This window comes from Budorcas taxicolor, chromosome 15 (genome assembly GCF_023091745.1).
Source record: "Budorcas taxicolor isolate Tak-1 chromosome 15, Takin1.1, whole genome shotgun sequence".
NCBI classification, from domain to species: domain Eukaryota; kingdom Metazoa; phylum Chordata; class Mammalia; order Artiodactyla; family Bovidae; genus Budorcas; species Budorcas taxicolor.
The window spans coordinates 12,812,084-12,956,262 of NC_068924.1; positions in this window are offsets into that span (position 1 = coordinate 12,812,084).

Genomic DNA, 144,179 nt, shown 5'->3' on the forward strand with positions numbered 1-144,179 from the left:
GGCAAGGAAATTATTATTTCAGTATGCTTTCCTACTATACCAGTATTACAGTCTGCAGATACCAAAGACAAGGATCTTCTCATAAGTGACAAATTGTTTACTCATGGTCACTAATACATAGTATTAGTTTTAGATAACTGTCTTTAGGAAAGATAGAAAATAATCACCAAACCCTTGGAAATGAAAGTCTGCTTTACTAATGAGGTGACTACATGTATACATTAACACAGCACTTGAAATTGCCACAATGTGCAACATAATACCATCAACATAAAGAGTAGTCAGTAAGAAAGATCTGGAATCTTCTCTAAACTTATGTCATAAGATCATTCCGAAAAATAAGCAAAATAAAAGTTAAAGCACAGAAAAGCCTTGAGCAATGGAAGGAATCAAAAGACTAGTTTTTAAACGTAGCGTTTATAGGTTATTGTGGTGTTATGGCAGAAAAACTTATTGAAATAAGAAATGTTTTTTTCTCACTTTCATGGCCCACCATATTTCATACTTTGTTAAGTCTTTGCCTCAGACATGTGGTGTGATGTGTGTTATGCTCTTCAGTGGCTTCAGTTGTATCCAACTCTGTGCAACCCTATGGACTGTAGCCTGCCAGGCTCCTCTGTCCACAGTGTTCTCCAGGCAAGAAGACTAGAGTGTGTTGCCATGCCCTCTTCCAGAGGATCTTCCTGACACAGGGATCGAACTCGCACCTCTTATGTCTCCTACAATGGCAAGTAGGGTCTTTATCACTAGTGCCACCTGGGAAGCCCTGTGGTGTGATAGAAAATCATAAAGAACCCAAAGGCAAAGGTTCTCACCATGTTTTAAAACATGCTCAGTCTTTTGTTGTTGTTGAGATAATATGTATTTATTAAGAAATTGTCTATTAATTTTGAAATTTTTTTGCTTTGAAAAAACTTGAGACACACAGAAAGTTGCAAAAATAGTAAAATTATCTCCATAGACCCTTCACCTACAGTTCCTAAATGTTAACATTTTACTTCATCTCCAGCATTCTCATTGAAAACATACAGATTGTTTTTAAAATTGTCTTTTTTAAGATATATATTTATATGCTATTTATTTATTTATTTTTTACTTTACAATATTGTATTGATTTTGCCATACATCAACATGAATCCACCATGGGTGTACACGTATTTATATGCTATTTTTAATGAAGTACAGTTGATTTGCAATGTCGTGTTAATTTCTGCTGTTCAGTAAAGTGATTCAGTTACACACACACACACATACACATACTATTTGTTATATTCTTTTCCATTATGTTTTATCATAGTTTATTGAATATAGTTTTTTGTACTATATAGTAAGGCCTTGTTGCTTATGCTATACTGTAAGACATATGTTGCTTATTCCGTATATATAAGCTTATATCTGCTAATCCTCACTTCCCACTCTCTCTCTCCCAACTCCCTTCGCCTTGGAAATCACCAGTTTTTTCTCTATGTCCTTGATTCTGTTGCATAGATAAGTTCATTTGTGTCATATTTTAGATTCCACATATAAATGATATCATATGGTACTTGTCTTTCTTACTTATTTTGCTTATACGATAATATCTTGTTGCATAAATATCCTTAGTCGTTTGACAAGATAAAATTAAGTGTGTGTGTGTGTGTGTGTGTGTGTGTGTGTGTATGTAAAGAGAGGAAAGGGAAAGGCTTCTAGGGGCAAGAAAGAGAATGGAAGAGACTACTCAAGCCTGGAACGTGATGCAAGAGTAACATGACCCATTTAGGACCACAGTTTGGCAACACATTGATCAAGGCACAAAAGCCAGAGGGAATGGCTATATGATGTACACTGGAGCCAGGTTTAAGGGGAAGAGTCTCAATATCATCAAATGTTTTATGCCACAGAGATAAAGTGTGTAAAATATATATATTTTTTAATGTTAAGAAACATAGTTCTCACACAAATAGATAAGGAGGGTGCATCAACTCATTAGCCAACTGAACCAGAATGACAAAGTTGGTTCAAAGGATGGTAAAGTACATGCATGCATAGTCAATGAGAAAAGAAATTAAAATTCCAGAATAAAATCCCTAAATTACCAAGCCAGTTAATGTTGTCTTAGAGAATAATAATAAACAACCTATAGAATTGCCTTCTTTATCAAAAAGAAATATCTCTTCACAATAAAACTTATTTTATCTTATTGGAGTTCTTTGATAACATTTATTTTTATAGAGTTGCAAAGATTCTACTGAATAGTAAGTACTAAAGCAAATACATATAATTCCATCTATAGGATCAAAAAATCCTTTTTATAAGAAACTAGTATGACAATGGAGAGCATATATTCCTTTTTTTTAACTTTACTTTCAAATTTTTGATTACTTTAAAACAGGCAAATGCTGTAGATACCTCCAAATTAAAGGAATAGCAATAGAATTATATATAATGGGAGCAAAGTCAGCAGAAAATAGTTAAGTAGTTCAAGATAATTAAAGGGACTCACGGTTGGAAACCTTGGCACAATCCTAGGAGAAGAACGAGAGGAAATTCAAATGAGTACAGTTAATTTTTCCACCGGCCAGGCAGGATTGGGATTTGGATATGGACTTAGCAGAGAATAATGACAATGTGATACTTTCATTGCAACCTAATGTTATGTCTAGAATTTATTCTCAAGAACAAATAACACAATTAGATCTTAAGCTGTCAAAGTCTCACAAGAACACAAGAATCCAGAAGAAAATAAATATAAATCTCTGTCTTTCTTAAAAAAGTTCTACTTTTTATAGGTTGGAATTGTGGTAGTAATGACAATGAATTGGAAAGCACGCGATTGGTTAAAAACAAAGTTCTACTTTTTATAGGTTGGAATTGTGGTAGTAATGACAATGAATTGGAAAACACATGATTGGTTAAAGCAGTCAGTCCTTTTGGACTCAGAGGGAGAGGGAGAGCGTGGGATGATTTGGGAGAATGGCATTGAAACATGTATACTATCATGTAAGAATCGAATCACCAGTCTATGTCCGATGCAGGATACAGCATGCTTGGGGCTGGTGCACGGGGATGGCCCAGAGGGATGTTGTGGGGAGGGAGATGGGAGGGGGGTTCATGTTTGGGATCACATGTACACCCGTGGTGGATTCATGTCAATATATGGCAAAACCAATACAGTATTGTAAAGTAAAATAAAGTAAAAATAAAAATTAAAAATATATATATATTAAAAAAAAAAAAAAAGCAGTCAGTCCAACCAATCAAGGATTTTTTGAAACATTTGCTTCTTTGATTTTGGTTTAAGATACTAAACAGCCTGGCCCAAAGGTGGTGAAAGGCATCAGATTGCCATACATTTTCTATATTTGCACTGACCAGATCAGCTTGAAGCCTCTCTAAACTAAGCTGAAGTCAAGGTAGGGTGGGAGTGCAGTTACACATGATGTCCTGATAATGACAACAGAGCAAATCATTTTCTGAACTCATTACTTTCGATTGTGTTGTGTTAATGGCATTCTCAGAATTCCATTCTCTCTTCTCTTACTTATTCAACTGCAAACCTCCAGCAAGTATCTTATCTCTCAAGGCCAGAGTTTTCCCATCAGGGAAGCTAAGGTTTGGTCTTCAACCTCTTTCCAGGTTTCAAAATCTATGCTTCAACATACCTGACTAATAAGCTCTTTATTACAGCAGGGCTACTAAACACATAAAACCAGAAGTACAGAAGAAAAAGGTCAAAACTCAGATGAAGACAATGTTTATTTTTAAAATGGTTATCTAATTACCAGACAAATTAGAATAATTTTTAATTATATAAAGTGAAATTAAATCCAAGGACCCTGATGGCTCAGCACTAAAGAAACCACCCACAATACAGGAGATGCCAGTTCCATCCCTGTGTTGGGAAGATGCCATGGAGGAGGATTTGGCAATGCACTCCAGTATTCTTACCTGGAGAATCCCATAGACAGAGGACACTGGCGGGCTACAGTCCATAGGGTCACAAAGAGTAGGACATCACTGAGCTATTGAATAAGCATGTACATTCAGAAGCATACCTTGGAAGAAATTAAAGCTTGGTTGCAAAAAAGAAAATAGCACCAAAAGTCTTAAAAGAAACCCCCCAAAACCCTCACTAGCTTCATGGAGTGTTTAAAAACTAAACACATGTATACACACACACACATCTCATATTAAAACTCATTTAAAGGAAAACATGTTAACTAAATAAGAAAAGAAGGGGAAAAAAAAAAGAAATGGCACATGTACCTGTTTTTCCCAGAGACATTTGGCTGCAACTCAGGAAACTCCGAGTCAGCATACAAATAGGTAAATATGGAGAATTAGATTTTTTTTTTTAACTTCAACCTGACTTGAACTCCTCTTTGAGACAAGTCCCTTGTGTTGTGCACACCGAGTAGGACCTTGTTTACAGGCACAGACTCCCACAGGGAGCACTGGTGTTTCCCTCCCCCCCACCCCAACTATTTCATTTGCCATAAATACAAATTCTCTTCCCTTGACAGCTGGGAGGCAAGAGGTGAGACAACCTGGTCATCTTTCAACATCTCTGACTGCAAAGGATTTTCAGTAAACATCAAAAGAAAAGCCTTCATAGCATTCAGCAAAAAATACAAACAATGAAGTTCATACTTATTCAGCAATCCCTGGGACGTTTCCAAGAATCAGGTGATCCCAGTCATCAAAGAAACTGCCTGCATATGGGGCCAGGCCTCAGGAGGGCAGACCTTCCTTGATAGAATCTGAGATTAAATGATAGCTTTCTATAGACATAGGAGCTCAGAAAAAAACTGCCAGTACAGAAGAGTATTAACTCTCAGGAGTATATTTTCAATGCAGAGTACAAGCAATTTAGCTACTGACCCTCACTGACATTAATGGTTGCTATGCAGTTAAATCCTAATCTGGCACTTTCAACCTGAACCCTGCATCTTTCTTCTCTTGCTGAGAGAGACAGAGAGAATTTTATCACTCAGTTGTGTCTGACTCTTTGCACCCCACGGACTATACAGTCCATGGAATTCTCCAGGCCAGAATACTGGAATGAGTAGCTGTTCCCTTCTCCAGGCGATCTTCCAAACCCAGGGGTTGAACCCAGGTCTTCCGCATTGTGGGTGGATTGTATACCAGCTGAGCTACCAGGGAATCCCACTGAGAAGCAGAGAGAGAGAATTTTGCCACCTATGCTGGAGACAGAGGGGATGAGGATAAAATGAATTATTTGGTTTATAGCATTAGGCACCCAATATAATCCACTGTTACATATTTCAAAACTTTGAAAGAATTGTCTGAATTTTTGCAGAGGCCAAGCTATGTAAAAGATAAAGAAGATATATGTTTTTGTTATACCAATGAAAAAAATGCTTACTTATTTTCTTAGAATCACAGAATTTTAGGTATTTAATCCTAATGCTTTGTAATATTTAGTTCACTAACTGTTTTGATAGCATCTTTTTTATTAATAATTATTTCAGTGCATTATTCAACAATTTTGGCTTCTTCTATATATCTACTAAGAACAACTGAACAATAACATAAATAGTTAACCTCTCTTCCCAAGAAGAAGCACATATATCCAAATTTGTTAACACAATTTTATAGGGTTCACAAATTCCCTGAAAACCAATCATGGATAAAAAGTCCCAGCTTAAGAATGTTTAATCTAATGTTGTTCAGTTGCTAAGTCATGTCCGACTGCTTTTGACCCCATGGACTGCAGCACGAGCAAGCTCCTCTGTCCACAGTCTCCCAGAACTATCTCAAATTCATGTCCATTGAGTCGTTGATGTTATCTAACTATCTCATTCTCTGCTGCACCTTTCTCCTTTTGCCGTCAATATTTTTCAGCATAAGGGTCTTTTCCAAAGAGTTGGTTCTTTGCATCCGGTGGCCAAAGTATTGGAGCTTCAACTTCAGCATCAATCTTTCCAATGAATACTCAGGGCTGATCTCCTTCGGAATGGACTGGTTGGATCTCCTTGCAGTCCAAGGGACTCTCAAGAGTCTTCTCCAATACCACAGTTCAAATCCATCAATTCCTCAACCTTCAACCTTCTTTATGGTCCAAATCTCACATCTATACATGACTACTGTTAAAAGCATAGTTCTGGCTATATGCACCTTTGTCAGCAAAGTGATGTCTCTGATTTTTAATATGCTGTCTAGATTGGTCATAGCTTTCTTTCCAAGGAGCAAATGCCATTTAATTTCATGGTTGCAATCACCATCTAAAGTGATTTTGGAGCCCAAGAAAATACAATCTGTCACTACTTCCACGTTTCCCCCATCTATTTACCATGAAGTGATGGGACCAGATGCCACGATCTTAGTTTTTTGAATGTTGAGTTTCAAGCCAGCTGTTTTACTCTTCTCACAGGAAATATGGACACTTTGTGCATGCTCAGGAGTCAGTCATATTTGATTCTTTGTGGTTCCATGGACTCTATCCACCAGGTTCCTCTACCCATGGGATTTTCCAGGCAAGAACACTAGACTCTTCTCTTCTTCAGGGGATCTTCCCAACCCTGGGATCAAATTCACAATGAATTCACTGATTCACAGTGAATTCAGTAAAAATAGCCAGCAGCAAGTGTTAGCAACTACTCATTTGATTCAATTAATACACTAAAGACATTTGTTCAGTAAACATATGTGGTGAAGACAAGTCATATTCTCTGCCAGCTCACTGCCAAAATCATCCTCCAGATTTTAATTCATTATGAAATGGTAAACATGCCTTGATGACTTTCAGTATCACTAGTAACAGCCTACTTACTGAAATGACAATAGCAATACATTATATATAGTTAAAAATTAGAGTGGAAAGCTTTATTTCTTTCCATCAGCAACTTGATGATTGTTCGGATTGTTAGATGGGGAAGGAACAGACAGAACCAGTATAAATAAAAATACACACCTACAATAGTCACAGTCTATTACCATTCTACTATTACACAAAAGTTAAGTAACAAAGCATCTGGAATGATGAGATAAAAGTTATACAATCCTAACCAAGTGTAAAAAGCTTCAGCAAAGGTGAAGAGCATGATTTAAGAGAAGGTAGTTATCTGAAATTCCTTAAAGTTAGAAAAGTTGTTAAGTACTTGGGCAGCATGCTGATTTGAATTGAATTGGCAGTATAACTCAGGGTGTCAGTGGAAATTAAGGCCTTTTATAATTCATCCTGTAGGTAACTGAATAAAAACTGTTCTTCCCAGGTATCATCTTAGAAATGTTATTTGTTCTGCCCACACAGAGCACAAAGATATAAAGAGCAAATACTAATTAAGTATATTAGGATAAATACCCCAATGAGACCAGAGGAATTTTTAACTCAAGACTCAGTAAATCAGAACTTAGCATACATTATAATTTTCCAGGCAAAGATACTGGAGTGGGCTGCCATTTCCCCCTCCAGGGGATATTCCTGACCCAGAGATCGAAACTGAATTTCTTGTGTTTCTTGCATTGACAGGTGGATTCTTTACCACTAGTGTCACTTGGAAAACCATATATCTCCATTTATTTTAATATATGTTAGCAGTAACAAACACCTAAAGAGACTTATCTAGACATAGACGTATATTTTGTCATAGGTACAAATTCACTTTCATTAGTCTGTTGATAATACCCTTAGCTATATAGTTGGGAACATTTTGTTTTGAGTGTTTCCAATCACCAAGGAGTTAGTTCCCAAACTAGAAAGATTCTAATAAAAGAAACTCTGGGAACTCTCTTCCTCTCCTCTTTTTCTAAACTCCCAGAACACTTAAAAAAAAAAATACTTTCCTTATAAGATACATCTCACTGCTGCTACTTGTTCTGAATGCGTTATTTTCTTTGCCCCTGCCACTCACCAAATGACAAAGGGAAACCCATCAAAAAGCATGAAAAAGTCTCCCAGAAAGGGATTCAATGTGATAGGAACTTGTTTCCTACCAAGTTGCCATACTTCATAGTTCTATGGGATGATCAAGGTTGCATTCATAGTGACCAGTAAATACAAACAAGCACGTTGAACAAAGGCTTCAAGATCTAGGCAGCTAGATGTTTTCAAGAGGAGAAGTACTTAAAGTAAGGCAATAATGTTTGTTACTAAATTATATGTGTATATGTCCTTTGCTATGCAGAAAAGTGTTAATTCTTGGCTCTGAAAAAAATCTTAACATCACTTCAAATGACAACACTAAAAGTATGTATTGATAACATCATTATGTAAAGCAGATGAGTAAAGAAAAATTAGTTAGGCAATGTCCCAAATATTATTATAAAATAATCACAATGATTTTGCAAAGGTAACTAATGGTCATAAAATGTTTCATGCTACTTCAGATTTATATTATAAAAGATGAAGCAATATTTTTATCACTGCTTAGGAAGAAATATACAGTTCATTCTCTCTTTAGGAATTTGCCCTACTCTGGTCTTCATTCAACAGAAGTAAGACATATGGGAATTTGACATACCAAATTCACTCATCAGAATATAAATTGCCTCATAAATGCTCTCTCACTGGTCTTTTGATTGGCAGATAGTATCATGCAAGGTGGTCAGACTTGGTGATCATCAAATGTCAGGAAATTGAATGATTTTTGATGAAGACTAGATTCCTTAATTTTATTAAATTTCCAGATGGTAGAGACTATAACTTATTCATCTCCTAATAAAGCTATCCTTGTTACTTTGCCCCTTAAATATTTGTTTAATACCTTTCTTCTCGAGGAAGACTAACCAGAATAACCATTGTTTTAAACATATTTCCAGTGAAAGTAATATTACAACCCAAGAAGCAGTGAAGCCAACTATCCGTTATAAAATAGATAAAACCAGAACGCTATTAAAGTGATCACTTATAAGGATAATAACAATAAAACATCTGCCATGCAAGTCTAGATTTATTTAGCTGTACATAAATTAGAGTCCCAGAACAGTTTGAAACAAGAAAGAATGGGACAATCAGTAATTCACTGATCATTAACAGAAACAAAATGTTAGGTTTTAGCCCTGACCCAAATTTGCTATCTAATTTATTTACTATCTTTTCCCACTAGAATTATAGGATTCTGCATTATTAAAACCTAATTAGAATTTTTATCCTCTTCTGACCTATGTTTTCATGCTTGTTTTCTAGCAGACTATTGACTGGAGCTAATTGGCAAATATTCCTACAAAAGACAAATCCTTTACAAACCCAAGCATCCATAAAAATCAACTGAGGTAAGCTGTTAAGTGCCTTTTAAGAATATCGTTTGCTGAGCACCACTTTCAGAGATTCTGATTTGGTTGTTTTAAGTGTAGGTCTGGAAAAATTTTAAATAGGTGTCCACATTAAACACATTGAGAAACACTTTATAAAGAGCTGCTCTTAAGTACTGGCTGTGTGTAAACACAGACAATGCAAGTAAATGCCAAGAGTCACCTTTCAGAATTTCCTAGGCTTAGACTGCCTCCAAATTTCCATAGATACCTCAATGCTAAGAGAATAAAGAATAAAGTTCAATAAGGAGAATAATCCACATACAATTCTACACTTGCCATGAAAAAGCTTTGGTTTGAATTGTCTGATTTAATGTAGTACCCATAAGGTGGCAATTTAATTGAAGTTACAAGACTCTTGAGAGTCCCTTGGACTGCAAGGAGATCCAACCAGTCCATTCTAAAGGAGATCAGCCCTGGGTGTTCTTTGGAAGGAATGATGCTAAAGCTGAAACTCCAGTCCTTTGGCCACCTCATGCGAAGAGTTGACTCATTGGAAGACTCTGATGCTGGGATGGATTGGGGACAGGAGGAAAAGAAGACGACAGAGGATGGCTGGATGGCATCACCGACTCGATGGACGTGAGTTTGAGTGAACTCCGGGAGACGGCGATGGACAGGGTGACCTGGAGTGCTGCGATTCATGGGGTCACAAGGAGTCGGACACGACTGAGCAACTGAACTGAACTGAACTGAACTGACACTGAAATCTACTCTGAAAGGGCAGTGTAGTTGTTACACATCACATTACTTTTAGGAAAGTTTCCATCAGTCCGTACTCATCCCCAATAGAAGAGATGATATAGTTTGAAAAAAGCAGGGCCACGGGTTCTGAGAAACTGTAGGTTTAAAATTGTCCCCCAAGATCTACAATCCACTTCTGTACAATGGATTAAAAAAGAAGTTAAAGAAAAAGATAGGTTCTGTTTAAATTAGCACAAAACAGTAGTCCTCTTGGGACCCCATGGACTATAGTCTGCAAGCCTCCTTTGTCCATGAAATTTCCCAGACAAACATAGTAGAATAGGTTGATATTTCTTTCTCCAGGGGATCTACCCAACCCAAGAACTGAACCCATGTTTCTGGCATTGTCAGGTGGATTCTAAAAATTAAGCTCATGGCATCCAGTCCCATTACTTCATGGCAAATAAATGAATATTTGCTAAAGTGACTGACTTTATTTTTCTGGGCTCCAAAATCACTGCAGATGGTGATTGCAGCCATGAAATTAAAAGATACTTACTCCTTGGAAAAAAAGTTATGACCAACCTAGATAGCATATTAAAAGCAGAGACATTACTTTGTCACCAAAGGTCTGTCTAGTCAAGGCTATGGTTTTTCAAGTGGTCATGTATGGATGTGAGAGTTGGACTGTGAAGAAAGCTGAGTGCCAAAGAATTGATGCTTTTGATCTGTGGTGTTGGAGAAGACTTTTGAGAGTCCCTTGAACTGCAAGGAGATCCAACCAGTCCATCCTAAAGGAGATCAGTCCTGGGTGTTCATTGGAAGGACTGATGTTGAAGCTGAAACTCTGATATTTTGGCCACCTGATGCGAAGGGCTGACTCATTTGAAAAGACTCTGATGCTGGGAAAGATTGAGGGCAGGAGGAGAAGGGGATGACAGAGGCTGAGATGGCTGGATGGCATCACTGACTTGATGGACATGAGTTTGGGTGGACTCTGGGAGTTGGTGATGGACAGGGATGCCTGGCGTACTGCAGTTCATGGGATGGCAGAGTCGAAAACAACTGAGCTACTGAACTGAACTGAACTGAACTGACAGCTCATGTGCTATATGAGAAGTACCTTTTAATATGAAAAAAATTCCTGCATCATGTACACATTGTTGTATTTAAAACTGATAACCAACAGAGACCTACTCTATAGCACATGGAACTCTGCTCAATGTTATGTGGCAGCCTGGATGAGAGGGAGGTTTGAGGGAAAATAGATATATGTATATGTGTGGCTGAATCCCTTGACTGTTCCCCTGAAACTATCACAACATTATTAATCAGCTATACCCCAATACAAAAGAAAAGTTTTTAAAAAATTATAAAAGGATGAATGCATCATAGGAATAAACAGGCAAAGATAATTTGCAAACTATAGAAAGGATCTTCTGAGAGCATTTTTTTTATCTTTCTTTTCTTGTCATGTAAAATATGTGTAATGTCAAAGATATAAACTAAATACACTTTTTAGCAGTTTTCAACGTTTTGCTGAGTGATGATACTGCCTAAGACACCTTCGCCACCCCCATTTCTCCAAACGCTTTCCTCATTAAAGAACTCCACCCTGCTGCTCAGAGATGAAACAAGGAACCAGCTCACTTTCTCCCATATTGTTTATTTACCATATTTTTTTGCTTTTATTTTAGGAAGGACACTTAGCATGAGATCTACCGTCTTGATAATTTTTCCAGTATCAGGGTCTTTTTCAGTGAATCAGTTCTTCATGTTAGGTGGCCAAAGTATTGGAGCTTCAGTTTCAGCACCAGCCTTCCAATGAATATTAGGGTTAATTTCTTTTAGGATTGACTATCTTGATCTCCTTTCAGTCCAAGGGACTCTCAAGAGTCTTCTTCTACACCACAGTTTGAAAGCATCAATTTTTTGGCACTCAGCCTTCTTTATGGTCCAACTCTCACATCCATACTTGACTACTAGAAAAATCATAGCTTTAACTAGATGGAATTTTGTCAGCAAAGTAATGTTTCTGCTTTTTAATATGGTATCTAGGTTGGCCATAGCTTTTCTTCCAAGGAGCAAGTGTCTTTTAATTTCATGGCTGCAGTCACCTCTGCAATGATTTTGAAGTCCAAGAAAATAAAATCTGTCACTGTTTCCATTTTTCCCATCTATTTGGTATGAAGTGATGGGACCAGAAGACATGATCTTCATTTCTTGAATCTGAGTTTTAAGGCAGCTTTTTCACGCTCCTCTTTCACTTTCATCAAAAGGCTTTTTAGTTCCTCTTCACTTTCTGCCGTTAAGATCACGTCATCTGCATATCTGAGGTTATTGATATTTCTCTTGGCAATGTTGATTCCAGCTTGACCTTCATCCAGCCCAGCATTTTGTATGATGTACTCTACACATAAATAAAGTAAGCAGCATGACAGTATACAACCTTGATGTACTACTTTCCCAGTTTTGAACAAGTTCATTGTTCCTTGTCTGGTTCTAACTGTTGCTTATTGACCTGCATACAAGTTTTTCACGAGGCAAGTACGGTGGTGTGGTATTCCCATCTCTTTCAGAATTTTCCACAGTTTGTTGTAATCCACATAGTCAAAGACGTTAGCATAGTCAATAAAGCAGAAGTAGATGTCTTTCTGGAACTCTTGCTTTTTTGATGATCCAACAGATGTTGGCAATTTGATCCCTGGTTTCTCTGCCTTTTTTTAAAGATAAATCCTACCCTTCAAATCAGACTGCCACTCCAAAGTATATCCTGTTAAAAACCTTGAGACTTCTCATCTACAGATTACCATGGAGAACATTAGTTAACCAGCAGCATGCTTGACTCTGGTTAACCCGCCTAAGCATCCAAACACAGAAAATAACCATGATCAAGCAACTTCTTTTTATCAAAAATATTGACACTGCTTTATTGCCCCTTTGTAAATCAAACACCATGATTTTTACATTTGACTCAGCTCAAGTTATTAGTATTCAGCCTGAGTTGTTTGATTGCAGAAGGACATCCTTTCTTCTACCTTTTCAAGAATACATACAAGTACCAGCCCGTGCTCTTGGAGGAGGATAAAGCTGATTAGGTCTACAGATTGTCAGTCATACTCAGCATTTGTTCTTCATAACCTTCAACTCTGACTTGATTTGCAACATGCCTGTTGATCCCAAAGCATTAATCAGATAACTCTTTATTTGCTACAGTGCATAACAATGTTTTATCATTAGACAATACAAAATAAATCTTTGTTTAAAATAACAGGCAATTCAAAAAAAGTTGTTTTATTTCACTTCAAAAGAAAGTGAATGCTTATTGATTAATTGATAAACAAGCTACCTACATAATGATTACCAAACCTATGTACACAACAGAATCACTCAAGATGCTACACTTATTAATCAGAAACCCTGGAAGCAGGGAAGAGTAATCTCTAGTTTGAAAATGTTTCCCCTGCAGAATGTGAGAAGTAAGAAGAATTTGGACTTGTTGCTAGATGATTGTAATCATGAAACCTTTGGAGAATAGTCATTACTACAGCTCTATTTCAATTAGAAGATTAGCTAAACAAAACAAATGACACTTCACATGGTAGTAACTATTTATAAAACAAAAAAAAAATCTATTTTACAGCTATGATTTTCATGTATAAGTGCCCTTTTTTAATATTAACAAAGTTGAGTGAACCCTAATAGTTGCAGTTTCCTTGGATACTAATTGAATTATAGATAATAATTAAGTTATTATTAATGCAGCACCTTTTAAAAGTTTTATTTGTCTCAATAGTATCTTCATATATTTGAAAATGTGTATGTGTATGTGAGTTAATGTGAAAGAAAAGCATATCTATTCAATCTGCAGGTCATACTTGGTCCCTTCGGAAATTCTCTGACCACTCTGAATATTCCTTCTTGCTCCCTCCCAAGGTATCTAGAGACACCACACTAAAAACACTCTTCAGGAGGATATGGTCCAAGTTTGAAGGCTGAGTCTTTTTGCAGTTAAAAATTATCAGAATATTAGCTAAAAAGTCATTATATAATAATACCTCTTCCCTTACTATGATATTTAGCTGTTCAGGTTTTTTAAACAGCATCTTTTGATTTGTCCTTATCATATCCTTCTCAGATAAGATACTATTTACCTTCATTTTCTAAATGTGGATACTGACATACAGAGAGGTTAAGTGATTTGCTTCAGGCTTTCAGATATAGTTGAGATTTCTAAATCCCCTGACTGGCAGTTCCTTGTTTGAACCGTGAGACAGCACTGCCCCTCCAAGGTAACTAATGGTATAGAGGGAGGAATGCAAGAATGCTGGAAGCCTGTCTGTGACTATAGTGCGCCTACTTGGGTATGCCAAGGTAGTGGTATATACTTACTGACAAGATCACATGGGACTCTGTATTTAAGAGCTAACTGCAGTGTAGAAAAAAGAAGATTAAGTCACATTCAAGAGCAAACAGCATTTAGGAGAAGAGGCCTAAAGATCAAAAATTTCAGAAGCTTGCTATATGGCTATGGAAAAGAAACTTAAAAGAAAAAAATAGCATGTACTTTAGGGACTGTCAAACTAAGCCACATCTTATAGACTGAATACTGTCCCCCCAAATTCATATGCAAATCCCTAATCTCTATTACTTCAAAATGTGACTACATATTGAGATAGGACCTTTCAAGAGGGGATGAAGTTAAAATAAGGCCACCAAAGTGAGCCCTAATCCAGTCTGCCTGACTGGCACCTTTATAAAAAGAGGAAATGTGGATACAAAGACAGGAGAGATCTACATGCTCAGAGAGACAGGCGTGTGAAGTGGCAGCAAGAGGGAGGTCATCAGCAAGCCTCTAGTGGCATCCACCCTGCAGACACTTTGATCTTAGACTTCGAGCTTCCAGAATTATGAGATAATAAGATCTTTGTTTAAGCCACTCCATCTCCAGTATTTTGTAACCGTATCCCCAGCAGACTATGACATCATCAGTTTTGTAGATCAATCCAGAAAGATGAAGGAATGTTCTTAATGCCACATAGTGGTGTACTTGTCCTTTGCTGCACTTCCAGGGTCCTTTCCTAGGCCACCCACCAGTGCCAGGTGCTATCAGTCTTATGTATACTCTCTCCAGATTCACCTCTACACAGTGGTGCTAACACTGAAGATTCTGTCTGAGGGCCTTGTCTCTGACTGCAGGCTCACCCTTAGCCTGCATGCAGAGCACACAGGGTGCCAAACAGTTAAAGCCCTGGAAAGGCCCTCAGCAAGTGATGGACAGATATTTGGTAAATATATACCCTAGCTTCCTCATTACTTGGCTGGGATAACTTTATGTCTTTTTCTACACCATCCCTTAGAATTCTCCAGTGGGGATAAGCTTGAATTGCCCACAGCAAGAGCTGGTGATAATGTTACCAAGTCCTAGCTTGCTCTTCTTATTGCACAAGAGGCCAGTGAATCTGAGAGACAAAGTGTTGAGGCAAGGAATATGACTTTATTCGAAGAGCTGACTGACTGAGGATATGACAGACTAATGTTTCAAAATAACCCTCTTGCCGGGGTCTGGATGCCAGGTTCTTTTATGGATCAGATGGAAAGAAGTGATGAAACAAATTAAACAGGCTGTTAATCTTGTAAATATCTCCTATAATGGCAAGCCTCAGAAAGGGGGATGTGATCATTTCTTTCGTCTTCCTACAATCTACAGGTAGACAGGCTTATGAATAAAGGCACTTTAGTTTAAGGGTCTGGAAGAGGGAGCAGGAGTCTTTGAGGCAGGCCTTTATGTGTGATTATAATAACAAAAGTGGCAAGAAAAGGGTTAAAGTCAAATTAATAACGCACCTCTTTTGGGATTTTTTCCCTCCCTATTACACTTCTTCAGTTTCCTATCAATAATTCTTAGGGTTATCTCCCAAATAAAATCACTTTCCTTTAAATCCTTGCTTGAGATCTGATTTTGGAGGAACCAAAACCAAAATACTATCTCCATGTGCCTCTGGCCTAAATCCTTGTTGATAGGCTTGAGATCTGACAGTAGGCGATTCCAAAAAGACATGACCATCTCTGAAGGCTCTGCTGAACCAATGAGATTCTTTAATAGAAATATAATCCTCTTAACTTTGAAATAGTTATAATAGTTAAGTTAGCTTTCAGAATAAACCAATACTGAAATCTCCTTGTCTGACTCTTTCCTCTTGTTCTATAAATAAACTCATGTTTACCCTTCAAAAATTCATTCTTCCTTGCCTCTGTGCCCTCTTCTGGTTTCTGCTAAAGTCACTGAAACATCTCTGGAAAAAAAAGATCCAGTAAGCATACTGCCAAATCAGGCAGACACCTCTCAAGTTTTAACTTATATAGAAGACTTAATGCAGTCTAACTTTTTCACTTTTTCCTTATATTTTAAGGTTCATGACATCCTTTCTTACCCCCAAATTGAAAATTATTCTCTTGCATTTCCCTTGGGCTTTAAGATTTGATTTTTATATTTATATCTTATTCTAGGTGGGCTTCAATTTTAAATGTTATTGCAGTATAGTTGTTTCACAAAGTGTTGTGTTAGGTTAGTTTCTGCTGCACAGCAAAGAAAACTGGCTAGATGTATACATATATCCCTTTATCGGATTTCCTTCCCATAGAGGTCACCACAGAGCCCTGAGTAGAGTATCCTGTGCTATAAGATGGGTTCTAATTAGTTATCGATTTTATATATAGTAGTGTTTCTATATATGTTACAAAGGCTAATAGAGTTTTGACAAGAGAACACACCGGTCATAGCAAACACCCTCTTCCAATAATACAAGAGAAGACTCTACACATGGACATCACCAGATGGCCAATACTAAAATCAGACTGATTATATTCTTTGCAACCAAAGATGGAGAAGCTCTATACAGTCAGTAAAAACAAGACCAGGAGCAGACTGTGGTTCAGATCATAAACTCCTTATTGGAAAATTCAGGCTTAAATTGAAGAAGTCAGGGAAAACCACTAGACCATTCAGGTGTGACCTAAATCAAATCCCTTACAGTTTACAGTGGAAGTGACAAATGGATTCAAGGAGTTAGATATGATAGACAGAGTGCCTGAAGAACTATGGACAGAGGTTTGTAACACTGTACAGGAGGCAGTTATCAAGACCATCCCCAAGAATAAAGAAATGCAAAATGGATGTCAGAGGAGGCCTTAGAAATATCTGAGGAAAGAAGACAAGCAAAAGACAAAAGAGAAAAGAAAAGATATACCTATTTGAATGCAGAGTTCCAAAGAATAGCAAGGAGATTTAAAAAAAAAGTCTTCCTCAGTGATCAATGCAAAGAAATAGAGGGAAACAATAGAATGAGAAAGACTAGAGATATCTTCAAGAAAATTAGAGATACCAAGGGGATATTTCATGCAAAGATGGGAACAATAAAGGACAGAAATGGTAGGGACCTAACAGAAGCAGAAGATATTAAGAAGAGGTGGCAAGAATACACATAAGAACAGTACAAAAAAGATCTTCACAACCCAGATAATCACAATGGTGTGATGACTCACCTAAAGCCAAACATCCTGGGATGTGAAGTCAAGTGGGCCTTAGGAAACATCATCATGAACAAAGATGGAGGTGATGAAATTCCATTTGAGCTATTTCAAATCCTAAAAGATGATGCTGTAAAAGTGCTGCACTCAATATGCCAGCAAATTTGGAAAACTCAGCAGTGGTCACAGGACTGGAAAAGTTCAGTTTTCATTACAATCCTAGAAAAAGGCAATGCCAAAGAATGTTCATCAGTTCAGATCAGTTCAGTTCAGTCGCTCAGTCGTGTCCGACTCTTTGCGACCCCATGAATCACAGCACGCCAGGCCTCCCTGTCCATCACCAACTCCCGAGGTTCACTCAGATTCACGTTCATCGAGTCAGTGATGCCATCCAGCCATCTCATCCTCAGTCATCCCCTTCTTCACCTGCCCCCAATCCCTCCCAGCATCAGAGTCTTTTCCAATGAGTCAACTCTTCGCATGAGGTGGCCAAAGGACTGGACTTTCAGCTTTAGCATCATTCCTTCCAAAGTAATCCCAGAGTTGATCTCCTTCAGAACGGACTGGTTGGATCTCCTTGCAGTCCAAGGGACTCTCAAGAGTCTTCTCCAACACCACAGTTCAAAAGCATCAATTCTTTAGTGCTCAGCCTTCTTCACAGTCCAACTCTCACATCCATACATGACCACAGGAAAAGCCATAGCCTTGACTAGACTAGAATGTTCATACTACTGTACAATTGTACTCATCTCACAAGCTAGCAAAGTAATGCTCAAAATTCTCAAACCCAGGCTTCAACAGTACATGAACCATGAACTTACAGATATTCAAGCTGGATTTAGAAAAGGCAAAGGAACCAGAGATCAAACTGCCAATATCGATTGGATCATTGAAAAAGCAAGAGAGTTCCAATAAAACATCCGGTTCTGTTTTATTGACTATGCCAAAGCCTTTGACTTTGCAAATCACAACAAACTAAGAAAATTTTGAAAGAGATGGGAATATCAGACGACCTGACCTGCCTCCTAAGAAATGTGTGTGCAGGTTAAGAAGCGACAATGAGAATTGGACATGGAACAGACTGGTTCCAAATCAGGAAAGGAGTACATCAAGGCTCTATATTGTCACCCTGCTTATTTAACTTATGTGCATAGTGCATTGTGAGAAATGCTGGACTGGATGAAGCACAAGTTGGAATCAAGATTGGCGGGAGAAATATCAATAACTTCAGATATGCATATGACAACACACTTATGACAGAAAATGAAGACTAAAGAGCCTCTTGATGAAAGTGAAAGAAGAGAGTGAAAAAGTTGGCTTAAAACTCAACATTCAGAAAACTAAGATCATGGCAACCAGTCCCATCACTTTATGACAAATAGATAGGGAAACAATGGAAACAGTGAGAGACTTTATTTTTTTGGGCCTCCAAAATCACCACAGATGGTGACTGCAGCCATGAAATTAAAACACACTTGCTCCTTGGAAGAAAAGCTATGACCAACCTAGACAGCATATTAAAAAGCAGAGACATTATATGGACGAAAAATGTCCATATTATCAAATCTATGGCTTATCCAGTAGTCATGTATGGATGTGAGAGTTGGACTACAAAGAAAACTGAGCACTGAAGAATCGATGCTTTTGAACTGTGGTGCTGGAAAAGACTCGAGAGTCACTTGAACTGCAAGGAGATCCAACCATTCCATTCTAAAGGAAATCAGCTCTAAATATTCATTGGAAGGACTTATGCTGAAGCTGAAACTCCAATACTTTGGTCACCTTATGCGAAGAACTGACTCATTGGAAAAGACCCTGATGCTGGGAAAAATTGGAGGCAGGAGAAGAAGGGGATGACCGAGTATGAGATGGCTGGATGGCATCACTGACTCAATGGACATGAGTTGGGAAACTCCTGGATTTCATGATGGACAAGGAGGCCTGGTGTGATATAGCCCATGGGGTTGCAAAGAGTCAGACACTACTGAGTGACTGAACTGACTGACTGACTTATATATGTGACAAAGTTGAACATTCATATATATGGTACAATTGTTATTGTTCAGTCAATAAGTTGTGTCTGGTTCTTCGCAACCTAATGGACTGTAGCTTGCCATACTCCTCTGTCCATGAGATTTCCCAGGCAAGAATACTGGAGTGTGTTGCCATTTCCTTCTCCAAGGGATATTTCTCTACTCAGTATCGAGCTTACAGCAGAGACATCATTTTGCTGACAAAGTTGTGTATAGTCACAGCTATGATTTTTCCAGTAGTCATGTGCAGATGTGAAAGCTGGACCATGAAGAAGGCTGAACACTGAAGAACTGGCATTTTTAAATTGCAGTGCTAGAGCAGACTGCAAAGAGATCAAGTAGTCATTTCTAAAGGAAATCAACCATGAATATGTATTGAATGCTGAATCTGAAGCTCCAAAAGTTTGGCCACCTGATGTGAAGAGTTGGCTCATTGGAAAGGACCTTGATGATAGCAAAGATTGAAGGCAAAAGTGGGAAAAGGTGGCAGAGGATAAAATGGTTAGGTAGAATCATGGACTCAATGGACACTGATCTGAGGGAACTTCGGGAGATAGTGAAGGACAGGGAAGCCTGCCACACTGTAGTCCGTGAGGTCACAAAGAGTCGAACATGACGTAGTGACTGGACAACAACAATCGCATTCATGAGGGCTCCAGTTTCAGGATCCAGGTTACTCGTAAAGACCCTTCCTAATGTTTTCACATGTGGAGTGAGGATTCAACATATGAGTTTGGGGTATAGGGACTTAAATTCACTCTATAATAGCAACTCTCAGATTTAATGTGAAAATTTAAGTACTCTGCACTTTTCCTCTGGAGCTGTTTTTCTCTACTTGTCACCAGAGTTCCTAGAATCTACACACTTCTCTGAATATCCAACTATCTCAAGACACTATTAGTATGATGGACTTAGAATGGCTGTATGGAGTGACAGAGTTCTGTGCAGATACAGAAATGTGGGCCAAAGGAGACACCAAGATCCTTACCTCAGGTACAGCACAGCCAACTGGCTTTCCCCACTCCTTTCCTAGGCAATATATACAGTTTCTCTTGCTGTTAATTTTGGTTTTATTCTTCAAACTTATTAGATATTTTTTTGCTTAAGGTACCTCATCTTATCTTGAATTTTTTTTCCTAAATATGTTATTCATTCACTTATGCTCTAATTCTGTGAAGAATCTGAAACTTTGAGAAGTTAATAAGTATCCCAAACTATCCAATCCTTTAAATGTCAGATCTTCCATTCTATGACCAACTTCACATAATATTACTACCCAAGATTAGAATGTGTTATGTTAGCCCCTCAATCCTGTCCAAATCTTTGCGACCCCATGGACTGTAGCCTGCCGAGCTCTCTGTCCATGGGATTCTCCAGGCAAGAATACTGGAGTGGGGTGTCATTCCCTTCTTCAGGGTTCTTCCTGACCCAAGGATCAGACTCAAGTCTCCTGCTTGGCAGATAGGATCTTTACTGACTGAGCCAGCAAGGAAGCCCCCAAGATTAGAGATAGGATCTAAATTATGGCTCAAATTTCTTTGTGCCAAATCAGTGACAATAGGTTCACATGCCCACAAATTATTCAACACAATTATTAAAAGATTATGTTCACCCAACCTAGTCTATGTTAATTTCAAAAGGCTCAAAGTGTTAGTGACATGACTTAAAATAAAACAAAAAGATAAATCTCCTTTCTGGTCTCATGAAAGGACATTTTAAATTATTAATGTGTCACTTTATAAATGTGATGTTAGCAATCAATCCCAAGTCTGCATATGTTGCAATATGAGATTTTTTTTTAACTAAAGAGTAATATAATAGAAAATTTAGTATGTGTTTTTCCTGGATCATATTCCAGAAATGCTGGGTTTCCCTACTAGAGGAGATTATGAATGAGACTTTTTATTTAAAAGATCTATTTATCATTTCCCCTAATAAGGGGTTTCCCTGATAGCTCAGACATTAAAGAATCTGCCTGCAATGTGGGAGACCCAGGTTCAATCCCTGGGTCCTGAAGATCCCCTGGGGGAGGGAATGGCAACTCACTTCAGTATTCTTGCTTGGAGAATCCTAATACGTACTTTATCATCAAGGAATATTGATATTTCAAAGTAATCCTTAAAGCATCTTTTCATCTGCTCTTCTATCGCTATGGATTAAGTTCTTATTATCTTGTATGCAAACCATCAGACTTGAAGTTAGAGAAGAAGCCAAGCACTGCTTTGAGTCCCAAGCACTGTCCAAAGAATCATACAATATGTAAACACATTCCACACAAACAAACATAATCATTTTTAACTAACAACAAAATTGTATTTAAATCATTACTTAATTTATAAAATCGTGACATTATGAGTGGCTCAGATGTTAAAGAATCTGCTTGCAATGCAGGAGAGCCTGGATTCCATTCCTGGGTAGGGAAGATCCCCTGGAGAAGGGAAAGGATATCCACTCAAGTATCCTTGGGTTTCCCTTGTGGTTCAGCTGGTAAAGAATCCACCTGCAATGTGGGAGAATGGGTTCAATCCATGGGTTGGGAAGATCCCTTGGAGAAGGGAAAGGCTACCCACTCCACTATTCTGCCTGGAGAATTCCTTGGACTGTATAATCCATGGGATTTTGACTGTGTGAATCACAACAAAATGTGGAAAATTCATCAAGAGATGAGAATACCAGACCACCTGACCTGCCTCCTGAGAAATCTGTATGCAGGTCAAGAAGCAACAGTTAAAACTGGACATGGAACAACAGACTGGTTCCAAGATGGGAAAGGAGTATGTCAAGGCTGTATATTGTCACCCTGCTTATTTAACTTATATGCAGAGTATATCATGAGAAATGATGGACTGGATGAATCACAAAATGGAATCAAGATTGTCAGGAGAAATATCAATAACCTCAGACACACAGCTGACACCACAACCTTTATAGCAGAAATTTAAGAGGACCTAAAGAGCCTCTTGATGAAAGTGAAAGAGGAGAGTGAAAAAGTTGGCCTAAAACTCAACATTTGGAAAACTAAGATCATGGCATCCAGTCCCATCACTTCATGGCAACTAGATGGGGAAACAAGGGAAACAATGAGAGACCTTTTATTTTCTTGGGCTCCAAAATCACTTCAGATGGTGATTGCAGCCATGAAATTAAAAGACCCTTGCTCCTTGGAAGAAAAGCTATGACAAACCTAGATAGCTTATTAAAAAGCAGAGACATTACTTTACCAGCAAACATCCGTCTAGTCAAAGCTCTGGCTTTTCCATAGTCATGTATGGATATGAGAGTTGGACCATAAAGAAGGCTGAGCACCGAAGAATTTATGCTTTTGAACTGTGGTGTTGGAGAAGACTCTTGAGAGTCCCTTGGACGGCAAGGAGATCCAATCAGCCAATCCTAAAGGAAATCAGTCCTGAGTTTTCATTGGAAGGATTGATGCTGAAGCTGAAACTCCAGTACTTTGGCCAGCTGATGTGAAGAACTAACTCACTGGAAAGACCTTGATGCTGTGAAAGAGAGAAGGCAGGAGGAGAAGGGGACAGAAGAGGATGAGATGTTTGGATGGCATCACCGACTTGATGGACATGAGTTTGATCAAGCTCTGGGAGTTGGTGATGGACAGTGAAGCCTAGTGTGCTACTGTCCATGGGACTGCAAATAGTCAGACAAGACTGAGTGACCAAACTGAACTGAACTGAGAAAAAGAGGCCCATAGCTCAATAACCTCAGATATGCAGATGACACCACCCTTAGGGCAGAAAGTGAAGAGGAACTAAAAAGCCTCTTGATGAAAGTGAAAGAGGAGAGTGAAAAGTTGGCTTAAAGCTCAACATTCAGAAAATGAAGATCATGGCATCCGGTCCCATCACTCCATGGGAAATAGATGGAGAAACAGTGGAAACAGTATCAGACTTTATTTTGGGGGGCTTCAAAATCACTGCAGATGGTGATTGCAGCCATGAAATTAATAGACGCTTACTCCTTGGAAGAAAAGTTATGACCAACCTAGATAGCATATTAAAAGCAGAAACATTACTTTGCCAACAAAGGTCCATCTAAGTCAAAGCTATGGTTTTTACAGTAGTCATGTATGGATGTTAGAGTTGGACTGTGAAGAAAGCTGAGCGCCGAAAAATTGATGCTTTTGAACTGTGGTGTTGGAGAAGACTCTGGAGAGTCCCTTGGACTGCAAGGAGATCCAACCAGTCCATTCTGAAGGAGATCAGCCCTGGGATTTCTTTGGAAGGAATGATGCTAAAGCTGAAGCTCCAGTCCTTTGGCCACCTCATGCGAACAGTTGACTCGTTGGAAAAGACTCTGATGCTGGGAGGGACTGGGGGCAGGAGGAGAAGGTGACGACCAAGGATGAGATGGCTGGATGGCATCACTGACTCAATGGACGCAAGTCTGAGTGAACTCCGGGAGTTGGTGATGGACAGGGAGGCCTGGCGTGCTGCGATTCATGGGGTCACAAAGAGTCGGACACAACTGAGTGACTGAACTGAACTGAACTGAGCAGAAGAAAAAGTGTGGTCCCATTTTGATCATATAAAACCACTTTCAAAGAAAAAAATTCAACCATTTCTTGGCATATGGTTTTCAAAGAATAAATGAGCTGTAGAATATTAAAATTTTCTTAGAAGACCATTAGTTTTCAAGGGTGTATAGGGTGAGAATCTTTTTTGCACAAGAATTGTATTCATTATTAAAACTCACCCACTAATCAACCAAAAAGTTGTAGGTTTTGCAATGTCATTAGAGAGAATAATTTTTGTACCAATTTCTGTTATAAATTTCTCAGGCATTTCTGTAAGTGGGAAGAAATGACAGTTGAAAGGAAAATAAAGAGAATGACTCTGTAGTGGTCTAACAGGCTAAGTCTATAAAATTAAAGGCAAGAAATAGTTTAAAATATACATAGTGTTCTGTTATCTGGTTAATGTACATCATTAGGATTAAAGTGGAACAAAAGAGTAAGAATTGTTTGAGAGCAGATGCCAGCATTTTCAATTATGACGATACACAAACCACTAACACATTGCAGATAGTTGGCAGCATTAGGACAGGGTCTATGCTTTTAAGCTCTTGTCTCTTCCTGTGGTCACGTGGTGGCCTCCACCCCAATGTGACTCCTACCAAGGTTTTCTGATCAGAATAACCCCTGGAGGGCACTCCTTTCCGTAGGTTCTCTCCTTCTGTCTCAACAGTCTCACCCTTCTCACCTTCAGCAGATACTGATCAAGCACAGTCTTTAAAAAAAAATAATGGTTCAATTGATCTCAGATAGTTGATAGGATATCTTCTGCACATCCTCTAAATTATTATTATGCTGAACTCTTTTTCACTCCTGACCTTTAGCAGCATCACTTCACATTGATTTTTACCATTTCTGATGTAATTGGAGTAAGAGGGTGTCCAGCAGGAACAAAAGTCCACCCACCAGAAAAGCTTTTCAGATATCTATTTATGGCTCACCTGTGCAAAGGCAAGATTTAAATCTGATTATGAGGAACCGGGAAAATCCCTGTGCTTTTCCCATTTCTCCAAATAAATAGAAACGCCTCTCAGGGGAAGCCTCCAACAGGCTTTATCTGTTCTCACAGACTTTTATCTGTGTTGATCCTAGGCTCAGTTACATCAGAATATTTTACTTTTGGAGACATCGCTCATCAATTCTTTTCAGCATGTGTAAAGTGAGCACCTGAGCTATGCCCCAAGGCAACATTAAACATTCCCTTTCCTACTAAATGATTTTCTGTCAGCTAGTGTGTTTGGCACCCTTGGGAATGACAGAGATTCATTTGTAAAGAAATATGCTGCGCAGTCATAATTTTAATCCACCAAATCAATAGCATTCAGATTTCTTAAAAAGATAACCAAGGTGCTATCAATAAGAGGAAAAAAAAATTCTATTCTTTACAGCCAGATCATTTCCACAAATCTAATTATTTGGCTATTGAAAAATCACAGCGTTATAATCCCAACTGGATGTGTTAAAATATTAGAATTGTAAAGCTTCAGAAAACTTCCAAGAACGATTCATCACCACTTTCACAATGTGACGTTGAAAGTAGTTTATCTCTATGCACCAGACATGAAGAAAACAGATAAGTGGTTCTAAACTGGCTGCAACAATGATCAGATAATATGGTACATTCACTCCTCTCTGTCATGAATCACAGAGTTTTATACTATCCACTTAATATCCTCCCGCTTTTTACAGCCTAATGCAGTAATGTCAAACATTTTAATTCTCCAAAGGACAAATGAATCATAAATGTTACAACCAGACACAGGTCTTGCTGTTTATTGGCATGCTGAGATAGCAGAGATATGACACTTCATTTAAAACTAGAATTGGATTTCTGAATGATGTAGTTTTTGACACAGAACTCATGCATTTCTGTGCTGTGAGTGAAAAATTGTTTCTGTCACCAGTGGTTGGGACTTGCCACTTGCAGAGGCCTATCTTTAAAGGCAATTTCTTCATTCCCAAAGATTTCTCGGCCAGTTGGGTTCTCAATCTTAGTGCCACCAATTCGGACATGTTATGGTACATTTGGTTTCACTGACAAAGAGTGAGAAAAAAAATCTTTTCCATCTGTCAGCAAAGAAAGTTCTTCTTTCAGTGTCTCTGACTTAGCCATTTAAAGAAGACCCATCAATATTTCTTTTGAAAGTAGGCTTAGTACTGATGAACTCTTTCAGTTTTTGCTTGTCTGAGAAATTCTTTGTCTCTCTTATTCTAAGTGATAATATTTCTGGGTAGAGTATCCTTTCCAGCACTTTGAATGTATGATGCTATCTCTTCTAGCCTTCAAAGTTTCTACAGAGAAATCAGCTCAAAGCCTTATGGGGATTCTCTTTCATATGTCTTTGTTTTTATCTTGCTGCCTTTAGAATTCTCTCTTTATTTTAACATTTGCCATGTTAATTATGATATGCTGAGATTTGTTGTCTCTGCAGCTGCATTTACAGTGTGGGAGAAAGAAATGAATTGTGCCATTAGAAGAGTTTAGGCAGAAGCACACATTACAAATTAAACTAAGAGGATTTCTGTGCAGCTATCTCTAGGTGAAGGTGATAGTAGTCTACCAGATTCATAATTTATAACCTCTATTTGCACTCATATAACTGTGTTCCCCTCTCAGTGAACTGGGGATAACACTATCATCTATTTCAAAATATATTGCAAGTATTAAATAAGAAAATGTTTAAAAGTGCTCACTTAAAAAAAGAATCGAGCACACTTTGTCATATGATAAATGGAAGCTGCTATCATTGCTATCAATACAGGCATTAACCAGCTTGGCTCTCAAGTATCTAATTTCTTATTTCTACAACATCTGTTGTTTGTTTCTCAAAACGTTATTTTAAGAGAATAAGTGCCAGCAGAAAACATATACCACTAAGACTCTGTTTAGGAATCCAGAAACTTTCATTTCCATTGCAAGTAGAAATGGAAAACTATGGTTTAAGTGCAATTAAGAAAACTTTATATACTTATTAATGTCCAAAGAATCTGCCAAATAATCTGAAGCAATTATTTTATAGATAAAATAAGCTCTAATGAGTTCATATACTTTGAGAGCAGAGATAGAAGTAGAACTTAAGGCCAGTGTCTCTGACTTCAAACTCACACTTAAGTTAAACTTAGGTGAACTCTTTTAGGTTATGTATGATGATAAGCCATTTGTAAAAATGACAAAAATTGAAGCATCCTACATTTCTAATCTTACAAAAAATGTAACTGATGTTTAAAAATAAAGAGAGAAAAGGAAAGAGTTTATATGAAACTTGAAAGTAAAGCTACAAATGAATGATTTTTTAGAAGTAACAAAGAAGTTAGAGTTACTAGCAATCTGTCTTTTAGATTTTCTTTTTTTTGCAGCCAGCAGAAAGGTTTTTTTAATTTTTATTATAATACTATTGATTTACAATGTTATGTTAGTTTCAAACACACAGCAAACTGAATCTTTTTTTTTTCAGATTCACTTTTTTGAGTTTTGAGTTACTTTTCAGATTCCTTTCCATACAGGTTATGACATAAGTTTGAGTAGAGCTCCTTGTGCTACAGCAGGTACTTATTAGTTATCTTCATTATTAGTACTTTTTTATAGATAGTACTGTACATATGTTAATCCCAAACTCCTAATTTATCACTTCCCTTCATGATTTCCCTTTGATAACCATGTTTGATGTTGAGATCTGTGAATTTGTTTCTAATTTTTAAATAAGTTCATTTGTATCATTTTATTAGATTTCACATATAAGTGATATCATATGATATTTATCTTTGTCTGGTTTATTTCACTTAGTGTGATAATCTTGAGGTCCATCCGTGTTTCTGCAAATGGCATTATTTTGGTCTGTTTTTATGGCTGAGTAGTATTTCATTGTGGGTGCTTCCCGGGTGGCACAGTGGTTAAAGAATCCTCTTGCCAATGCAGGAGACACAATAGATGTGGGTTCAGTTACTGCGTTGGGAAGATCCCCTGAAGTAAGAAACAGCACCCTGATCCAATATTCTTGTCTGAAAAATTCCATGTACAGAGCAGCCTGGCAGGCTATAGTGCATGGAGTCACAAAGAATCAGATATGATTGAGTGACTGAGCACCAAGCACCAATTTTTCATTACATATATGTATCATATCCTCTTTATCCATTCATCATTTGATGGACATTTAGGTTTCTTCCATGCCTTGGCGTTCGTCAATAGTGCTGCAAAGAACATTGTGATGCATGTATCTTTTAAAACTATGGTTTTCTCTGGATATATTCCCAGGAGTGGGATTGCTAGATCATTTGGTATTTTTTTGTATTATTATTTTTTTAAGTTGTATTTATTTATCTTTGTGCTGGGTCTTTATTGCTGTTTGGGCGTTTTTCTAGTTGATGCAAGCGAGTGCTACTCTCTAGATGCAGTTCATGGGCTTTTCATTGGCTTCTAATTGTGATGGCTTCTCTCATGGAACATGGGCACAAGGGCTTCTGAAACCCAGCTTCTGTGGGCTTCAGAAGTTGTGGCATGTGGACTCAGTAGTTGCAGCTCCCAGGCACTTGAGCACAGGCTTAACAGTTGTGGCACATGAGCTATATCACTCCCCAGTATGTGGAATCTTTCTGGATCAGGGATCAAACCTGTGTCTCCTACAATGAAATGCAGATTCTTCACCCCTGAGCCATCAGAGAAGCCCCATATGATAGTTCTATATTTAGTTTTTTGAGGAATCTTCATAATGTTCTCTATAATGATTGGACCAACTTATATTTCCACCAAGAGTGTAAAAAGGTTCCTTTTTATCTACACCCTTTCCAGAATTTATTGTTTATAGATTTTTCATGATAGCCATTTTGATCAGTGTGAGATGACACCTCATTGTAGCTTTGACTTGCATTTCTCTAGTAATTAGTGATGTTAAGCATTCCATTTCCTCATAATTCAGTCTTGGAAAGTTTTGTGTTTCTAGGGATATATCCATTTCTTTTAGGTTGTCCAATTTGTTGGAAGATAATTGTTCTTAATAGGTTCTTATTATCTGTGTATCTTTGTGGTCTCAGTTGTCATTTCTCTTCATTTCTAATTTTATTTATTTGAGTTCTCTCTTTTTTGCATGAGTCTTGTCAAAAATATGTTTATTTTTTCAGAGAACCAGTTCTTAGTTCTTTGATCTTTTCCATTGTTTTTACTAGCTTCTATTTCATTTATTTTTACTCTGATTTATAATGTTTTCTTCCGCTTGTTAATTTTCCACTTCTATTCTTTTTCTTTTCTTTAGATACTCTGAGCATAAAGTTAAAATGTTTATTTCGGAGTTTTCTTATTTCCTAAGGTAGGCTTGTATTGCTATAAATTGACTTCTTAGAAATACTTTTACTGCTTCCTGCAGATTTTGATATGTCATAGTTCTATTTTCATTTATCTATAGGAAATTTTTAATTTCTCCTTTGGTATCTTTCATGTCCCATTGGTTTTAAATAGCATTCTGCTTCATCTCTACATTGTTGTGGGTTTGGCCTTTTTTCTTTTTTTGGTGACTGTTAGTTTTATATCATGATCAGAGAAGGTGGTTGATATAATTTCAGTATTCTTGAGTTTATTGAGACTAGTTTTGTGACCTAAAATGTAATCTTTCCTGGAGAATAACTTGTGTACATTTGAGAATAATAAAATTGAGGCAATAATCAAACAACAAGCCACGGACCAAAAAGCTTCACTGGTGAATGCTACAAAAAATTCAAAGAAAATTTAATATCTATTCTTTCAAACTCTTCCAAATATTTAAGAGTACAAAAACCTTTCAAATACTTTTTTTAAAGCCGGAATTACCCTGACACAAGAGTAGATATGTATTGTCTGTAGACAATAACAAATTGATTTTTACAGTGTATCTTTTGTTGTTTAGACACTAAATAATGTCTGACTTTTTTGTGACCTTTTGTCTACTCATTCCAGTATAATTGTTTGGAGAATTCTATGGACAGAGGAGCCCAGTCCATGGGATCCCAAAGAGTCAGACATGAATGAGTGACTATCACTTTCACTTTCACATGGACTGTGGCCCACCAGGCTCCCCTGTTCATGGAATTTTCTATGTAAGAGTACTGGAGCGGGCGGCCATTTCCTTCTCCAGGAGATCTTCCTGATCTAGGGACCAAATGTCTCCTGTGTTTGAAACGGGAATCTGAGTTCTTGTCCACGAAGCTGAAGAATGGAATCCATGAACTACACACTCTTGGTAGCAAGCAAATTGGATTTATAACAAGGTAAAAAGTACAAAGGTCTCAGCATAGACACTAGAGGGGTAGAAAGTCCCCCAAAAGGTGGGGATTACAGCAGTTTTATATCTTTACCAGTATTAATCTGTACAATTTTGGTTGTCTCCTGTTCTTAAATCATGTTGTTTCTAACCAGTTTAAAGGTCAAGATCCTTCCCTTAACCTAAGGCTTCTCTTGATACTCAAATTAACTTGCCACCTTTTCATGTCCCCTGACCATTTTACCTTAGACCAGACTTATGGGTTTAAAGATTAATGATCACCAGTCATTTTTCCCTCAGACATATGGAACAGAAGTTAATTACTGCCCTTTCCTGGATTTGAGTGCTGATAATTCATCAGACCAAAGACACATTCCAGAAATTTGGGACCATAGAGCATGATGTTTACTGAAAACACAACTGAGGTCTCAGAGTTCTATACTGACTGCCTAGTAATTTCTACCTCACATTGGCAGGTGGATTCCTTCCCACCAAGCCACCAGGGAAACCCCTTTAAAGTGTATGTGGAAACAAAGGAAGCTGAGAATAGGCAATATGATACTGAAAAAGAAGAAAAAAATTGAAGGATTCGTAATACATGATTTTAGCCTTACTCTAAAGCTATATAATCAAGAAAATGTGATGTCAGTGAAAGAACAGACACATAGATCATAAAGAGTGCCCAGAAATAAACTCATATAAATATATTAATCAAATGACTGTTAAAAGGAGCCAAGCAATTCAATATAGGAAGGATAGTTTTTTGTTTTGTTTTGTTTTGTTTTAACAAATGGTGTTAGAGCAATTGGATGTCTATATGTCTGGTAAGCAAAATAATGTCCTTAAACGATGTCCATGTCCTGATCCCAAAGCTTATAAACATGCTACCTTAAATGATAAAAAGGGGCTTTGAAGATGTAATTGAGAATTTTGACATAAACACATTATCCAGATAAGGCCAAGTAATCACAAGGGTCTTTTATAAGAGGGAGACAAGAGGGTGAGGATCAGAGAAAAAGACAAAAAACAGGAGCAAAGATTTGAATATACTTGCTGCTGTTTTGAAGATGGAGGAAGTAACTATGAGCCAAGGAATTCAGGTGTTCTCCTGAAGCTAGAAACACAAGGAAAAGATTTTCTGTTAGAATCTCTAGAAGTAACAGCACCCCCAAAATGCATATTGTATTCCCGACTCAAAAACTGTAAGGAAATAAATTTTTGCAGTTTTAAGCCACCGAGTTTGTGGTAATTCGTTACAGTAACAAGAGGAAATGAACACCCAGGTAAAATAATGAGTCTTGACTCAGACTTTACATCTTTCACAAATGTTAAGTAAAAATGGGTCATAGAACTAAATGGAAAAATGGAAAATTATAAGACTTATAAAGGAAAACAAGAGAAAATATAGGTGACCTTTGGTTTGATGGATTTTTTGGTACCATACCAAAAGCACAATCCATCAAAAAAAATGATAAAATGAACTTTATTGGAATTTTGAAAACTTTGCTTTGAAAAATACACTGCTAAGAGAATCAAAAGGTAAGTAGGATATGCTAAATAATGGTCACCCAAAGATGCCCACATCATAATCCCCAGATTAGGAATAAGTTAATGTGAATGTTACCTTGCATGGCAAAAGCAATTTTGCAGATATAATTAAGAATCTTCAGATAGGGAGATTATCTTGGATTATGGATGATCCCAATGTAAATATAAGGTTTTTAATAAAATGAGGAGAAAGAGTAAGGGTCAAAGAGAGAAATTCCATGCCACTGATTTTGAAGAAGGAGGGTGAGGCCCTGAGCCAAAGAATGAAAGCAACCTCTAGGAGCTAGAAAAGGAAAAACTCAAAAAAGAAAAGAAAAGGATAGGAATGGACTCTCCCTTAGTAACTCTAGGAGAAATATAGCCTTGACTACACCATATATGTAGGAATTCTGATCTGAAGAATAATAAAAGAATAAATTCACATTGTTGAAGTCACTCACTTTGTGCTGGTTTGTTATAGCAGCAATAAGAATCTAAATTAATAAGACAATCAGGGAGAAAAAAATTTGCCAACAGACATCTGATTAAGAACTCATATCTAAAATATGCAAAAAAACCCATAATAGGAAAACAAAATTGTAAATAAAATAACAGGCAAAAATATGAAAACATCTCACCAAAGAAGAAAAACATATAGCTTTTAAAAACATATATGAGAGGAAGCTCAGCACATTAGTCGTTAGGCAATTGCAATTAAAACAGTAAGTTGCCACTACATATCCCAGTACAGTGGCTGAAATTCAAAAACTTCACAGTATCAATTACTGGAAAGGATGCAGAGCAACAGAAAGTCTCATTCACTGCCTGTGGGAATGCAGAATGATGGTAATTTTGGAAGGCAGTCTATCAGTTTTTTATAAAGCTAAATATAGCCTTTCCAAAACATCCAGAAATTGCACTTCTAGGTCATTACCCAAATGATTAGAAACATATGTCCAAACAAAAATCTGCATATGGTTGTTCATAAGAGCTTTATTCACGCTAGTTGAAAACTAGAAGCAACCATGATGTCCTTCAATAGGTAAACAGTATAAACAGAAAGCAGTAGATCCATACAATGGAATTTTGTTCAGCAATAACAAGAAACAAGCTATTGAACTAAAAAGATGAAGTTAAACTCCTGGGTTGAAGTTAGTCTGAAAGGCTATGTATTATATGATACTATTTATATAACATTCAGAAACAAAAGAAAAACCAACAAATCATTGGTTGCCAAGGGCTTGAAGAAGGATGATGAAATAAATAAAGCACTTTTTTTTTTTTCCCTAAGGCAGTGAAATCATTCTTTATAATATTGTGATGCTGGATAAATCACAAAATGAATTTGTCAAAACCCAGAATTTTCCAGGATAAAGAGTGCACCTTCAAGTATGCAAATTTTAAGAAATCACTTACAATATCTGGTGATAGCAGGACAGAATACAGAATATGAGAAAGCAACACAACTGACATAAATATATGAAGCAATCTCACTAAAAGGGTTAGGGGAAAAGATGCTGAACTATGTAACTTTTGAAATTAGTAGCATCTGTGAAACTAAAGCCAAAATAAGCAGTTCATAAACACTACCTTTTACTTTGTAAAGTTTTCCCCACATCATGGGTGAGGGTTAAAAACTGAAATAGGTATAAATGTATATTGAAATTTATGTAATAAGTGGTTGGATAGCAGATGATGGGAGTCATGTTGGAGTGAGAGATTATAGATGAATAAGGGATGGAAGCTTGAATTTTCCATACAGTACTATATTGGATTAGAATTGGAGACATCAGTACAAACTCATGTTAGTTGAAGACAGATACAAATAGACACATATAGAGATATTTATATAAAGCATGTGTATTCCATGCTTTGTCAACTAATATAATCTAGAAGTAACAACATCCCAGTATCAACCACACACCTAAAACTTGAATGATTGTCTCTAATATTATCTACAATTAAAGAAACCAGAAACTCTTGGAGAATTGACTGATTCTGGAGCTGGAGCAATAAACAAGATAATCTGGGAGAATCTTTTAGTGACTAAAAGTAAGAAATGCTCAGAAACCAAAATTATGTGAGCAAAAGAGACCAAGGAGTCAACTGAAAGATCTACCCAAGTGGAACAATTTAATCAAGAAAATAAATGACATAGTATTGGATTATAGCACAAAGCATAATATAAATATCTCATAATCCAATTTGATGACAAGGAAAACATCCACTAAAACAAAATCAAAAAATTGTAGAAAATGGTATTACCATTTTGACAATAAAACATTATTCTAGTATTGTGCATCAAACCTGGACTGGTGGTTCATTTTGATGTATGGCAAAACCAATACAATATTGTAAAGTAATTAACCTCCAATTAAAATAAATAAATTTATATTAAAAAAAAAAGAAAAACATGCTCTCCACAGAAAATATCTTGCTAGAATATAATTTTTTTTTAATTTTATTCTAGTTGGGGGAGGGAAATTCTTTCTTTCTGGAGATCTCTCCAACCTTGTTGTCCTCTAGGAAGGAAAAATACAGTCAACAAAATATTGAGTTTCAAGAAAATAGATTAGAAACTCTGAACCCAGGAAAAAGAGTAAGAGACAAGAATTTGTAGAGGGAGATATACCACAGTCTGAAGTCAAAGACCAATTTAAGATCTGAAAAATATTTAAAAGAATATAAAATGAACTTTCTCCCTTATACATCACACTACTGCAAAAAGTGTTATACAACAGTATAACAACAGGGGATTAGAGCTGAAGAGCTGCAAGAGACACACTTTTAAATAAATAAATAAATAATAAAATAAATTTATATTTTAAAAAAAACCCATTATTCCTTGGTAATGACTGTTACTCCTTAGAACTGTCAAGGTCTTCAAAACAAAGAAAATCTGAGAAATTATTAACACTCTCGAAGAGTCTAAGGAAACATGACAACTATTTATAATGTGGTATCCTTGATGTGAATGTGTCTATAAACCCGCCCCCTCTCCACACACACACACAGTTCAACTGGTTAGCATTGAATTTAATTGTGAAATTATGAGTTAAAATCACTATTCAATTTTGGAAAAAATAGTAAAATTTGAAACTAAAATAAAGAGATAAGTTATCATTATTTGCAAAGAACACAAAATTTAAAATAATATTTAAATGAAGCCATTAAAATGAGATTATGGGCAACTAAAGTTGCTGGAACAAGAGAAACTATAACTTTCATGTTGTAGCAATAATCAGAAAAGATATATGGAAAATATTTCAGGTGCATAAAAATATACAGCATGATTCTACCAAGAAAGTATTTGATCTATGGGAATAAACAAAAGGGAAAGAAAACTTTTCATATAAATTAAATGCTCCAAGAACTACACTTGGAATTTTACCCATAATACACTCAAAATAATATAGTAAAATAGGCATTGTTGTCTGTCCTTTATAGATGTGGGCAGTGAGCTCCTGAGTATCTAACTTGTACAAGATTACAGAATCTGAAAGTCTTTGAAAAAGAACTCTAATATTGGACTAAGAAATTCTAAAATAGTTGTCATTTTACTCCACTGTGATATAAAGTTCCATTGTCTTTTGTACTAAACTATCTTTTGAAATGAATAACAAATTGCTTAATTTTTTACTACACTGGTAGAAAACATGAATAGCATTGCATTGTGAGCCCCTGCTTTCTGATTTCTGTGGATGCATTCTGTAGTTAAAATCTTAACAATTTCTATCACATTATGAAATTTTAAGAAAATTATTTTACAAATCAAATGTGTTTATTCTTTTCATTCATTGCCTCATTGTCCTGATATCCTTCTGGTACCTCTTCTCTAGTACCTCAATATATTACAAAGCCTTTTTTTTTTTTTTTTTTTTTTGCACATAGCACTCCTTAACCACCTTTATTAACCTACGTTTTAAAATAATTTTCTATTTGTATTCCTGGGTGGTTATCATATCCATTCCCCAAAATAAAACTCTTTTCAAAGTAGCATTCACTTAGCACTCTTCCAATCATCTTTATTACCTGAGTTTTAAACACTTCTCAACTAAAGGCATATTGCAACCATAACCTTTGAAATTCACTGTTGAGATAAAAAGCAAGGATTACTCTTAAAAACATCTTTATCACATGTGTTTTTAAACACTACTTTGCAACAGTAATATTTGCCCTCACACTAAAAGTTTGTCTGTTTGTTTTTTAATCCTGTAAAAGCAAGAACATCTTTCTGTTTTCTTCTTGCATGAACAAAAAGTGAGAAATTTTAAATTGCAATCTTTTTCCTGAATAGCTTTATGTTCCTTTTTTATTCCCCCTGTAACATTTAATGTTATTGAGGAGTAGTCATAAGATGAATTTCTGTTTGTTCCTTTATATCTAAAGTGGATTTATACTTGTAAGATTTCCTATCTATCAGCTTGAATATTTTACCATATTACATTTGATGCTTCTTGGTTTTAACTTCGCCTTTATCATATATATTATTCTTAAACTTAAATATTTGTTTGCTTATTCTTTTATTTATTTTGCTTATTCAAACTGTTTAGATTTAGAAATGCTTACTAAGCATTTTGTATATTAGCAGCAGGACAGAAAAATAAAAGCAAAGAGGAAAAGGAGGAAAATGAAAAATAAAAGATTAAAGGATTTAGAGTCAGAATAAGTGTAAATTCAGGTTCCAACTCTACTACATATTAGTAATGTCATTTAGGACAAATTATATACCCTGCAAATTTTACCTGCCATGTTTACAAAATGGTGATTATAATCAATACTGGATAACTCAAGTGTGTTAGATAGGAAAGCAAGTTCAACTCTATGTAGCTCACTGGAGGTCTAAATGACCACCCAGTAGTGAAAAGGAGGAGGAAAGACATCTTGAACATTAATTATTGTAAGAGAAGCATTTCATATTGGGAAATTTAGTACTGTTAGAAGATTGCTAAGAAATTTGTGGAAAAACCAGATCAAAGTATTTTCCAAAAATCCAAGCTTTGTTTTGCTGCTTAAGACCATCTCTTTTGTTGGCTTCCCAGGTGGCACTAGTGGTAAAGAGTGCAGTGCAGGAGACATAAGAGATGAGGGTTTGATCTCTGGGTTGGGAAGATCCCCTGGAGGAGGACATGGCAACCCACTCCAGTATTCTTGCCCAGAGAATCCCATGGACAGAAAAGCCTGGAGGGTCACTGTCCATAGGTCACAGAGAGTCAGACTGAAGCGACAGCATGCATGCATGCTCATTTCACTCCCTGAAATTTTTCTTTGGTATGTGACAATATTTTACCCTCATACTTCAATTATTTTTAAGCAATTTCAAAGGGAATGTCTGCTTTTTTATTAGCATAGAATGGTAAATTCCTTTCCTGTGAAATATGAATTAAGGCTTTCTTCAAGCCTCAAATGCACTGTACTGATTCAGGTCTCACTGTCATTCTCACTTGTCCTACCTATAGAAGGCAAGGCTGTTTTTCTTTCAAAACAACAGGAGTCTAGATACATGAACCCTGATATCTGGTACTGTCATTTTACAATGTTGCAGTCTCGATGAATTGTCATTTAATAGCACCAACTAAATTGATCTCTATTTTAATAATCTGAAATATATATACTAACAGGATTGAAGCTGTGAAGAATTATAATACATACTGACTAATTTTTACATGTTTTATAATCCATCAAAAGGGGAATATTACCTTTGGGTACAATTTATTTTTCTTTATCATAAAATTCTACCATAGTTAGAACAGTCATATAAATTAAAAAAATGAGTTACTTGCAGAGGTAATGAAAGGAAACCCATTCAATCATCCTTCTGATGATTCCTTCTGGCTTTTTTTGACAGCTGAAGACACCAAAGTGCAATCAAATGCCTTTAGCACAGTAATGAAAAATGTAAGCATTAAGCAAATTTGTCCACATGAAATAATTGACAGTGGTATAGCGAGATTTAATTCAGTGGCTTATAAAATACAAGAATCTGATCTAAATTAATTTAGAATTACAAAGCACGAGAAGCGTATGCTATTCGGCAAACTAAAGAAATGGATCAACATGTTTCTATTTGTATTTATATTGTCTGCATTCATTCCTTGTGCAAAGAAATAAAAGCAAAGCATGTTATGATTTTTAAAGAGTGCTCTTAATCCTCCTTCTCTGCTTTTCTGTAAAAATGTATAAATAGTTCTGTTCTCTGAGTACAAATGACTTCATGCATAAGAAGCAGGAGGCCAAAAGAGAAATGAAAAACAAAGGCATAAAATATCGATTAACTGAAACAACGGATTCAAATTTGCCTTTCCTGAATGTCCTTTAATTCAAAACAAAGGTTTCTTTATGCAAAACGGAATAGGATTTAAATGTAAGCAAGTTTATGAAGAAAATTATGTCATTTTAAAAGGTTTCTTTCTTTCCCTTGATGATGGTTTCTTTTAAATTTTACTGATACAATTCAGAATGAGGATGTTAAAAACAATGTAAATAATGTACTCAATAACTAAAAGCATGCCAGTGAAAGTCATTCTCTTAAGCTTCACTCAGTTCAGTAACTCAGTCGTGTCCAACTTTTTGCAACCCCATGAACTGCATCACGCCAGGCCTCCCTGTCCATCAACAACTCCCGGAGTTCACTCAGACTCGTGTCCATCGAGTCAGCGATGCCATCCAGCCATCTCATCCTCTGTCATCCCCTTCTCCTCCTGCCCCCAATCCCTCCCAGCATCAGAGCATTTTCCAATGAGTCAACTCTTCACATGAGGTGGCCAAAGTTCTGGAGTTTCAGCTTCAGCATCATCCCTTCCAAAGAACACCCGGGACTGATCTCCTTTAGAATGGACTGGTTGGATCTCCTTGCAGTCCAAGGGACTCTTAAGAGTCTTCTCCAACACCACAGTTCAAAAGCATCAGTTCTTCCGTGCTCAGCTTTCTTCACAGTCCAACTCTCACATCCATACATGACCACTGGAAAAACCATAGCCTTGACTAGACGGATCTTTGTTGGCAAAGTAATGTCTCTGCTTTTGAATATGCTATCTAGGTTGGTCATAACTTTCCTTCCAAGGAGTAAGTGTCTTTTAATTTCATGGCTGTAGTCACCATCTGCCGTGATTTTGGAGCCCCAAAGATAAAGTCTGCCACTGTTTCCATTGTTTCCCCATCTATTTCCCATGAAGCAATGGGACCAGATGCCATGATCTTTGTTTTCTGAATGTTGAGCTTTAAGTCAACTTTTTCACTCTCCTCTTTCACTTTCATCAAGAGGCTTTTTAGTTCCTTCTCACTTTCTGCCATACAAGTTTGTACACTGGGACTTTAGACATAAGGAATATACATAGATATTTTCTATATAGGCACGATTATATGCTGTGGATCTATGCTGTGGATCAGGGAAACTGATTTCTCTATCTGTCTAAAATTATACTCACTTTAAAAGCAGAAGAAATTCCTTAACCAATTGATGACTCGATAAGTGATTTTTACTCACTTTTACAAGATATAAGAAAATGACATAAATATTGATCATGATGCTTGAAAATCTATCCTCTTTAAATACTATGTAAAAAGCCAAAAATCATACTTGATTTGCTACATAAAATAAAAAACCTCATTTTCATTATTCAATGCTGACAAAAATATAAGGGGGCTGATAGCATATTCCAATGACTCATTCATCTACAGTGCAGCTTTTGCACAGCTTTTCCTTATTGGCATGAAACATCAATGTCAACTATGTTTGAAGAGTATTTAAGCTTTCATTATAGCAACATTTTTCAAGATTTTCTTAACTTTAAGTCTTCTGTTGTATCATTTGTATGATTCATTTATATCAGTGGCATTCTGATTAATTTCATTTTGTGGCCAAGGGATGTAACAGATGCTCTTTGTTGTGTTTGTTTTCCTTTTAGTTTCTTTCGGGATGTATCTAACAAAAATGAATATTGTAAATACTTGCCTAGCATGGAGACCATCAAATTTTTTAAAATAGTTTTTATGTCAGGGGTTTATAAGTCGTTAACAAGGTAAGACAGAAAGTGAGCTCCTGTATAATTGAATTAGAAATTTTTAAGATTTAGAGATTTTATATGCCCTGTAATTTGTTCATCACAGTAGTACAGCAAAGTTTTTATATTATCCCTGATTTACAGGTGATAAAACTGAGTATTAGAGAGATTAAGAGACTTTCCCAAGATCACATATAACTACAGGTAGGAACCAGGTTAAAGGCATAGACTTGCCTAGCTTCAAAGTTTAAACACTTAATGTAAGTAACACCTCAATTTGCAAAAGAAGAAAAAGATATGATATTCATTTAAATAGGTACATAAATATTCAGCAAAATAGTATTTATTTGCATACAATCTTATTTAAAAAGAATCATTCATAAGACTAGAACTAGAGGGGAATTTCCATAATCTGGTGAAGAATATTTTGTTGTTGTTGTTCAGCCGTCCATTTGTGTCTGACTCTTTGTGACCCCCTGGACTTTGGCACACCAGGCCTCCCTGTCCCTCACCATCTCCCAAAGTTTACCCAAATTCATGTCTGTTGCATAGGTGATGCCATCCAGCCATCTCAACCTCTGACGCCCTCTTCTCCTGACCTCAGTCTTTCCAGCATCAGGGAATCCATCCAATGAATTGGCTGTTCATATCAGGTGACCAAAATACTGGAGCTTCAGCCTCAGTGTCAGTCTTTTCAATGAGTGTTCGTAGTTGATTTACCTTAAGATTGATGGTTTGATCTCCTTGCAGTCCAAGGGTCTCTCAGGAGTCTTGTCCAGCATTGCAGTTCAAAGGCATCAACTTTTTGGTGCTCTGCCTTCTTTACCATCCAGCTCTCACAACTGAACATGACCACTGGGAAGACCATAGCCTTGACTATATAGACATTTGTCTGCAGAGCAATGTCTTGCTTTTCCAAACATTATCTAGTTTGTCATAGCTTTCCTGCTGAAAACCAATTGTCTTTTGATTTCATGGCTGCAGTTACCATCTGTAGTGATTTTAGAGCCCAAGAAAAGGAAATCTGTCACTATTTCCACATTTTCCAATCTATTTGCCATGAAGTAATGGGGCTGGATGCCATGATCTTAGTTGTTGTTTTGGTGTTTGTTTTTTTTTTTTTAATTTAGTTTTAAGCCAACTCTTTCACTCTCCTCCTTCACCCTCAGCAAGAGGCTCTTTAATTCCTTTTCACTTTCTGCCATTAGAGTGGTATCATCCACATGTCTGAGGTTGTTGATGTTTCTCCCACCTATCTTGATTCCAGCTTATAACTCATCCAGCCTGACCTTGATGTGTTCAGCATATATAGTATTATTAAACATGTTGACAGCAGACAGTGCTGTCATACTCCTTTCCCAATCCTGAACCAATCAGGTGTTTTATACAGGATTCTAACTGTTGTTTCTTGACCCTCATACAGGTTTCTCAGAAGTCAGGTAAGATAGTCTGTTACTCCCATCTCTTTAATTGGGTTTGCCTTGTGGCTCAACTGTTAAAGACCCCGCCTGCAATGTGGGGGACCTGGTTTCGATCCCTGGGTTGGGAAGATCCCCTGGAGAAGGGAAAAGCTACCCACTCCAGTATTCTGGCCTGGAGAATTCCATGGACTGCATAGTCCAGGGGTTGCAAAGAGTCAGACACGACTGAGCAACTTTCACTTCACTAAGAGTTTTCCACATTTTGTTGTGATCCACACAAAGGCTTTAGCATAGCATAGTAGATATTCTTTCTGGAATTCCCCTTTTTTCTCTATGATACAGCAAATGTTGGCAATTTGATCTCTGGTTCCTTTGTCTTTGGAGTCAGAGCCTATATATATATATATATTACTAAGAACTATGTCAAAGAGCTTGAGAGCAATATTTTCTTCAAGGGGTTTTATGGTTTCCTGTCTTACATTTAAGTCCTTAAATCAATTTTGAGTAAATTTTGGTATATGGTTTAAAGTAGTGGTCTTTGTTGTTGTTGTTAAGTTGCTCAGTCACGTTCGACCCTGCGACCCCATGGACTGCAGAACACCAGGCTTCCCTGTCCTTTACCATCTCCTGGAGCTTGTTCAAACAAATATCCACTGAGTCGGTGATGCCATCCATCCATCTTGTCCTCTGTCATCCCCTTCCCCTGCCTTCAATCCTTCCCAGTATTAGGGTCTTTTCTAATGAGTCAGCTCTTCACATCAGGTGGCCAAATTATTGGAGCTTCAGCATCAGTCCTTCCAATGAATATTCAGAACTGATGTCCTTTATGTTTGACTGGTTGGATCTCCTTGCAGTCCAAGGGACTCTCAAGAGTCTTCTCCAACACCATATTTCAAAAGCATCAGTTCTTTGGCATTCAGCCTTCTTTATGGGCCAACTCTCACATCCAAACATGACTACTGGAAAAACCATAGTTTTGACTGATTTTATTCTTTTAAACACAGCTGTCTAGTTTTCCCAGCATCATTTACCAATGATACTCTCCTCCTCCCATTTTATATACTTTGCTCCAATTTTCATAAATTAATTGACCATGTAAATGTGGGCTCTTTTAGGCTCTCTATTCTGTTCCATTGGTCCACAAATCCATTTTTATGTCAGTACCATACTGCTTTGATTACTATAGCTTTTAAGTATAGTTTGAAATCAGGGAACATGATACCTCTAGTCTTGCTCTTCTTTCTCAGTTTTTTGTTTTTTGTTTTTTGGTTTTTGTGGGTTTTTTTTTTTTTTTTTTTTTTTTTGTCTATTCAGGGTCTTTTGTAGTACCACACATAGTTTAGAATTATTTTCTTTTTTTTTTTGGTTCTGTGAAAAATATTGTTGGAATTTTGCTAGGGTTGCACTGAGTCTATAGATTTCTTTGGGTGCTAAAAACAATTTAACAGTATTAAATCTTCCATTCATTGAGCATGGAATATCTTTCTTTATGTGTATCATCTTCAGTTTCTTTCACTGATGTCCCAGTGTATAGTTTTCAGTGTATAGGTCACTCACCTTTTAGTTAAATTTACTCCTAGGTATTTAATTCTTTTTGATGTGCATGTAAATGGGATAGCTCTCTTGATTTCTCCTTCTGGTGGTTCATTGTAGTGTATAAAAATGCAACAGCTTTGTATATTAATTTTTAGTCCCATAACTACTGAATTCATTTAAGTTTTAACAACTTAAACTTTTAGGTCCAGTCTTTAGGGTTTTCTATATGTAGTATCATGTCATTGGTAAATACCCTTACTCCTTCCTTTCCAATTTATATGCCTTTTATTTCTTTTCTTGCATAATTGCTGTGACTAGGGCCACCTATACTGTGTTGAACAAAGTAGGCTGAGTGAGGATCCTTTTCTAGTTCTTGTTCTTAGCAGAGTTTTTAGCTTTTCATCACTGAGTATGATATTATTGATGAGTCTGTGATGTATGATATTTATTATGTTCAGACACATCTATACCCACTTTATTAGGAGTTTTTATCATAAATGAACACTGGATTTAATCAAATGCTTTTTCTACATCTATTTTGATATCATGTGATATTTGTCTTTCATTTTGTTAATGAGATTTGTGGATATTGAACTATCCTTGCAGCCCTGGAATAAATCATACTTGATCATGGTGTAGGATCTTTTTAAAATAATGTTTAATTTTATTGAGGATTTTTGCATCCATGCTTAACTGGGATATTGGCTTGGAATTTTCTTTCTTTCCTCCTTTGTTTTTTGTGGTATGCGTGTGCTTGTCTGTATATTGTCACCCTGCTTATTTAACTTATATGCAGAGTGCATCATGAGAAACGCTGGGCTGGAAGAAGCACAAGCTGGAATCAAGATTGCCAGGAGAAATGTCGAAAACCTCAGATATGCAGACGACACCACCCTTATGACAGAAAGTGAAGAGGAACTAAAAAGCTTCTTGATGAAAGTGAAAGAGGAGAGTGAAAAAGTTGGCTTAAAGCTCAACATTCAGAAAACGAAGATCAGGCATCTGGTCCCATCACTTCACGGGAAATAGATGGGGAAACAGTGTCAGACTTTATTTTTTGGGGCTCCAAAATCACTGCAAATGGTGGTTACAGCCATGAAATTAACAGACGCTTACTCCTTGGAAGGAAAGTTATGACCAACCTAGATAACATATTAAAAAGCAGAGATGTTACTTTGCCAACAAAGGTCCATCTAGTCAAGGCTATAGTTTTTCCAGTGGACATGTATGGATGTGAGAGCTGGACTGTGAAGAAAGCTGAGTGCCAAAGAATTGCTTTTGAACTGTGGTGTTGGAGAAGACTCTTGAGAGTCCCTTAGACTACAAAGAGATCCAACCAGTCCATCCTAAAGGCGATCAGTGATGGGTGTTAATTGGAAGTACTGATGCTGAGGCTGAAACTCCAATACTTTGGCCACCTCATGTGAAGAGTTGACTCATCGGAAAAGATCCTGATGCTAGGAGGGATTGGGGGCAGGAGGAGAAGGGGACAACAGAGGATGAGATGGCCTGATGCCATCACTGACTCAATGCACATGAGTTTGGGGGAACTCCAGGTGTTAGTGATGGACAGGGAAGCCTGGGGTGCTTTGATTCATGGGGTCGCAAAGAGTTGGACATGACTGAGCGACTGAATTGAACTGAACTGAACTGTCTGTTGTTGCTAATGCTGGTATTTTAAAATGAATCTGAAAAATTTTCATCTTCTGTAATATTTGGAAGGGTTTAAGAAAGGCAGGTATTACATCTTCTTTTAACATTCCGTAGAATTCTTCAGTGAAGGCATATAATCCTGGACTTCTGCTTGTTGGATGGTCTTTGATTATTAATTGAATCTAGCTATTTTTAATTAATATAGTCAGATTTTTTATATCTTCGTGATTCAGTTTAGAAGATTGCGTGTTTCTAGGAATTTATACATTTCTTGAAGATTGTTCAATTTGTTGGAATATAATTGTTCATGTTGGTTACTACGAGTGAAATGACACAGAACATACAAGACACACAAGAGACAGACAGGACACCACTCTGGCCAGAGGAACAGAACTGGGCAAACTAATTGCCGTTTATTATTATAAAGCCCTCCTTAGGCAGAATTCCAGACTGTAAGAATAAGCTTTTTCAGTACAGTGCAGGTGCATACATGTTATCGTACAGCAAAGGGGAGTGAAATCTCTGTCTACTGCAGAGTCTGCACAAAGCCCTCATCTCCCTCTTATCTCAAGAAGGGAATGCTCCCTCGTTTGCAAGGGACCATTAAACTCAAGGCTGTATCCAGACTCTTTGGCAGAATGCCTCGTATGCAAGGACGCTCAGCCTGAGCAGAGAGACCCGTTTGCAGGCACATCTCTGCTACCCTATTAACCCTTCATCTCCCCCTTTTTTATTTTATTTAAGCCCTCGAGACATTTGTATTGATGTTTTGTAGAGCAAGGCGTAAAGCTGTAGGCGGCCAACCTCCAGCCTCGCCTGCCCCTCTTGCGGCTGTGCCTGTCTTAGGTTGCCCTCCTCTGAGGGTCTTACCAGTCATTGGCTATCCAGCCTCCTCTTAGGGGCTAGGCGGAATCTGTCTAGATGATGGGCATCTAGACCTCTTTATATGTCTCGGTTAATCCCTTGAAGGGCTCATGTTAAATGGTACAGGTGTTATACAAAACAGAAGAATTTCAATCACATTTCAACACACTTTGTGTAGATAAAACAGCCAATTGATCTCCAAGCCAGGAAACGGTGTATTTGAAGATTAAGCACGTTGGTAGCAAGTTGTGCATCCAAATCTCGCTGTTGTTGCCATAACAAATGAGAGTCCTTTTGCCAGTCCCGAACAAAATCAGCTGTTTGAATTCCTTGGTGTAACGCAAGGCCTGCTACAGCTGCTGTTGCAGTTACTGCTGCGACTGCGAGAATCGAAGCAATGACCACAGCAAGCATACGTCGAGATCGTTGTAGCAAAGTCTGTACAGCGGTTACTAGATGAGAAGCAGCAAAAGGATCTGACCACGGCTGAGTCAGATTTATAGACAACCATACTTCTGTCCGAGCTTTGACAATTACTAGCGAGAAATTGGAGTTAAAGGCTTGTCTTTCAAATTCTTCCCACCAAGACATTTATACATTGAGTTAAATTACAATAGTTACTTGATATAGATCCCACAGTATCATTTCAGGTCCAATTCCCATATAACAATGCAAAAGGATATTTTACACATGCCATTGCGGAATAAGATTTATTAACATGTAAATTAACATGGAATGAACCCGAAGAGTCACCACTGTCCAAAGTATAATATCCTGACCAGATAGTGAGATTACCAGAAACCGCCAATAGTTTCCAAATATCTCCTTGAATGTGAGGATATCTTTGCAATTGTAATTGAGGAGGGACAAGTGCAAGTTGCTGCCATTTAACTGTTTCGTTACCATTGCCCATCAAAGTGGTATTTGCGCGATGCCACCTAAAAGGTTTATTTGACCATTTTTCTAAGAATTGTCCATGATCTGGACTCCAATCTACAACGATGGCCCCAGAATAATTCATGACCTTAAAGGGTCGATGGCCTCAGCAATGTTCCCACTCCAAAGATTCTAGAGAAGGGACGAAAAGTTTAACAGGACATAGCGACATGTGTTTTCCATTATGAGTATCCATCGGTTCTGTCAAGGTACTAAATCTCCTGGTGGAAACAAGCACAGTAAAAGTAGCAAAATGGTAATTATTATACTTTACCCCCCATGTATTATAAGAATGATGAGAATGTTCCTTGGTGGACAGACCAAAGGGGCGTCCCCCTATACATAAAGGAATACCTTCCATTGCAATGGTCAAATTATTAATATTATATTATTGCTTATGATGAGATAGTTGTTCTATTCCCCCGCAAGCTGGCAGGGGAAAGAAGTCAGTCTCATTAGTACATACCTGCACTTCTGGTTCCCCCCAGGAAACTGCTGTTACTAATGGGGGATTAGGTATACATGCCCAATATGTATGATTACTTGCCAATACGCCAATTACCTGACATGTCACCACCGCCATCATGGCAAGCAAAAGATTGGTAGGATTCAGAGGTTGCCCCACCTTCATTAATGTCTTCTCTGCTTCCTGGGTCAACCTCTTCATTTGACCCCACGTAGGAGGTGTTGCTTCCCTTGTATGGGAGGTAAGGCTTCTCTGCATAGTAAGCTCTTCAAATTTCTGAACAAGGGGATTAACCATTGCTGATTTTGATCAATCTTGCTGGGGTCCAAAACCCGTAATTATCAACAGAAATGAAAGCATACCCTTGCCCCAAATATATTAATGATGCTGGGATCCAGCCTTTCTCTTTATCTTTATACCAAATGGGTGTATTCAAGATCTTCTTATCCTCTTTTTTCCCTTGAAAGTGTAACTCTGCTGCTGATAGATTTCCCCTGCTCCAAACATTCAAAAAATTTAGGGTAAGTAAAGTTTTATTCAGAATGTCTTTAGGTTTCATAAATCTCCCTTGTTCCCCCTTTTTTATTTTTTCAAGATAATCATGCAATGTACAATTAGCTCTTTTAATAATAGCTTGCTCTTGACTATTATAAGGAATACCAAAAGTATGAGTTATATGGTATTGAGATAAAAAGTGAGCTAATTTTGTGGATTGGTAAGCAGGTGCATTATCAGTTTTTAATTTAATTGGTAATCTCATAACTGCAAAACAAGATAACAAATGAGTAATAACAGCGTCAGCCTTTTTAGAATGCAATGCAGTGGCCCACACATTTTTGTTGTCCGAAGGAAGAAATGTAAATTACATTTATTTGCCATATCTGATTTGCTTGTTGTCCTCTCATGTTGACACCTGGTGAGGTAAATGGCAAAGCAAAGGGTGCACATATGGAACAAGAACGAACAATATTTTGAGCTTGTTTTTGAGTAATAGCATGAGATTTTTGTAACTCTTTGGAGTTGGTATGTTGTAAGAGATGTTTTTGTTTTGATGCTTCTATACGATTAAGTAAGGCATCAATTGTAGCATTTCCGAATGATAAGGGTCCAGGAAGGGCAGAATGTGCACGGATGTGAGTAAAGAAAATTAACTCTGAAAGTTGCAAGAGTAATTGTTGTACTTGGTAAAACAATTTATCAATAGCTGTTTTAAGAGTCAGTGGAAGGGGGACATGAGGAAGCTGTAGGCAAGAGAGAACAGCATATCGAGAATCTGAAACAATGTTAATAGGAAGTTGGGTAAAATCTTGCAAAACTAAATAGATAGCCCACAATTCAGCAGGTTGTACAGAAGAAAATGAGTGGGGGAGAACCTTGGAATTTTCTGGGGTCCAATATCTGGCAGTATTTTTATTTGCATCCGTAAAAATAGTGGGTCCTTTAACTGGAATATCTGAAATTGGGGAATGAGATATCATAGTGTTAGTCCAGAGAAAATCAATCAATTTAGATGATGGATAATGATTAGAAAACGAACCAGGATATGAAGCAAGAGAAATTTGCCAGTTTTCATTAAATTGTAACATCGAGATATTTGAGCAGTTGTTAACTGAGTAACAATCTGGTGTGGTTCACATCCTGATAATTGTAAAATATGATGGTGACTTTTCTGTATAAGGAAGGCTAATTTATCCATATATATAGTCAATTTTTTGGAAAAACTGTTAGGTAAGAAAACCCATTTTATTAATCCTTCTTTTTGAGCAATTACACCAGATGGGGAATAAGGGGTATGAAATATGATAAAAGAAATAGTTTGAAATGCATGTAAGTAAGTCAAAAAGCCGTCATTCAATCATTGTTTAACAAGTTGAAGTTTCTGTAAAGCCAATGGGATTAAGGTCCGGGGGCTATCCAAAGCTGTATCTCCTTTTAAAGTAGAAAACAAATGTCATAACTGATAAGTAGGAATCTCAAGTACCGGGCGTAGCCAATTAATATCTCCCAATAATTTTTGAAAATCATTTAAGGTTCTGAGATGGTCTCTTCTAATTTGTAACCTTGGGGCTTAATTCTATGTTGCTCCAATATTGTCCCTAAATATGAAATAGGAAAGTCTTTTTGAATTTTTTTTAGGGCTATTTGTAAATTGTGTAGTCTTAAAGCCTCTTGTACTTTTTTTTTTCTTTTATTTATTTATTTTATTTATTTTTTTAATTTTAAAATCTTTAATTCTTACATGTGTTCCCAAACATGAACCCCCCTCCCACCTCCCTCCCCATAACATCTCTGTGGGTCATCCCCATGCACCAGCCCCAAGCATGCTGTATCCTGCGTCAGACATAGACTGGCTCTTCTACTTTTAAAAAGAATTTGTCACGTTCAGCAATACTAGGAGCTGCCAATAGGAGATCATCCATATAATGATATAGAATATAATTAGGGTATTTTTGACGGAGAGATTGCAAAGAGTGAGCTACAAATTTTTGACATAAGGTAGGACTATTTATCATTTTTTGTGGTAGGGCTGTCCATTGATAACGCTTAACAGGTTGAGCATGATTAAGAACAGGAACTGTAAAAGCAAATTTATTTTTATCTTGAAATTGGAGGGGAATGGTAAAAAAAAAAAAAAAAAAACAAAAAAAAAAAACAGTCTTTAAGATCTAGCACCATTAAGGACCAATTTTGAGGAATAAGAGCTGGAGAGGGGAGTCCCAATTGCAATGCTCCCATAGGTTCAATACATTTATTAACTGTTTGTAAATCAGTTAACATTTTTTATTTTTTAGATTTTTTTTTTTAATAACAAAAACAGGAGAATTTTAGGGTGAGGTAGAGGGCTCTGTATGACCGAGTTGGAGTTGTTCTTGTACTAATTGTTCTAACGCCTCAAGCTTCATTTGTGGTAATGGCCACTGCTCAACCCATTTAGGAGTATTAGTTAACTTTTTAATGGGAGTGCTCGAGGAATTTGAGCAGTGGCCACTAGTTTTCCAATGGAATGGTTACAGAAGCCCCCAAAGGAGAGAGGCGATCTCTCCCCCATATATTAATAGGTATATTTACAATATAAAAGGTAACAAACATTGATCTTCCATTATGGAATTGACATTGCAAGGGATGGGTACTCTTCCAAATATCTGCAATGGAGCCCAATCCCGTCAGCATTACAGGGCTTTTTTCCTTTTCCCAACCTTGGGGCCATTGCTGAGAAGAAATCATTGAAACATCTGCCCCTGTATCTACTAGTCCCTCAAAGTTGTTTCCTTGTATAATCAAGGGGAGAACAGGGTGAGAATCTCTGATAAGCATTTCCCAAAATATATGTCGCCCAGTACTTCCAAATCCCCCTGTTCGTTTATTAGGAAGAGCCCAAAAGGGGTGATAAGGTAGGAGAAGTATTTGGGCAATACGTTCTCTAGCTAACAATGGAAGTGTGGTAGAAGTAGAGACCATAATTAAAATTTCCCCAACATAATCAGAGTCTATTACCCCAGGAATTATGGTTAAACCTCTCAAAGCCACGCTGTTACGGCCTAATATTAAGCCAAAAGTGCCTTTAGGCAGTGGTACAAATACATTTGTTTTTAATTTATAAATGCCTCCCCCTGGTGACAAAAGAATATTATCAGCTAGCGGCAAATCAGCAGCAGCATTTCCTGAAGTAGCAGACCGTAAGTCAGAAATCATCATCTGAGGTCTTTTTAATGGGGCAGATGGAATGGGAGGAGGGCAAGGAGGAGAAGTCCCCGGTATTGTTCCTGGGGTCCAAGGACTCAGGCCCGCAGGATAGTTTCCCGGTATCGGGTTGCCCATTTTGTCTGTTTTAGATTTGCATTTATTAGTCCAATGAAATCCCCTCCTGCACCGACGGCAAAGTCCAGGAGGAGCCTTATTCTTCCTAGCAAGAGATCTGTCTTTATCGGCTTTTAATTTCTGACTCTTTTTTCATATGACCAGGTTTTCCACAATGAAAGCAGTTACCTCCCTTTGGTGGTCTCATAACCTTGGCCAAGGCCGTAGCAAAGACATTAGCCTGGTGCTCAGTTCTTCTTATTCCCGAGCAGGCTCTGATATATTCAGCTATAGAGGCACCCTGTCCCTTTAAAGGTCCCAGTATATGCTTGCATTCAGGATTTGCATTTTCAAATGCCAAAGTTTGTAATAATATCCCTGAGATTTCATCCCTCCCTACAGCCCATTCTACAGCTACCCTCAATCTTGCTAGAAAATCAGTATATGGCTCATTAGGGCCTTGCATTGTTTTAACAAAGGAGGGCTGGGCTTGGCCAGTAGGCACCACATGGCGCCATGCTCGTAAAAAGACCTGGCGAACTTGTTGTAAGTCCTGTTCAGAGTATTGAGCCTATTCTCTTAAAGCCTGATATTGGCTTTCTCCCATTAATTTGTCCTCGAGAGGATCAGGGGGATTTTGTCCCTCATTAATCCGAGCTTGCTTCCTAGCTTCTTCCTCCCACCAGCTACGAAGTTGCAACCATTGAGAACCTTCCAAGACAGCTTGGGCAATGGATTCCCAATCTAATGGAATGATTAGTTTGCCTTTCCCAATGATTTCAGCATAGCCAAAACAAAGGGAGATTGAGGACCATATTGCGCTATTGCAGCTTTAAGATCTTTAAAAAATTTATATTCCAAAGGAGCATATTGAACATTTATCACATTGCCATCCTGTTGTCTCTGGATGGGAAACAATTGTGGAGGGTCTATAAACCCACCAGGAGGAGCAGACAGGTCATCATCATGAAGCATAGACAAAGGAAAGGAGAACGGACAATGTTCCATGCCCATATTGGGCCGATCAACTGCAGTGGGGAGAAGAGAAGCACCAGCAGGGGCAGAAGGTGTAGATTTTTTCTCCTCCTTACGGGATTTCCACTATTCCGGGAATAGATGGGTCATTTCTTTAATCTCTTTGCCCTCCTCTGATGAAACCAAAGAAGCCTCCGAATCTGATTCTGAACTATCAGATGTTTCACCATTTCCGGAAGGAGGCTTACTTGTATCCTTACTTTCAGGCAAGGCAGAAATTCCACCAACATTTGGCATATCCTCATAAATTGCCTCTCCCTTCATTAAAGCATTAGATTTAGTCTCATCAGTAGATAGCAAAGTCAAAGCCTGTGTTATAGCATTACATAAATTCTATAACATGATTCAATATATAAATTCACATATTGTGCCCGTAATGAACATTTATTTCTTCCTAGCAGGATTTCCCCATGGTTTTTTGAACCATGAACTTTTGAAAGTTCCCATCTGCTAGGGTGAAGAATTCCCCATGATTATGTACAAGAATTCACCTAGCAATTTTTTCCGCTAGGGTGAGGAATTCCCATGTTTCCGAAAGCTCCCCTGCTATGGATCTAAAATCCCCCCGGGGTTTCTTACCTCTTTTGGTTTCACTCGAGCCCCATCCGTTGGGCTCCAGATGTTGGTTACTACGAGTGAAATGACACAGAACATACAAGACACACAAGAGACAGACAGGACACCACTCTGGCCAGAGGAACAGAACTGGGCAAACTAATTGCCATTTATTATTATAAAGCCCTCCTTAGGCAGAATTCCAGACTGTAAGAATAAGCCTTTTCAGTACAGTGCAGGTGCATACATGTTATCGTATAGCAAAGGGGAGTGAAATCTCTGTCTACTGCAGAGTCTGCACAAAGCCCTCATCTCCCTCTTATCTCAAGAAGGGAATGCTCCCTCGTTTGCAAGGGACCATTAAACTCAAGGCTGTATCCAGACTCTTTGGCAGAATGCCTCGTATGCAAGGACGCTCAGCCTGAGCAGAGAGACCCGTTTGCAGGCACATCTCTGCTACCCTATTAACCCTTCAGTTCATAGTAATTTCTTAGATCCTTTGTATTTCTATGAGTGAGTTGTTGAATCTGCTTTTGATTTTTTATTTTATTTATTTCATCCTATCTTTTTCCTTGGTATGTTTAGCCAAGGTTTGTCAATTTTGGTTATCATTTCAAAGCATGAGTTCTTAGTTCCATTGATCCTTTTTATTATCAATTTAATCTCTATTTCCTTTCTTGCCCTTCTTCACTTCTCTCTTCCCTCTGGTGAACACTAGTTTATTCTCTGTATCCATGAGTCTGTTTCTGTTTTGTAGAGTCATTATTATTATTTTTTCTTAGATTCCAGATATAGTTGAAAATATATACTGTTTGTCTTTTGCTTCTGACTTATTTCATGAAGCATAATAGCCTCTAGGTCCATCTGTGTTGTTGTAAATGACAGAATTTCATTCTTTCTTGTGACTGAGCAGTCAGACATTCTGATTAAAAAATAGGCAAGGACTAGAAGAGACATTTTTTCTAAGAAGATATACAGGTGGCCAATAAGCACATGAAAAGATGTTCAACTTCAATAATCATCAAAGAAATGTAGTTCTAAAACAATGAGATATCAACTTACACCTGTCAGAATAACTATCATCAAAAAGTCTATAAAAAGCAGAATGTTGGTACAGATTTGGAAAAAAAGAAGAAGCCAAAGTACTCTGTTGGTGAAAATGTAAATTGATGCAGCAACTATAGAGAATGGTATGGAGGTTCCTCAAATACCTAAAAGTAGAACTATCATTTGATCCATCAGTTTCATTTATGGATATATATCTGAAGAAAATGAGAACACTATATATACACACATATACACAAAAATACATATATGCACATATATTCCTTTTATATCAAAACTGAGTATTGATATGCATATAGTTACTCCCATTTAGTTGTTTATGGTTACTTTTTGATCTAACATTGTACATTTTATTATTTTGTGTCTCTTCTACCAAATTATTTTAGTTTTACTTAAATATTTTAATTTTACTGTTTGTGTGTTTTAACATTCATAGTACCTTTAGAAGTGACTAATCAACTAATTTTAGAATATATTTACCTTTTCCACTGAGGCTTTTATTTTTGTAAGTTGTGCTGTGTGCCCAGTCATGTCTGGTTCTTTGCAATCCCACAGACCATATCACACCAGGCTCCCCTGCCCATGAGATTCTCCAAACAAGAATACTGGAGTGGGTTGCCCTTTCCTTTTCCAATTGTAAGTTTCTTATTATTAATTAATATCATTCATTTTCAACAAGAAGAAATTCCATCATTACTTTTTCTAAAACTAGGTTAATAGTGAGAATTTTTCTAGCTTTTGTTTGCCTGGAAAACTTTTATTTGTCTGTCTATTATTAATGATAACCTTGCCAGTTAGAGTGTTCTTGGTTAGAAGTGTTCTTTTGTTGTTGTTGTTTCAGCTCTTTGAATATGTCATGAAACTCCCTTATGACCGACAATGTTTCTGTTGAGAAATTTTCTGATAGCCTTATGGGGTTTCCCTGTATGTAACAATTTGTTTTTCTTTTGATGCTTCTACAATTCTTTTTTATAGTTAACTTTTAACATTTTAATTAAATTGTCTTGGTGGGAATCTCCTCGGGTTCATCTTATTTGGAATTCTCTGAGGTTCCTGAACTTGGATGTCTATTTCCTTCTTTAGGCAGGAAATTTTTCAGTCATTCTTTAATTTTTCTGACCCTTTTTTCCTCTATTTTCTTTCTGAGACCCTATAATGCAAATGTTATTCTGTCAGATATTGTCCCATAGGTCCCTTAAGCTCTCTTTAATTTTTAGATTTTTTTTTTTTCTCTTCACAGCTGTATTTTGGTGAGTTCCATTGCCTTGAGTTACAATTCACTGATCTGTTCTTCTGCTTCATCCAGTCTGTTTTTGAATCCCTCTAATGTATTCTTCAGATGTGTGATTTCTGTTTGGTACTTTCTTATGTTTTCTCTTTGCTGAAATTCTCACTGTGTTCATTCATTTCTCTCCCAACTGCAGTGAGCCTCTTTATGACCATGACTTCAGATTCTTTATCATGTAGATCACTTGTCTTCCTATTATTAATGTCTTTTTCTGAGGTTTTGTCTTGTTCTTTTGTTTGGAACATGTTTCTCAGTTTCCTCATTTTGCCTAACTCTGCATGTTTCTATATATCAGGCCAAATAGCTACTTATCTCAGTCTTGAATGAGTGGCTTTGTGTAGTTAATGAATCTTCTCTTTCAACCTTGCCCTAGTTCTTGCTTATCTCTTGAACCTTTGTGATAGTCTAAACCTCTTTGTTTATTCTTAGTGTGTCCCCATTGTTGAGGGTGTTCCAAAACCTGTCAATATTCCAAGAGGAAGAATCTCATTTAGCACCTATTTCACACTGTTGGAAGCCAAACCCTCAGGCAACAGCTTTAACATATAAAAACATATACAGTACTGTGGGGCAATAATTATCATTCCTCCTGGTCTCCAGTCCATGATATCTAGAGATTTCTCCTGGGCAAGAGTTGCAAAATCAAGCCTCCAGACAAGTATATTAATTCCTTTCTTGCTTATAAGTTTATAGGAAGACTTGTTGAGCTATAGTGAAGCCAGAGAAGTGCGCATGGACATGGTCTCCCTGCCTATGTTTCCTAAACGTGCTTCCCTAGCTCCTAGATGTGTGAGAAACCTGAAGCTTTTCACTCAGGCTGAAACTTCAAACTAAGTAAACAGACCTTTTTCACAGGAAGTCTGGGGTTGTGTTTCAGTCTGCTCTCTGTTCAGTTCCCTGGGGAATAAAGTAGCCTTCTAAGAACAATCTTTCAGATTGTTATAGTCCCATGGAGCTCAGAAATGGCTGCCCCCTTGGCCACTTTGGCCAGGATACCAAGGGGAATCTCCTGTGTAGATTGCACACCTCTTCTGGCTTTAGCAAAGCAGCTGAAGAGTATAGAGGGTGGGCACACTCACCAGCTTCAGAAAGATCAGGAAAATGTCTTCAGTGTGCATGCCCACAGATTTCAACAATGTAGCAAGAAAGCATTTTACCTTTTCTTGCCTGGCATCAGCAAAATAGTGGGCTAGTTGCCATAACCACTGCTCCTTCTGTAATAGCAATGAAGTGGAAGGATGTCACCTTTAATCTCAGTGAGAGTTAAGGTCACTCAGTTGTGTCCAACCTTTTGCAACCCCATGTTTTGTACCCCACCAGGCTCCTATGTCGGTGAAACTCTCCAGGCAAGAATACTGGAATAGGTAGCCATTCCCTTCTCCAGGGGATCTTCCTGACCCAGGGATCAAACCTTGGTCTCCTGCATAACAGGAGAGCTCAAATGCCTACTTGTATGTATTAAAAGAGTAGCTGGAGACTGCAGCAATGGCATCCACAAACTTCTCAATCTCAGGGAGTGTTTCAACTGCCCCATATCTCTTTAGCAGATGCTTTTAGATCAGCAAATGAGTATTCTCCACATATTGTCTAGATGTTTTTCAAACAGCTGTTTTTATGCTGGGCCTATTGGCAAGTGAGACTGCACATGAGATCTTTCAAAGGACAGTTCAAGTTTCTTTAGGTTCCTTGGACATCAGCCCTATTGGTTTCTTAAGGTGAACAATCTCTGTTGCAGATCCCAGGGGTTGGGAGTCTGATGTGTCTGGTAAGGTCCCTACCTATTTTGTGTTCCTGCAACAAGGATGGAGTTTTTGTGAGACTGTCTCTGACTTCCCTACCCATCTTGATACAGAACATTTATCCTTTGATGTGGAGAAGTAGTTCATCTAGTTTCCAGATTTTTTTCCCCCAATGGTAATGATCTATAGGTAGATTTTATGTATTAACCTGTGTAAAATTCCCCTGGAATCTTGAGTGAGATTGCATTGGATCTATAGATGGCTTTGGATAGTATGGATATTTTACCAATATTAATTCTTCCAATACACAAACACTGGATATCTTTCCATTTACTTGTTTCTTTTCCAGCTTCTTTCATCAACATTATATAGTTTTTAGTGTAGAAATCTTTCATGTGCTTGGTTAAATTTATTACTAAGTGAAAAGTGGTGTCACTGAGTCATGTCCAACTCTTTGCGACCCCATGGACTGTAGCCTACCAGATTCTGCAGTCCATGGGATTTTCCAGGCAAGAATACTGGAGTGGGTTGCCATTTCCTTCTCCAAGTACTTTATTGATATTGCTATTATCATAAATGGAGTTATTTTCTTTATTTCTTTTTCAGATATTTATTTTATCATTAGTGTAAAGAAATGCTACTGATTTTTTTTCTACAAATTTCACTTGTTATTTTTTTATAAGAAAGATGTATTGGGAATATTGTTTTCATGATTTCTGGATCCTTCCCTTCTCATTTATTTTTATTTTTTAATATAAATTTATTTATTTTAATTGGATTTGCTACTAATTTTTATATGTTGATTTTATATCTTGGAACTTTACTAAATTTTTAGATTAGATCTAATAGTTATTTGATGGATTTTTAAAGGATTTTCTTTATATAAAATCATGTAACCTGCAAATAGAAACAATTTTACTTCTTCCTTTCCAATTCTGATGCCTTTTATTGCTTTTACTTGCTTGATTGCTCTGGTTTGGACTTCCAGTTCCATGTCGAAATTCAGTAAAGACTGGGCAACCTTGTTTTCTTAGAGGAAAACATTTCAAAGCTATTGCTAACCAGTATGATATTAGCTGTGAGCTTGTCATATATGCTCTTTATTATATTGATGTATGTCACTTCTGTATTTTATTTGTTAAGAGTTTTTCTCATGAATAGATGCTGAATTTTGTCAAATGTCCTTTCTCCAAATGTAGAGTTGATTATACGATTTTTACTTTTCATTCTACTAATATGAGGAATTTTATTTTTTAATTTTGTGTATTGAAACTTTCTTAGATTCCAGGGAGGAATTCCACTTGATCATGATGTGTGATCTTTTTGATGTGTTTTGAAATTCAGTTTGCAAGATTTTGTTGAGAATTTTTGCATCTATGCTCCTCAGAGATAATGGCCTTTAGTTTTGTTTGTGTAATGTTCTTATATGGCTTATATCAGCATATTGCTTGCCTTAAAAAATGTATTTGAGTATTCTCTCTTCAATATTTTTAAAGATTTAAGAATTGGCATTTATTCTTCTTTAAATCTTTGGTGAAATTCACTGGTGAAGCCATGTAGATCTGAATTAATTTTTCTTTTTCTCCCCCTTTGGAAAGCTTTATTTAAATTATTATTATTATTGAGTTAATGTCCTTATTTATTATTAGTATACTCAGATTATTCTTTATTATTCTGCCTTGATAGGTGATGTATTTCTAGGAATTTAATAATTTCTCCAGGGTTGTTCAGTTTATTGGCATATAGTGATTTACAATAGTCTCATGATCTTTTGTATTTCTGTAGCTCAGTTATAAGACTCCTCTTTTATTCTTAATTTTATGCATTTTAAATCCTTTTTTCTTGTTATGCTAGCTAAAGCTTTGTCAATTTTGTTTATCTTTACAGAGAAACAACCATTAATTTTGTTAATCTTTTTTATTGTTTTTCTGTTTTTTTATTTATTTCTACTCAAACCTTCATTTTTTCCCATTGTTTCTGCTAACTTTAGACTTAGTTTGTTGTTTCTCTAGTTTTTCACAGTGTAAAATAAATTTGTTTATTTGAGATCTTTCTTTTTTCTTGACATATGTTTATTGTTATAAACTTCCCTGTTAGACCTGCTTTGGCTTCATCTCAGAAGTTTTGTATCTTGTGTGTAAAACAAAGAAATCATAAATAAAATGAAAGGACAGTGAGAGAAAATATATGCATATCACACATCTGATAATGGTTCAAAACTATAAGAAACTCATACAACTCAATAAAATAATAATAATAAGCCAATCAAAAATGAGCAAAGGACCTGAATAGACATCCTTCCAAATAAGATAATCAAATGACCAAGATATACATGAAAAACTGTTCAATGTCACTAATCATTCAGCTCAGTTCAGTCGCTCAGTCATGTCTGACTCTTTGCGACTCCATGAATCTCAGAACCCCAGGCCTCCGTGCCCATCACCAACTCCCAGAGTTCACTCAGACTCACGTCCATCGATTCAGTGATGCCATCCAGCCATCTCAGCCTCTGTCGTCCCCTTCTCCTCCTGCCCCCAATCCCTCCCAGCACCAGAGTATTTTCCAATGAGACAACTCTTTGCATGAGGTGGCCAAAGTACGGGAGTGTCAGCTTTAGCATCATTCCTTCCAAAGAACACCCAGGACTGATCTCCTTTAGAATAGACTAGTTCGATCTCCTTGCAATCCAAGGGACTCTCAAAAACATCAATTCTTTGGTGCCCAGCTTTCTTCACAGTCCAAATCTCACATCCATACATGACCACTGGAAAAACCATAGCCTTGAATAGATGGACCTTTGTTGGCAAATTAATGTCTCTGCTTTTGAATATGCTATCTAGGTTGGTCATAACTTTCCTTCCAAGGAGTAAGTGTCTGTAGTCACCATCTGCAGTGATTTTGGAGCCTCCCAAAATAAAGTCTGCCACTGTTTGCACTATTTCCCCATCTATTTCCCATGTAGTGATGGAACCAGATGCCATGATCTTCATTTTCTGAATGTTGAGCTTTAAGCCAACTTTTTCACTCTCCTCTTTCACTTTCATCAAGAGGCTTTTTAGCTCCTCTTCACTTTCTGCCATAAGGGTGGTGTCATCTGCATAGCTGAGGTTATTGATATTTTTCCCGGCAAACTTGATTCCAGCTTGGCTTTGTCTAGCCCAGCGTTTCTCATGATGTACTCTGCATAGAAGTTAAATAAGCAGGGTAACAATATACAGCCTTGACGTACTCCTTTTCCTATGTGGAACCAATCTGTCATTTCATGTCCAGTTCTAACTCTTGCTTCCTGACCTCCATATAGGTTTCTCAAGAGGATGGTCAAGTGGTCTGGTTTTCCCATCTCTTTCAGAATTTTCCACAGTTTCTGGTGATCCACACAGTCAAAGGCTTTGACTTAGTCAATAAAGCAGAAATAGATATTTTCCTGGAACTCTCTTGCTTTTTTGATGATCCAGCGGATGTTGGCAATTTGACCTCTGGTTCCTCTCACTTTTCTGAAACCAGCTTGAACATCAGGAAGGTCATGGTCCATGTATTGCTGAAGCCTGGCTTGGAGAATTTTGTGCATTACTTTGCTAGTGTGTGACATGAGTGCAATTGTGCGGTAGTTTGAGCATTCTTGGCATTGCCTTTCTTTGGGATTGGAATGAAAACTGACCTTTTCCAGTCCTGTGGCCACTGCTGAGTTTTCCAAATTTGCTGGCATATTGAGTGCAGCACTTTCACAGCATCATCTTTCAGGATTTGAAATAGCTCAGCTGGAATGCAGGAAAATGCAAATCAAAATCACAATCTGTTAGAATGGCTATTTTCAAGACAGGAGAAAACAAATTTTGGCAACAATGTGGAGAGAAGGAATCCCTGTGCACTGTTGGTGAGAAATTAAACTGGTACAATCACCTTAGAAGTCATTATGGAGGTTCTTCAAAAAATTAAAAGTAGAAGTTCCATATGATCCTGGAAATTCTCTTTGAGGTACATATCCAGAAGAATTGAAATCATTATTTCCAAGGAATAGCTGCACTCTTATGTTCATCACAGCATTATTTTATAGTAGCTAAGATGTGGAAACAACCTAAGTGTCCCTTGATATATGAATGGAAAAGAAAAAATTACTCCAATAATAATTTTAAAAATATTTCATATATACTATGAAATACTATTCAGCCATAATACAATAGAAGGAAATTCTGCTATTTGCAACAATATAGATGAACCTTGAGAGTATTATGCCATATGAAATAAGTCAGATAAAGAACTACAAATACTATATGATATCTCTTATAAACATAATAATAATTAAGAAAAAAACTCATGAAAACAGATCATATTGTGGTTGATACAGGTATGGGTGGGAAGTAGGGAATTTGGGTGAAGATGGTTAAAAGATACAAACTTCCAGTTCGATAAATAAATTTTGTAGATGACTATACTTCACAACTCTGTATTCTATATTTGAAATTTACTAGATGAGTAAATCTTAAAAATTCTCATCATAGGGGGGAAAAATGTTAATTAGATGAGGTGATGAGTATGAGCGGTGGCTGTGCAGGCACAGGAGGGCCTAGAGGAGCTATTCCAATTGAAGGTCAAGAAGGGAGGCAGTGAGGAGATACCCTTTTTTCAAGGTAAGGAGCAGTGGCTGTGCTTTGCTGGAGCAGCTGTGAAGAGATACCCCATGCCCAAGGTAAGAGAAACCCAAGTAAGATGGTAGGTGTTGCAAGAGGGTATCAGAGGGCAGACACAATGAAACCATACTCACAAAAACTAGTCAATTTAATCACATTAGGACCACAGCCTTGTTTAACTCAATTAAACCAAGCCCTGCCCATGGGACAACCCAAGATAGGCGGGTCATGGTGGAGAGGTCTGACAGAATGTGGTCCACTGGAGAAGGGAATGGAAAACCACGTCAGTATTCTTGCCTTGAGAATCCCATGAACAGTATGAAAAGGCAAAATGACAGGATACTGAAAGAGGAACTCCCCAGCTCAGTAGGTGCCCATCACACTACTGGAGATCAGTGGAGAAATAACTCCAGAAAGAATGAGGGATGGAGTCAAAGCAAAAACAATACCAGCTGTGGATGTGACTGGAGATAGAAACAAGGTCCGATGCTGTAAAGACCTATATTGAATAGGAATCTGGAATGTCAGGTCCATGAATCAAGGAAAATTGGAAGTGGTCAAATAAGAGATGGCAAGGGTGAACGTCGACATTCTAGGAATTAGCTAACTAAAATGGACTGGAATGGGTGAATTTAACTCAGATGACCATTATATCTACTATTGCATGCAGGAATCCCTCAGAAGAAATGGAGCAACCATCATGGTCAACAAAAGAGTCCAAAATGCAGTACTTGGATGCAATCTCAAAAATGACAGAATGATCTCTGTTCGTCTCCAAGGCAAACCATTCAATATCACAGTAATCCAAGGCTATGCCACAACCAGGAATGCTGAAGAAGCTGGAGTTGAACGATTCTATGAAGACCTCCAAGACCTTTTAGAACTAACACCCAAAAAAGATGTCCTTTTCATTATAGGGGACTGGAATGCAAAAGTAGGAAGTCAAGAAACACCTGGAGTAACAGGCAAATTTGGCCTTGGAATGTGGCATGAAGCAGGGCAAAGACTAATAGAGTTTTGCCAAGAACATGCACTGGTCATAGCAAACACCCTCTTCCAACAACACAAGAGAAGACTCTACACATGGAAATCACCAGATGGTCAACATCGAAATCAGATTGATTATATTCTTTGCAGCCAAAGATGGAGAAACTCTATACAGTCAACAAAATCAGGACCAGGAGCTGACTGTGGCTCAGATCATGAATTCCTTATTACCAAATTCTGACTCAAATTGAAGAAAATGGGGAAAACTGCTAGACTATTCAGGTATGACCTAAATCAAATCCCTTATGATTATACGGTGGAAGTGAGAAAGAGATTTAAGGGCCTAGATCTGATAGATAGAGTGCCTGATGAACTATGGAATGAGGTTCATGATATTGTACAGGAGACAGGGAACAAGACCATCTCCCTGGAAAAGAAAAGCAAAACTGCAAAATGGCTGTCTGGGGAGGCCTTACAAATAGCTGTGAAAAGAAGGGAGGTGAAAAACAAAGGAGAAAAGGAAAGATATAAGCATCTGAATGCAGAGATCCAAAGAATAGCAAGAAGAGATAAGAAAGCCTTCTTCAGTGATCAATGCAAAGAAATAGAGGAAAAGAACAAAATGGGAAAGACTAGAGATCTCTTCAAGAAAATTAGAGACATCAAGGGAACATTGCATGCAAAGATGGGCTCGATAAAGGACAGAAATGGTCTGGACCTAACAGAAGCAGAAGATATTAAGAAGAGGTGGCAAGAATACACAGAAGAACTGTACAAAAAGATCTTCAAGACCCAGATAATCACGATGGTGTGATCGCTCATCTAGAGCCAGACATCCTGGAATGTGAAGTCAAGTGAGCCTTAGAAAGCATCACTATGAACAAAGCTAGTGGAAGTGATGGAATTCCAGTTGAGCTATTTCAAATCCTGGAAGATGATGCTGTGAAAGTGCTGCACTCAATATGCCAGCAAATTTGGAAAACTCAGCAGTGGCCACAGGACTGGAAAAGGTCAGTTTTCATTCCAATCCCAAAGAAAGGCAATGCCAAAGAATGCTCAAACTACTGCACAATTGCACTCATCTCACACGCTAGTAAAGTAATGCTCAAAATTCTCCAAGCCAGGCTTCAGCAATATATGAACCATGAACTTCCTGATGTCCAAGCTGGTTTTAGAAAAGGCAGAGGAACCAGAGATCAAATTGCCAACTTCTGCTGGATCATTGAAAAAGCAAGAGAGTTCCAGAAAAAAACATCTATTTCTGCTTTATTGACTATGCCATGCCTTTGACTGTGTGGATCACAATACACTGTAGAAAATTCTGAAAGAGATGGGAGTACTAGACCACCTGAACTGCCTCTTGAGAAATCTGTATGCAGGTCAGGAAGCAACAGTTAGAAGTGGACATGGAGCAACAGACTGCTTTCAAATAGGAAAAGGAGTACGTCAAGGCTGTATATTGTCACCCTGCTTATTTAACTTCTATGCAGAGCACATCATGAGAAATGCTGGACTGGAAGAAACACAAGCTGGAATCAAGATTGCCAGGAGAAATATAAATAGCCTCAGATATGCAGATTACACCACCTTTATGGCAGAAAGTGAAGAGAAACTAAAAAGCTTCTTGATGAAGGTGATAGTGGAGTGAAAAATTTGGCTTAAAGCTCAACATTCAGAAAACGGAGATCATGGCATCCGGTCCCATCACTTCATGGGAAATAGATGGGTAAACAGTGGAAACATTGTCAGACTTTATTTTTTTGGGCTCCAAAATCACTGCAGATGGTGACTGCAGCCATGAAATTAAAAGACACTTACTCCTGGCTATTATAAACAGTGCTGCGATGAACATTGGGGTACATGTGTCTCTTTCAATTCTGGTTTCCTCGGTGTGTATGCCCAGCAGTGGGATTGCTGGGTCATATGGCAGTTCTATTTGCAATTTTTTAAGGAATCTCCACACTGTTTTCCGTAGTGGCTGTACTAGTTTGCATTCCCACCAACAGTTTAGGAGGGTTCCCTTTTCTCCACACACTCTCCAGCATTTATTGCTTGCAGATTTTTGGATTGCAGCCATTCTGACTGGTGTGAGGTGGTACCTCATTGTGGTTTTGATTTGCATTTCTCTAATAATAAGTGATGTTGAGCATCTTCTCATGTGTTTGTTAGCCATCCGTATGTCTTCTTTGGAGAAATGTCTATTTAGTTCTTTGGCCCATTTTTTGATTGGGTCGTTTATTTTTCTGGAATTGAGCTGCAGAAGTTGCTTGTATATTTTTGAGATTAGTTGTTTGTCAGTTGCTTCATTTGCTGTTATTTTCTCCCATTCAGAAGGCTGTCTTTTCACCTTGCTTATAGTTTCCTTTGTTGTGCAGAAGCTTTTAATTTTAATTAGATCCCATTTGTTTATTTTTGCTTTTATTTCCAGAATTCTGGGAGGTGGATCATAGAGGATCCTGCTGTGATTTATGTCGGAGAGTGTTTTGCCTATGTTCTCCTCTAGGAGTTTTATAGTTTCTGGTCTTACACTTATCTTTAATCCATTTTGAGTTTGTTTTGGTGTGCGGTGTTAGAAACAACCTAGATGTCCATCAGCAGATGAATGGATAAGAAAGCTGTGGTACATATACACAATGGAGTATTACTCAGCCGTTAAAAAGAATACATTTGAATCAGTTCTGTTGAGATGGATGAAACTGGAGCCGATTGTACAGAGTGAAGCAAGCCAGAAAGAAAAACACCAATACAGTATACTAACACACTTATATGGAATTTAGAAAGATGGCAATGATGACCCTGTATGCAAGACAGCCAAAAAGACACAGATGGGTATAGTGGACTTTTCGACTCAGAGGGAGAGGGAGAGGGTGGGATGATATGGGAGAATGGCATTGAAACATGTATACTATCATGTAAGAATCGAATCACCAGTCTATGTCCAATTCAGGATACAGCATGCTTGGTGCTGGTGCACGGGGATGACCCAGAGGGATGTTGTGGGGAGGGAGGTGGGAGGGGGGTTCATGTTTGGGATCGCATGTACACCCGTGGTGGATTCATGTCAATGTATGGCAAAACCAATACAGTATTGTAAAAAAAAAAAAGATACTTACTCCTTGGAAGGAAAGTTATGACCAACCTAGATAGCATATTCAAAAGCAGAGACATTACTTTGCTGACTAAGGTCCGTCTAGGCAAGGCTATGGTTTTTCCTGTGGTCAAGTATGGATGTGAGAGTTGGACTGTGAAGAAGGCTGAGCACCGAAGAATTGATGCTTTTGAACTGTGTTGTTGGAGAAGACTCTTGAGAGTCCCTTGGTCTGCAAGGAGTTACTACCAATCCATTTTGAAGGAGATCAGCCTTGGGATTTCTTTGGAAGGAATGATGCTAAAGCTGAAGCTCCAGTACTTTGACCACCTCATGGAAAGAGTTGACTCATTAGAAAAGACTCGGATGCCTGGAGGGATTGGGGGCAGTAGGAGAAGGGGATGACAGAGGATGAGATGGCTGGATGGCATCACTGACTCAATGCACATGAGCCTGAGTGAACTCCGGGAGTTGGTGATGGACAGGGAGACCCTGTGTGCTGCGATTCATGGGGTTGCAGAGTCAGACACGACTGAGCTGCTGAACTGAACTGAACTGATTCACTTTTCAGCATATACATATGTCAAATAATTATGTTGTATGTATTAAATCTATATGATGTTAGTTTTTTAAAATATAAATTTTTTTATTTTAATTGGAGGTTAACTACTATATTGTATTGGTTTTGTCATACATCAACATGAATCCACCACAGGTATACACGTGTTCCCCATCATGAACCCCCCTCCCTCCTCCCTCCCTGTACCATCCCTCTGGGTCGTCTCAGTGCACCAGCCCCAAGCATCCAGTATCATGCATCAAATCTGGACTGGCCATTCCTTTCCTATATGATATTATACATGTTTCAATGCCATTCTCCCAAATCATCCCACCCTCTCCCTCTCCCACAGAGTCCAGAAGACTGTTCTATACATCTGTGTCTCTTTTGCTGTCTCGCATACAGGGTTATCGTTACCATCTTTCCAAATTCCATATATATGCATTAGTATACTGTATTGGTGTTTTTCTTTCTGGCTTCAGGCTCCAGTTTCAGCCACCTCATTTGAACTGATTCCAATTTATTCTTTTTAGTGACTGAGTAATACTCCATTGTGCATATGTACCACAGCTTTCTTATTCATTCATGTGCTGATGGACATCTAGGTTGCTTCCATGTCCTGGCTAATACAAACAGTGTTGTGATGAACATTGGGGTACACGTGTCTCTTTCAATTCTGGTTTCCTCGGTATGTATGCCCAGTAGTGCGATTGCTGGGTCATAAGGCAGTTCTATTTCCAGTTTTTTAAGGAATCTCCACACTGTTCTCCATAGTGGCTGTACTAGTTTGCATTCCCACCAACAGTGTAAGAGGGTTCCTTTTTCTCCACACCCTCTCCAGCACTTATTGCCTGTAGACTTTTGGATTGCAGCCATTCTGACTGGTGTAAAATGTTACCTCACTGTGGTTTTGATTTCAATTTCTCTAGTAATGAGTGATGTTGAGCATCTTCTCATGTGTTTGTTAGCCATCTGTATGTCTTCTTTGGAGAAATGTCTATTATCAATTATATCTCAATAAAACTAGGGAAAATGAAATTTAAAAAATGAAAAGTAAATATTCCAACTGTGTAACATTAAAGCCTCTATAAATATACTAGAAAATTTATCTTAAGATATGACTAAATTATTTAAGGCTCAATACTTTTAAGTTTAATTTTTATCTCTAAATTAAATTAATACTTGAGAGAAATTCAGAGTTGGCATTAGATATATATCACTTATGTGATTATAAAAAGAAACAAAGCAAGTAGTATGTATGTGTTCTAACAAGAAAATTAAAAGAAAAGAGAAAAAAATAAAAAAATTTGTATAAAAATAAGAATAAAACCATTAATCAAAAAGACAAAAATAATCAAAAAGTATCAACTGCAGAAATATGATTGCTTAAAAGAAAAAAGACAATTTATAGACAAATTATTTAAATTAGTAGGAGAAATCATTGTTTGCCAGATACAATAAACAAGAATAAAAAATGTTTAAATATTACAAAAAATAAGATTGTTTAAATATATCATTTTCTGTGGTAATTTATGTATTTAAAATAAATTACTAAGGAATATTAACTAAATAAAATCTCAGCACCTTACATAGAAAATAATAGCAGTTTCCTGAAATGCATCAAAGATTAAATGACTAGAAAATATATCATAGCCAAAAATAAGAAAAATTGATTTTATAAAAATGTCAATTCTTGCAAATTAACCTATAGAATTCTAATCAAAACTCAGTCAGTTTTTTGGAGAATTGTTAATTTTAAAATTTATATGGGCTTCTCTCATAGCTCATTTGGTAAAGAATCTGCCTGCGATGCAGGAAACCCTGATTTGATTCCTGGGTCGGGAAGATCCACTGCAGAAGGGATAAGCTACCGACTCCAGTATTCTTGGACTTCTCTTGTGGCTCAGCTGGTAAAGAATCCGCCTGCAATGTGGGATACCTGGGTTCAATCCCTGAGTCGGAAAGATCCCTTGGAGAAGTGAAACGCTACCCACTCCAGTATTCTGGCCTGGAGAATTCCATGGACTATGCCGTCCATGGAGTCAGAAAGAGTCAGACATGACTGAGCGACTTTCACCTTCACAATTTATATGGACTGTTTCCTTTAAAATTGACTGGTTGGATCTCCTTGCAGTCCAAGGGACTCTCAAGAGTCTTCTCCAACACCACAGTTCAAAAGCACCAATTCTTTGGTGCTCAGCTTTCTTTATAGTCCAACTCTCACATTCATACATGAATACTGGAAAAACTAGGGGCATCATTGGTGCTAAGGACATAGTGGTAGATGGGACCTGGCTCATGTTATCAAGCAGTTTATTCTATAATGGACCTACTCTAGGGAAAATAGAATTCCGTTCTATAGTTAGGAAATGCAGTCTCAGGAAGATCCATCGCATTGTCTAACAGGAGCAGTAAATGGCATAGTCAGAATTTAAACACAATTTCTGTCACTCTAAACCCATGCTCTTCTCTTTGCTGTAAACTAGCTCTATTTTTAACAACAACAAAATAAATTCCTCAAAGTAATTAATATTAAAAGTAATGAAATAATAATGAAATTCTTGTGGTTTTTATATAACTGGGTCAAATCAGAATATCTTTTTACAAAGTCTTAGAGAAATATACACAAAATAAAAATAAAAACCTGAGTTTTCCTTTTATAAAACTGAAAACATATCAAAGAATTCCACACTGTAAAATACATATTGTATTCACTGGCCATGTATGCAATGTAACTTCCTTTTGCCTTAAGTGATTATGTTCAAAAAATTCCCAATTTTTTTTTTTTTAAGTTTAAGGTTAAAAAATAATTCCCCTATTGAAGAAAACAGGTGAAACCATTCTTTTGATTTTCTTTAATCTCTTTAATTTTAAAACTGGAAGAAATTGTTATTTTTGTTGTAAAGGTCATTCAAGGATTAAAGGCTGGAGTTGAAATTTAGAAGTTTCTTCCAACTCTGACTCTAAGACTTTAATTACATCTTTCTAAAGGCATTGGATCAGGACTTTGCCACAATAGTTAGTCCAAGATATCACAACTGGAAATACTGCCTTGCATTTTCTTATTAGTTTTTTTTTTCTATTTTTTATTGGAGTATAGTTGATTTATCATATTGTGTTTATTTCAGATGTACAGCAAAGTGAATCACCTGAATATACACATTTCAGGTATACAGCAAAGTTATACATTGACATATATCCACCATTTTTTAATTCTTTTCCCATACAGGCCATTAGACCATATTGAGTAGAGATCCATGTGCTATCCATTAGGTGCTCATTAGTTGCCTATGTTATATATAGTAATGTGTATATGTTAATCCCAATCTCCCAATTTATCCCTCCTATGTAGTGTAATGCAGTTGCTTTATTTGTACTCTTCAAGAAAATCACTTGGTATTTATAGAAGGTTTTGAGTCTTATAGTCCTCTAGATATGAATGCAATAATTTGAAGCTACACTGAGATAGAAAAGCAAGGGTAGAGGGCAAATGGAGAAAGTAGGAAAAATTAGATCATTCTTTGGGTATGAAAAAAGCATTTGGTGTTGTGGTCTATAATCTTCCCTGAACTAGTTCTGTGGCTTTTGACAAGCTTACCTAAATTTACTGTTCTCTGTTTTCTCATTTGTAAATTGAAATAATACCTACCGTATCTACAAGAGCAGTTTACTACTAGGATTGGAAGAGTTAATTTATACAAATGCATTTTTAATTCACATAAAGTTCCCAATATGTATTAGAAAGGTCATTATAATAATATTGAAGACTTAAATAACTTTTTGTCCTTTTAAGTAAATTAAGGTGTGTGAAAATTCTGTCATTCATTCAGAAAAAAAATATGCATCCTATCAACAAATACAATTGAGTACTTGTAGTATGTCAGGTCGTATGATAGATATTGGAAATGCATAAAACACAAAAGAATGGTTTCTTGAGCTCAGCATCTAACATGTGAGAGATATGAGATAGCAGATAATAATTGAAACAGTTTGATAAATTCACTCATTGCTTTAGAAGCACTTAAAAGTAGGAGACTCACATAAGAGGTGATATTTGGGATGTCTCTTAAAGAAAAAAGAGTTTAGGGCAAACATAGAAATAGAGAAAGGCCAGATCAATTTGAGAAAACCTTATATGTAAAAAGGCATGTGGCAAGAAAGATGTACTATATGCTAAAGAAAATACAAAAGTTTAGTGGAACAAAAGGAAAAAGGAATATAAACTGGTTTTTGAATCATCTGGTAAGTTGCACAAAGAATTTGGAACTTTATATTGAAATGATGCATTGTTGCTGAACAATTCCAAAGAAAGAAGTGAAAACGAGGCTTGTATTTTTGGTAATGGTACTCTATATGCATGTTCAGTTCAGTTCAGTTCAGTCACTCAGTCGTCCCTGACCTTGCGACTCCATGAACCACAGGATTCCAGGCCTCCCTGTCCATCACCAACTCCCGGAGTCCACCCAAACCCATGCCCATCGAGTCGGTGATGCCATCCAGCCATCTCATCCTCTGTCATCCCCTTTCTCCTCCTGCCTTCAATCTTTCCCAACATCAGGATCTTTTCAAATGAGTCAGCTCTTCACATCAGGTGGCATGAGAAAGGATAAGTTGTGTAGGAAAAAACTTAAGAGTTCTAAAACCAGTTAAAAGGCTACTGCAATAAATGAAGTACAACATAATGAAGAACTAAAGCAAGGTACTGGCATTGAGAGTAAAGAAAAGAAGTAAGATTATAGAACACTCAGGAAGAGGAGAGTCAATAGGTACTAATGGACTGAGGAAAGGGAAGAGTCAAGGATGGTGTAAAACCAATGATAAAAAGGATAAATGAGTATGCTTGAGCCAGGCTTGATAAACCATGTTTAACTTACTGATCATTTAAAACCTAAATACAACTAAATGCATTCTGATAGTATGTAGTTTTGTTCCCATTTTAACTTCTATTTCTTTGTCACTGCAAATTAGTTTATCCATATTCATGAAAATCTTCCTGCCCAGATCCTACTATATTTAGCATAGTTGATGCTTTTATTGTCTTAGTCTACCTCTTTCCTTATCTTTTTCCTATCCTGTGCCTTGGAATACAAGGAGCTCCAACCAGTCCATCCTAAAGGAAATCAGTCCTGTGTGTTCATTGGAAGGACTAATGTTGAAGCCGAAACTCCAATATTTTGGCCACCTGATGCAAAGAGCTGACTCATTTGAAAACACCCTGATGTTGGGAAAGATTGAAGGCAGGAAGAGAAGGGGACGACAGAGGATGAGATGGTTAGATGGCATCACCGACTCAATGGACATGAGTTTGGGTGGACTCTGGGAGTTGGTGATGGACAGGGAGGCCTGGCGTGCTGTGGTTCATGGGGTCGCAAAGAGTCGAACACTACTGAGAGACTGAACTGAACTGTGACTTCTAAAGATTTACTTACTGGAGTTTTTAAAAATGTTTGTTACACATGTCTAAATAATTTTAAAAACACGTTTAAAAATTAGAAGTTGATTTTTGCAAAGAAATATTTCTGAAAAAATGTCAGTTCTGCCACACTGTTCAAGCGATGGCACCTTTGCTACCCATGGAATCAGATTTGTTCTCTACATCTTTGACATATAGCACCTCCTCGGAAGGGGTTTTATTTTACACCCTGAGATGTGGCGGAAAAAGAATTTCATGTTTGAGCTTGACCTTTAAAAATCTCTGCTGTATCATAACCATCCTTAGCACCATGTCGGAGAAGGCGATGGCACCCCACTCCAGTACTCTTGCCTGGAAAATCCTATGGACAGAGGAGCCTGGTAGGCTGCAGTCCATGGGGTCGTGAAGAGTCAGACACAACTGAGCGACTTCCCTGTCACTTTTCATTTTCATGCATTGGAGAAGGAAATGGCAACCCACTCCAGTGTTCTTGCCTGGAGAATCCCAGGGACGGGGGAGCCTGGTGGGCTGCCGTCTATGGGGTCACACAGAGTCGGACACAACTGGAGTGACTTAGCAGCAGCAGCAGCACCATGATTTAGCCAATGATGTGATGTCAAATGTTCTCCCCAGGTGCAGCATTTTGGAATGTTAAAACTTAACAGATTCACTTTGTGTGTCAAGGTAGCAGTATTATTAATATTATTTTATTATGATTACTTTCTGACACAGTTGTACTTTACATAATTAACAAAAATCAATATGTTTAATACTGCATTTTGTTAACTTTGTTCAACACAATTTATTAGCTTGACAAAATGACCAGCACATAGTGTGTGATAAATAATACTGATTAATTAGTTAATGTCTTATAAAGAAATTGGGAGAATGAAAAAGTTGACTTAAATTTAACATTAGAAAAACAGATCGTCACATCTGTTCTCATCACTTCATAGCAAATAGAAGGGGAAAATGTGGGAAAAGTGACAGATTTTGTTTTCTTGGTTTCCAAAATCACTGCAGATGGTGACTGCATCCATGAAATTAAAAGATGCTTGCTCCTTGGAAGGAAAGCTATGACAAAACTAGACAGCATATTAAAAAGAAGAAACATCACTTTGCCAACAAAGGTACATACAGTCAAGGCTATTGTTTTCCTAGTAGTCATGTATGAATGTGAGAGTTGGACCATAAAAAAGGCTGAGTGCCAAAACATTGACAGTTAAACTGCGATGCTAGGGAGAAGATACTTGAGAGTCTCTTGGACATCAAGGAAAGCAAACCAGTCAATCTTAAAGGAAATCAACCCTGAATATTCATTGGAAAGATTGATGCTGAAGCTCCAATACTTTGGCCACCTGATGCAAACAGCCAACTCTGGAAAAGACCTTGATGCTGGGAAAAACTGAGGGTAGGAGATGAAGGGGATGACAGAGGATGAGATGGTTGGATGGCATCACTGATTCAATAGACATGAGTTTAAGCAAACTTCAGGAGACAGTGAAGGACAGGAAACCCTGGTGTGCCTCAGTCCATGGGGTCACAAAGGTCAGACATGACTCGGTGACTGAACAACAACAAAAGCAATTGGTCATTTTTATGCAGGTAATTGAAATATATCTGTATGACACCATTTAGACAATTTTAAAGTCTTAGGGTCATTTAACAGTCATAGTTCTTCTTGATAGACAGCAACTATGGTTGTCTTAGGCAATCCTCAGGGAAGGCTTAGCAAAGGAGAGAGAACTAGGATAGGTCTAGGGTGTGTTATTAGGAGGAGTGTCCCATCATTCTTCATAACTCCTGCACTGTGTAGCTTTGCCATTGCCTGACACAGCCACTGCCAATGGACACTACTGGAGTACGCCAGGCTGCTATTACAGGCTACACCCAAATTTTATTCATTACCTTTCCCTTTGTATCACTCACTCAATTATAAAGGATAATTCTTTGGGAAGAACTTAGCTGGTTGAACACAGGTCAATTTCAGGGTTTCTCCTCTGGGCTATCTGATGGTAGGTGGGACATTGCATCCCACCACAATACACAGTAAATATTACTACATATATGGGAAGAAAATAGTATTTTGGAGTGTAAGGAGATAGCATGCTTGGAAGATAGTAGTGATAGGTTGTCTTGTGTGTGAACAAGTAGAGTTGTAGGCAATTCACAGGAATTTGAACAATCACTAAAATTTATTAATTTTATTATACTACTTGTCATAGTGGTTTATATTAAGGTATGTCTGTTTCCTCAAATGAGTTCCTTCAGGTCAGGGAAGATACATGGATTATTTAAAAGGTGATTTTTATTATAGTGACTAGTTTTAATTAATGATAAACACCATGGAATACTACTCAGTCATTAAAAAGAATGGAATTCTGCCACTGGCCACAACATGGAGAATATTATGCTTAGTGAGACAAGTCAGAGAAACACAAATACTGTATAACATCACTTAAATGTGATATCCAATAAATAGCACAAATGAAGGTATATGCAAAACATAAACAGGTTCACAAATATAAATGATGGATTCATGGTTACCCAAGGGGAGAGTCATGAAAGGAGGGTCAAATTAAGGGTGTGAGATTAAGAGATACAAACCACTATGTTTAAAGTAGATAAGCAACAAGGATATATTGTACAGCACAGAGAATTATAGCCATTATCTTGCAATAATTTTTAATGGAACGTAATCTATAAAAGGTCTTCCCTGGTGGCTCAGCTGGTACAGAATCCACCTGTGATGTAGGAGACCTGTGTTCAGTCCCTGGGCTGGGAAGAACCCCTGGAGGAGGACCTGGCAACCCTCTCCAGTATTCCTGCCTGGAGAATCCCCACGGGTGGAGGAGCCTGCAGTCCATGGGATCAAAAAGAATGGGACATGACTGAGCAACTAAGCACTGCATAATCTATAAAAATACTGAATCACTGCTATACACCTGAAACTAATATAATACTGTAAATTAACCACACTTCAATAAAAATAAATCCATCTTTTTCTTCTGTATCTGATTCATAATGCTCTCCATTTTACAAAAAAATTTATATATGTGTGATTTTAAGATGTTCTTTTGACATTTTCTGTCCATTTATTTTAAGTTCCTACAATGGTAACTCCTAATTAAAAGAGACTTAAATTTTTTACATTATTTTATCTTATTTTATTTACTCCAAATTATGACCAACCTAGATAGCATACTAAAAAGCAGAGACATTACTTTGCCAACAAAGGTCCATCTAGTCAAGGCTATGGTTTTTCCAGCAGTCATGGATGTGAGAGTTGGATTGTGAAGAAAGCTGAGCATCGAAGAACTGATGCTTTTGAACTGTGGTGTTGGAGAAGACTCTTGAGAGTTCCTTGGACTGCAAGAAGATCCAACCAGTCCATCCTAAAGGAGATCAGTCCTGTGTGTTCATTGGAAGGACTGATGCTGAAGCTGAAACTCCAGAACTCTGGCCACCTCATGCGAAAAGTTGACTCATTGGAAAAGACCCTGATGCTAGGAGGGATTGGGGGCAGGAGGAGAAGGAGACGACAGAGGCTGAGATGGCTGGATGGCATCACCGACTCGATGGACATGAGTTTGGGTGGACTCCAAGAGTTGGTGATGGACAGGGAGGCCTGGTGTGCTGCGATTCATGGGGTTGCAAAGAGTTAAACATGACTGAGCAACTGAACTGAACTGAACTGAATAATCTATACCCCAAAATGCCTTAGGGTCATAAACTTTCAGAAGTCTCAGCACGTCAACCCTATGTTGTAATTTAGGTTAATCATCATTTGCTCCTTAACACCAAAAAGCAGATGCTTTAGTCCTCTTGGTCTAATAATGTTCAGGATAGACCTTTGGTTGTCACTTACTTGCTATTTTCAATATAAATATATTATTCTTACCTCTCTAGTAATCCTTCTGATAAGTTGTTGCCTTGTATTTATGTTCTGCATAAAAATCAACAGTAGGATTCAAATCATATTTCTGATTTGAATTACAAATTCAGCCAAAAATTCAATTATGTAAATTAGGACACAAATGCCAGTGAAAAGAAAGCTAACCACTCAATGTTCCTTAACTCAGATAGGGATGAAGAGGGGAGGGGCTGTACATGAGAAGAGGAAAAATGTTTTGCTGTAACATGGAGGAGAATATATATCTATATTTACATTCAGTCTTGCAGTAATAAAGATCATCTATCTCCCCTCCTAAATGTATCTGTAGCCATGATTTGAACCATTGATCTACAAGTATGCTTTATACTCTCTGAGGTGGCTGTGCGTCACAAAAGTCCTGTTCTCTCATTTGTGTGAGTATGGATTTGTACTACTGAACAAACAAAACAAGGCAGAAAGCAAGCAATCAATGACCCCTGCGGGGAGGGTTTAAAGGCAGACAACTGGATGATGTCTGGGCATTGGCACACAAGCTGGAGGGTTTATTTCTGTGAATTCACTTTTCAATTTGAAAAACATCTTTGGAAAACTGGTTTTGGAAAGAACCTAGGACACAGGGAATTTTGATGGGGTGTTTTATTTTGTTTTAATACTGGCTTCTGTGGATTCTATGGAAATGCTTCAGGAGTTGCTTCATGGGGTGTGAGTAATGAGGTTGGACTCAAGGAGCCTGTCACTTTACTTTAATCCTCACACAATTTCTTGTATCTCTTGAACACATTATTTTTTCACTTAATTGAGGAATAGATTAGTCTGCTAAGAAACTGTTTTTAAAAATCACGGATCTAGCTCAAATGGATACTTCATTTTACAGCTGAACAAGGAGAGGCCAAAAGAGTTAAGTTAGTAGACCAAGGACCATAGATGGCTTTGACAGAGCTGAGACTAAAATCCTATTCTCCTTTCCCAGCCTATTTATCTACCACTAGCTCAAGATGACTTTTATTCAGTTCACTATGTTCTGGTCCAAGGAGATCCAATCAGTCCATTTTAAAGGAGATCAGTCCTGGGTGTTCTTTGGAAGGAATGATACTAAAGCTGAAACTCCAGTACTTTGGCCACCTCATGCGAAGAGTTGACTCACTGGAAAAGACTCTGATGCTAGGAGGGATTGGGGGCAGGATGAGAGGGGATGACAGAGGATGAGACGGCTGGATGGCATCACCGACTGGATGGACGTGAGTATGAGTGAACTCCGGGAGTTGGTGATGGACAGGGAGGCCTGGCGTGCTGCGATTCATGGGGTCGCGAAGAGTCGGACATGACTGAGCGACTGAACTGAACTGAAGTTCTGGTCATTCCATCCGTGATAGTCAACCAAAGAAAGCCTAGCAAACATTTTACAAAAGGATTGTGAACTCTGAGTTACTTTAAACAATCTAAAGAAAATAATAATGGGGATAATTGATAACTGCAGAATTATTAATAAGTTGCAAAAGATATACAGATATGTATAAAACACCTTTGTTAAAATAAGCACCCATGACCTCAATGAGAGGTCAGCCAATGAGAGCGAAGGGAGAGTTCTATCCAGGAAAATTACATTTAAATATAAAGAATAGTGGCTAAGTAAAAGTGTTGTACACTGAAGAAAGGGCACAGAAAGATAGGCAATCATGCTATGTGCATTGATGTATTTCTCAATACGGAAAGAATTTATATCAGCAACTGATTATAGTTAGTTTGTTCAGATGATATTGACAGACAGGAATACAAGAGTCAATGCATATAGTGGACTGTCTTACCATTGCAAGGCTGATGTGTGAGGGAATAGTAGACTCTCAGAATCCCTTCATTGTCTACAGGTTAATACCTGAAGTCTCATTGTGTAAGAAAAATCTTAAGTGAGTTCTAATAAAGTTATTTCCTGCTATAACCATAGGACCATAAACCATATGCCAGTGAGAGGACAGTTTATGCCTCTGCCCTCCTTATATGGCATGCATATTTTACTACAAGCTGTTGCAGTCTGGTTTGTCTCAATAACTGATTCACCTCTTAGCCCAAGCAACCATGCCACTCAATTTTAGTCAATCAGGCTCTGTTCCTCCTGTTTTCAGGTCACATTTGCTTTATTTAAAGCAGCTGTGTTGAGTCAGCTGAAACTCAAAACATTCAATGAAAGCCTTAAGCATTTGGCTACAGCTTCACATAAATACGGCTGACTTGAAGCTTTAATATAAAGTGCTGCACATCACACACATTCAATCAGGAAACAGTTCAGAGGCACTTCTCAAGTAAATAACAGCTCTCTATGCTGTGAATTAACACTGTAGGTCCTTTTGAATAAGGACAACTCTAGAGAAGCCATATATTTTATCACAGATCTTTTTCTCTTAAGGAAAATTATTATAAGCTAAAAAAATAATCCCAGCTAATATTTTTAAAATAAGGAGCCAAACTGTGGGTCCATCCATATTTCTTTCACTGTAACTCTGCTAAATCTAGCAACAAATCTAAAAAATAGCTGGGGGAATGAATAGACCAGAACTACCGGCCTATAAGAATATTCTAGTAGCTTCATGCATTGCAATTGCTAGATTTATTAACATCTCCTTGTTCTGAGAATGTATATTTAAATTGAAAAGCATTGTCATGAAGCTGAAAGTCTAAAAACAATATAACATTGAAGATATATATGACACTGACTTTTTTTGACAAAGCAATTAGGATTATTTTCCTCTTAATATCACACTGGAGAATAAGCATTTGCAACACGATTACGACACAACCAAAAGGCAAAATCTAACAGAGTGGAAGGCAGACCCAGAGTACAGGGTTAACAGGGAAGTACTTCAACAGAAACCAAGAAGAAGAACAGCATTTAAGGACAGTGATAAATTTTATATACGTCTAAAAGACAGAGACAATAGGGGACTTTGTGGTCTTTGCACTTTGTTATTGATCTGCTTGCTGGGCTATTTAATGTGTCTGATAATAATATATTATTTCCCCAGCTTCAGACTTAAAATGCAATAGTAAAAATTAATAGAGGAAAAATTATTTTTCTCCTTTCTTGTGCATTTTTACCGTGCTGCATTTGTCATGGGAATAGTAAGAAGTTACATACATTAAATCACCCTCTTATGGGCTATGATTATTAGTAATTTGAACATCAGCAAAAAGGGTGTGGATAATCCTCACAACTTAGCAGAGATCCTTAGTATACTCTCTTGAATTCTAAGCATCCTTGACTGCATGAATTGTGGAATGAGCATAGGCTTTGGAGTCAGACGGACCAAGCTCAGGCAGTTATTTAACTTCATTAAGCTCATCATAAAATGGAATAAACAAGATGTAACTCATAGGGCCATTGGGAACATTGCAGAGATATTTCTTAACAAGCATCTGACACTCACAAAATGAAAGCCATTACTATTCTTTAAAGCAGACCATGAAGAACTGATACATATAACTCAGTCTTGCAAATCCTGGTTAGGCATCAGAATCACATGTGAAATTATTCTAAACTAGAGACACCAAACCCCATCTCAAGAGATATTTATTTGGTACGCAAGGCATAGCCGTCTCTATCTTTTATAGAACTCCATGGGTGATCCCTATGTTCAGCCAGGACCAATGGCCACTCAAATTTTTTAAAAAGTGACAAAGACCTTAAAAAAGAAAAATACTTCTGCCTTCCTATTGCCATCCACTATTGTATATACCACATAGAAAAGGGTGTGTATATACAGATAAATGCAGACTATGATTCTGCAACTGATATATACTTGCATCAGGCAAAGGTGATTTTTCTAAGTGGAAAATAAGTATTTCAATCAACTATCAGCCAACTAAACAGGTTTATATCTATTCAACTCTGAGCACTGCTAACTTGGTTGGACTGTAGTCCAAAATACAAAAACAGAAGACTGAACTCAAACCATCTGGCCTGTGCTTCTGCCTTGGATATAAGAATTGTAAAATATGATAGGTGTAAATTTCTCATGCATCCCTACACAACATTGCCTCTTTTCACAAACCCCACCCTGCCATTATGCTTCAGAACAGCATCTGGAGCCTGACCAAGTTCATAATCATGATTGCAGTAAATAGAAGCCAAAACTGAAAAGAAGCCAAATGTGAATCAATGTTAAGCTAAATGCCACCATGTCTCAGACTATAACGATAGAACACATGAGTGCAGGATGGTAGATCATGCACAGGATTCTGAGCAGCTGAGATCGACCCCAGGATTTAAAGCTGAATCAAGAGGTATGCAAACAGATTAGGATAATATTTAGATTTTTCTTCCACGTATTCTTTTTCTACATGAAATGAAGAAAACATTTCAATTCATTAAATGGTATTCTCTTTGGAAGTTGTTAGGAACAACATTTGATTAAACCACTACCATAAACATGTCAAAACAAACCTGTCGGAGCCTTATGAATGTTCTCCATTCAGTCATTAATAATAAGAAAAATGACAGCAATCACTTACACAATGATTACTTTGTGCCAGACACTGTTCTAAGTGTTACTCACATATGAACTCATTTAATCTTAGCAACCATACTGTGAAATGGGCAAGTTTTTTACATCCCTACGTGCATGCAACCCAGATTTTCCATGAGGAAGGACATAGTCCCTTCAGCCACTGGGACTGGTGGAAGATGACCTTTAGCTGTCAGTCATCTTTGGAGATTGCCCTGACTTAATAATACTTCCTCATCCAAGGTGATGCCCCTTTCCACAGATAGTCCTGACCCAATAATTAATTGCAGTGTGAGTGTAAAGTCCTGATCTTCTTGCCCCAGGTTGGGAAGAAAAATCCAAAGCTAACCCAGTTCCAGAACTCTCCATGGGGTTGGCCAAAAACTTCCTTGAAATTACATCCCAGCTCAACTTATCCCTCTACTCAAACCTGCTTCCCACCTTCCAATACATAATCCCAAAGAACTCCCTAATAAATGTCCTTCACACTAATCTCTGCCTCAGAGCCTGCTTCCCAGGGGATGTAATCTACAAGCCCCTTACACGATTTGATCACCTTGGCAACCTCTCAGAAACAGATGTCCACTTGACCTATGCTAGTGATGCTGCTGTACTTGTCACAGCATTTCTCGTTGTCTCCTTTCCCTCTCCACTCACTCCACTCTGAGCATCTCACTTCACCTTCTACTCCCGCCCCCCTTTCTATCATCCTCATATTCAGAAACCTTGAGACTTGGCTGGTTACTTAGTTACTGTCTAAAAAGGTAGATTCTTGAAGAGAGACTGCATCTTAAAGAGTCCATTATTTCTCTAGACTGTAAACAGTTGCTCATGTTAAACATGACCTTGTGGTTGCTCATGTATAGAGGTCAGATTTCTGAGTCCACTAAATGGTAGCCAGATTAACAGGAACACAAACAGGAGGATGGAGAATTTATGCCTAAATAAATTTTTCTACATGTTTAGCTTGTAGAAGGACTCGAAATGTAAGTAGAATTTAAATTTTCATGGATTCACTAACTTGTTAATTTTGAAATTGCCTTTTTCATTGCTTTCCACTAATCTTCTGCATTCTAAAGAGTTGTAAAAATGTAACTAATAAAGCATAATCTCTTCCATTGACTCCCAATGTTTACTCTGCTTAATTCCCCATCTTCTGATGAATCTCTTTTGGTAAAGCACTTCTCACTCATATACCAATCATGTGGCACTGGTTGAGTCATCATGTTATTATATTACTTCATTATTCTATCATTAAACATGATAACTCAAGGGTGAAGATTTGATCTGTGGCAGGTCAGTAAAATTTCTCTAGCCTTTTCTGGGCTGGAACTAAAAAGGAGCATCATTCCAGCTTCAAAAAGCAGCCATGAGCCCCCAAATTCTTCTGTTCAGAAAACATGCTGGTCTGTAATGTGAGGAGGGAGCCACTAAAAGTGAGCAAAAGTGCCAAATAATGACTACCTAATTCTAGTCATTCTTAATGTCTAACTATGGCTCTTTCTTTCTCCAAATTAACTCTCATGCTATCTCCCATTAAGGATTAATTATAAGTTCTTTACCATAAAATATAAAGACCTTCACAATATTACCTAATCTATCTAACTTTATCTTACCTCCTGCTTGTGATCCTGTCCTCCACAATACTCTGTCCTAGCAATATCATCAAGTGCCTGAATAGTGAGTCAGTATAAACTGTGCTTTCTCTGAAAAACACCTCATGTTCTCATAAACCTAATATCATTCATTTGTGAGTCTTCCTCCACTGGTATCTATAGGCCATATGAACTAAGTTGTGAAGACAATGTTCAATCTGGAAGAAAAATCACAAGGAAAAGACGCCTTGTTCATATTCTTTCACAGACTGTGTGTTCACTTAAAAGATACACAGATAGAAGTTACTACATGTGCAAAGGAGTCAAGAATAGAAAGATACATGGATAAATGAACACTAAAAATTACACTTAGGGCAATGTGGTACTTCACATCTACCATCACATCTCTTGTATATATCAGGACAGTCCTTTGGGACAATTGCTTAATGATACAATGCTTTTTGATATCAAAGTAGTTTCCGTAGTTTCCAAAGACAGAAATGCAGGTTATTGAAACTTTCTTTCTTTAATATATGCATTTAAAATGATAAATTTCCCAGTAAGCACTGATTTCCACAAACTTTAAAAAGTTTTATTTTCAATTCATTCAAAATATTTTTTAAATTTCTTTGAAACTCCTTATTTGACTCAGGTGTTATTTAAAGGTGTTTTGCTTGCACACCAAGTGTTTTTTTGGGTTTTCCGGATGCATTCTTTTACTGATTTCTAAACCTCATTATAAACTAGAGATTTACTGTGCATGGTTTCCATTTCTTCAAATTTGTGAAGGAATATTTCACAGCCCAGACAATAGACTATATTAATATATATTTCATGCAAGTCTCGGAAGTAGTTGCATTCTGCTCTTGATGGGTGTAGGATTCTATAAATGTCAATTAGAGCAAGAATGAGAATGCTGTTCATGTCATCTATACATTCACTGCTTTTCTGCCTCCTTAATCATTGGAAAAGACTCTGACCCTGGGAGGGATTGGGGGCAGGAGGAGAAGGGGACGACAAAGAATGAGATCGCTGGATGGCATCACCGACTCGATGGATGTGGGTTTGAGTGAACTCCGGGAGTTGGTGATGGACAGGGAGGCCTGCCTTGCTGCAATTCATGGGGTCGCAAACAGTCAGACATAACTGAGCGACTGAACTGAACTGAACTATCAATCATTGACAAAGGAGTATTAACGTTTCCTACTATAATTGTGGACTTACATCTCCTTTCAGTTCTGTCATTTGTTTTGCCTAATATATTTTGATATTGTATTGTTAGGCACAAACACATTATGATTATTATATCTTCTTGGAAAATTAAACCTTTTGCTATTATTATATCCCTTTCCCCCCAACAATCTTTAAGTTCTAAAATTAATATAAATATCCCCACTTTCTATAGATTAGTTTTAACATCATATATTTCTCTACTTCTCTATTTTTACCTGAGTCTTTATATGTAAAGTATGTTTCTTTTAAACTACATACATTCAGACCTTAATTTTTTCCTGATCTTATAATCTCTGTCTTTAGATCACTCACTTTTAAAACAATTATTTAAATATTGGGATTGATATTTCTGATGTTTATAACTGTCTTTTGTTTGTTACATTTTTTCTTTACTTCTTTCTTATTCTACTTAGTTTAGTTTAATTAAGCATTATGTTCAATCAGCAGAGGCCACAGGACTGGAAAAGACCAGTTCTCATTGCAATCCCAAAGAAGGGTGATGCCAAAGAATGCTCAAACTACTGCACAATTGCACTCATCTCACATGCTAGCAAAGTAATGCTCAAAATTCTCCAAGCCAGGCTTCAACAATACATAAACCGTGAACTTCCAGATGTTCAAGCTGGATTTAGAAAAGGCAAAGGAACTAGAGATCAAACTGACGACATCCACTGGGTCATCAAAAAAGAAAGAGAGTTCCAGAAAAACATCTTCTTCTGCTTTATTAACTATGCCAAAGCCTTGGACTGTGTGGATCACAAGCTGTGGAAAATTTTCAAGTGATGGGAATTCCAGACCACCTTACATACCTGCTGAGATGTCTGTACGCAGGTCAGGAAACAACAGTTAGAACTGGACATGGAACCACAGATTGGTTCCAGGTTGGGAAAGGAGCACATCAAGCCTGTATATTGTCACCCTGCTTATTTAACTTATATGCAGAGAACATCACGAGAAATGCTAGGCTGGATGAAGCTCAAGCTTGAATCAAGATTGCCAGGAGAAATATCAATAACCTCAAATATGCAAATGACACCACCCTTATGGCAGAGAGCGAGGAAGAACTAAAGAGCTTCTTGATGAAAGTGAAAGAGGAGAGTGAAAAAATTGGCTTAAAATTCAACATTCAGAAAAGTAAGATCATGGCATCTGGTCCCATCATTTCATGGCAAATAGATGGAGAAAAAATTCAAAAGTGACAGACTTTATTTTCTTGGGCTCCAAAATCACTAAGGATTTTGACTGCAGCCATGAAATTAAAAGACGTTTGCTCCTTGGAAGAAAAGCTATGACAAACTGAGGCACCATATTAAAAAGCAGAGGCATTACTTTGCCAACAACGGTCTGTCTAGTCAGAGCTGTGATTTTTCCAGTAGTCATGTATGGATGTGAGAGTTGGACTACATAGAAAGCTGAGCACTGAAGAAATGATGTTTTAGAACTGCGGTGTTGGAGAACATTCTTGAGAGTCCCTTGGACTGCAAGGAGATCCAACCAGTCCATCCTAAAGGAGATCAGTCCTGAGTATTCATTGGAAGGACTAATGCTGAAGCTGAAACTCCAATAGTTTGGCCACCTGATGTGAAGAGCTGACTCATTGGAAAAGACCCTAATGCTGGGTAAGGTTGAAGGCAGGAGGAGAAGGGGATGACTGTGGATGACATGGTTGGATGGCATCACCAACACGATGGATGTGAGTTTGATTAAACTCCAGGAGTTGGTGATGGACAGGGAGGCCTGGCATGCAGCAGTCCATAGGGTCGCAAAGAGTCAGACACGACTGAGCGACTGAATTGAACTGAACTATGTTAGATTCCATTGTGTATGCATGCACCCATTGTTCTTCTTTTTGATGGTATCGTAATAGTCATCCTGGAGTTTTCAGCAAGCAGTTTTAACTCATCTAAACTCATCTTCAACTAACACTACACCATTTCACTGGTGCATATGCTCCCTCTCATTTCTTGCAACATAGCTATATCATATATTTATTTCTTTGTCCATATGCTACATGTGTTTAATGTTGGCTATAAGTGCACGTGCCAGAGGCTTCAGATTCCTCTCGTGTCTTTGTTTTCAGTTCCCCCCTCTTTTTTTGGACTTAAGTCCTTTTCCTTAAGGAAAGTCTTTGTATTTCAGGGCTTTGAGCACTTACCCATGGTTTCATAGTAGAATACTGTTGGTGGAGTGATGACTTTATAATCTTATGACTGAATATCAATCATTTTATGAGTCTTGCAGACTCGGGGCTTTGACCTTCACAATTGTCTCCAGTGCATCCAGTAGTGTAGCTTTATCCTTCTCCCCACTGCTTTCCTCCCTAGCTTCTCAACGTTATTTCCTTGAATCTTTAACTCTTTTGACTGTGTTTTCTTTCCTTCGTTAAGAAAGATTAAATCTCTGGCAAAGTCATTTTACCTGGAGAATGGGTCTTTGCCATGGAAAAGTCTCCAAGCGCATTTCACAATGTTTATTCTTCTTCACATGTGTACTTGCATGCATGCTCAGCATGGACTGTAGCCCACCAGGATCCTCTGTCTATGGGATTTTCTGGGCAAGAATATTGCTGAGGATTGTTATTTCCTACTCCAGAGTATCTTCCTGACCCAGAGATGGAACCTGAGTTTCCTACATCTCCTGCATTACAGGAAGATTCTTTTACCACTGAACCCCTGGTCCTTACTCCCTGCCAAAGCCAGAGGAAATCTTTCTTCAACTTCAGCTGTGAACCTGGTGTAGTTCTTGGAGGTCAAGCCCAGGAAAATGGGGGAGATATTTTCTATGAATAAAGACAACTAATAAAATTTACTGGAAAAAAACATCCTACCAGAAGCTGAATAAATCTCTATGGAAGCTCCTATGTCCAAAACTAAGAAGAATCTGAGAGGATTTTGAAAAAAGTTTTCTATTGAAAAGGGTCTGGAAATGTGACAGATAATGGTAAATTAGATGTGGTAAGCTACTTCAGTGGCTAGAATTTAGTTCTCCTTAAATACCAAATTGCATTCTAAGTCAGATAACTTAAAGAAACCTTATTCTGCTATCAACATTTATGCTTATATTTTATTTTTTTAATTTAAATTTTATTTTAAATGTATTTTTAATTTCTTTATTTAAACAAAATCTTGAACATTTTTTGTATTGAGGTATAACATTACTATTTTGAAATTTTCATAAAATATTTTAAAATATTTATTTACTTTTAAGTGATTGATGATTGGTTTACAATAATCATACATCAATATGAAACAACCACAGGTGTACATATGTCCCGTCCCTTCCGAATCTACCTCCCACCTCCCATCCATTTCCACCCTCCAGGTTATTACAGAGCCTCGTTTGAATTCCCTGAATCATGTAGCAAATTCCCATTGGCTATCTGTTTACATATGTTAGTCTGGGAAAGAATCTGCTTGCAATGCAGGATACGCCATTAGTTTCCTGGGTTGAAAAGATTCCCTGGAGAAAGGATAGGCTACCCACTCCAGTATTCTTGGGCTTCCCTTGTGGTTCAGACAATAAAAAATTCACTTTCAATGCAAGAGAACTTGGTTCGATCTCTGGGTTGGGAAGATCCCCTGGAAGAGGGCATGGCAGCACACCGTAGTATTCTTGCCTGGAGAATCCCCATGGACGGAGGAGCCTGGTAGGCTACAGCCCATGGGGTGGCAAAGAGTGGGACACGACTGAGCGACTAATCACAACACAGTGTTTATGCATCCATGTTACTCTCTCCATTTATCTCACCTTCTCCCTCTTCTCCCCCACCATATTCCCTTAGTCTGTTCTCTATTTTTAATGGAAAGAAATTTCAGCTTTCGCGTTTAGAAACCTTAGTGTATGTCTCAGTAATTTTTAATAACACATCGCCATCTAGTGGTACTAATTTTAAACTGCAGGCAGACAGGTCCCATAGGGTCTTAATAATCATTTCCTGTGTGCTTCCTGCATTTTCTCTTACAGATACCGTGCTAAGAACTACTGCTGAAAAAAACAAGTTTCTTGTGATACTTTAAACTCTAAAAATGAGATATATGAAATTATAACGCTATGATAAATATTACAATAAAAGTTTTAACTATAGCCTGTTTTTAGTAAGTTCAATTGATCTTTTTTATTTGCACCTACTATGTATCAGACATTGTTCTAGACATGGGAAATGCATCATTAAATAAGACAACAAGCAAATGCCTTGCCTTCATGAAGTTTATGTTCTAGTACAGAAGACGTTAGAAAATGAGCAAAACCTGTAGCGTGTATTACGGCAATAGATGCTATAAAGACAAATGAAGCAGGAATAGGGGATAGAATGCTGGAAACAAAAGTGGAAAAATTAAATAAACTGATCAAGAAAGATATGCTCATACTTTGCTAACATCTGAGCAAAGATCTGATAAGCATGAGAAGGTGAACCCTACAGCTATTTGTAAGAAGGAGCAAGGAAGAGCAAGTGCAAAGGCCCTAGAGAAGGAGCTTTGCCTATGTGGCTATTAAAAAGTGAGCGAGAGGGAAAGAGAAAGACACTCATAGAGGTGACAAGGAAGGCAATGTAAAAAGGAATATCTGCATTCCCTGATTCAGAGCTGTCTGGTGATTAGTATGTGATGGTAGAATGGGGAGGAATGGGTCAGTTCTGTTTGCAGTGTACACAACAGTTTACAGACTGGCAACAGGCCTTATCCCTGGTACCACACTAAATAGTATGGAGGGACCACTTATGAGTTCAAAGTTGGCTACATGACTATAAGAGAGGGCTTCCCCGGTGGTGGTAGTGGTAAAGAACCTGCCTACCAATGCACGAGATGCGGGTTCGATCCCTGTGTCAGGAAGATCCCCTGGGGAAGGGAATGACAACCCACTCCAATAGTCTTGCTTGGAGAATCCCATGGACAGAAGAGCCTGGTGAGCTACAGTCCATGGGATTGCAAAGAGTCAGACATGACTGAAGCAATTTAGCACAATGCACTATAAGGTAGGGGTCAAGAGGAAAAGCTAAAGAAACTGATTTATTCCTCTAGAAGATTTTTTTTTAATATTACTGAATATTGTTATTAAGTGAAGGATAGGCTCTTCTCAGCCAGTGTTTAATTTTTTTTTTTTTGCCCCTTCTAAAGAGAAAAAAAAGAAGTGAACTTGAACTTCAGTTTGCAGAATTAAATATAAACATCCAAATAGAGAGAGAAGATGGAGATTGGCAACACTCAGATTGAACAAAAGTTGCCTCCTTGGGTTTCTCTCTACTTCAGCTATTAATAGGTACAGTTTCCTATGCCTGGAAGTGAAAATGGGGAGACTATTGTGTCACTAGCCAGCCAGAGAGCGGTTCTTTCCACACTAGTCAGCTTCACAGTCTGTTCCAGAAACAATGGCTGCAGCTGCTAGCCACAGGGAGCTTTATAATGCGGGGCCTCATTTCCTAGCCTACAAGGCAACGCTGGGCTTCTCCTGCCAGGATAGACTTCTTCCTGCTGTTGCTTCTCAGCTTTGGGCAGCATTACATTGCTTTTCACTCTGCTGCCATGTGGATTTGGAGCTCTTCTTCTTCCTGTTTCCTGTGGCTTGCTGGGTCTTCACACACACGCCTTTGGATACTCAGGCCATATACAGCACCAGATTGGTGTGTGATGAGGTTGCTTAGAGTCCAGCATCTGTCGTGTGCAAAACTGCATGCTGCCTGGAAATGTGAAGGGTATCATGAGGTCATAAATCTTTCCCAGGATTAACCAATTAGAACCTGAAGAAGCCACAAAAGCTCATCTTGAAAACCAGGAAAGCTGCAATCCAAATTTCATAAAGTCAAAGAGGTACCCTGGACTCTTCCCAGAAAGAAGTTGGAAGTTGTATTAAATAAGCAAAGGTCCCACATCCACTCTCTTGAGTCTTTCTGCACAATAGGTTCATTAAACTGTTCCTTTTTTCTTCAATTTATTTATTTTCAGTTGAAGAATAATTGCTGTACAATATTGTGTTGGTTTTTGCCATACATCAACATGAATCAGCCATAGGCATACAAATGTCCTCTCCCTCTTGAACCTCTCTCCCACCTCCCACCCCCACCCCACCCTCTAGGCTGTCACAGAGTACCGGACTTAAACTCTTGCATCGTATAGCAAATTCTTATTGGTTATCTATTTTATATATGGTAATGTGTATGTTTCAATGCTATTCTCTCTATTTGTCCCATCCTCTCCTTTTCCCACTGTATCCACAAGTCTGTTTATGTCTGCATCCCCATTGCTGCCCTGCAAATAGGTTCATCAGTACCATTTTTCTAAATTCCATATATATATATATATATGCATTAATATATGATATTTGTTTTTCTCTGACTTACTTCACTCTGTATAATAAGCTCTAGGTTCATCCACCTCATTAGAACTGACTCAAATGCATTCCTTTTTATGGCTGAGTAATATCCCACTGTATATATGTGCCACAACTTTTATATCCATTCATCTGTCGATGGACATCTAGGTTGCTTCCATGTCCTAGCTATTGTAAATAGTGCCACAAAGAACATTGCGGTACAGGCATCTTTTTCAATGATGGTTTACTCAGGGTATATGACCAGTAGTGGACTTGTTGGGTCATATGGTAGATTTATTCCTAGTGTTTTAAAGAATCTCCATAATATTCTCCCTTTTTAATCTAACAATTTTCCCTGTGACAGAAGATAAAAGGGGATCCATGAAATACAATGATTTTTGAAGTTCTAAAGTTCTTGACATTATTCTCAAGGATCAGGAATGCTTCTTTGGGATACACCCCTGATTAAACATATCCTATTTATAATATCTAACTACTAAATAATTCCAGAAAGGGTTATCTATTGTAACCCCCAAATGATTTAATAGAATCATTTATCATCCCTCAAATAGTTTCCTAAGTTTTACTTCTCTCCATTTCTGTAACCATTCCCTTAGTAAATTCCCCCGGTTTTTCACATTATATAGATCAGGATTTTTAAAATGTCTTTTGTCCAGAGTCCATGCTAGCATTTCTCCAAGTATTATCAGATTTTATCTTTAAAACAACTGTGCTTTAAAAGACAGTATGTATATTATAATTACTCTTTTTTTACAGAGCCCATCACAATGGTTAAATGATTTCCCCCAAAGAATCACAAGTGTCAGGACACGTGTCTTTCCAGGAAAAAAACACTTTTCTCATCTATGAATCTATCCAAATACTTTTTGAACGACTTTAAATATTCTGCATGTATAATCTATATCATAGTAAGTTTCTAATGTTTTCCCCTTTTTATAAAAGTCTTCATTTTTACCTTCAGTTATAGTTTCCACATTTAACGTTTTATTGTTTTATCAAAATTCTCATTTAAATTTATGCTAATCCCTACTAATGTTATCAGAGTCACAAATGCCAGTATCTCAGGTCTTTAATTGCTGGGAGACACTAATCTTTTTGCCTGCTATGTTCAGATCTGGGTGAGTAAGAATCTGCAAAGAATAACTCTCTGCTAGAATGCAACAAAGAGAATTGAGCACAATATTCAGTAAAAAAAAAAAAAAAAGAAAGACTATTTTACTAATGATATTAAAAACCAGAGGCTAGTCCATTCAGGGAGGATTGTAATTTTAATTTGAGGCTTAATCATTACTCACACAATGGCCTTATCATTTCTGTTTTGTTTTGTTTTGTTTTTTGCATTTTTAATTCATCTTGCATAACTGATCAAATGGTTCAATAGAATTATTTATTATCTCCCATTGTTAGTTAAAAACTAATTTAAAAGCATAAAAGTAAAAAGCAAAATAATGTGTTTTTTAAAATACGTAATTTATCTGACTGCTACAAAAGACTTGGATACAGTATTCCTTTAGTGATAGCCATAAGGCTCCAGTCATTATTAAAATATTTTCCTTCAGTTTTCCAAAATATTCTAAATGTAGCCAAAACTAAAACATGGACTATTCAATTTAATCCAGAGTCATATGTAGCAAATTAAATATAATCTATAATGGCATTCTATCATGTATACTATCATGTAAGAATTGAATCACTAGTCTATGTCTGATGCAGGATACAGCATGCTTGGGGCTGGTGCATGGGGATGACCCACAGAGATGTTATGGGGAGGGAGGTGGGAGGGGGGTTCATGTTTGGGAACACATGTAAGAATTAAAGATTTTAAAATTAAAAAAATAAATAAAATAAAAATTTTTTTTAAAAAATAAATATAATCTATACTCATCTTTACAAAATTTAATAATATGACTTTTTAAGAGAATAACTATGAACTATAGTAAAAACTTTTTGTGAAAGACATTGACAGCTATCAAGACAAAAAAAATGAAAAAGTTATAGAAACAAACACAACTGATTTAGGTTAACCCCTTCTTTTAATAAGGGATGAAAATGAGAACCTGAATCATTCAAATGACTTGCTCAAGGTCAATAGCTGGCCCGTGGTTGATGCACATTAGAACAAGTTACCTAATGGAAAGTCTAATGGTGACTCAGTCTCAGGCTGTCTCTTACTCATTTATTTATGAATTTATTCAACTTATATTCATTGAGCAACCTATATCTGACAGACTCTTGCCTAGGCACCAGAGTTGCCATAATAATAAATAAAGAGGCACAGAAGTGCCTTCAAATAATTTTTTTATTTAGTAAGAAGACATTAAAAATTCATAACATATTTTTAACTAAAAATGTCTTGCAAAGAGTGCATACAATGTGTCATGAGAGGGAATACTGCAGCAATCTGAGAAGGCATCCCTGAAGAAGTGACATTAGGAGAATGTCACTTCTATTATGACAGAAATATCCAGGAAAAAATGGAGAAGGGAAGGTGGAGAAGGTGGAAGGAGCTCAGGAAGAGAAGAAATCCAGATTCACAGTAATGAGAAAGAATAGTTTTTCTCAAGAGCCTGGGCTGGTAAAAGGCTTAGTAAAAGCAGAAAGAGGCTGAAACTCTGTGAGCAAGAGGAAATGTAAGAAATAAGACTAATTCTAAATTCTAATTTTTTTTTTTTTTACTGTAGTAAAAGCATTTAACATGAGATCCATCCTCAACAAATTTTCAAGTATACCATACAGAATTGCTAAACTAGGCACTATATTCTCTAGCAGATCTATAGAATTTATTCATCTGTCATAACTGAAACTTCACATCTATTGATCAGCAACTCACAATTTCCCCTCTCTCCAGCCACTGGCATCCAACCTTCTAGTTTCAGCCTCTCTGAGTTTGACTGTTTTATATAGATATGCATAAAACTGGAGTTATAAAATAGTTGTCCTTTTGACTTACTCTGCTTACCGTAATGTTCTCAAGATGCATCCATGTTGTCACATGTTGTAAGGTTTCCTTCTTTTTTAATGCTGAATAATAGACCATTGTGGGGTTTCCAAGTGGCTCTAGTGGTAAAGAATCCACCTGTCAATGTAGGTTAGACATAAGAGATGCAGGTTCGATCCCTGGGTAGGGAAGATTCCCTGGAGAAGGAAATGACAACCCACTCCAGTATTTTTGCTGGAGAATGCCATGGGCAGAAGAGCCTGGTTAACCCCAGTCTATTAGGTCACAAACAACTGGACATGACTGATAGACTGTGGACTGGCAAAATGCAGTCCATAGGATTGCATAGAGTCAGACACGACTTAAGTGACTTAACATGCACAATAGCCCATTGAGGGGTTCTCAGTGGCTCAGTGGAAAAGACTCCACCTGCCAGGACAAGAAATGCAGGAGACACGGATTGGATACCTGGGTCAGGAAGATTCCCTTGGAGAAAGAAATGGCAAAGCACTCCAGTATTCTCGCCTAGGAAATCCCGTGGATAGAGGAGCCTGGCAGGCTACAGTCCATAGTGTCCCAAAAGAGTCAGACACAACTGAGCGACTAAACAACGATAACCCATTGTATGTGTAAATCATATTTTCTGTATCCATTCATGCATTGGTAGACCTTTATGTTGTTTCACATCAGGCCTATTTTGAATGATGCTGCAATAAACATGGGAGTTTAAATATCTATTTGGGATCTTGATTTCAATTCTTTTGGATCTATACTAGGAAGTGGGTTTGCTGATTAATATGGTATTTCTATTTCTAATTCTTTGAGGAATCTCCACATTGTTTTTCATAACAGCTGTGCCACTATACATTTCCATCAACAGTTTACAAGCATTCATATTTCTCCACATCTTTATCAATACCTGTTATCATTTTTTTTAAATGATGGTTATCTTAACAGGTGCAGGCTAATATCTTACTTTGGTATTGATTTACATTTCCCTGATTACTTTGTGGTGCTTAGCATCTTTTCATATACTTGTTGACCATTTGTATGTCTTCTTTGGATAAATATCTATTTAAGTTCTTTTTTATACTATTTTTTATTGAGTTATAGGAGTTTCTTATACATTTTGGATATTAACTCTTCATAATATATAGTTTGCAAATATTTCCTCCCATTTTGTAGACTGCTGGTTCATTCTGTTAACTTTTTGCTTTACCATACAAAATCTTTTCAAGGTTAATGTAGTTTCATTTGTCTATTTTTGCTTCTGTTCCCTATGCTTTTAGTGTCATAGCCAAAAAATCATTGCCAAAGCCAATGTTATAGAGTTTTCCCTATGTTTTAAGTTTTTTTCCCTAGGAGTTTTAAGTCTTTAATACATTTTTAGTTGATTTTTCTATAGGCTGTAAGAAATGGGTCCAGTTTCATTCTTTTGTATATTGCACAGGAACCTGGAATGTTAGGTCCATGAATCAAAGTAAATTAGAAGTGGTCAACCAGGAGATGAAAAGAGTGAACATCGACTTTTTAGGAATCAGTGAACTAAAATGGACTAGAATGGATGAATTTAAGTCAGATGACCCGTTATATCTACTACTGAGGGAAACAAAAATCCCTTAGAAAAATAGAGTAGCCCACATAGTAAACAAAAGAGTCTGAGATGCAGTATGTGGGTGGAATCTCAAAAACGACAGAATGCTCTCTGTTCGTTTCCAAGGCAAACAATTCAATATCACAATAATCCTAGTCTATGTCCCAACCACTCATGCCAAAGAAACTGAAGTTGAATGGTTCTGTGATGACCTAAAAGACATTCTAGAACTAACATCCAAAAATAGATGTCCTTTTCATCATAGGGGACAGGAATGCGAAAGTAAGAATTCAAGAGATACCGAAGTAGCAGGCAAATTTGGCTTTGGAGTACAGAATGAAGCAGGGCAAAGGCTAATAGAATTTTGCCAAAAGAATGCACTAGTGATAGGAAACACCCTCTTCCAACAATACAAGAGACAACTTTACACATGGACATCACCAGATTGTCAAAACTGAAATCAGATTGATTATTTTCTTTGCAGCTGATGATGGAGTTCTACGCAGTCAGCAAAAAAGACCACAGGCTGACTGTGGCTCCGATCATGAACTCCTTATTGCCAAACTCATACTTTAATTGAAAAAGTAGGGAAAACCACTAAACCATTCAGGTATGGTCTAAATCAAATCCCTTACAATTATATAGTGGAAGTGAGAAATAGATTCAGGGACTAGATCTGATAGACAGACTGCTTGAAGAACTATGAACAGAGGTTCATGACATTATAGAGGAGGCAATGATCAAGATGATCCCCAAGGAAAAGAAATGCAAAAAGGCAAAATGTTTGTCTGAGGAGGCCTTACAAGTACCTGAGAAAGAAGAGAAGCTAATGGCAAAGGAGAAAAGGAAAGATATACCCATCTGAATGCAGAGTTCCAAAGAATAGCAAGGACAGATAAGAAAGCCTTTCTCAGTGATCAATGCAAAGAAATAGAGGAAAGCAATATAATGGGAAAGACTGGAGATTTCATCAAGAAAATTAGAGATTCCAAGGGAATATTTCATGCAAAAATGGTCACAACAAAGGACAGAAATGGTATGGACCTAACACAGAGAAGATATTAAGAAGAGGTGACAATATACAGAACTATGTAAAAAAGATCTTAATGACCCAGGTAAACATGATGGTGTAATCAATCACCTAGAGCCATACATCCTGGAGTCCAAAGTCAAGTGGACTTTAGGAAGCATCACTATGAACAAAGCTAGTGGAGGTGATGGAATTCCAGCTGAGCTATTTCTAATCTTTAAAAGTGATGCTGCTAAAGTGCTGCACTCAATATGCCAGTAAATTTGGAAAACTCAGCAGCGGCCACAGGACTGGAAAAGGTCAGTTTTCAATCCAATCCCAAAGAAAGGCAATGCCAAAGAATGCTCAAACTACCGCACAATTACACTCATCTCACACACTAACAAAGCAATGCTCAAAATTCACCAAGCAAGGCTTCAACAGTATGTGAATCAAGAACTTCCAGATGTTCAAGTTGGACTTAGAAAAGACAGAGGAATCAGAAATATAATTGGCAACATCCATTTAATCATAGAAAAAGCAAGAGAGTTCCAGAAAACATCTGCTTCTGCTTTATTGACTACACCAAAGCCTTTGACTGTGTCCGTTCAGTTTAGTCTCTCAGTCATGTCCGACTCTTTATGACCTCATTAACCGCAGCACACCAGGCCTCCCTGTCCATCACCAACTCCTGGAGTTCACTCAAACCCACATCCATTGAGTCAGTGATGCCATCCAGCCATCTCATCCTCTGTCATCCCCTTCTCCTCCTGCCCTCAATCTTTCCGAGCATCAGGGTCTTTTCAAATGAGTCAGCTCTTCACATCAGGTGGCCAAAGTAATGGAGTTTCAACTTCAGCATCAGTCCTTCCAATGAACACCCAGGACTGATCTCCTTTAGGATGGACTGGTTGAATCTCCTGGTAGAGAGAGATTTGACTGTGTGGATCACAACAAACTGTGGAAAATTCTTAAAGAGTTAGAAACACCAGACCACCCAACCTGCCTTCTGAGAAATCTGTATGCATGTCAAGAAGCAACAATTAGAACCAGACGTAGAGCAACAGACTATTTCCAAATTGATAAAGGAGTACATCAAGGCTGTGTATTGTCACCCTGCTTATTTAACTCATATGCAGAGTACACTATGAGAAACGCTGGGCTGGAAGAAGCACAAGCTGGAATCAAGATTGCCAGGAGAAATATCAGTAACCTCAGATATGCAGATGACACTACCCTAATGGTAGACAGTGAAGAGGAACTAAAAAGCCTTTTGATGAAGGTGAAAGAGGAGAGTGAACAAGCTGGCTTAAAACTCAACATTCAAAAACTAATATCATGGCATCCAGTCCCAACACTTCATGGCAAATAGATGGGAAAACAATGGAAACAGTAACAGACTTTATTTTTCTTTGCTCCAAAATCACTGCAAATGGTGACTGCAGATATGAAATTAAAAGATGCTTGCTCCTTGGAGGAATAGCTATGACTAACCTAGGCAGTATATTAAAAAGCAGAGATACTACTTTGCCAACAAAGATCCATCTAGTCAAACTTTGTTTTTTTCCAGTAGTCGTGTATGAATGTGAGAGTTGGACTCTAAAGAAAGCTGAGCACTGAAGAACTGATGATTTTGAACTGTGATGTAGGAGAAGACTCTTGAGAGTCCCTTGAGAGATACTCTTGAGAATCTGCAAGGAGATCCAACTAGTCCATCCTAAAGGAAATCAGCCCTGAAGATTCATTGGAAGGACTGATCCCGAAGCTGAAACTCCAATACTTTGGCCACCTGATGAGAAGAACTGACTCATTGGAAAAGACCCTTATTATGGGAAAGATTGAAGACAGGAGGAGAACAGGACAACAGAGGATGAGAAAGTTGAATGGCATCACCGACTCAATGGACATGAGTTTGAGTAAACTCCAGGAGTTGGTGACAAACAAGGAGGCCTAGCGTGCTGTACTCCATGGGGTTGCAAAGAGTCAGACACAACTGAGCGATGAACTCAATTGAACTGATCCCTACCCTCTCAAACCACTTCCTTATCTGTTCTCACTGGTCAAATCTCTCCAGCAAAGTTAGACTCAAGAATCTCCTTCATTAAATCTCTATTCTATAATCTTTAGAAATCACTGACTAGCTTTAAGAACATGAGACTTCATTCAAGTGTTTTTTAAAATTTTTTGTTAAAACAATATATTTTAGTTTACTTTTCACTGAATTGGATCTGAGTTCCTGTACTTAGGCATTCTCTAGCTTTGGAGACTACTCTGTAACTGTGTTGCACAGGCTTCTCCTTGTGATGGCTGCTCTTGTTACAGAGTGGGGGCGCTAGGACAGGTGGGTCTCAGTAGTTGCAGCTCATGGGCTCTAGAGCATAGGCTTGGTAATTGTGGCACACAGGTTTAGTTGCTCGGCAACATGTGGAATCTTCCTTGACCAGGAATAGGTATCTGACTGGAGTCCCCTGAATTGCAAGGTAGATTACTAATCAATGGACCACCAGGGAAGCCCCATTCAAGTGTTCTTAAGGGGTAATTATAGTAGTAGTCTACAAAGTGGGGAGACATTCAGTTGGTGATCTAGTGGATTTAGGTATAAAATTATTAGACTCTTATGTTATTTCTATTCAAATTAAAATATGAGAAAAGTGAAACAACGAATATTTGATATTAGACATGGTCACTTTTATTGGATCCACATGTAAGTCATCAGTTTATGTACACAAACACACACACACAGAAGTACAATGATAATTTAGGGTAAGAGAAGACAGTTCTAAGTCTGAAGTGTTAAATATCATGTCACCAAAATATTGTTCATTATCTGCTTATGTAAAAATTTCCATTTTCTTCTTTTAATTTAGAGAGATTGAAGGGACAATGAAAAAAATACAATCAGTCTGATTTTAAATAGTTTTATTTAATACATTTATTTTTAAAGTTTTTAAAACTGTAGAAAGTTACACAAGTCATAGTGTACAGACCTGTGAATTTTTACTAAAGACACTTAGATCAGGAAACAAAGCATTAGTAGTCCCAGAGAAAGCTCCCTCTGTACTTCTCTCAATCATTACCTATTCTTTTGAAAAAGTAATACCTAACCTGACTTATTACCATACATATTAGTTTGCTGGTTTTTAAGATGTTTAATGAAATAAGATATATGTATTTTTTCAGTACCTGACTTCCTTTGCTAAAGTTTCTATTTGTAAAATTCATCCACATTTTACATAGCAGTAGTTACATTGCTTAGTAGTATTAATTTGTGTAGTGTAGAATTATTCTTTTTTTTATTCTACTGTTGATAGAAACTGGATTGTTCTCAGTTTTGGCTATTATGAATAACACTTCTATGAGCATTTTGTACATGTCTTTTGGGGCATATGTGCATGGATTTCTACAGATTATAAAGTTTAAAGATTCCAGTTGGAATACCGGGTCATTGGCTATGCATATGTTCAACAGAAATTGAAAAAGAAATTCCCAATAATTGCAGCAATTAATTCACCATCAGTAGTAAGAGTTCTAGTACCTCTACATTCATGCCAATAATTGGTATCAATAATTTTAATTTCAGCCACGTTGGAAAATGTATAGAGGTATCTCACTGCAGTTTTAGTTTTTATTTCCCAGGTGACTAAAAAAATGGAGCAACTTTATAGATATTTATTAAAACATAAACTAACCCTTACAGAAAACATAAGTAAGTTAGAAGTAGCTAGTGCAAGTAAACCAAAGATTAAGACATATTCATAAAGAATCATTAAAAACTAGGAAAATGACAACTACTAACACAAGCTCTTCATTAGCTACACTTCAAAGGAGAAACAATAACTAGAAGTTTGCAAAAATAATCAAATAATGGAGGGGGGTTTGGAAGACAATGAATACATGTATGTTTATGGCTGAGTCATTTCGCTGTTCACCTGAAACTATCACAACATTGTTAATCAGCTATGCCCAACACAAAAAGATTTGGGCATTAAAAATAAACAAATAAAATTAAATTAAATAAATAAGAAGACTATCTAAAATGTGAATTTACTCTTCCTATTTTAATCATTAATATGAGGGGTTTCCCTGGTGGCTCAGTAGTAAAGAAACTATCTGCCAATGAAGGAGATTCAGGTTTCATCCCTGAGTCAGGGAGTTCCTCTGGAGAAGGAAATGTCAACCCTCTCCAGTATTCTTGCCTGTCCATGGAAATCCCATGGACAGATGACCCTGGTGGACTACACTTTGTGGAGTAATGAAAGAGTCAGACATGATTTAGTGACTAAAGAGTAACAACAACAAATTTTAATTATGAATCCCTTTTAATGTATAGTATGCCATTCAGTTCAGTTCAGTCGCTCAGTCGTGTCCGACTCTTTGTGACCCCGTGAATCCCAGCATGCCAGGCCTCCCTGTTCATCACCAACTCCCGGAGTACACTCAGACTCACGTCCATCGAGTCAGTGATGCCATCCAGCCATCTCATCCTTGGTCGTCCCCTTCTCCTCCTGCCCCCAATCCCTTCCAGCATCAGTCTTTTCCAATGAGTCAACTCTTCACATGAGGTGGCCAAAGTACTGGAGCTTCAGCTTTAGCATCATTCCTTCCAAAGAAATCCCAGGGCTGATCTCCATCAGAATGGACTGGTTGGATCTCCTTGCAGTCCAAGGGACTCTCAAGCATCTTCTCCAACACCACAGTTCAAAACTATCAATTCTTGGGTGCTCAGCCTTCTTCACAGTCTAACTCTCACATCCATACATGACCACAGGAAAAACCATAGCCTTGACTAGACAGACCTTAGTCGGCAAAGTAATGTCTCTGCTTTTGAATATGCTATCTAGGTTGGTCGTAAATTTTCTTCCAAGGAGTAAGCGTCTTTTAATTTCATGGCTGCAATCACCATCTGCAGTGATTTTGGAACCTCCCAAAATAAAGTCTGACACTGTTTCCACTGTTTCTCCATCTATTTCCCATGGAGTGATGGGACCGGATGCCATGATCTTCGTTTTCTGAATGTTGAGCTTTAAGCCAACTTTTTCGCTCTCCACTTTCACTTTCATCAAGAGGCTTTTTAGTTCCTCTTCACTTTCTGCCATAAGGGCGGTGTCTTCTGCATATCTGAGGTTATTGATATTTCTCCCAGCAATCCTGATTCCAGCTTGTGTTTCTTCCAGTCCAGCGTGTCTCATGGTATACTCTGCATATAAGCATATAGTATGCCATTAGATGTTAATAAATTAACAAATTCTTATAAATCATAAATGGGGTCAAAAAGAGTCAGATATGACTGAGCGACTTAATTGAATGATAGTGCATACATAAATATGTGTATATGAAATGTAGACTCACTTCTGTCTTTGCTGTTAGAGGTAACATTCAAACACTGTTTGAAGATCTTTGTACTATGGTTCTGTTGGACACCATAGGAAACAGATGGGATTATCTCTGCTATCAAATTTTTTTTATTTAAGACACAAGATTGTCTTATTCCACTTTTCAATATCTTTTGCTTTCAGGCTCCTCAATGTGATGCTCACCCCTCAATGACTGTTCCTCTTGTTAGATGGTTCTACCACCAATCCTCTGTCAAGGCTACCAACCAGCTATAGCTGTCTCTTTTCAGAGACTACACTGGTATGACTGTACTTCATCCTCAAACTTGCCAACAAGTTTGCTCTCAACTTCTCTCTGTCTCAAATGGACATGCCAAGTTTTCAGGGTTGCTGTTCACCTAGTCTAGCATACGGGAATTCCTCAAGCTTCTGGTCCAACATCCAAAATTAGCTTACATTTATAAAATATATCAAAAATAGTTTATTGACTGGAAAATGATAAACAGCATCTTCATTATAGATATTTAATTCCACAAAAGTAAGTGCTAAAATAGGAGACTGAATTAGTCTTTTCTGATTTTTCTTTTCAGTTGATTGATTTACATTTTTAACTCATTAAATGTTATAGCTCAAAACATTAACTTTTAAATAAGTCAGACTAAAATGCATATTTTAAAACTCAAAATATGCTTGTCAAGTTCCTATGTGGTTGTTAAATATTCCATTTTTTCTGTTCATGCTATTGTTTAGTTTTAAACACATTGGATGATAAAGCTCTTATAATAATATGTTGTGTGTTGTTGTTGTTTTTTTAATTTGTAAAATCTAGCATATTTTTATCACTTAGTTACTCACATTTTCTTTAAGTGACAATGTTTGAGTCCATCTTACAATCCAAGTAGATATATATTTATTTGTGACTTTGATCCATAATCATTGCAGAATCAGACCTTCCTCCAAAATCATTGTTTCCCTGAAGTAATTCTGCTTGTGTCAGGAAAGAACTATGATGAATTCTAAATAACTTACTCCTGAACATCAGAAAATACACACTCAAATCTTTCTTACAGATGCATTTTAGAAGTTTTGCTGAATTTTCTTTGTAAATAAAAGATGAATATGATATTTTGCCTTTATAAATATCAGAAATAGGTTGCAATTTTGTAAATACATTTATAATACCCTTTATCACACACCGAAAAGCTGATATATTCAGAGTTTGACTCCCTCCCTAGCCCATTATCCACAAAAGACAGGACTGTTGAATTATGCTCCCTTTTAAAGCCATAAACTCTTAGTTTTCAATTTAGGCACAATTAGGAATGTTATAAAAGATTTTTATGATCTTTCTCCCCAGTCTCAGAGCCAATTATCATGTTCTTTGTGTATGCAGCAAATTGTTCAAGTATTAGTCATTTCCCTTATTATTTTTTTCTTGCTCATATTGTATTATAATAAATTGTAGCTGCACTTGCTCTTAGAGTATTTACATTTGTTTTCCATAATGCAGTTACAAATAGTCAAACTAGCTGTTTAATTGTGTGGTAGTATGAGGATGGAGTATTATTTTGAAAGAGTGTGGGTCCTGTTTCTGATATAAAATGAGTTCATGGTCAGGTCTGAATGAAGCAAAAAGTTCTTTTGGGTCAACAATTAGAGACACAGGGAGAAAGTTGCTAAATCAGATTTTAGATAGCCTTAAATGCCAAAGACATACAAATATAAGAGGACTTGGGGTTACTGAAGGTGTCCCAGAGTTACAGCCTGGGTAAACTTGTGCAACCTTGGGAGGCATAGAGTTCAATTATGGATCTATTTTAATTGTGTGAGCTTGAAATATTAGTACCTAAATGTGGGTGCCAGTAGTCAGAAGAGAAAGGAAGGGATAGATGTGAAAAATGTGTTAAAGAATTTGACCATGGGTTTCACTAGGAACAGTGGTTAAATTTGGCTCCTAGTTGTGGGATGTATGATCTGAAAAGTGATGAAATTATTATTTTTCAACTATTATATATTAGAGTATAAGCAATTAACAATGTTGTGATGGTTTCAGGTGGACAGCAAAGGGACTCGGTCATACATATACATGCATCCAATCTCCCCCAAACTCTCCTCCCATCAGGACTGCCAAATGACATTAAACAGAGTTCCTGGTCCTATGCAGTAAGTCCTTTCTTGGTTATCTATTTTAAATATATCAGAATGTACATGTTAACCCCAACTATCCCTCCCCCCTCATCTTTCCCCCCTGGCAATCATATTATTAACTAAAAGGGGAGTCAGAAGTGAGAAGCATTTAAGGGGAAGGAATGATAAACTTGCTTTAAATGTGTTGTGTTTGCAGTCACAATAAGACATCCAAACAGGGATACCAATCATTTATGGGAGCTGGAGAAGACAGAAATCATGATAACAGCTCAGAAAATATCCCCTTCCATCCTGATTTTAAGCATACAAGGGAAAATCCTATAAAGTAAGAAAATGTATTCTTCAACAGATACCTCTCTTCAAACCCTTCAGTGAATACCTGAATTAGGATCACTCTGTTCTCTAATCCATTTATTCCTTGGTTCAAAAGGCACTTATCAATCACATGTTATACACCAGGAATGAGACTGGTGAAAAAGAAACATATTTAAGGCGTATTTCAGATGTAGAACCAAAAGAAATTTGTTATAGATTAGATTGCAGAAAAGACTTTTCAAAAATCTCAGGATTAAAACATGGATTAAAAATTATTTTAGTAAGCGACAGGAAAAGAGCATAGACAAATTAGCACTTGAGACTTGAATCCTCAGGGATGAAATGTCCAGAACTGTTCCTCTAATACTGAGATACTTTTAGTGGAGCTGTTATTCCTGGCAGTCTTATGCTTATTCTAGAGATGAGAGAAAGTCATCAAATCAAAATAAAATGGATCCACTCCAAGTCACTCACTCATTTATCCATTCGACCAATATTTACTTCATGACAGTTTGTTCCAGACACCGTGCTCACTACTGAATGTTGAGTGATAGATCAAGAGGTGAGGTCTTGGGAATTTCCTGGTGGTCCAATGGTTAAGACTCAGTGCTTTTACTGCTGTGGGCTCAGGTTCAATCCCTGGTCAGGGAAATAAGATCCTGCAAACTGCATGATGCTGGTGAGCTCCCTCCTTAATGTTGTTTACAATATAGTATTTTCATCTACAATAGACCAAATTCTCAAGAGTACTTCCAGATCCAGATAGTCACTCAACTTGCTGCTTATTCTTTTTGACTACCTGTTTTCAGCCCCATTATTCTAATCATTATTTATATATTTATAGACATGCCCATATCCTGATGTTAAGGAAGGCTGAAGGCAAAGGAGAAGAGGGCAGCAGAAGATGAGATGATTGGATAGCATCACTGATACAGTGGACATGAGCTTGGGTGAACTCTGGGAGATGGAGATAGTGAAGAACAGGGATGTCTGGCGTGCTGCAATCCACGGGGTCACAAAAAGACAGACACAGCTTAGCGACTGAGCAACAACAGTTACATAAATGCCAACATCCTGTCAGTTAATAATTAAGTCCTGCTGAGGCTGGGAATTCAAAATGCACACTTAAAACACTTGAGGTGGATGAGTGTACTCTTATTAATCTGCTTCTTAGACATAGAAAAACATTGTAGATTTTCTTCTTTAAAACTTTTAAATTGGAACAAAATTGCTTTACACTGTTGTGCTGTTTTCCACCGTACAACACAAATCAGTCATAACTATATAGGCCCGTGTGCATGCTCAGGTGCTTCAGTCATGTCCAACTCTTTGCGACCCTATGGAAGTTCGCCAGGCTCCTCTGTCCATGATATTCTCCAGTCAAGAATACTGAAATGGATTGCCATGCCCTCCTCCAGGGGATCTTCCTGACCAGGGATCAAATCTGGTCATCTCCTGTGTCTTCTGCATTTCAGATTCTTTACCCACTGAGCCACCTGGAAAGCCACCTTCCCTCTTGAGTATAAATTTCATACTGTTAATATTTATTAAGATTTTTTCTCACTATTATACATAAGATAACCAACAAGGACCTAATACATAGCATAGAGAATTCTACTTGATTTTCTGTGATAACATATATGAGAAAAGAATCTAGGAAAGAATGAATATATATGTATGTACAGCTGAATCACTTTGCTGTACACCTGAAACTAGCACATTTTAAATAAACTATACTCCAATAAAATTTTTAAAAATTCAAGTTTTTTTTTTTCTCAATAAAGCTTCCTACACAGGGAGCTGAAATTGTTTTCTGAAAAACAGATATAATCTTTAATCTTTCAAAGAATTAAGAAGGTAAAGAGTTTGCAAAACATGCAGTTTCATTAGAGAAAGATTTATTGCATACCAAAATTGCTAAGAATGTGTATTCTGACTTTATAATAAAGCCATCTTATAAAAGGCCCTTTTTCCTTCCTGAAAATCCACTTAATTATAAGTACTAATTGAAGGTAAGTGTCCACTGACATATTGGGCAATGATTTCTCTCTCTGTTTTTAGATTTGACCCAAAAATAACCACAAGAACACTGTAGTAGACTTTTCATGCCTGTAGGCAAAAGATGATCCTGTTTAGGGAAAAAGACCACTGAGTAAATGGCTTTATCTTTTAATTGATTAAATTCCCAACTGTTTTTATGTTATATATCCTTTATAAAGGTTAGAGCTTCCATCTGCCTTAGCCTTTCAACTGAGACTCAGGAAAGTCTCAGCCGCAGATGTGGCAGTCCCAGGGCAAAATGAGGGTAAGCTAAATCTGCTTTCTTTTCAGTCAAAGAAGACAGCATTTTCTCTAAAAAAGCATTTTTTTTTTTCCAGCCAGTCTTTTACAAGCAGCTCACCGGTTCCATAAATAAAGAGTAACATCCTCCACAGGCTGGGGTTTCCCAGAGGTGACCTTGTAAGACCATCCCATTCTCTGACTTGTGTATCTCCTGAGACCAGTCAAGATCCACTCTGTCTTCCTTCAATCTGATTTTTAACAAAATTTAAAGATGAAAAAATAATGCTTAAACATGATACCAGGATCATGTTGCTAAACTGTTGCTTTTCTATTTTATTCTTAAACTTTAGAAATTGACTAAGTTCTTCACTCACTCTGAAATTACAAAAAAGTCTGACTTGTAAATACCAATAGGAAAGAAATGCAACTTGGTCTAACATTGTGAAATGACTGAGCTAGATCATGTGGCTTACAGATCTAGCTTAGACTTCCTCTCTGCTAAACAGAAAGATGAATTGGGGTTGATATGAGTAGAGAGACTCATTATTTCAAATCCAGGGAGGAAACATATGAATGACTTATATTGAAAAACCAGAATGGCATATGTCAGTTATAAGATAATTTTAAATTAGAGATTGGATGTTTATATCTTACAGTGGCCAATACAATTACAGGGACTATAGTAGTAGTTGTATCATAAATGTTAATCAAAGAGCAAAACAGAGGGAGAGGGGAAGGAGTTATAAATTCCCTTACTATCTACTGTAAGTAAAAGACACCATCATATAAAGAACCATAGAAAACTGCAACAATGACTGCAGAGAATAGCTTTGTTTATATATCCTTGGCAAGACACAAGTTCACCAGAACCTAATATATTAACAATACAGATACACATGATATTCCTTTTGTAGTGTGTGCACTTTCAGTCAAAAATAAGAAATATGCAGTTGTTTAGAAAAGTATTGCAATTGTTTTCTTCATTTTCAGAAATGTATAATAGGAAAAATGACCCCACAGAGTCTAGGAGGATCAAACTTAATTAATATCTTAGCAACCAGGTAAAAATTAGAATGGGAGAGATGTGCTTTGAATAAGAACCTCAAAGAGGTAAATGGTATTTTCATCCAATATTCTTAACAGTCTCACTAAAGCAATGTTTCTGATTTGAGAAAAATAGAATATTTGAATAAATCATATCAGATTTAAGTTATTTGGAGTCAATTAAATGAATTAAATATTTCTGAACACCAGTGGACCAGATGAAGTTAAATAGCATGAATATGTAGAGATTCATGTAGAAGAAATATGACTTTTCCAAAGATATATGAAGATGAAAACATAGGCTCAAAGAAAGAAGGCAATACATTTGAGGAATTTCTAGATTTGGAAGCGTACAAAGGATTCAATGGTACTTATTATCAAGCACCTATGAAGATGCCTTAGAGCAAAGAAACAGGGTCTTGAATTTAGAAGAATTAATAAACTGAAACAATAACCATGGATTTAAAATACAGCTTATTATTTATAGTAAGGAGAGAAGAGTGAGGCAAAGAAATGGTCATAAAAAGAATAAAAATAGATCTTAAAGGTTGAATAACTCTTAAGAGGGAAGAATGTGTGTACACACATTGCTAGTGCCAACATTTACTAAGGATTTACACAACATTCCAAGCTTTATGCTGTACTTATAGTAGATGATTTCTCACTTAGTTCTAATAGCAACTGTATTATATAAGTAAATCTTACACATGATAAATAAGGTTTATGGAGGACAATTTTCCCAAAGCCATGTAGCTAAGAAAGACACATTTTGTAATTTAGGTCTATCTAACTTCAAAGTCAATATTCTTTATCACTAAGATTTGCTTCACTCTCTCTGCAATGATAATGAGTTGCCAAATGTAATGTAGTGGATAACATCATCACTGCTGAGAACTGTGTATAATTCTGAGACTAAAAGGGTTTAAGGGTCATCAACACAAATGCTAAAGGCTAATGTCAGGGGAAGCATGAGCAGAAACTGTGAAAATGGGAAGATGAAAGAGGCAAGAGATGACCCCCCCCTAAAAAAAAAAATAGATGCCCTAGGCAGAGGAATGATATTCCAAAGATATAATTTAAGCAGTACAATACAACCGTGACCCAGAAGTAGACATAAAGCAAAGATTGTGGTATGGATTCCTGAAGGCAAATGAGCTTCACTGGAGAAGTAAACAAGATCAAAGGAAAAGATAATTTATCATTTTCAAAGAATCTATTCACCATGAAATAAGGGATCCAGAGATTTAAATAGGAGGCAATGGAATGGAATCAGGTATGCCAAGGAGCACAGGGAGGCTGAGTGAGACGATGGTAGGATTATGACCTCAGGACCAAGAGAGATCTGTGGACCCCCACTCCACTGCTTGCCAATTCTGTGATCCTGTATCAGTTACTCTGTCTCTCCTTGTTTTTATTTCCTCATAGGTGAAATGATAGCAAACAATAGTACAGTCCTACAGAGTCTTTACTTTGCCGACTAAGGTCCGTCTAGTCAAGGCTATGGTTTTTCCTGTGGTCAAGTATGGATGTGAGAGTTGGACTGTGAAGAAGGCTGAGCGCTGAAGATGCTTTTGAACTGTGGTGTTGGAGAAGACTCTTGAGAGTCCCTTGGACTGCAAGGACTTCCAACCAGTCCATTCTGAAGGAGATCAGCCCTGGGATTTCTTTGGAAGGAATGGTGCTAAAGCTGAAACTCCAGTACTTTGGCCACCTCATGCATAGAGTTGACTCACTGGAAAAGACTCTAATGCTGGGAGGGATTGGGCGCCGGAGGAGAAGGGAACAACAGAGGATGAGATGGCTGGATGGCATCACTGACTCAATGGACGTGAGTCTGAGTGAACTCCGGGAGTTGGTGATGGACAGGGAGGCCTGGCGTGCTGCGATTCATGGGGTCACAAAGAGTCAGACACAACTGAGCTGAACTGAACTGAACAGAGTTATTGCTTAACCTCTGACTCTGTTCTCAGAGCTCTTATCATTCTTTAATCATCCCTTTTTAAAAAAGATTGAACAATATAAGAACCTATACATCAGCCGTTTGATTTTCTGTGTCCCATTATCCAAAGTATAGTACTCCTGTATCTTGTTTTAGCATGATGATGGTAATAAAGGGTATTATACTATTGTCTCTAATCTAGTGTATATATATATATACACATATATATATGAAATTTTCTGTAATAAAAAGCTTAAAATATATAATTCTCTAAGAGTCTCATAAATCACCAACACCCGCTGGAGGAAGCTGCCTGGCATAAATTTCTCCCTTCTAAGAGAAACAAAGCCTAGATTTTTTTATCTTATCCTTTCCTAGTAAGGAAAGTTTTATAAATGCCCTTGTTAATGTGTTTGCTCTGAATAGATCCCACTGTATGAATCATAATGAACGAAAAATGCTGGGGGTGCCAAAAACCTGAAACCAACTGTCCACTGCTAAGATGCTAAGTAGGCAGGATTGCTAATTCACTGTGCCGCCTTTGTCTTTATAGAGGTCACCATCACAGGATAACCTGGAAAGAAGTAATACCTACCAGTAGGTAGTGATTATTCAGCGTCATAGTGTGAAGGATCACATACACCATGTGAACATGAGCCAAAGGTGCTGATTATGGTGTGGTGTAAAAATAAAATGGGTCAGAGCCAAAAATATCTCAGCAACCTAAAGAACAAGACTGTGCTTCACTTTGTTCTCTTAGTTCTTTCAAGAGGAAAAAGTTCTTTTATCCATTCATTCATTGTATCAGTCCAATCATCACTTATGGAATACCTTGACTCTTATGCATGCTGGAAATACTGTATTGAATTACACTGACATGATAACTGATATTACAGGGGGTGGGGAAGTTTCTTTTTCAAACATAAAGACAGATACTTAACTATGTGCTGTGGTGATTTGAAGGAGCCCAGTTAACAATAATGCTTTCCCCAGAGCTTGTTCTGAAATAGTAGAGAAAGGTACGTAGGGAGGCAGATAGACGTCAAAATGTCAGCCCTGTTCCAGATATGCCTCATACAGAGGAATAAGAGGCTTCCCAACACCACACCCCTGACAGGCATGTACCTACCCTGGCACAGGTATAAAGGGACAATCTCAGGCTTCCTTTGCTGTTGTTCCTAGATGATCTGCCCTTGAAAATCTTATGACATGGAACAACAGAGCAAAACCTTGAAGCTTATTATGTGATGCAAAACTGATTGCCAAAGTGACTGTATCAATTACAGTGATGCCAGCAGAATAGGAGAGCTCCCCCCACCATTCATCCTCCTAGTTGGCATGGCACACATTACAAACAAGATGCAATTCAACCCCAATCTCTGTACTCATGGTTTTGCCATTTGACTTCATAGCTCCACTTATCAAGAGTTTATGTCTCTATTCCTTGATGTTGGCTGGACTTGAGATTTGCTTTAGCCAAACAAATGTGACTTTTGTGGTGGTTCACATGGTAAAGAATGTGTCCATAATGTGGGAGCCCTGGGTTTGATCCCTGGATAGGGAAGATCCCTTAGAGAAGGAAATGGCAACGCACTCTAGTATTCTGACCTGGAGAATTCCAAGGACAGAGAAGTCTGGTGGGCTACAGTCCATGGAATCAAAAAGAGTCAGAAATGACTGAGCAAATAACACAACCATCACCAAAGAAATGTGACAGAAGGGATTAGCGTGCCTTTTCCAAGCGTCTGTGCATGTTCTTGCCTTCTCTTTTAGGAAACTTGACACTGCATGAGAATGAGCATGAGAATGAGCCCAAGGTAGCCTGCTTAGGATGTGGGATGATGCAGAGCCAAGCTGAATTTGCCCTGATGCATCCATCCTTGTCTGTTCAGCCCTAGCCAGTTTGCAAGCTGATGGCTGACACATAACAAACCTGGGAGTTCAGTTCAGTTCAGTCACTCAGTCGTGTCTGACTCTTTGTGACACCATGAATCCCAGCACGCCAGGCCTCCCTGTCCATCACCAACTCCCAGAGTTCACTCAGACTCACGTCCATCGAGTCCGTGATGCCATCCAGACATCTCATCCTCGGTCGTCCCCTTCTCCTGCTGCCCCCAATCCCTCCCAGCATCAGAGCTTTTCCAATGAGTCAACTCTTTGCATGAGGTGTCCAAAGTACTGGAGTTTCAGCTTTAGCATCATTCCTTCCAAAGAAATCCCAGGGTTGATCTCCTTCAGAATGGACTGCTTGGATCTCCTTGCAGTCCAAGAGACTCTCAAGAGTCTTCTCCAACACCACAGTTCAAAAGCATCAATTCTTTGGCGCTCAGCCTTCTTCAAAGTTCAACTCTCACACCCATACATGACCACAGGAAAAACCATAGCCTTGACTAGACAGACTTTAGTCGGCAAAGTAATGTCTCTGCTTTTGAATATGCTATCTAGGTTGGTCATAATTTTCCTTCCAAGGAGTAAGCGTCTTTCAATTTCATGGCTGCAATCACCATCTGCAGTGATTTTGGAACCCAAAAAATAAAGTCTGACACTGTTTCTACTGTTTCCCATCTATTTCCCATGAAGTGATGTGACCAGAGGCCATGATCTTCATTTTCTGAATGTTGAGCTTTAAGCCAACTTTTTCGCTCTCCTCTTTCACTTTCATCAAGAGGCTTTTTAGCTCTTCTTCACTTTCTGCCATAAGGGTGGTGTCATCTGCATATCTGAGGTTATTGATATTTCTCCCAGCAATCTTGATTCCAGCTTGTGTTTCTTCCATGAGGCAAATAAGCAGAACAGCTAACCCAACCTCACAAGACCTCACAAGCATTAATTTGCTAACACTTGAAGGTGTTATATTATAGAACAATATTTAACCGATTCCTTGCTATTGACATGTTTATTTTCATTGATTAGTTATGATGTGGTAGCTATAGGATAGGACTTCCCTAATGGCTCAGATGGTAAACAAACTGCCTGCAATGCAGGAGACCTAGATTCAATCTTTGGGTTGAGAAGATCCCCTGGAAAAGGGAATAGCTACCCACTCTAGTATTCTTGCCTAGAGAATCCCATGGACAGAGTAGCCTAGCAGGTTGTGGTCCATGGGGTTGCAAAGAATTAGACATCATTGAATGATTAACACACTAGCTATGGGATGACCCATATGTACATGCTCACCCAGAGGCACAAACAGGAATGTCCTTGTAATAATTGTTGCAAAACAGAAAAAAAAATTGAATAGAATATAAGCAATTAACCTCCAATTAAAATAAATAAATTTATATTTTAAAAAAGAAGCTATGTCAAAAACAAAATAGGACTTTTAAAAGTTGTAATATTTTAAAAGTTGTAGACATATTTTGAACATTAGTCATCGTTAGAAATAAAGAACTACAGACATAGCTATCACTGAAGAAACTATATAGTTATCACTGAAATATTCAAGTAAATATTGCTGAGTAAGGGAAAAAGTAACAACAAATTAAAAAGCAGAACTCCTTTCATAGAAAAGGAATAACACATAAAATGTAAAAGACACTATAAAAACCATACATATGTGGTAAAACTATTTTTAAAAACACAAGGGTATTATTAACACAATTGCGAAACAGTGGTTACTCCTGATACGGAAGGATGGAGGAGATACTAGATGGAATGCATCTAGGTCTTAAAAGATCCTGAAAATGTATGGTGTAATGAGGTTAATTTTATGGTTTTCATTAATTCTATATCTAGGAGATAGAGCCATTCTATGTATATTTTATAGAAGTGTTTTAAATGAGGTGCATTGAAGGAAGACAAAATGGAAATGAGGAAACTAGTTAGGAGTCTACTATAAGAGTCCACATGAGATACGGTAACTTGGCATTGAATATTAATGGTGGAAATAAAAAATGTAGATATATTAAATATGTTCAGCTATACCACATATTTCAGTCAGTGTGGTAGACTGAAGCAACTTAGCACACAGGCACAGCTTCCAGAAAAACATCTACTTCTGCTTTATTGACTGCGCCAAAGCCTTTGACAGTGCAGATCACAATAAACTATGGAAAATTCTGAAAGAGATGGGAATACCAGACCACCTGACCTGCCTCCTGAGAAATCTGTATGCAGGTCAAGAAACAACAGTTAGAACTCGACAAGGAATAACAGACTGGTTCCAAATTGGAAAAGGAGTATATCAAGGCTGTATATTGACACTCTGCTTATTTAGCTTATATACAGAGTACATCATGTGAAATGCAAGCCTGGATGAAATACACCCTGGAATCAAGATTTCCAGGAGAAATATCAATAACCTCAAATATGCAGATGACACCACCCTTATGGCAGAAAATGAAGAAGAACTAAAGAGCCTCTTGATGAAAGTGAAAGAGGAGAGTGAAAAAGTTGGCTTAAAACTCAACATTCAGAAAAATAAGATCACGGCATCTGGTCCTATCACTTTATGGCAAATAGATGGGAAAACATTGAAATGGTGACAGACTTTATTTGAGGGGCTCCAAAATCACTGCAGATTGCAACTGCAGCCATGAAAATAAAGATGCTTGCTCCTTGGAAGATAAGCTATGACCAACCTAGACAGCATATTACAAAGCAGAGACATTATTTTGCCAACAAAAGACATATCTTATCAGAGCTATAGTTTTTCCAATAGTCATGTATGGATGTGAGAGTTGGAAATTAAAGAAAGCTGTGCTCCGAAGTATTGATGCTTTTGAACTGCCGAAACTCCAATACTTTGGCCACTTGATGTGATGAACTGATTCATTGGAAAAGACCCTGACGCTGAGAAAGGTCAAAGGTGGGAGGAGACGGGGACAACAGAGGATGAGATGGTTGGATGGCATCACCAACTCGATGGACATGAGTTTGAGTAAGCTGCGGGAGTTGGTGATGGACAGGGAGGCCTGGCGTGCTGCAGTCCATGGGGTCGCAAAGAGCTGAACACGGCTGAGCAGCTGAACTGAACTGAACAGCAGAAACTAACACAACATTCTAAAACAATTATTCTCCAATTAAAATTTTTTTGATGAAAGAAAAGAAGTTTTAAAAATAAGAGAAAAAGAAGAACTGAACAGACATTTTTTCCAAAGAAGATATACAGTTGGCCAACATGTAAAGATGCTCAACCGAACTAATCATTAGAGAAATACCAATAAAAACCACAATGAGATATCACCTCACACCTGTCAGAATGGCTATCATCAAAAGTCTGTAAGTAAGCTATTGGTAAGGATGTGGAGAAAAGGGAGCCCTTGAACACTGTTGGTGGGAATGTAAACTGATGCAGCCACTGGGAAACAGTATAGAGTTTCCTCAAAAATGTAAAGATAAAACTGCCATATATACTACTTGTTATATTTCCAAAGAAAATGAAAATAGTAATTCTGAAAGATATGTGTACCCCAATGTTCAAAGAAGCATTGTTTATGATAAGCAAGATACAGAAAAAACTAAGTGTACATTAACAGATGAATGTATAAAGATGTGATTACCTATACATGTATATGTATATATATATGTATATTACTCAGCCATAGAAGAATGAAATTTGCTACTTCAGCAATGTGAATGGACATAAAATGTATCATTCTCAGTAAAATAAATCAGACAGAGAAAGATGATACTGTTAATTATTTGGAATCTAAAAAATAAAATGAATACATGAATATAGCAAAATAGAAACAGACTCACAGCTATAGGGGAAAAACTAGTGGTTACAACAGTGGGGAGAGGGGAGGAGCAAGATGTAAGGGAGGAATAGAGGATTAAGAGGTACAAAGTACTATGTATAAAATAAGTTATTTACAAGAATACACTGTATAGCATAGGGAAATATAGTCATTATTGGTAATAACTTTAAATGGAGTGTAATCGGTAAAAATAATGAATCACTCTGCTATATAACTGAAACTAACATAAAATTGCAAATCAACCATACTTAAGGTTTTAAAATTCCTAAAACCTTTGCATAACCAGTCTGCTCTATACTTGAAGGACAAGCAGCTTCTATAAATCCCTTTATATAGAACCCCAAATTTGAGTTTACCCTGTGAGGAATAACTGTATTTCTTTAAGATTGTATAATGCTTTCTAAATTTTTCAATTTTGTGTTTGTAAATCTATTGTTTGTATCATGTGTAAATTGTTTTTCTAAGACATAAAAAGTATCAACATTTTCAAATATCTTAGTTATTTTTATTTTGTTGTATTAAATAAACATGTATTGACTACCAAGTTTGTCTCAAACACTATTAGGATTTAGGGACTGAACATAAACAAGACGGACACAATTCCTGATTTCTTAAATCTCACAGTCTGGTGGATAATGCAAACAGCATAATAATCTATAAGTGTGATGAGTGTAATTAAATCATGACACTAAAACATATTACAAAGAATTCTAATTGGGACTTATATAACACAACTTTCCATAACTAAGTGGTGAAACAAGCATTGTGAATTCAGTTCCATCTTATAAATATAGTTAAACTATCTAACTAACATTCATGCTCATTATATAAATTTAGAACTGGACATGGAACAACAGACTGGTTCCAAATAGGAAAAGGAGTACATCAAGGCTGTATATTGTCACCCTGCTTATTTAACTTATATGCAGAGTACATCTTGAGAAACACCGGACTGGAAGAAACACAAGCTGGAATCAAGATTGCTGGGAGAAATATCAATAACTTCAGATATGCAGATGACACCACCCTTATGGCAGAAAGTGAAGAGGAACTAAAAAGCCTCTTGATGAAAGTGAAAGTGGAGAGTGAAAAAGTTGGCTTAAAGCTCAACATTCAGAAAATGAAGATCATGGCATCTGGTCCCATCACTTCATGGGAAATAGACGGGGAAACAATGGAAACAGTGTCAGACTTTATTTTTGGGGGGCTTCAAAATCACTGCAGATGGTGACTGCAGCCATGAAATTAAAAGACGCTTACTTCTTGGAAGAAAAGTTATGACCAACCTAGATAGTATATTCAAAAGCAGAGACATTACTTTGCCGACTAAGGTCTGTCTAGTTAAGGCTATGGTTTTTCCTGTGGTCATGTATGGATGTGAGAGTTGGACTGTGAAGAAGGCTGAGCACCCAAGAATTGATAGTTTTGAACTGTGGTGTTGGAGAAGACTCTTGAGAGTCCCTTGGACTGCAAGGAGATCCAACCAGTCCATTCTGAAGGAGATCAACCCTGGGATTTCTTTGGAAGGAATGATGCTAAAGCTGAAACTCCAGTACTTTGGACACCTCATGCAAAGAGTTGACTCATTGGAAAAGACTCTGATGCTGGGAGGGATTGGGGGCAGGAGGAGAAGGGGACGACAGAGGATGAGATGGCTGGATGGCATCACGGACTCGATGGACGTGAGTCTGAGTGAACTCTGGGAGTTGGTGATGGACAGGGAGGCCTGGCGTGCTGCGATTCATGGGGTTGCAAAGAGTCGGACACGACTGAGCAACTGAACTGAACTGAACAAAATTGCACACTAATATCTTGAGTTTCTAATTGTTTTAAATTTATATTTTTTTTTTATTATAATTAATGAAATTTAATGACACAAAACCATTTTTTTTAATGGTTTGAAATGGTATACAAAGAAATATGGTGTCTCAACTTGTAAAGAATCCGCCTGCAATGTGGGAGACCTGGGTTCAATCCCTGGTTTGGGAAGATCCCCTGCAGAGGGAAATGGCTATCCACTCCGTTATTCTGAACTGGAGAATTTCATGGGCTATACAGTCTATGGAATTGCAAAAAGTTAGACATGACTTAACGGCTAAACAGCCACCACCACCACAAGAAACATGCCACTTTCCTTTGTCTTCCAGCCACCCTACACCCTGTTCAGAGGCACCTGCTGTACTCATTTTCTTAAATACTCTTTCAGAAAAAGTTCAAGTATTCCAAAATATTGCTTCTGTATATATGTATTTTTTTATAAACACAAAAAGTAAAAATATTCTTCCTAATACTCCACATCATTTTTTTTTATTACAATAATACATCTTGGAGTTTTCACCTTATGAATAGATAAACAGGTAGATATTGATAGAGATACAAACGCTGTACACTGAGTGTTAGTTCTCACCACCAAATTCAAAAGTCAGCATTATAATCCCCAATGTGATGGTATTAGGAGTTGAGGCTTTTGGGAGGTGATGAGGTCAAGAGGGTGGGCCGTCATGAATGTGTTTAGTGCCCTTATAAGAAAGGTCCCAGAGAGCCCCAGAGCCTCTTTCAGTCATATGGGATTATGGTGAGAAGACATCTATCAGTGAATAAGGAAACAGATACTAAATCTGCTAGCACTTTGATCTTAGATATTCCAGCCTCCAGAACAGTGAGAAATAAATTTTTAATGTTCATAAGCCACCAAGTCCATAGTACTTTGTTATTGCAGCTCAAACAGACTAAGAAAATAATTATTTGTGATAACATGTAATTGAATATTTTTTACAAGCCCTCATTGATGGACTTTCTGAGATCAAAATCCTGAATGTGTATGTAAGTAAGCCTGAAGACTGCATATCCAGAAGCAGCACTGATGATTCAAAGGGTACGTACATGTTTTATTTTTAAGTAAATGGCTAAATTGCTCTCCATATCCTTTGATTTGTTAACACTCCCACCAGCAATTCATGAGATTCTCTAATTCTTCATACCCTTGCTAACTGAGGTGTTCTCAGAGCTTCTGCCTGCTAAATCACTTTGGTCATGTCTGACTCTTTGCAACTTCATGGACCATAGCCCATAAGGCTCCTCTGTCAATGGGATTCTCCAGGAAAGAATATTGGAATGAGTTGCCATTTCCTCCTCCAGGGGATCTTTCTGACCCAGGGGTCAAATCCATGTCTCCTGTCTCCTGCATTGGCAGTCACGTTCTTTACCACTAGCACCACATTATTGACCAAATAGATGAGAAACATTACCTTGTATCTCTAATAACACAGGTCAAGTTAAGCATTTTTTCATTTATTTAAAATATATTTACACTGGCTATTAAATTTCATGATATTTGAATGTTATTCTAAAGTTTTCATTTCTCTTGGTTAATATGAGCTTGAAATGCATTAAATAAACCTTTTTCTGTAATATTTAATAAAAATTTTCATTTCTAGATTTTCTTTACTTTTGTCTTTGATAATAGTGGTTTATGTAATGAAGAATTATTTATTTAATTTTTAAATATTCACTAATACTCATCTTTTCTTTTCTGAGCATTGACTTCTATTTCTTACCTAAATAAACCTTGCCAATTAAAGGATATTAAAAACAATTTCCCATGATTTCATCTAGTATTTTTGTATTCTTTTATATTTAAGTCTTTGATCCATTTGGTAGTTCGTTTATACAGAAGGTGAGAGGTAGGAATCTAGTTATATTTTGTTCAAGATGACAATTATTAAAGACTCTATTTATTATTCCACTGTTGTAAAATGTACTAAATTCCCGTATGTATTTTGGCATATTTATGAAAAGTTACTCCCCTGATCAGTCTGTTTATTTTTATACTAATAAAGCATTTTTAATTTTTGTGTCTTTATAATATGATTTAACATCTGAAATGTTAGTTTTCCCTTATTATTATTCTTTTTCTAAAGTTTCTCTGTCTATTCTACTGAATGAACTTTAGAATTCTCATACTTAGTTCAAGGAAATAAATCATGCTGGCATTTAAATGGAATTATATTAAATGTAAAGATTTATAGCTGAGTATTCATATGACTTTAATTAAAATTTGAAATTATTTTGGGAGAATAAACAATTTTATAATATTGAGACTTTCCATCATCCAAAATATGTCTCTCTGCCAAATCATGTATGCCCTTAGGTCTTTCAATTCAATTTGACCTGCACAGAACTTCAAAGATATTTTCCAGTTGTCTTATATATTGCTTATTACTTAATGATGAGAATTTTTCTATTATTCTAAAATGATTATTGCTAAATATATTTTATATAATTATTTGATATCTCACTTGTTTTGAACTCATTATTTCTAATAGATTTTGTTAACCTCTTTTTGTTTTCAAGAAGGCTTTTGTACTATATGCAAGTGTAAATATTTGTATATTTTCCCTTTCAATAATTTTCTTTTAATTTCTGCTTCATAACCCAATGCATTAACTGTGACTTTTTGAGCAACAGTAAAATAACAGAGATGAAAGAGAAATTCTTGTCTATTTTAAGTTTCAGAATGCTATCTCTAATGACTTAAAGAACAGAACTATATAAGCATAAACAATATTATATTGTAGAAATGGCCTTCTACACTAGAATGATAACTTTAACTCAGAAAAAGGCATTCACAGTTTTTGTTTTGCTGTGTTTTCAGACATCTAGTAAAAGGAGTTGTTTCTAGCTTTCCTCACACTGTTGATGCTATAAATTAAAAAAAAAAGGCGGGGGGGGGGGGCAACTGAAAGGAAAAGAGGATTTATAAACATTTTATGTTCATTTATCTTGTCACAATTAAGCAACCATTCTCTCTAGAATATTTATTGCATGCATGCCAGGTGTGTCTGTGTTTAATAAATAAACAATGACATTTGTCAAAAAGAGTTAGAAATGTTTTCAGATATTCCATATTACTCCCACTCTCTCACTTCCTTCAGTTCAGTTGCTCAGTAGTGTCCAGCTCTCTGCAACCCCATGGACCACAGCACGCCAGGCCTCCCTGTCCATCACCAACTCCTGGAGTCTACCCAAACTCATATCCATTGAGTCGCTGATGCCATCTAACCATCTCATCCTCCATCTTCCCCTTCTCCTCCTGCCCTCGATTTTTCCCAGCATCAGGGTCTTTTCCAATGAGTCAGCTCTTTGCATCAGGTGACCAAAGTATTGGAGGAGTTTCAGCTTCAGCATCAGTCCTTCCAATGAACACCCAGGACTGATCTCCTTTAGGATGGACTGGTTGTATCTCCTTGCAGTCCAAGGGACTCTCAAGAGTCTTCTCCAGCAACACAGTTCAAAAGCATCAATTATTCAGTGCTCAGCTTTCTTTTTTTTTAATATATAAATTTATTTATTTTAATTGGAGGTTAATTATTTTACAATATTGTATTGGTTTTGCCATACATCACCATGAATCCGCCACAGGTATAACGTGTTCCCCATCCTGAACCCCCCTTCCCACCTCCCTCCCCACCTCCCTCCCCATTGAGTTTTAAACCAACTTTTTTACTCTCCTCTTTAATCAAGAGGCTCTTCAGTTCTTCTTCACTTTCTGCTATAAGGGTGGTGTCATCTGCATATCTGAAGTTATTGATATTTCTCACAGCAATCCCGATTCCAGCTTGTGCTTCAGCCAGCCCAGCATTTCTCACTTCCTTAAATGCTCCTAAATAGCTAGGTGTAAACTGTTCAAAAAGTGCAGTGATTTGCATATTGGTGGCCTTGTGCCACCAATTATAAATTAGAATTATATATACAATTATTCAATTATAAAACAATACATCTGTATCCGCTGAAACTTTACTCTGTGTACAAAAGTATAGTGCAAAAAAAAGCAGGAAATCTCCGGGAAAAGACTGCCTGGATTCTAAGTCTTAGTTTTCACATTTTCTAGATGCCATATTATTTCATCAATAAAAGAATGCACATTTTTTCATATTCTAACATCTCTGAAATTGGTTTGCATCAAAATAGATGATATAAGTCATAATTAACTGCAGTGTTTTTTTCTTGTAGTTTTAACATAAATTAATGATGCATCACATAAGGAATGGCACAATAAAATCAATAAATAAAAATATGTTATCCTTGGATAGGTTAAGTACCACTGCCTGTAAAATATGATTAATACAGCAGTTACTTATAAACTTATGGTAAGAAAAGTAAATATGTTATTACATATCAAGATATTTACAACTGTGGGAGGCATTTAGTAAGTTTTCAGTAAATATTGCCTGTTATTGAGTGAAGATTAAATATCATGTGTGCCAAATGCCTACTACATCCTTCAGACACTGCATTAAGTGCCAAGCAAAATCAAACTAGATAATATTCTCTCTCATTATATTCAGTCCATAAAGTAGCATCAGAAGTCTCATTATTATTCCCATATATCAGGTAAGAAAGGTAAGTATGTAGCACATTACTTCATTTTTTCTTTTTCATTTTTTTAAATTATGAAAGTATGATAATAATACATTGATAGGAGGCTTGGAAAATGTAGAACAGAGTTACATATAGTTCTAATTTATATTACAATTATTTTCTTAAGTTGTTGTTGTTTTTCAGTCACTGTCATGTCAAAGTCTTTTGTCACCAAGTTGTATAAAACTCTGCAACCCCACAGACTGTAGCACCAGGTGTCCCTGTCCTTTGTTATCTCCCAGAGTCTGCTCAAATTCATGTCCATTCAGTTGGTGATGCTATCTAACCATCTCATCCTCTGCTGCCCTCTTCTCATTTTGCCTTCAATCTTGCCCAGGATTAGTGTCTTTTTCCAATGAGCCAGCTCTTTGCATCAGGTGGCCAAAGTATTGGAGCTTCAGCGTCATTCCTTCCAATGAATATTCAGGGTTGATTTCCTTTAGGATTGATTGGTTTGATCTCCTTATTGTCCAAAGGAGTCTCAAGAGTCCTCCAGCATTATAATTCAAAGGCATCTATTCTTCACTCTCAGCCTTCTTTATGATCCAACTGTCACATTTGTACATGATTACTGGAAAAACCATATTTTTGACTATACAGATCTTTGTCAGCCAAGTGATGTCTTTGCTTTTTACTATGCTCTCTAGGTTTGTCGTAGTCTTCTTTCCAAGGAGCAAGCATCTGTTAATTTCATGGCTACAGTCACTGTCCTCAATAGTAAAAGATGCTTATCAGTTCCACAAGCTGGACAAAAAAATTAAGCATAATTCCTATTGCAAGCCTCAGTGGACATATGATTATCCTAACAATAACAAATAATTGCATACAATTTGGGGGGTTAAGTGGAGCGATATGGTAAGTGGAAGTGCATACATGCACACATTTTCACCCACCCAGCCAGTCTATGTCTTTTGATGGGTGAATTTAATCCATTTATATTTAAGACAATTATCAATATGTATGATCCTAGTACCATTTGTTTAATTGTTTTGGGTTTATTTTGTTTAGGTCTTTTCCTTCTCTTGTATTTCCTGTCTAAGAAGTTTCTTTAGCATTTGTTGTAAAGCTGATTTGGTGGTGCTGAATTCTCTTAACTTTTGTTTATCTGTAAAACTTTTGATTTCTCCTTCAAATCTGAACCAGAGTTTTGCAGGGTAGGGTATACTTGGTTGTAGATCCTTCCCTTTGTTCATTTTAATTATATAATTCCATTCCCTTCTGGCTTGTAGAATTTCTGTTTAGGAATCATCTAACCTATGGGAGTTCCCTTGTAAGTTATTTGTCATTTACACTTTGATGCTTTTAATATTTTATCTTTGTCTTTAATTATTGTCAGTTTGATTACTATGTGTCTCTGTGTGTTTCCCTTTGGGTTTATCCTGCCTAGGACTCTGTCCTTTCTGGACTTGGTTGACTATTTCCTTTCACATGTTAGGGAAGTTTTCAGCTATCATCTCTTCAAATATTTTCTCAGGTGTTTTCTCTCTCTTTTCCTTCTGGGACCCCTATAATGTGAATGTTAGTGTATTTAACATTGTCCAAGAGGTTTCTTAGGCTGTCTTCATTTTTTTCCAGCATGTTACTCCTTGAAAATTAAAAAATGAAACTAGAAAAGCAATGACTCAATTTCAGATTTTTTTCTATCTCCAAAAGTTATGCCCTTTCACATCTTTTTAAAAATTGCTTAAAATATATAATGATTAAAACCAAAGGAATAAAATTCATTAATATTCAAGCTGATTAGAACAAGGACTATTTAAATACCTAGAAATTGTAAACATCACTAACACTTTCATCCCATCTTGCTCTGATACCATATTTATAGCTGAAAATTTATTCTAGTTGAGATCATCTGTGACATGTTCCAAATTAAATTCAAGTAATTTCACTTTCTAAAACTTTACAACTTCAGAAAGTGTTTAAATCTTGGGTATTTCAAAATATGTGTGTGTGTGTGTGTGTCATATTGTAGTAAATAACTGAATAACAAACAGCAAATAACACAAATAGAAATGTTATGGGCAATTTCCTTTGATTTTGACAGAATCAATTTGGCTGATCACAAAGTATATCAGAGAACAATATCAAAAGATTGCTATATATCTTGATAAAAATGATATCCTATTTAATATATCATTTACCTAAAATGCATGTGTCTACTGATACATTGTGAAATAGATTGCTGGGATCAATATAATAATAAAAACTGCTGAGGGGCTGAGTTCCTGTAATCTTTGATATATTCACCATCAATTTTTTAATCTGCTATTTAGTAACTAAGCTTTTATATTATGACAAGACTGAATATGTAATTCATGAGATAATGAAATGTCAAAGAGAAATGCAGGCAATGATTTTCTTATTTAAATATACCATCTCATTAAAAGGTGACTCTAACATTTGCACATAAAATTGTAATAGTAACTGTCTTAATCTTCTGTCAATATCTTAATAGCCTTATATTTGTCACTAAAAATGTATCTTCTAATAAATCACTCTTCAAGGGCTGCAGCATCTAATTACATGTTTACACTTATTCATCAACTTAAAATGAAGACTATTAAAGCAAGCAGTTCATTGCAAGTTCAAACACTGAGGAATTCAGTAAGCAGAACTGATTCTCAAGAAATGACAAAAGGCAGTACTAGCTCATGCCAATTCATGGCATCCTAATGAAACCTTTGAACTTTTCCATTTATGCTTCAAATCCTGAACCAAGGTTTTAGAACTTTCCTAATTCTGCTTTTATTCCCCTCTGCCAACAGGGATTCATTATCTACCCACTAAGTAAAAGCAAATAACTGCACAAGATAAACAGAGCAATAATTAATTAGTATAATAAACACTAACTGATTGCTTTAACAAGCTAAAATAGCAAGGGAAGCCATTCTGTCCCTTTACTCATAATTGAAGATTTCTTCCTAAAGACAAGAGAGAAACGTCTTGTAGTAACATAAGCACAGATGGACATATATAGAGGATGAAATTGAACTGTTCTGCTGGGATTGATAATGCACATCACTGAGTTTTCCCTCACTGAGAAGGAACACTCTGTGATAGTTTGCTTCTGTTGTTACTCTTCATTCCTAAGCAACGGCATGAAAACAGCCACATTCCGGGGTGGAGGAAAGCTTCATGCACTGAGATGAATCTGGGAAAGCTGAATTTAAGTAATGCAACTTCTGACAACCTGTGGTTTAACCATGTCCCTAACCCAAGATTTCAGTGTCTTTCCCTGTAATCCAAGTGATTGTAAATTAAAATTCTAGTCTGACTTCTGAAGAAGTAAGTGGTTGAAATAAAAAGAAAATCAACAGGGAGAAGGCATTCAAGACTAAATTTGGAGAAGCCCTTATCACAAAAAAGAAATGAGTTCCCATTTGAGTCCGTGACAATTTTAGGAGGACTAAAACATAAAAGGTGGGCTGCAGTCTATGGGGTCACACAGAATCGGACACGACAGAAGTGACTTAGCAGCAGCAGCAGCAGAACATAAAAGAAATCTTTTAGAGGGCTCAAGAAGAAGTATGGCCTTCAAAACCAAAGGATACTAAGTCCGTTTGGGGAAAACAAAAATCATGAAACACTGAGCCACGGGAATTTTATATTCTGGAAAAAAATAGTAATATAAATCATAGCTGTTAATATATTATCCAAATCACTTCTAGATCTTGGAAGTGGATTATCCTCTCATTCCTTAATAGTTTACTTAGATGACCCTGTAGAATAAGATGAAAGCTTCAGTTTTTCTTTTCCTCCAAATATTATTAGTGTTTATATCATCTTACATGTACTTTTACAATCATATTAACTCAAAGAGATATATTTTCTCCATTATAGATTAAAATGCTTTCCTGGTGGCTCAGACAGTAAAGAATCTTCTTGCAATGCAAGAGACCCAGGTTCAACCTCTGGGTGAGAAATATCCCCTGGACAAGAAGAAAAGATACCCACTCCACTATTCTTGCCTAGAGAATCCCATGGATAGAGGAGCCTGACGGGCTACAGTCCATAGGGTCACAAAGAGTTGGACACAACTGAAGCAACTTAGCAGGCACACATGCACAGTGAGTGTTCATTGTATAAAGTTCAGACCTACATTTCAGGAGAGCCACCAAATTCAAGCAAGGATATGAAAAAATGTATATATTTAACTACTTAGCATGACATGAGAATAAGAATTCATAAAAAAGAATGCAATGTCATTGGTAGCTTTAATAAACAATTGAGTAAATCTATGGATTTGAGAAAGCTCTTCCTCTGTTTTTTAGAGATGTCTACGGAATATTTCAGGAATAAATTCTAATACGAATAACTTCTTCACTACTCTTCGAGACTCTTTGTCTGAAGTCTCTAAAAGTATCTGATAAAATGTTATCTTGTATCTGTGGCAGTAATAGGACACATACTGAAAATCAAAATTGAGAATGTGACAAATATTGTGACACGATTGTACAATCACAGTGACATATACAATAAAGTATTAGAAATAAAAACATTCTGACATGGATGTCAAGTGCAGACACGTTCATATCAAAAGAGACAACAAAACACAATTACATTTTTAAAAGATGGGGAGAAAATTTTTAAAAGATGGGGAGAAAATAGAAGAGCCTTAGAATAAAATGCCAAGGCTTCAGAGTAAATTTAACAGAAAGCAAGACTTATGTTCCTTTTGCTGCAGCATAAACAGTGACATAATTGACACACTCTTGGGGGAAAAAAGATAATTGGTTTCATCAATCAGAGGAGAAAATGACACCTGAAAAGCAGTGACACAGGTCATGGCAGGTGCCCAGTCATTGCAGAAGAGCAAAGACCTGTTCTAGCTGTGAGAGGACAAGCAACATGATCATGCATTCCTTGGAGCAGAGCATGGACAAAAAAATAACATTATCTGATGTGTTTCTAGTCACTTTCAGTTGAGAAACTGGGTTTCCATATATTAATTTATGTCCAATGCATAGTGCTGGGAATTAAATATCAGCAGTTTTCACTCAAAGTCCATTTCTAGACAGCAACAATAATGCCTACATTTTGGCTTACCAGCTTTGTGTGGCCAAATTATATAGAAGTAGCAAAATCATTTGTAGTAAAAAAAATAATAATAATAATAAATCAGTTCTTGGCAGTTGACATATTGGAAGAAATAAATTCAGGCACTGGATTCTTGAATCTAAATGCATTCTATAACGTGAGGCTACTTAAAATTGAATCTGGTCGTACTCTTACATATATACATCTCTCTCCCTTCAAAAAAATTGTTCATCTATGATTTGTGTAGCATTTGTATGTTAGTAAAGGAAGGTTATGGAGAACTATTAATAAGTTAACTATCTTAACTAGAGTGACATTTGTATAGATGATGGATCATGTCAATATTAAAACAGACACAAAAGTTTTCATAGTTATTAGAGAATCATTGAGAATGCTTATTCTTGCCTGAAAATATTATGTCTTACACTCCATTACTTTACCTACTAAAATATCAAGTATGATTCCCAAATCTATTTTGGCTAGACTAGTTTGAACTGGAGGATTCTCAGATGTAAAAAATTACAAATATAATGATCTAGCAATGTGTTCAGGGAAGGCAATTGAAGCCCACTCCAGTACTCTTGGCTGGACATCCCATGGACAAAGGAGCCTGGTAGGCTGCAGTCCATGGGGTCGCAAAGAGTCAGACATGACTGCACAACTTCACTTTCACTTTTCACTTTCATGCATTGGAGAAGGAAATGGCAACCCAAACCAGTGTTTTAACCTGCAGAATCCCAGGGATGGGGGAGCCTGGTGGGCTGCCGTCTATGGGGTAGCATAGAGTCGGACACAACTGAAGCAACTTAGCAGCAGCAGCAGCAGCAGCAGTGTGTTAATGGGACACTAAAGCTGAGTGCTGAAGAATTGATGCTTTTTTAAATTTTAACCGTGGTGTTAGAGAAGACTCTTGAGAATCCCCTGGACTGCAAGGAGATCCAACCAGTCCATCCTAAAGGAGATCAGTCCTGGGTGTCCATTGGAAGGACTGATGCTAAAGCTGAAACTCCAATACTTTGGCCACCTCATGGGAAGAGTTGACTCATGGGAAAAGACTCTGATGCTGGGGCAGGAGGAGAAGGGAACGACAGAGGATGAGATGGCTAGATGGCATCACCAACTTGATGCACATGAGTTTGGGTAGACTCTGGGAGTTGGTGACGGACAGGGAGGCCTAGCATGCTGTGATTCATGGGGTCGCAGGGAGTCGGACATGATTGAGCGACTGAACTGAACTGAAAAGAATAAAACTTAAAATATGTTAAATCCTGAGGAATCAGGAACGAAACTCTTTCCATTATGAGACAGCCATGATAACTATAAGAAAAGCAGCCAAAAGCAATGGGACCTGAGCTGCTCTTAGCAGGATACAAGACGCTTGGGGCTGGGGCACTGGGATGACCCAGAGGGATGGTATGGGGATGGGGGTGGGAGGGGAGTTCAGGATTGGGAGCACTTGTACACCCGTGGTGGATTTGATGTATGGCAAAACCAATACAATATTGTAAAGTAAATAATAATAATAAATAACTAAAAAAAATAGATTGTAATACATAAATACTCTGGCCCCCTCTCCTCTTGACTACGTGTATGCTGCCTTTTTGCTCCTGAGTAATTGGAAACTTCATTCCATCATTATAAAGAATCCTACCTTTCTAGGACTTATGCAGAAAACCCTGAAGTTGAGTGAAAGATGAAAATATTTCTTTACTCCCCTTGTCAGGTCACCTCCCTTTTCTACCTATCTTTCCAGAAGGTTACCAGCTGTATCTTACAACGATCCCTTATACTTCACCTGCAAGACCTCAGTTTAGCCTGGATCCTTGCACTCCTTAAAGTGTATTACCCACATGACAAACAGTTTTTTGTGTGTATTTTTGCTGTTATTGTAATCAGTTTTCACAATATTCCTTTGCCATCTCAGTAGGCTGTAAACCACTTGGGGTAAGATGTAAAAGGAACAGGAGTGAAGAAGGCAGACAACTTCATGCTTACTCCACTTATACCTCATTTGCACGACGGTATTGTGATCAAAATTATCATGTCTGAAGCAGTCTTCCTGGCTTCAAATCCAGGCTCCACTTGACAACATTAGTGTGACTGTGATTTGTCTGTTTTTCATTATTTAGCATTTCTTGGTCTCAGTTTCCTCATCTGTATGATGGAGATGCTACTGCTGCAATGGATTTACTGTGAGGATTAAATAAGAAATGGCATACAAAATGCCCAATGCTGTGTTCAGCACATAAAGAGTCTTTAAGATTAGTGTAACAGGGTATTGCATGGGATTTTTTTGTACTATCTTGGAGTTTAAGCTGAGATTTAAAAGGTTAAGAATATTACCACAGGTGCTCAGTATTGTATAGTCTAGGTATGGAAAGTACTAGGCCTTCCTGGAGCTTAATTGTGGAACTGGTTCTTCCAGCATTAATATCCCATTTCCCACAGTCGGGCTACATAAGGGAAGAGAAAGAAAACTTCAGGAAGTTAAAATCAATGGTGGGAGGGATATTTTAGAATTTGTGGAGAGTTGTGGGAAAAAGTCCGGTATGGATGTGAGAGTTGGACTGTGAAGAAACCTGAGCACCGAAGAATTGATGCTTTTGAACTGTAGTGTTGGAGAAGACTCTTCAGAGTCCCTTGGACTGTAAGGAGATCCAACCAGTCCATCCTAAAGGAGATTAGTCCTGGGTGTTCATTGGAAGGACTGATGCTGAAGCTGAAACTCCAATACTTTGTCCACCTGATGCAAAGAGCTGACTCATTGGAAAAGACCCTGATGCTGGGCAAGATTGAGGATGATATGGTTGGATGGCATTACTGACTCAATAGAGACGAATTTGGGTAAACTCTGGGAGTTGGTGATGGACAGGGAGGCCTGGAATTCTACAGTCCATGAGGTTGCAGAGAGTGAGACACGACTGAGCAACTGAACTGAACTGAACTGTGGAAGAAAGAGGGAGGATCAGCTACATCAAGCCACAACTCATAAGGGGGGGGGGGGGGGGCTTCAAACAAATACTTAGAGAGTTTGATACATACTTGTAGAGGTCATGGGCCACCTGCTTGTTTACTCCTTGTACCTGACTATGGCTACAGGAGGCAGAAAAGGGAGAGGAGTCCACAAAAGAACCAAGTGCCCATTAACTGATAGCAGCGACAAAGGTACCAAATATCAACCCCACAGAGTGGAGATGGCAGTGATTTATCTTGAAAGGCACACCCACCTAAGGGAGCACTCCACCTGAGCTGTGGTGAGCTCAGCAGAAGGAGGCAGAAGATGAGGCTGAGAACACAGATTCTGGAGCTGAGGCCATGGCTAACAATCAGAGGAGATGAGGCCCGCATCAGGAATCTCAGAGAGCACTTTCTGGGGCCTGAGCATAGGGGAAGGGGGCAGTGCCACTCTGAGAAGTCCTCAGTGGTGCTCCACACAAGAGAAACCCAGCACATAGATATTTACCACTCTGAAACCTCAGGTGCAAGTTACAATTGCATCCACCAACTGAAATGTTTTTCTGTCCTTTACCTCTTTTCTCCCATCACTCTATCATTCCTGGACCTGGAATAAGAGAGCCATACACCTTGTCCTAGTCTGTCAGGGCAACCTCACTTGATTGTTGTGCAGGTGTGATTCCTAACAATGCCTTTCTCCTTACAGAAGAGTCCCAGTACAAATTATATGCTATGCAGTCACCTTTCTTCAGAGGAAACAGAAAAATCTTAATGAGTGAGGGCTGAGGAGGAAAGAGCAATGTGGGAAAATTGTGGGTAGTCCCCTGATCTTTCCTTCCTGATCCTTTCCTGACACAGAACTCAAGCTCACTAGGGCAAGAGAAGGTTTTTCATTACATGAAAGTCTAGAGTTTTAATATAAAATTAGCCTGAGGTTATGAGTTTGTGAATGCAAACACATAATCTATTAGACTTGGCAGAGATTTTATCCATGAGGGGGAAGAAGAAATTCATTGAACTGATTTGCAGAGTGAGTACTGGGGAAGAGTAACGACTTTCCACTCATATCTCTCTATCCAAGGCTTTCAATAAGCAACTTTATATCACATTAATTGTTTTGTTTTTAACATACACTGACCTAGTAAACACTGTATGCCTCCCAGAATATAGTTGTGCACCAGGTCCCTGCACTCATGAACCTTATATTAATTATTAAAAAATAAAAGTAAACACAAATACAGTACATGTAGGAAAAAATAGTATAAACATAAAAAATACCAAATAGTCATCATTGTATTATATAGGATTAAAAGTAGTGGCTATGATAGAAAATCAGTGGGTTGTTACTTTCCTTGGAACACCTGGGAGGGCTTTTCTGAAGAGATTGTAATTAGCTGAGGTTGAATGTAAAAGGGAGAAAGTTCTGTCAAAATCAGAAGATTGTTTTAGCTAAAGGGCAAATATTCTTACCATGAAACAGCCTGGAATTTTAAGGATCTAAAAGAAGTCTAAAATATTCTACTCCTGGAAATGATATATATCCATGAAGATAAAGACATATATCCAAAAAATATGAAAACTTCCATTTGAAAAGTACATGTACTGTAATGTTCACAGCAGCACCGTTTACACTAGCTAAGACACAGAAATAACTTAACTTGCCTTTCAGCAGACGATTTGTTTAAAAAGATGTGGGAAATATAAACACATATATGAAAGTCAAAGTGTTAGTTGCTCAGTTGGGTCCGACTCTTTGTGACCCCATGGACAGTAGTCTGCCAGGCTCCTCCCTCCTCTCACTCTGTGTGTGTGTGTGTGTGTGTGTGTGTGTGTGTGTGTGTATCAGTGGTAAACAACCCACCAGCAAATTCAGGAGATATGGTTGATCTCTGGGTCAGGAAGATCCCCTGGAGAAGGGAATGATAACTGACTCCAGTATTCTTGCCTGGAAATCCCATAGACAAAGGAGCCTAGCAGGCTACAGTCCATGGAGTCATAAAAGAGTCGGACATCACTTAGCAACTAAATAACAAAATGTATATATATCATTTGTATGTGTGATCTAAAAAGTAATATTAATGGATCTATATAGAAAACAGAAACAGACTCACAGATACAGCAATCAAACTATGGTAACCAAAAGGGAAAGGGAGGGAGGGAGGGAAGGAATAAATCAGAAGTATGTGATTAACAGATACAGACTGCTTTAAATAAAATAGATGAGCAACAAAGATTCACTGTATAACACAGGGAACTATATTCAATATCTTACAATAACCTCTAATGGAAAGTAATATAAGGAAAGATATATATATAGATAGATATATAGATAGATATAAATATAAATAACCGAATCACTTTGTTCTATATGTGAAACTAACACAATATGGTTAATCAACTATATTTTGATAAAAGACAGGCTTGGAGTTTCCCTGGTGGCTCAGTGATAAAAGAATCTGCCTGCAAATGCAGGAGACACAGTTTCAATCCCAGACCCAGAAACATTCCACAGGCAATGGAGCACCTAAGCCCATGTGATACAACTACTGATCCCATACTCTAGAGCCCAACAACCACAACTACTGAGGCCAGTGCACCCTAGAGCCCATGCTCCACAACAAGAGAAGGCACTGCAATGAGAAGCCTGTGCACTACAAGTAGAGAGCAGCCCCTGATCACTGCAGCTAGAGAAAACTCTCCACAGTAATGAAGACCCAACACAGCGAAAATATAAAAATATCTGAATAAAATTAAAAAAAAAAACACATGCATCCAAAAGTTAACAATAGGGTTTCCTATTAAAGCAGACAGTTTAGTATAACTGAATACTTGAGAAAAGTCTTTAACTTAAAAAAAAAAAAAACAGTTGAATTTAGAAGAAAAGTAGACAGTTCGTAGGAAACAAAACATTAAAAGCAAAATCACAATTCAATTCAGTTCAGTTCAGTCACTCAGTCATGTCTGACTCTTTGCCACCCCATGAATCACAGCATGCCAGGCCTCTCTGTCCATCACCAACTTCTGGAGTTTACTCAAACTCATGTCCATCAAGTCAGTGATTCCATCCAGCCATCTCATCCTCTGTCATCCTCTTCTACTCCTGCCCTCAATCCCTCGCAGCACCAGAGTCTTTTCCAATCAGTCAACTCTTCACATTAGGTGGCCAAAGTATTGGAGTTTCAGCTTTAGCATCAGTCCTTCCAATGAACACCCAGGACTAATCTCCTTTAGAATGGTCTGGTTGGATCTCCTTGCAGTCCAAGGGACTCTCAAGAGTCTTCTCCAACACCACAGTTCAAAAGCATCAATTCTTCGGCACTCAGCTTTCTTCACAGCCCAACTCTCACATCCATACGTGACCACAGGAAAAACCATAGCCTTGACCTGACAGACCTTTGTTGTAAAAGTAATGTCTCTGCTTTTTAATATACTGTCTAGGTTGGTCACAACTTTCCTTTCAAGGATTAAGCGTCTTTTAATTTCATGGCTGCAATCACCATCTGCAGTGAGTTTGGAGCCCAAAAAAATAAAGTCTAACACTGTTTCCACTGTTTCCCCATCTATTTCCTATGAAGCGATGGGACCAGATGCCATGATTTTCATTTTCTGAATGTTGAGCTTTAGGCCAACTTTTTCACTCTCCTCTTTCAGTTTCATCAAGAGGCTTTTTAGTTCCTCTTCACTTTCTGCCATAAGGGTGGTGTCATCTGCATATCTCAGGTTATTGATATTTCTCCTGACAATCTTGATTCCAGCTTGTGCTTCTTCCAGTCCAGCGTTTTTCATGATGTATTCTGCATAGAAGTTAAATAAGCAGGGTGACAATATACAGCCTTGACATACTCCTTTTCCTTTTTGGAACCAGTCTGTTGTTCCATGTCCAGTTCTAACTATTGCTTCCTGACCTGCATACAAGTTTCTCAAGAGGCAGGTCAGGTGGTCTGATATTCCCATCTCTTTCAGAATTTTCCACAGTTTCTTGTGATCCACACATTCAGAGGCTTTGGCATAGTTAATAGAGCAGAAATAGATGTTTTTCTGGAACTCTCTTTCTTTTTCCATGATCCAGCAGATGTTGGCAGTTTGATCTCTGGTTCTTCTGCCTTTTCTAAAACCAGCTTGAATATCTGGAAGTTCACGGTTCACGAATTAGGGAAGCCTGGCTTGGAGATTTTGAGCATTACTTTATTACTGTGTGAGATGAGTGCAATTGTGTGGTACTTTGAGCATTCTTTGGCATTGCCTTTCTTTGGCATTGGAATGAAAACTGAACTTTTCCAAACCTGTGGCCACTGCTGATTTTTCCAAATTTGCTGGCATATTGAGTGCAGCATTTTCACAGCATCATCTTTCAGGATTTGAAATAGCTCAACTGAAATTCCGTCACCTCCACTAGCTTTGTCGTAGTGATGCTTTCTAAGGCCCACTTGACTTCACATTCCAAGATGTCTGGCTCTAGACGAGTGATCACACCATTGTGATTATCTGGGTCATGAAGATCTTTTTTGTACAGTTCTTCTGTGTATTCTTGCCACCTCTTCTTAATATCTTCTGCTTCAGTTAGATCCATACAATTTCTGTTCTTTATCGAGCCCATTTTTGCATGAAAGTTTCCATTGGTATCTCTAATTTTCTTGAAGAGATCTCTAGTCTTTCCCATTCTGTTGTTTCCTCTATTTCTTTGCATTGATCGCTGAGGAAGGCTTTCTTATCTCTCCTTAGTATTCTTTAGAACTCTGCATTCAGATGCTTGTATCTTTCTTTCTCTCTTTTGCTTTTCGCTTCTCTTCTTTTCACAGATATTTGTAAGCTAAAATAGGTGAATTTAACTCAGATGACCATTATATCTACTATTGTGGGCCGGAATCCCTTAGAAGAAATGGAGTAGCCATCATGGTCAACAAAAGAGTCCAAAATGCAGTACGTGGATGCAATCTCAAAAATGACAGAATAATCTCTATTCATTTCCAAGGCAAACCATTCAATATCACAGTAATCCAAGCCTATGTCCCAACAAGTAACATTGAAGAAGCTGAATTTGAACAGTTCTATGAAGACCTATAAGAACGGTTCTATGAAGACCTGTAGAACTAACACCCAAAAAAGATGTCCTTTTCATTATAGAGGACTGGAATGCAAAATTAGGAAGTCAAGAACCACCTTGAGTAACAGGCAAATTTGGCCTTGGAATAAGGAATGAAGCAGGAATATGGAATGAAGAGTTTTGCCAAAAGAATGCACTGGTCATAGCAAACACCCTCTTCCAACAACACAAGAGAAGGCTCTACCCATGGACATCAACAGATTGCCAACACCAAAATCAGATTGATTATATTCTATGCAGCCAAAGTTGGAGAAGCTCTCTACAGTCAGCAAAAACAAGACCGGGAGCTGACTATGGCTCAAATCATGAACTCCTTATTGCCAAATTCAGACTTAAATTAAAGAAAGTAGGGAAAACCACTAAACCATTCATGTATGACCTAAATCAAATCCCTTATGATTTGGGGATTATGATCCCTTACTTATACAGCGGAAGTGAGAAATAGATTTAAGGGACTAGATCTGATAGGGTGCCTGATGAACTATGGATGGAGGTTTGTGACACTGTACAGGAGACAGGGATCAAGACCATCCCCATGGAAAAGAAATGCAAAAATCACAGTTAATATACTCATAAAATTAAGATATGACATCTATGAACCAAGAACAAGATACTATGAAACACACACACAAAAGAAAGTGTTGGAAATGAAGATATGGCACTAAAAATGAAAAATTGAAGAGTCGGAAGACAAAGTTAAAAGAAATTTCCTAGAAAGCTGAGCAAAAGAAAAGACAAAAAAAAAAAAAACAGAAGAAAGAAGATAAGAAATTTAGAGGTCTTGCTCAGGAGTAATATAGTTCCAGACAGAGAAAATGGAGAAAAGGAAGAGGAGAAATTCACCTAATACATTGTTCAAAAGAATTTTACCTAAGTGAATTTAAAAAGCTAAGCCTTGTTAAAAGTTTAATATATGCCAGGTACTGTTCTAAGTGCTTGACTCAGATTAATTTATTAAATCTACACAACAATCTTGTGAGACTGCTATTAATATCATCAGAAAGAATGAAAGTGAAAGTGTTAGTGACTCAGTCATGTCCAACTCTGTGACGCCATGGACTGTAGCCCGCCAGGCTCCTCTGTCCATGGAATTCTACAGGCAAGAATACTGGAGTGGGTTGGCATTCCCTTCTCCAGGGGATCCTTTTGACCCAGGATAGAAGCCAAGTCTCCCACATGGCAGGCAGATTCTTTACTGTCTGAGAACAGGGAAGTCCTTAATATAATCAGTCTCACTTCAACACCAAGGATCAGACTAGCCAAACATAATATTTGTGGAAAGCAAACAACAGTGAAGCCTGTAAAAGACAAAAGGAAAAATATGTCTAATAGTAAATTTTAAATACTTACTGTAAGACTAGAATTAAAAAAAAATTTAGAGTGGCTAGATCTTGGAGAAGGCAATGGCACCCCACTCCAGTACTCTTGCCTGGAAAATCCCATGGATGGAGGAGCCTGGTAGGCTGCAGTCCATGGGGTCGCTGAGGGTCTGACTGAGCGACTTCACTTTCACTTTTCCCTTTCATACATTGGAGAGGGAAATGGCAGCCCACTCTGGTGTTCTTGCCTGGAGAATCCCAGGGACGGGGGAGCCTGGTGGGCTGCCGTCTGTAGGGTCTCACAGAGTCGGACACGACTGAAGCAACTTAGCAGCAGCAGCAGCAGCAGATCTTGAAAATATTAAATCCCTTCACCCACGTTCTTCACATCTACTAGAGGCTGTGCTCCAACAAAATAAAAAATTCAAAAGAAGAAAAGCACAGAATACAAGATATAAGGGTTTTATCAAAATACAGGTAAAAAGAGGCCCTGGGGTACCAGTAAAAGGAGTTCGCAGAATTATCATCATGTGCCTAGTATTATGGCTCTCAGAATATTAGAAAGCTAACAAAAATATTTTCAAAAACCTGAAACTACAAACTCTTATATCATCTAAATATATTCAGATTTAGATCACTGAGAAGGGATTTGGGGGTACAGTTGGTGACAAGTAATTATATGAAAATGAGACAGTTATAAATTTGTCTTGCCATCTAGATGGACAAAACAGAATAAATAATCCAGTAAAGAATCATGGCTCAGGTGTGACTAGTGCTGACATAGTCAAATACTGTACCCATGGAGTTGATCTGAGTCAAACTGCAGTATAACAACACTGGGACAATGGGAACAGAAAGGATTCTTTTGTGTATAACAGGGTCAGGAGAATGACTGTAAAAAAAGGAAGAGACCTCACAGTATCCTCTTCTTCTATAGTGGAGAATAAATAATAGTCTAATTGAAAAATCAAGATGTCAATATAAAAAAAGTTACCTAGGGGTATAAAAAGAGCCCTAAATATTTTTAATTAATGAAAAAAATCATAATGAAAAGAAAGTGCTCTGTTCGTGGTGGTGAGTGAGGGTTATAGGCAGTGGTGAGAGATAAAAGACAGAAGGTTAGTTACCACCATTAGGACTGTGTATGTATAACTTTGGCAAAAACCAAAACCAGAAAGAATAGGAAGGAAGAAGGAAAGAGAGGGGGTGAGGGAAGGAAGGAGAAAAAGAGACAGGTACACCACACACTTCGCAGAATGGCCATCTTCAAAACACCTAAGAAAATCTTACTGGAAAGAGGGTGAAGAAAAGGAAACCCTCTTACATATAGTCATAAGGGATTTGATTTAGGTCATACCTGAATGGTCTAGGGGTCTTCCCCACTTTCTTCAATTTAAGCCTGAATTTGGCAATAAGGACTTCATGATGAGCCACAGTTAGCTCCTGGTCTTGTTTTTGCTGACTGTATAGAGCTTCTCCATCTTTGGCTGCAAAGAATATGATCAATCTGATTTTGGTGCTGACCATCTATTGATGTCCATGGGTAGTCTTCTCGTGTTGTTGGAGGAGTGTTTGCTATGACCAGTGCATTCTCTTGGCAGAACTCTATTAGCCTTTGCCCTACTTCATTCTGTAATCCAAGGCCAAATTTGCCTGTTACTCCAGCTGGTTCTTGACTTCCTACTTTTGCATTCCAGTCCCATATAATGAAAAGGATATCATTTGGGGGTGTTATTTGGTGTGATCATTCACACTCACCTAGAGCCAGACATCCTGGAATGTGAAGTCAAGTAGGCCTTAGAAAGCATCACTACAAACAAAGCTAGTGGATGTGATGAAATTCCAGTTGAGCTATTTCAAATCCTGAAAGATGATGCTGTGAAAGTGCTGTACCCAATTTGCCAGTAAATTTGGAAAACTCAGCAGTGGCCACAGGACTGGAAAAGGTCAGTGTTCATTCCAATCCTAAAGAAAGACAATGCCAAAGAATACTCAAACTACCATACACTTGCACACACTCACATGCTAGTAAAATAATGCGCAAAATTCTCCAAGCCAGGTTTCTGCAATATGTGAACAGTGAACTTCCAGATGTTCAAGCTGGTTTTAGAAAAGGCAGAGGAACCAGAGATCAAATTGCCAACATCTACTGGATCATGGAAAAAGCAAGAGAGTTCCAGAAAAACATCTATTTCTGCTCTATTAACTATGCCAAAGCCTTTGACTGTGTGGATCACAATAAACTGCAGAAAATTCTGATAGAGATGGGAATACAGACCACCTGACCTACCTCTTGAGAAACCAGTATGCAGGTCAGGAAACAAGAGTTAGAACTGGACATGGAACAAAAGACTGGTTCCCAATAGGAAAAGGAGTACATCAAGGCTGTATATTGTCACCCTGCTTATTTAACCTCTATGAAAAGTACATCATAAGAAACCCTGGGCTGGAGGAAGCACAAGCTGGAATCAAGATCGCTGGGAGAAATATCATTAACCTCAGATACACAGATGACAGCACCATTATGGCAGAAAGGGAAGAAGAACTAAAGAGTCTCTTGATGAAAGTGAAAGAGGCGAGTGAAAAAGTTGGCTTAAAGCTCAGTATTCAGAAAACTAAGATCATCCCGTCCCATCACTTCATGGCAAATAGATGGGGAAACAGTGGTTGACTATTTTGGGTGCTCCAAACTCACTGCAGATGGTGATTGCAGCCATGAAATTAAAAGACACTTACTCCTTGGAAGGAAAGTTACAGCCTACCTAGACAGTATATTAAAAAGCAGATACATTACTTTGTCAACAAAGGTCCATCTATTCAAGGCTATGATTTTTCCCATGGTCATTTATGGATGTGAGAGTTGGACTATAAAGAAAGCTGAGTGCCAAAGAATTGATGCTTTTGAACTGTGGTGTTGGAGAAGACTCTTGAGAGTCCTTTGGACTGCAAGGAGATCCACCCAGTCCATCCTAAAGCAGATCAGTCCTGAGTGTTCATTGGAAGGACTGATGCTAAAGCTGAAACTCCAATACTTTGTCCACCTGATGCAAAGAGCTGACTCATTGGAAAAGACCCTGGTCCTGGGAAAGATTGAGGGCAGGAGAAGAAGGGGATGATGGAGGATGAGGTGGTTGGATGTCATCACTGACTCAATGGACATGGGTTTGGGTGGACTCTGGGAGTTGGTTATGGACAGGGAGGCCTGGCGTGCTGCCGTTCATGGGGTCACAAAGAGTTGGACATGACTGAGTGACTGAACTGAACTTACCTATATCTCCTCCCTCTTGGCTCTCCCGAGGTCCAGGTACCGTTCTAAGTGCTTGACTCAGATTAATTCATTAAATCCTCTGTATATTAGTGCATATAAGTGGAATCTAGAAAATGGTACTGATGAACCTGTTTGCAGAGCAGGAATTGAGACACAGAGTTAGAGGACAGACGTGTGGACGTGTGGGGCAGAGGAGGGAGGGGTGATGAATTGGGAGATTGGTACTAACATATATACACCAGATGTGTTAAACAGAAAGCTCAACAGAACCTGCTAGAAAGCACAGGGAGCTCAGCTCGGTGCTCAGAAGTGACCTAAATGGATGAGATGGTAGATGGGAGGTCCAAGAGGGAGGGGATATATGCATGCATATGGCTGGTTCACTTTGTTGTAGAGCAGAAACTATCACAGTATTCTAAAGCAACTTTAAAAAAGAAACTGATTTTTGTGCAGTTTTTCCAGCACACAACATAGTACATTATCAAATCAATATTTTAATGTATGATTTAAATCTTAAAATTATAAACGGCCCTGACCTAACCCCAAAATCCAGCATGTATTATTTTAATGTTTTTCTATTTTCCTGATGCTACTGAACATTACTTATTCCCATTGTAAAAACCTTTGCTCAGCAAACTGCATCCTTGAAGGTTAATTGTTTTCATTGTTTCTCTATCCATTTGCTACATGTCAATTCAGGTTAACAGGACTTGTGCAACTAAAATCTCTCTCAGAAAACAATTCCCTCAGCAGGTGTTACCCATGAAGAGGATTTCTTCCCCTCTGATCCCACTGAATCTGCCTCTCCCTCATACTGTGTACCTAATAAGAGAGACTCCTTCTCTGAAGTGTTACAATCCTAGAGGCCACAGAACTGAATAACCCCTGTATCCCAAGCTGACGGTAAACACTAGTAAAATGAGAGATAAAATTTTGATAACATTATATAACATTGAATGTTACTCAGTCATGTTCAACTCTTTGTGACCCGAAGGACTGTAGCCCACCAGACCGCTCTTGTCCTTGGGGTTTTTCAGGCAAGAATACTGGAGTGGGTTGCTGTTTCCTTCTCCAGGGGATATTCCTGACCCAGGAATCAAACCCAGGTCTCCCACATTGCAGGCAGACTCTTTGCCATCTGAGCCACCAGGGAAGGGGGGCTGCAAACATTCAAATGGATGTTTTTATTATAAATCTGGTGAACGAATGGCACATAGCTACTCTGCTTTTGTAGCTACAAGCTGCTTGCAAGAGCAAAGAGCAGGAAGAGCAGGACTGCCAAAGAATGATCTTCCCAAAGCAAACAGAACATATCCTAATTATCACTCAAAGCTTTTGCTTTCTAAGTTACTCATCTTGTGAGCTGAACAGAAACAAGCTACAATTCTCAAGTTCACCTTGGAATGGTCTCAAATCCCAAGTGTTCTCCTATAAAATGAAGAAGGCAGAAGAGACCAAAGTGGAAGCAGATAAATTTTCAAGAATTCTGCTCTGTCTTTAGGGTATTTGCATCAAAGACAAAAAATCCACAGACTGTAATACCATTTGTTTGCAGCATAAATGCCATCAATGTGGTTCAGCCACATCTAGAGCACTCCATCTGCCAGCTGTGAGAAGGAAAAGGAAAGCAATTAAGCATACTATTAATCAAGGTTCCAAGTGGCAGGTTCAAATACCACATGATTCATCGTATGTGAAGAAAGACTTTCATAATGTGTTTCCTTCTTTTAAGTGAAAAGCATGTAGAAAGTTTTAGGAATATTTTTAAACTTATTTATGGATTAGAATGACTGGCCTCCTGATTAAGAAATTATATACCAAATTTATTGGATTGGAATTGCCTTTCCTTTTAACACACATGAACACACACACATACCATTATGGATTCTTCAAATGTCTCCTTCACATGTCATCACTCACAAGCTTCCACCCCCACTCCCATCACCATAATAGGAACAAGAAGCAGAAACTACGCAACTAAAGGACAAAGACTAAAGAGAAAGACCTAGACCAGCAGGCAGTTGGCTGCCTACTGGCATGATGTCAATATCACCACTTCCAAAATAATTGCTCTTCTGGGGGGCGGTCCTAAGATGGTGGAGGAATAGGATGGGGAGACCACTCTCTCTCCAACAAATTCATCAAAAGAACATTTGAACGCTGAGCAAATTCCACAAAACAACTTCTGAATGTGGGCAGAGGACATCAGGCACCCAGAAAGGCAGCCCATTGTCTTCGAAAGGTGGTAGGACAAAATATAAAGGATAAAAAGAGAGACAAAAGAAGTAGGGATGGAGATCCATCCAGGGAAGGGAGTCTTTAAAAACAGAGAAGTTTCCAAATACAAGGAAACACTCTCACCAGTGAGCCTGTGGCGAGCCTTGGAAACTCAGAGGGCAACATAACTGGGAGGAAAAATAAATTAAGAATTAAAACCCACAGATTATGTGCCTAATGGCAACTCCAAGTGGAAAAGCAGTGCAGACGCTCACATCTGCCACTAGCAAGCGGAGCTGAACATGGAGGTGCGGGCTGCATTGCTTAGGGTAAGGACTGGGCTGGACTGCCCTGAGGGCAGTCTGAGGGAGCTAACTGAGATGGTAACCCAAACTGTGGGGTAGCCTCAGAGAGAGAGAGAGAAATATCCTGCAAAAGCCTTAACCTGAGGCACTGCCAGGCCCACTCTCAGAACAAAGGACTGAGGAGGGCTAGCCAGCTGTGGACCAGCACATCCCTTGCCAGAGACAGGCAGGCGGGGGCAGCCAGAGCCAGAAAGGGGCAATCACGGCCCCAGAGAGGCATCCTATACCAAACTGCAAGCAGACTTCATTGCTAACCAAGACTTCTTGGAATTCTGGATGGTCGACATCCGCCGGGAGGGTCGCAGCCAGAGATCAGCTCCCCAGAAGAGACACACTGCACACCTGAGAAGGAGCACATGTTGTACACCCAGAAAACTGAGCGACTGGGATGGGGAAAGCGATAAGATGCACTGCCCAACAGAGGGAGGCTGTGCTCACCAAGCACCTGGTCACCTGAATGCTCGGACTTGGGAAGGGCACAAAATGCAGGCCCAACCAAGTCTGCGCCTTTGGGGAGTACCCGAGAACCTGAACATAAGCGGCTTAGACCTGGGGAGTGCACGCAACCCAGGGCCCACCTCAGACAGTTCCCCTGCAGAGCAACCTAGAGCCTGAGCAGTGTAGACAGGGAGAGCACACACGCCATGAGCAGGTGCAAACCCCGTGCAGCTGAAACACTGGGAGCACTCCCCACACAAGCCAGTGTATTTGTTTGCAGTGTTCCTCCCTCCCCACAGCATGACTGAATAAGTGAGCCTAAAAAAGTGACCAACTTCACCCCCTTGTGTCAGGGCAGAAACTAAACACTGAAGAGACCAGCAAACAAAAGAAGCTAAAATAAACAGAGGGAACCGCTTTGGAAGTGACAGGTGCAACAGATTAAAACCCTGTAATTAGCACCGACTACATTGGAAGGGGCCTATAGATCTTGAGAAGTATAAACCAGATCAAGGAACTATCTGAAACTGAACTGACCCCACACTGTCCACAACAACTCCAGAGAAATTCCTAGATATATTTTTACTATTATCATCTTTTAAATTTAAAAAAAAAATTATTTTTAAGTCCTCTATTACTCCTTTTTCATTTTTATAATCTACTATTACCTTGCAAAAAACAGACTATTTTTAAAGCAAACATCATATATATATTTTATAATGTTTGTGACTTTGTTTTGTTTTTTAATACTGTATTTTTTATTTTTACTCTAGATTTTTCATCTTTGCTTTTTGGTATTTGTTATCAATTTTGTACCTTTAAGAACCCAATCTTCAGTACCCAGTTTTACTTGGGAGTGTGATTACTGGCTTGATTGCTCTCTCCCCCTTTTGACTCTCCTTTTTCTCAACTAGATCGCCTCTATCTCCTCCCTCCTCTTTCTCTTCTCTACCCAACTCTGTGAAGCTCTTGTGTGTTCCAGGCTGTGGAGAACACTTAGGGACTTGATTACTGGCTGGATCTGTCTCTCTCCTTTTGATTCTCTCTTGTCTCCTTCTGATCACCTCTGTCTCCTTCCTCCCTCTTCTCTTCTCCGTGTAACTCTGTGAACATCTCTGAGGGGGTCCAGACTGTGGAGAGCACATAGGGAATTGATTACTGGCTAGCTTGCACTCGCCCCTTTTGATTCCCTCTCTTTTCCTCCTGGTCACCTCTATCTCCCTCCTCCCTCTTCTCTTCTCCATGTAACTCTGTGGACCTCTCCAGGTGTCCCTCACTGTGGAGAAATGCTGCATCACTAACCTAGATGTTTTATGATTGGTGCTGTATAGATGGAGAAGTCTTGAGGCTACTGTAAGAATAAGACTGAAATCCAGAGGCAGGAGGCTTAAGTTCAAAACCTGAGAACACCAGAGAACTCCTGACTCCAGGGAGCATTAGTCAATAAGAGTTCATCCAAAAGCCTCCATACCTACACTGAAACTAAGCACCACCCAAGGGCCAACAAGTTCCAGAGCAACATATACCATGCAAATTCTCCAGCAACACAGGAACATAACCCTGAGCTTCAATATACAGGCTGCCCAAAGTCACACCAAACCCATAGGCATCTCAAAACTCACTACTAGACACTTCATTGCACTCCAGAGAGAAGAAATCCAGCTCCACCCACCAGAACACCGACACAAGCTTCCCTATCCAGGAAACCTTGAAAAGCCACCCGTCCAACCCACCCACATTGAGGAACCTCCACAATAAAGAGGAACCACAAACTGGCAGAATATGGAAAGCCCACCCCAAACACAGCAATCTAAAAAACATGAAAATGCAGAGAAATACTCAGCAGGTAGAGGAACAGGATAAATGCCCACCAAACCAAACAAAGGAGGAAGTGATAGGAAATATACCTGAAAAAGAATTCAGAATAATGATAATGGAAATGATCCAAAATTTTGAACACAAAATGGAGTTATAGATAAATAGCCTGGAGACAAGGATTGAGAAGATGCAAGAAATGCTTAAAAGAACGAAGAAGAAATCAAAAAGAGTCAATATATAATGAATAACACAATAAATGACTGAGAAGGCAATGGCACTCCACTCCAGTACTCTTGCCTGGAAAATCCCATGGATGGAGGAGCCTGGAAGGCTGCGGTCCATGGGATCACTGAGGGTCACACATGACTGAGCAACTTCACTTTCACTTTTCACTTTCATGCATTGGAGAAGGAAATGACAACCCACTCCAGTGTTCTTGCCTGAAGAATCCCAGGGACAGGGGAGCCTGGTGGGCTGCCATCTATGGGGTCACACAGAGTCAAACACGACTGAAGTGACCTAGCAGCAGCAGCAGTAAATGAGATCAAAAACACTCTGGAGGGAACCAACAGTAGAATAATGGAGGCAGAAGATAGGATAAGTGAGGTAGAAGATAGAATGGTAGAAATAAATGAAGCAGAAAGGAAAAAAGAATTAAAAGAAATGAGGACAATCTCAGAGACCTCTGGGACAATGTTAAATGCCACAACATTCGAATCATAGGAGTCCCAGAAGAAGAAGACAAAAAGAAAGACCATGAGAAAATACTTGAGGGGCTAATAGTTGAAAACGTCCCTAAAATTGGCAAGGAAATAATCACCCACGTCCAGGAAACCCAGACAGTCTCAAACAGGATAAACCTAAGACGAAACACCCCAAGACACATAGTAATCAAGTTAACAAAGATCAAACACAAAGAACAAATGTTAAAAGAAGCAAGGGAAAAACAACAAGTAACACACAAGGGGATTCCCATAAGGATAACAGCTGCTCTTTCAATAGAAACTCTTCAGGCCAGAAGGGAATGACAGGACATACTTAAAGTGATGAAAGAGAAAAGCCTAGAACCCAGATTACTGTACCCAGCAAAGATCTCATTCTAATATGAAGGAGAAATCAAAAGCTCTACAGACAAGCAAAAGCTGAGAGAATTCAGCACCACCAAACCAGCTCTCCAACAAATGCTGAAGGATATTCTCTAGACAGGAAACACAGAAAGGGTGTATAAACTCAAACCCTAAACAATAAAATAAATGGCAACGGGATCATACTAATCAATAATTACCTTAAATGTAAATGGGTTGAATGCCCCAACCAAAAGACAAAGATTTGCTGAATGGACACAAAAACAAGACCCTCATATATCTTGTCTACAAGAGACCCACCTCAAAACAAGGGACACATACAGACTGAAAGTGAAAGGCTGGAAAAAGATATTCCACACTAATAGAGACCAAAGAAAGCAGGAGTAGCAATACTCATATAAGATAAAATAGACTTTGAAATAAAGGCTGTGAAAAGAGACAAAGAAGGACACTACATAATGATGAAAGGATCAATCCAAGAAGAAGATATAACAATTGTAAAAATATATGCACCCAATATAGAAGCACCACAATATGTAAGGCAAATGCTAACAAGTATGAAAGGGGAAATTAACAATAACACAATAATAGTGGGAGACTTTAATACCCCACTCACACCTATGGATATATCAATTAAACAGAAAATTAACAAGGAAAAACAACCTTTAAATGATACAATAGACCAGTTATACCTAATTGATATCTATAGGACATTTCACCCCAAAACAATGAATTTCACCTTTTCTTTAAGTGCACATGGAACCTTCCCCAGGATAGATCACATCCTGGGCCATAAATCTATCCTTGGTAAATTAAAAAAAATGAAATCATTCCAGGCATCTTTTCTGACCATAATGCAGTAAGATTAGATCTCAATTACAGGAGAAAAACTACTAAAAATTCCAACATATGGAGGCTGAACAACACTTTGCTGAATAACCAACCAATCACAGAAGAAATAAAAAAAGAAATCAAAATATTCATAGAAATGAATGAAAATGAAAACACAACAACCCCAAACCTATGGGACACTGTAAAAGCAGTGCTGAGGGGAAAGTTCATAGCAATACAGGCATACCTCAAGGAACAAGAAAAAAATAAAATAAACAACCTAACTCTACACCTAAAGCAACTAGAAAAGGAAGAAGTGAAGTACACCAAGGTTAGTAGAAGGAAAGAAATCTTAAAAATTAGGGCAGAAATAAATGTAAAAGAAACAAAAGAGACCATAGCAAAAATCAACAAAGCTAAAGGCTTGTTCTTTGAGAAGATAAATAAAATTGACAAATCATTAGCCAGACTCATCAAGAAATAAAGGGAGAAGACTCGAATCAACAAAATTAGAAATGAAAATGCAGAAATCACAACAGACAACACAGAAATACAAAGGATCATAAGAGACTACCATCAGCAACTATGTGCCAATAAAATGGACAACTTGGAAGAAATGGACAAATTCTTAGAAAAGTAAAACTTTCCAAAACTGAAAC